The following is a 107,051-nucleotide window of genomic DNA, read 5'->3' on the forward strand; positions in this document are numbered from 1 at the left end:
GAACTGTTATCCCATAACTCAAAAACTGTGCTTTTGCAACATAATATAGAGGTGGTTCTTTGAAAAGTGGTTTATAAAAATAAATTCTGGAAAGAAAATTTGATGTTAATCTGGATCCAAGGATATGATTTTTATCTCAAATTACATAACATCCAACTTTGGACACACTTTAGAGTGTGGTGGTTGAGCATATGATGAAAATGAGATTATACGGTGGCAAGAAAAAGTGAACCCATTGGAATTACTTGGTTTTCTACATAATGTGATCTTTGAAGGTTTTTACACAGTTATCTTATTACTAAACTGTACTCATGAATATCAGGTTCTTTACTGGGTTTTAATTTGGCTTTGCTTAGATGTAGATTTACTTGTTCCCTTGTTTCACCCAGGTTCAATTTTATCAGGTTGGAGAACTATCCTGGCAACATAGGATACTTTCATTAATTACAAATTGATGATGATTGGCTTATAATAGGCATACAGACACAGAAGTAGCCTCACATTATTGACAGTAAGTGTCAGTAATGTCAGTATTTTACCTTTCGGATGAATTTTGAATGTTTATATGTAGCTTGCGGTACATGCCAATTTTACAAAAAATTTGCACCTTAGATGGATCTTTGCTGGATTAGGCACCACTTGCACAGGCTAGAGACAGGTCAGCAACAATCTGGTAACCACTCAATCGAAATCACTGGGGAAAAATGTGTACTCTCCAACCATCTGGCAAGTGGAAGTTGTTGGCTATCATTGTGAAATCAATTCCTAAAGCCCAAGTCACGCAGGCCTAGACTGGTCATTGACCTCCCTGGCAACCACAGAATACTGGGAAAAAATGTTGCCCCTTGCACCAATTGCTCTCTAGGCCTGTATGACTGAGACACACGTGTTTGCTAATTTTATAAGCATAAGGGTTCAAAATACATAACATCCAACTTTGGACACACTTTAGAGTGTGGTGGTTGAGCATATGATGAAAATGAGATTATACGGTGGCAAGAAAAAGTGAACCCATTGGAATTACTTGGTTTTCTACACAATGTGATCTTTGAAGGTTTTTACACAGTTATCTTATTACTAAACTGTACTCATGAATATCAGGTTCTTTACTGGGTTTTAATTTGGCTTTGCTTAGATGTAGATTTACTTGTTATCTTGTTTCACCCAGGTTCAATTTTATCAGGTTGGAGAACTATCCTGGCAACATAGGATACTTTCATTAATTACAAATTGATGATGATTGGCTTATAATAGGCATACAGACACAGAAGTAGCCTCACATTATTGACAGTAAATGTCAGTAATGTCAGTATTTTACCTTTAGGATGAATTTTGAATGTTTATATGTAGCTTGCTGTACATGCCAATTTTACAAAAACGTTGCACCTTAGATGGATCTTTGCTGGATTAGGCACCACTTGTACAGGCTAGAGACAGGTCAGCAACAATCTGGTAACCACTCAATCGAAATCACTGGGGAAAAATGTGTACTCTCCAACCATCTGGCAAGTGGAAGTTGTTGGCTATCATTGTGAAATCAATTCCTAAAGCCCAAGTCACGCAGGCCTAGACTGGTCATTGACCTCCCTGGCAACCACAGAATAATGAGAAAAAATGTTGCCCCTTGCACCAATTGCTCTCTAGGCCTGTATGACTGAGACCCACGTGTTTGCTAATTTTATAAGCATAAGGGTTCACATTTTACATCACATTGTATAGCAGTAATAATAATAATAATAATAGTGGAAAGATAACCTGAAGATCTACCCATATTATAATTTCACGTAAAACGTAAATTCACTTCTTTTTCTTGTCACAACGTGTATACTTTTTGTGTGCTTGACAATCAGCTTTGCATAATAATGATAATACAGTGGAGCCCCGACTTACGAAATTAATTCGTTCCCGAGGGTCTTTCGTAAGTCGAAAATTTTTGGAAGTCGAAGCACCCATGGCGCCTTTTGAGTGAACGATAGGCTATAGGCTAATTGCTAACGGCAACAACAATACGTCGTTCAAGTGGAACAGCGAAGCGCAAGTACGAAAGCCAAGGGGTTGTCACATGATTCTGAAGGCATTCTGGGCTCAGCCAATCAGAGCCAGCGGGTTTCGTTACGCGGGCATTTTGCCGTAACACGGGCAGAAATATTGCCGTTAAGTGCCTTCGTAACTTGAATTTTTCGTTAAATGGGGTATTCGTAAGTCGGGGTTCCACTGTACTAATGGTTTGATGCCCATTTTTGTTGATATAGGTAATCACTTGTTCAGCTGGTAAACTGTCCTTAAATGATAGCAGCATACTCATGAAAACAATAAACCAGAGTTTATTTCATTAAGAAGACCATTACACTGTATTTATATGTATGAAAACATTTCGGTATACGATTTACTGTAATGAAGATGTAATACATCCTGAGATTTTAAATGTTTTCTTCTCATGTTTTATATGCACTGGTGTGTTTAGAGAAAGTTGTGCTTGTGTGAATGGAGATATATAGGTGTGCATGTTTTGTGAGAGACACACAAGGCGAGAGAGAGGAGTTAACTTTCTTGTATTCCCTCTGTGTTCCCCTTCAGGTAAGAAAATCCCCGATGTTATATAAGATTTCGTCATTACTTTCATTAAGCAGTCTCTGCTTTCACTGTAATGCTAGTGCCATACACACACAAACACTGGTAGTCTATAAGGTACCAACAGGATGCCAGTCTCTGGTTCACATGGAGAAGTCTGCTATCTTATATTGCTAGATAGCTTCACCTGATACTGGGTTGTTGTTGTTTTTTTTACCATGTAGGTATTTTTGGATTCTCCAGATCTAGCAAACAATAATACAAAATATTGTGTATGTATAATGAAATTAATTTAAAATAAATTTCACTTATCAGCACAATTTCATGAATCCTCATGATAGTGCTCATCAAGTGAATGAGGCTAAAGTGAACAGAAACCAATTCACTGCCAGTAAAAAGGAGAAGACACTTAACAGGGTGAAAAGGTGAACAGCAAAAACAGTGATACAAACACACACTGACACCACAATCATGTGAGTAATTAAAAATTTCTGCTTTTGCAGATTTTATGATGTTAATGATTGTGTACCGAGTATTCCAGAATTGCTGAAACATAACATAATAGCAATGTGCACTGATTGTGACCTCTTGAAGTTTAAATAGCAGCACAGGACCACCAACAGTTAACTGAGACGACAGTCTGGACGTGCTGACCAAAATCAAAGATTGTGAAAATATTGCCTGGTCTGATGAGTCTCACTTTCTACTTTAGCATTTGGATGGTAGAGTCAAATTTTGTTAAACACCATGGAAGCACCCTGTTTGGCATGAACAGTTCAGGCTGCTGGTGGTGGTGATATATTGGTGTGGGGGATTTTTTTCATTTGGCTTTTAAGCGGCTTAGAACAAACTGAGAATTGTTGAAATGCCAGCTTGTACCTGAATATTGTTGCTGGCAATGTCCATCTCTTTATGCCCAGAGTGTGCCCATGAAGCTGCTTAAAGCAGGATAATACTCCATGTCACAAAGCTCACATCGTCTCAAACTGGTTTCTTGAACACGATGAGCTCTCTGTACTGGCCTGCACAGTCATCAGATCTCAATCCACTAGATCACCTTTGCGATGGGATGTAATGGGAGATTCACATCATGGGTGTTCATTCACCACATCTGTAGCACCTGTATGATGCCATCATCTGAATATGGACCAAAAACACTGAGGAACATTCCCAGGACCTCCCTGAATCCATGCCACAAAGAATTAAGGCATTCTGAAGGGTGTAAAAGCGTACAAAGTGGCCAGTGAGTGTATATCTAATACAGACATTCAAGAAAATGTTTATATATTACTAATGTATCTTAAATGCAAATTTACAAGATATCACACACCTCATGAGAAATGAGAAATGTATAAAACACATTAAAATAGAACTTAAAGTTGGATTTTTTTTCCCCCATATATACACTTCAGAAAGCAGTTGCATTACATAATTATGCCTTGACTATGAGTAGTTGAGTGAAGATTGTATTCACACACACGCATGTACACTGACACAGACCTACACTCACCCCCCCACCCCCTCCAAATGCCTTCGAAGCTTATGTCTTCTATGTTGTGAGATGTGATGATTCATGTGCTATGTGCTGAGGTGTTTTTTTCTGTTCTCAAACTGATCTCCCTGTTGGAGCTCAGTCTGGGGGGAGTTCTTTTTTTCTCCTCGTCTTTCCTTGTGTTGTGCATTTTCCATTGTTATACCTCTCTGACCTGTCTGCCCCATGTGATGTTGTGTAATGTATGTATGGTCGGAAGTAGATGGCGCTGGCAAAAGGTTGGCAGGTTGACCCAATTTCCTTCAAGGTCAACCTTCGGGATCAATAAAGTTCTATTGAATTGAAGATATCCTATTAGAGCAAGTTGGTATGATGATTGTCGGTGCAACAATTGTAGCTCTGAGTGACATATACACACATAACCAGAGAATATAGTAAACACAACCACATTCCTGAGCTGACAGACTGTTGTCATTGTTGTAGTGTGCCTTTACACATTCATCTTGAAAATAAAAGTTAAGATGAAGATTACAGGATGTTCGATGATTAACAACACTGTCTTTCTAACCTTGAATTTGCAAGAAATTCCTATTAGCAATAGCTGAATTTCTTCCTGTGTCACATCACAAATGTTGTGTTATTTTGCAAGGTTAGAATAAAATAGCCCTTCATTGTCATTGTACATGTCCACATCAACTGTGCCTAAATAAAATATAAATAGTCATAGTGGGAACAATAACACAAGCAGTGCTTCCGACATTTCAAATTAAATGCTGCTGAAGAGAAGCAGAGAGTTCTTGCTCCTCAGATGACTTTGTGGTTGCTTTACTAAAACATGTTGTGTTTTCTCCAGGAAATTTCTATAACAGGAACCTCAAAAAATGAATATATAACCCAGATTATGACCATAATGAGAGGCATCCAAGGGCAATGAGTGAAAAGAGAGCTGCAACTGAAAAGAGAGAAAGGAGGACTGAATGACACCTGGGAGGAGATGATGATGACATGATGCTTTCCCTAGCTGCTTTTTCACATTTTGAGTGTGAAAAATGCCTTCAACCCTGTGGGGGGGCCTGGATTTTGGTCCTCACCAGTATAGTAAATTTCAGATTTTTGTCCCCACCAAAATAGTAAGAACCCATACAGACACACACACACACACAATGGAAATCAAACAATAATTAGAATTTCAAGAAGAACAACATTAAGCTAATAAAAGTCAGAATTGTGATGAACTTTAGCACATTGTAGTTATCAAGTCCTTTTTTATGAACAAAGGTTACTACATTCATCATGTAGTATGCAACAGGAGTAACTTTTGTCCATTAAACTCCTGTTTATTTTTTTCTTTCTTGAAAGATGCTATAAAAATCTAATTATTATTATCACAAAGGCGGTGGATGACATGTCACATTAACGACATGCAAATCTGTCTGTTAAAGAAACTTCACTAAAAAAAAAATCCTTAAAAAAATAATACAGAAAATTCCCTAATTTAAAAATGGCACATTGTATTGTATTTTTACAGGTTGTTTTTTGTTGTTGTTGTTGCTTTCTTTTGCTTGTTTTGAATGTGTGCATCAAATACCTGCTAAGTGATATAAAAAATAAAATATTAGAATTTCATTCAACACATTGGAGTGCAACATGGAGCTTGGATGGTCTGTTAGTATAGACAATTGGACAGTAAACCACATCATTTTTTAGATCATTGCAATGCCATGTGTTATATCTATTATTAGTTAGTACCTACCTGTTCTTTTTCCACTAAAAGAAGTTAAAATTTCACATGAAACAGTTGCACTTTTATGTTATATTTAAATGTAAACTATGATGACTTTTATAGGCACAGCAATGCCTGTTAGATTCAGAGGATCAAAAAATAGCACAAGTCTTTAATCGCACAAGAGAAACTATAAAGAGAAGCATCAAAAATAAAGTTTGTGTTTTCATACTTGCATTTAAGTGAAATGATTTTAATCTGACTGTCAGGTTTACATACTTTGCAGTTCTTTATGCCAATTAAGAGTTGTTTTTATTGTTGTCAGTTAAACAGATATACAGTGGAACTGGTTTGGTGCCTGTTACTTTCCTCATTCATATCACCAATTTCCTATCCTTGTTTAACAGATTAAGAGGAGGCCTTCATACAAATACATCAATGTTGTCTTTGATGACGGTTCAGGTCTCTAAGCTGCAACAGCTGTATTTTCACTAGTAACACAGTTGAGCCTTATCGCTAACATGGATTGCGAGAGAAATTTGAAGAGGACTTACCCATCTAAAATGCTAAATCAAAATATCAGCCATCAAATCAGCTAGAAGTAATAACAGCTTTTGATATTAATCCTACTGCTTATTTATCCAGAATGTGTTTGTGTTGGCATGTGTTTGTGTGTGTCCCATTTTCTCTTGGAGTGGGGTTTTAACAACATCCAGTCAATCCGACTACATCCCTGGCAAGGTTGGTTAGGTTTCTAAAATTGTGTTCCATTACAGACACTAGATACCTCATCAAAATTGTAATTGGTAATATAATCCAAGGGGTTACCCAAACAGAGTAAAAGATACTTCCAGATTACCTTCAGGATTTGTTGTAGAAACATATATATTGAATAATATATAAATTTACAAATGTCAAACCATGGCATCTGAAACTTTTTTACGTTTCATAAAGACACGACGGTCTCCTCTTTTTTTTTTCTTTGAATTCTTGGTTCTCACTCTCCCCTCAAAACTATCCTAAAAGAATGTCCTTTCAATAATGTGTGGTTTTTATAATGTATAACTAGTCTATTTTATTTTGTTTGTTTGTGGCCATCATAAAATCAGTTATACTTATGTGAAAACCTCAAAAAAGCATAAATATTTCACTGTCCTATGCATGTACAGAGGACACCACACACATGTATGCAAGATAGGAATACAGTAGAATTTGAAAACATAATGATGGCAGCAGCCATCAACAGTCAGGTCAATTCAGATACAGCGAAAATAACATTTTGAGTGACTGGCTCAGGGAGCGCTTTGTTTTTTTGCCTCAACACTTGTCATCGTGGAGGTGGAGGTGACAGCAGGAGTTTGTCTACATTTACACACACGATGTAAATCTCTGACAGGATTTCATTCACGTGGCTCTAAACAGTTGTAAATACCCACAAACATATGTACTGAATCACATAACTTTTAAACATTTAAGCATCAAATGAGGATTGGGCCTGGTTTTGTTTTTCATGTTCTATTGTTATTGTAGAGTGAAAACGAAGTAGCTACATTGTTGACTTTTATCAAAAAAAAATAAAACATTAAATAAAGGAAAAAGTGGTTTCAGTGTGTGTGATTTTGTGTGAGCATTTGGCTGAAGCTGCACAGTGGAAGATCCCTGTCAAATGCTTAAAGATGCATGAGGGTGCTCCATCATTAACGAGCTGCTTTGATGGAAAATTCCACAACTGAGTGAGAGATAAACGGAGCGAGATAGATGACAGAAGACAGAGGAGGGCACAATGAGCGTAGGTTGGAGACAGAGTTTGTGTGACACATGGGAGAGAGAATTTCTGTTCAGACTGGTGTGTCCCTCTTCTGAACTTCAGTGTGTGTGTGTTCATGTGTGTGTGTGCGTGCTTTCATCCATAATGATCCTGCTGTCATGGTGTGTATACACCTCAAACTGTATTATTTATTTTCCTCTCCATTTTCACAGTTTTGATTAGAACTGGTGTTTCCACTGTGCAAAGGTGAAAGTAGCGGGAATGGGTATTTAATTCTACACACAAAGTGATGTTTGTCTGCATTGCCAGGACAGTAAGGTATCTTTTGTTAATATGATATTTATTTTCACATCTTTGCAAATCACAAAGAAGAAGAAGCAACTAAAAAGAAAAAAAGATACACTGATTCTGTTAAAAGTGGCAACAAAGCCTTACAGCTATAACGAAATGTCTTGTTTTGTTTTGTTTTCTATTAAAAATTGTCAGATGGTATAAATGGAGTTTAATGAGATAAATGTCAAACATTAAACCATTAACAAGGCAAGCCTGTGTAGAAATGGGTTTATGTAGAAAGTAATCAAAAACGACTTGTGAATAAAAAGTTCAATTTCAGGCACCAGCAGAATGCAACGCTGCATGCAAAATCAAAACCCTGTTTTCATTTTGGTTAGCTGGATCACCTAAGGCCAACACAACAGGCGGAATTTATTCAACTGTGCAGAGGGAAGCATCATGTTCTGGATGGGGTTGGGGAGGACAGGGGGGAATAACAGCATGAAAACATCAGCATGGATACAATCATCTCATCTGTGAAGAGTTTCCACTGTGCTTATCTGCCAGTCATGAGGCGGTAACACGAGAACGGTGGTTAAACCACCTTCTTGTGCAACAATTTCAGAACACAACAGTGGTTCACTACATCCAGTCATGAAATACACAGCAGTTGGCTCTTGTTATTTATGTCTCACACATGAGGCCATATTAAACAGTAGATAATACTTTGATATTCATTTCACTGGTTTTTCTGATACAATAAACAGGGTTGCTACAGATTTAGAATGGTGACACCACATAATCTGTTTTATTTTAAAATAACTACTAACTATTATCAACTATCATCAGATTTTCTAACCACAAAAATCAAAGCTGACCAAGTCCCCTCAGCGCAGTTGGACCCCTTGAGTGTGGGGGCCCCTCAGATCTTGGACCTCTGGGCCCAGGGCTCGGTCTGCTCTGGCGTAGCCCTGTGACTTCTGCACCATGGCTGCTGGGGGATGCCCGTCCAAGGCACTCCTCTGCTCTTTTCTAGTTGGGATGCACGATTGCCTCTGCGGTGGTCCTCCTTGGGCTCTCGTGCTCTGGGGGGCATCAAGATGTCTGGGGCCTGGATCTCGTCCATGCCTGCTTCATGTCCTGGGGGCCAGGGCTACACCTACTATTAGACACTTATATGGAGAACTTTATGAATAGGAACGAGCTCGCGCACACAGGTGTACAAACAGATACCCACAAACACATACTGTCTGGGTTGGCTGCTGCATCTAAACATATCATGCATTATTAGTACTGTATGCTGCTCAGTAACATTCAATATTTATTATTTATTTATATTCAATTTATTTACATTTATTTAAATAATAATATTTATTAATTATTTATTATTACTGTTATGTTCATTGTTGCTGTGGTTTCCCTACTGTGTTGTCTTCTTTTTGCTTGTGTCTTTTTTTCAGCAGGTGATCAAGCTGATTTTTAGTGTCTGTCCTCTCTCTATCCCTCTTCTCCTCTATTTTTTCTCCTCTCCTTCTGTTAACTCTCTTACCAACTTCTCTTTCCTTCTTCTTTCTCTTTCCTCTGGTCCTGTCCCTTCTGATTGTATTGACTTAAAATAAAAATACAATAATAATAAAGATCAAATAAACTATGACAATCAAGTGGACCAGTATAGCAAAAGCCATGATGGTCCAATTGGGAAAATAAATCTGTTGGGCATTTTTCTTGGCCTTAGGACAATATTTCTGATTGCTACAGTGCCAGATATGACAGGCAAATAATAATAATAATAATAAAATAAATAAATCAAAGCATTTGATTGTTGAAATTACACAGATCCTCATTTAGACATTGAGGACAAAAATCCCTAAACTGGAGGCACTACACACATGCAATAGTCACCAGGAAAAACCTACATTAAAAAGGATGATTAGATGAAGTTTAAGATCTAAGGGTCAGACAGGGCAAACAGGAAACTACTATTCTGCTTTACCAGGAAATGGCATTCCTTAGTGTTGTTCATAAGCAAAAATAAGACACTTTTCTTCAGTCTAGTCATCCAGGCTCTAAATTCAGAAGATGTAGAGGTCAGTTACAGCCACATTTTTTTTATTTACTACACATAAATTATATATAATTTTTAATGATGAAAGTGTAATTCAAACAATTTCCAAGAGTTACGTAGATGCTGATAATGCTCGTACCCTAAGCAGCTCAAGCAGACTTGGGTTTTGCAGCAGGACGATGATCTGAAACACAGCAGAAAATCTATCTCCGAATGACTCAAAGCAACAGTTTAGATGCTTTAGCCTGACTTTAAATAGGTCGTTCATACTTGAAAACCCTCCTGTGTGGATGAATTAAAACAATCCTTCAAAGAAGAGTAGACTCAAAGTGATATGAAAGACTTATTGCTAGTTACTGCAAACACTTGATTGCAGTTCTTGCTGGCAAGGGTGGCACAACCAGTTATTAGCGTTAGGGGGCAACTACTTTTTCACATGGGGCCAGGTAGATATATGGAGAGCTTTTTCCTTAATAAATGAAATCATAATTTTAAAAATGCTTTTTTTGTATTTACTTGAGGAGAGATTTTGGCTCACTTTTGTTTATAGAATTGTTTTATTCAGCGACACTGGGCAAAGATAAACAAGCATAAACTCTCACACAAACACTCGATACATATTTTTACTGAGAGAGACATATCTGATGTGTTTTTCTTGGTTTGACGTTGTGTTTATCTGTGCATGTGTGCTTTAATAGCATAGAGAACCAGATGGAGATCACCTATACCTTTAAGGCAGTATTTGTCAAAACCCATTTTCATCATCTCAAGAAACAAGAAAGCATTAAGACTATCATTAAAAAATAAGTCAACCTCCAGATGTGTCTCTGCAGCATTTTATCAGTGACAGAAATTTCAGAAAGAAGCAAAAACCTAGAATCAATTATTCCTCTCCTCACGTAGCAAACACTATAATCACTGTGTTGCAGATTACTGAAGAAGTAATGTACTTTTAGAGATATCGTCGTTAAAGAGGCAGTGAGTAATGTGAACTCAGTTTTACTGATGTCAGTCCTAATTTTTTTATTGCTTTTGAGCAGAGGGTTTGACGAGTAAGCACCCAGTTAAAACAAAAAAAAAAACAACAATATATAACTCAGGGCCCGATAGAAAATGCATCCATCAATTTTATTTTATTTTTTTGAGAATGCTGTTACATTTTTTACATATTGTATCCTGACAGAGGATGAATCTCATTCTGCATTACGTTATGACCTAGTTTGGCATAAGTTTTTTTAATTTAACATTAAAAGTACACAAAAAAAAGAACTTATGTATTTCCAACCTTTATCCCATGTTGTCTTTATATGACAAGTCTGCCACATACTCTCAAAAACTGAAAAACCAGCAAGGGCATCTTTCTTTCTTTGCAAAGCCAGCTTACTGCCAGTTGACTGGCTGGATCAGTGGCTGATGCGGAACAGCACCAGATGTGTGTGTTATCTGTATCATCCATCCACATTTATTATATAAGAGGATCTCTCTGCAGGTAGCAGGCCATCTGTATGAAAAAGGACATGGAACTGAGAGATCAAAATCATCTGTTCCTCTCTGTGTCAACACATGTTACCATTCAGACAGGAGTGTGAAAGGTGGATTAGATGGTCACCCGAGAATGCGGTGTACTTTCGTTAATAAAGCCACACCCCTGATTTAAGCCTGTCTAGACACCACTGATGTGTTTTTCTGTCATCTCTGTGGCCTCTGTAAAAACAATAAAAATAAAGTAAAAGTATAGAATGTATCTGGGCTATTTAAAAATAAACTGTTCTCTTTCCCCAACAGCATGAAAAAGCAGATGCAGCAGGCACATGCATGTGATGTGATTCACATTTCAGCAACTGAGATAAAATCCTGCTGGATTTTGTAGTTTGGAATAAAAGCTATTTTTCAAACACAATATCATTTAAAAAAAACTACTTTATTTTATACTGTAAATGTCATTAAGCAGAAAAGCATCAAACATGAAGAAGGTACTGAGGCTACAACTGAATATAGCCTAATTTATAGCAACAGGCTGCTCAAATGAAACCAAAAGCATCAAGAATAGACTAGAAGACAGGAGCTATTAACAGCTAAATTTTAGAAAAGCAACACAAAGACTTGATAAAAGGCAAATAAGCCTTAGAAAGTAGGTTTCTGCTCCTTCGACAGCAAGCTTGCCATGTCACACATTAGTATTTGTGCCCTTTCCCAGAATTCCTTGATCTTTAAGCAGCTGGGTCTGGAAATGAAATGAAGACACACCATAGGCAACTGAGACTCACCACCGAATCGATGTAAAATGATAGTGAGGTAACGATTACCCTGAAAAGGCTGAGAAATGAAAGAGCCCTATTTTGTAACAGCTCATCACAGGACTAACCGTCACCCTGCAGCTAAATTCTTAACCATGAGTGTTTTTGTCAGTGATGTTCTGATTTTTAAACTCTGAAAGAGCACTTACTGTAGAAAAACAGGAGCATTTTTTTGATTTTCAGACATGCCATAAACACTTGCATATGCATTTCTGTCACATTTTGTGCTTAGGTATTAAAAATTACTTTAAACTATAAAACATTTCATTAATTTCTTTGAAGAGTAAGCCGTGTTGACTTTTTTCTAGAAGAGCTTAACCATAGTGTATTTTAAAGATTGTAGTTATAATGTTCTCCAAGGAAATTAAAGTGATTCTGAAGGGTTAATTACCACCTTTCAATTACCTTTTACATTATACCATCTTCAGGTCAAACACCTTCAGGTATAGATTTGTTTGACTGGTTGGTTTCATAAATTCTTCATAAATTCTTTAAAGAATTCTACATCCAGCACAATGTTGAGTATTAAAGAACCAATAATGACAAAACTACCACCTCGGTGAAGGTCTGCACTCCACTGCCTCAGCAATACAATTTCAAAAGTATGAAAACATAGATACAGATATTTTACTCAGCTTTTGTAAATTACAAGCCTCTAAACTCAACCTTCAACACTTTAAAACATGTTAAATGGAAATCTGCACTCACACAGGCTTCACTTCACAAAATATGTTTCATTAAGTGTACAAAGATGCACTTCACTTGTTTACATCAGTATTTGACAAAGACTGTTATTTTGGTTTCTTGTAAACCTGAGACGATTTTTGACTGGCATTCTCTGAATGTGAAGAAAATTCATTGCAAGATGATGGCTGCCTCCGGCCTTGTGATGCCTCAGACTGTGCCTGATCTTTCTGCCACAGCGCCCGGATGACCGGCATGATGCTAAAACACAGATATTCAAGCTCAGTTGAGTTTGACTAAAATACTTGAGATTGAAAACTAATTCTATATAAATCCTATACGCAATAAACAGTGTAATAATTTAAGATAAGAGATGCCATCTTACTTTTCATTTATATTCTTCTTGAAGGTAGAGACCATTCCTTCGAAAAAGAAAAAGGTGAAAACTCTCATGGTGTGCCAAGTCAAAAGAAGAAACTCAGGCATCTGCTTGAACAACAACTCCAGCCTGGTGGAAATAGAGAGGTCACAGTGATTGCATCTGCATAACAGATGTTAATGAAGCCATAAAATCTAAATAACAAACTACAAGTACAGTGATGTGAAAAAGAAAATACACTGTCTTTAATTGTGAGGCTTTACATATTAGGAAATATCATCTGGTCCTCACCAGAATTTAAAATGAGATAAATACAGCCTCAGATGAATAATAAGACATGACACATTACAATGTGTAATTATTGATTTAGCAAAAAACTAAGAAAACTAAGCACACCTTTAACAGCAAGAGCTTTTTGTGTATGACTAATCAGTCTTTCACATCATTGTGTAGGAATTTAGGCCCATTTTCTTTACAAGATTTCTTCAATTCAATTAAAGTGTATCTATATAGTGCCAAAAAACAACAATAACTGTCTCAAGGCGCTCTACACTGGAGACAGTGGGAAGCGAAACTCTGGCAGAACCAGTTTGTATGGGGTGTTTGTGCTGATATGCTCTGTTTGGTTTTCTCTAAATATGGTGCAGGGCATTTAATCCAACATCCCCATGTTGATCTTGTCTCTCCACAGTGTTCCAGATGTCTTGTTTTTTTACAGATGCAACTTTGTAAACTTAAGGCATGCTGCAATCTTCTTTTTGGAGAGAATAAGCCTTCTCAACTATTAGAAAAAAACTCCTTGTTCAATCTTCTCTAACTGTACTGTCATGAACTTTAATTTTTAACATGCTAACTTCAGTCTGTACAGTCTGAGATGTAGGTGCTGGTTGTCGTGCTGTATTGGGATGATTAGGATGTGTTGCAGAGATGCTGCCTCTGTTTAAGGCAATAGTCTGACAATCTGGGACTTATTTATTTCCTTCCAGAACGTTAGGTGAGCTGAGATCAGTCATTCTAAAAACAAAAAGAAGCTAAGTAAATAGCTGCAGGTTGCAGCTAATGTAGTGCTGCATAATGATAAACAATGGAAAGCACTGCTATCAGTAATTCTAAAAGGTATAAGAGAATAACAGTATAAGAACATTACCACATTACGTCTCTGCACAAAAATAGGAATTACAGAATTGTGTCACCATCTACATCTTTGCCAAGAGTTAGCAGCCGTTTCCTGGAATTATCCAGCAACCTCATGATGATTACATCATCACAGAAATTTTATGGTCATTAGTGAAAAGACTGAGCTTTTTTCTTTCTTTTTTGTTTATCAAACAAAAACACAGAGAGTTTCAGAGCTTCAGAGCACACAAAATTTCTGCTGCCTGCCTGTGTTGTGTTCAGTGTATTCATTACCTGTCCCTGTTCTGCAGTACAGCATAATAAGACAGCATGAGGGGCAGGAGCAGGTAGGACAGGATTCTTGCAGGGAGTCCAAACATGTTCAGATAAGTCATCACATTGCCCAGCAACACTGAAAGGCAGACGGGAACAAAGATAGTTTTGCAAAGGCAAAGTGGAACAATATGAATGTTTTGTTTCAATTTCGTTCTACTAAATCATTCATCGTTCTGTTGACATCACATTGATAAACTGACCAATGTCAGATTTCATTTACATTGCTATAAAATTGCTATTTCTCTGTTAGTAATATTTGTGCCTGTGAGTGTGTTCAAAACATACCATTTTTCACCGTATCAAAATGGAGAGGAGGATATTGTGCAGCTTCCTGTGTAGTAGAGTTGCTCATCTGAATGCTTCCGTTGTCTATAAAAGATGTCAGTTTGGTGGTCCCGTTTTCCAGCTTCTTCTTCTCCTCTTCATCTTCCATGGTTTCCAGATGAAGCCATGTGATAGTTTGATTAACGCTAAGTGGCCCTTGGGATACTTTTGAACATGAGAGAAAGGAATTAAAGAGAAAGTTAGGTAGATTAAGTTTAGCCAAGAAAAACTTTTAGTTTGTTTGTTTGTTTGTTTGTTTGTTTGTTTGTTTTTAACTCTGACTAGCACCTGACTCACCATTACTCTGAAGGAAATGAACAGCATCTTTGTAGCCACTGTGGAAGGCTTCCTCCATATTCTGGAGGGGGAAAAATGACATAAACATAATTAAATGTGACACAATGAAATAAAAGATCAAAAACTATGTAATGTTTTGTAATTTAATGTTTAATTTCCAGTGGTACATTTCTAAAAATGTTAAACACAAACTGCTACTATTACACAATAATAGACTGAGAATAGAGATGAGGATACAGACAGTATAGGATATGGCGAGATATAGTTTGGGTCTGACCTCCAAAGTCATTGGGTAAAGGGCATTGATGAATCTGAAGCTGTTGTCCAAATTGCCCTTGAAAGTGGCACCATGCGTTACAATGTCCAGCCCACATGGTGCGTCGCCAGGGCAGATGTCACTCTCTCCAGAAAATGGGCATACGGTCAATGTGCGACTGGAGGATCCAGGTGCTATAGGCTGAATGCCGCTTAAGCCACCATCCAAATAGAACTGCAGCAGAGATTAACATTTGGGATTTTTATTTAGAAAACAGGCTCACAAGGTGCGTGGAGGGAATTTGTGAGGCCACCAAATACTCACTACTCCTTTGAATGATGGAGGTACCAAACCACAGTAACCAGGCAAAAAACAGCTACAAAGCAGCGCCTGAACACAGCACACAACAGTTTTTAGTCAACATGGTTATAAAGTTTGTTTCTTACCTGATTTCTTATTTCTGAGCTCCAAAACAGTAGAGCAAACTTACCTGTACTACATCTTCTTTGGAGTCAAAGTCAGACATGAGAATTTGCTCACCATCTGTCAGACGGGTCATGGTGACAGCAAGGCGACCGTTGGCCAGTTGGTGCGCATTAGACGGAAGATGCTTGTTTAAAATACATTCCAGCCAGTGAAAAAAATTGATTGAGGGGTTAAGTGGTCCAAGGGTAAAAGACTTCACTTTCTTGGCAAAATGAATCATCTCATCCCGAATGGTAACTGTAAATTAGAGGATTGGGGGAATAAATGTGTAACAAATACATCCAACAGACGTCATTGCAGAACATAAAGACGAAAGAGTCACTTACTTAGATTCATTTCACAAACCACAGCAGCTGCTACCAGAGATCCAGCCGATGAGCCAAGGACACTAGGTGCGGAGTGTAGTATCCAAGGTGCATAATGTAGGAAGCACTGGGCGACTCCTAACTGGTAGGTGGCCAGGAAGCCTGATCCAGAAAAGGAGATGGATTGAGGACCTTCAGTGTACTGACAACTGGAAACTCCAGGGGTCATTTTCTAAGGTTTTTCAATGATCTGTTTAAATATTGTAAATGGCGAAAAACTTTTTTTTTTTTTTAAAAAAGGAGAACAAGCTAAGGCGAACTTAGATGAACTATCCACTCAGATCTTGGGAGAGGGTTTCACAGTCAGTGTTTTTAAATCCATCGCAATTAGACATAGCGTGTTGGTCATGCTCATGTGAACAGGGGGTAAAATAAGGATTTCTAATGTTGGGAGGTTGTGTAGCTCCATGGTTGCAATGCATAAACCAAAATACTTTCACATATCATATACTATTTGAATAAAAAACACTTTAAACAAGATGAGAGAAGGTGGAAAGTTTTACTGAGTGCACATAAACTGATAAACTACCAGCTATTGCAAATAAAACGCTTCTGCGATGCATTCTTCTCTTTATCAGTATCATATATAGGAGTGATACTCAATATTTAACTTATAATTACTTGACTGATATTTCAGAGTGTAGAAGGTTCTCCACTGGAGACTAATGGGACTGTTAATCTCTAAGACTAAAACACTCATTTTGTCGAGTTGTGATCTTTACTTCAGTCGTGTTAACACTTGGTTGTGAATGTGGTGTGGTTTCTAAAGTTGGAAACAGTGATTTAGCATGACCCAGGCTCCTGTAGCAATTACTGGCTTCCGCCTGATCTTTACGTCATGCAGTGCTGCCTGTTGGAGACAGGAGTCACATGAGATCTCTGACTCCTGACAGATAATGTTACTATTGTCTGCAAGTAGGCTACTGACTTTCTAAAAATTAAATTAATTTGGTGTGCGTGTGTTGTGTACCTCATTAAGCATTATACACCAATAATAAACTAGCTTTTCTAACTTTCTTAACTTTACTTGGTTCCTCTGAGTTTACATGCATTTTTTTTTAAGCAAAGCTGACTTATTTTTGCTGTGTTGGATATTAGAGGAGACACTGAAGGAAAACCATGATGTAACGTAAGCTGCTCTGATATTTTGCTCAAACCATGCCATCTACCTGGACAGTTTCAAATGAACTTAAGCTAAATGAAACAGATTCGGCTTTTATACTATTCGGATAAAATCGACATGTTGAATAAGTAAATTATCGAACTGATTTGCATTCAGGTGGGAACAAAAAAAAGCTGAAATGTCAGTTTACAGTCTATTCCTATTTCTGTGCTGCCATCTGTCTAATCTGTTTAATTAACATCAAACTGACAGAGTTTAGATGGATATGTAAGATGCCTTTTTAGAAAAGCCTGTGAAACACTCTACACAAGCTTACAAGCTCCAACTGAACAGAGTTATTATACCTAATAGGTCAAAATGTTTTTAGGCCCATAACTGTAAAAATTGCATTGTCAAAGATGGGTGTAGTAAAAGATGAGCATCCGCAGATGACGAGTAAATCAGCCATGGCTCAGCCAGTCTTGTTTAAGGCCTGCCTATCTTATAACATGTGGTGACTTTTTGTCTTTTTCTTAAGACTAAAAATATTCAAAAGCTAGCTAAACCACTGTAGAAAATAGGAGTGTTTGAATGATTGAATTGTAAATCCTATTAGATTGACAACAGCACCCCCTGCTGGTAAAATTCAGACCATTCAACTGTCAAGAGTGAATGTTTCAATTGTTTAACAACTATCTATTTTTGTCCTGACGTTTGTCTTGTCATAAGAAGTTAACTTATAATTTTCATCTCAGCAAAACATTTATATGAAAGGATATGTTCTGATACAGTATTTAAATATTGCAATATTCAACATAATTGAATAATCAGCTTTTGAAGCATGCCAAGTTCATGACTCATTTTTTGTGGCTTGTCTGTTTGTTTGTTTAAAAAAACCACACAATTAGTATTATATTTATACGCGTTATAAAATATTTATTTTTCCAAAGCAAGTTCAATGCAAACTTTTCACACACACAGACAATGAAACACCAAATACTTAACCTACGGGTAGAAAAAGCTGCTTTCTACCACTGAAAAATAATAACAATTTGTAAAAATCCCATTCTGAACTACGCTGAAGATTTTAAGATATTACTTCTGAGTAAGCTGAAATTTTCAGATACCGTACCAAAAAATGGGAGATAATAACCTGACATTTTGACTTATTGATGGCAATTGTTTTCCAGTGGTGGAAATAAGCTTGCATATTAACCAGCATTCAAAACAAAAACAGTTATTTATCCTCTCTTATGTATCCTTTCTGTTATTAAACTCTTATTAACCTGTTATTGGACTGTCATTTCCAACCCATAGCTGCAAGACCTGTAAAGTTTATAAAAATAAGTCTCATCTGTTACGTGATTATATTGAACAAAGCAGATAATTTTAAGTCTTGAAGATTATTTTGCTGGCTGGATAATTCTGTGATTCATTTCACAGTTTTCCTCACTCTTAATATTAGTGTTTACCCAGATCACAGTTATACACACATTGATTCAGACAAAAAAAAAATTAAAAAAATCTCACAGTAAACAACACAACTGTGTTTTTTCAGACTGTACATGCATTTTTTTCCTCCCCTGAAAGCTCAAACCACAAGATAAATATATTACAACCTGCTATTTTATTCGGTAAGAGCCATGTTGCTATACATGATCCACGGTTTTATTCTATCTCACTGGTGTACCAGTCGGAGGAGGCTGTGGAGACGTCCGATCAGGGGAAACCTCAAAATGGTCTTCAGAGAACTCTTGTGTAGGACTGGAGTCCGGGAAGTCGCCATCGTGAGGTGGAGTGTGCTCCAGGGGGCTGGGAGCCTCGACCTGCTGTTTCCTGATATCTTGAGGGAGTTTCAGAAACCTGAATGGAGGCAACGAACAGGCAGGAAGGATGAGTTTGAATGTTATTTAAGAGAAAAATAGAAAGGGGATGACAAAGAAAGGAGTAGAGACCTGAAAAGGAGTTTTTGTCCTCTTTCTTTTTTGATAATGTTCAGTTTGTAGTAATGCCGTAAAGCCCGGGACATTTTCTCATAGGTCATATTTTCTCGGTTCTGTAAACAGAGATCATGCATCATTAGTCATGCAAGTCATGCACTACATGATTCACTATTCCCCAATGTTCCCTGCTTTTTTCTGTTTTGTTTTGTTTTTTCTCTCCACCTGTGTAGTCATTTTTCCTGATGGATAAAGCACAGAGAACTGGGAACTCACCTTGTGGTTTCCCCAGAGACGTGCCAATCCATTGGGGTCCACCACCCTGAAAACCAAGCTGTCCGGATCTTCCCATCGAATGTATTCTTGGTAACGGTCATCACAAAGCAACTGATACACATAATCCCACAGCAGCCTGCACTCTGGCCATGATTAAAAGAGTAATAACACACATGTTGGCAAAACTTACACTACTGTCATTAAATATACGTTCAATTTAGTACTATTTAGTATTTTGAAATATTTCTCAATCTCAGTGCCATGTTCCAATAAACATGTATATACATGGTGTGGTCAAAAGTGTACATGCATTAATCATGTGGATGAATGCCATGGTAATTTAAATCTTTTAATGATTTATTTGACGTGTTCTTTTTCCAGGAGGAATGACTGTACAGCAGATATCTTTAATGACTTTAGAAAACAAGAACTGGGTGCTCAAATTACCATGACATTCATGCCCATGATGAGTGAAAGGCAATTTCTCACCACAACTGTACCTGTAAGCCTGACATTAATATATCATTTTGAGCATTCATGTAGATATAACAAAAGAATAAAATAGCCAACTATTGAATGTTTAAAGCGCAGGTCCACTTTTGGGTTATTGCTTCAGGATGTTGTGTCTGTTTTGCCCTTTACCTCACAAACAAATCCAAATTGTTGGACTTAAAATTGTTTCTAGGAAACTGACTGTGTTCATGTTATTGGTGACTGTGCATTTGCTGATAGTATATAAAATGCTGTTTATGGTGTATGAGATTTTTTTTTCTTCACTTTTTAGAGAGACACAGTTTTAACAATTCCATGTGTTTTTTGCAACACGTTCTCACTCCCTAAGCGTAATATTTTACGCTATGTGACAAATCGTCAACATTTTACGCTTTCGGGTACCCAACACGTTCCTACATGACGAGATCGGAAAAATGAGAAAACATGAGAACCGTTGGGACTCAATCTACACATGTTCGTTCATTTTCTTCAAATCGCTTTAGAAAACACTATTTCATGCCATTTCTGTGCTGGTTAAGGTTATGGTTAGGGTTAGGGATAAGGTTAGGTTTAGGGCTGGAATACATGGCTGGAACGTATATTACCACGGAACCGTCATACCACTGGAATTCAGCCATAACCCGGGGCGTACCATCAGAATGCAGAAGGTCACCTTTCGCGTTCCTCATGAACACCGCGGGACGTGACAAAACGTCGGCATGCTACGCCCCGGGAGTGAGAACGCTCGGTTTTTTCTGTGATTAAATACATGAGTAAAGAGCACAATAGTCAACAAATTATTGTAACAATACCTGGGATGCGACCATTTGCCTTGTGCAGCGGACTCCTTGGCTTATCTCGACTGGAGAGGTTCAGAGGCTCTGGGATGATGTTCTTCGTTTGGGGATTACGCTCATCCTGATTGTGGTGCAGTGTGGAGGTACCCGCTGATCCGTCTAAGAGACACAGACACAGAATGCAACAAAGAGAGAGGCACAGAAATGAAGCCTCTGAAACAGTAGGAATTGCAGGACAATTTATTTCTGGTATGGCCATTTGTAATACTCACTATTTTGTGTGAGTGGTGCAGACAAAGTGTAACAGATGGGGCGATCTGTAAGGGGTGACACTGATTTTGGCTGGCTGTTTACAGTGGCTCCGACAGCAGCCAACACTGCGGTGGTGAAAGCGGGTAAAATTGTGAGTCAGAAATATGAGGAAATGTGAAATGCTAAAGTGAAAGTAAAAGTGACTTTACAGCGACGTGAACATTTTATAATATCAGGCTTAGCACAAGCTAATGTTTAACACAAAGACTGTTTTACTACTAGCAGACAGGGCACAGAACAAAGTCGTTGTTCTGAACTTGAGAGTTAAAGGATCACTTTTTTCCAGGAAACTGCAGAACAATGACCAATACATCTTTTTTCTGGGAAAGATTATACAGTTTTTTGCTTGACAAACATTTGTGGGTGTCTTTGGGTGTGTGTCTTTGTGTAGTGTAGTCATACACCCTTTATGATTCTGGTACTTCAGCATTTCCATTTCTTTATCATCATAAATTATGTGATAACTGCTTAACACATCTGACATATGGAGATGTAAAATCAGTTTTTGCAGAGAAGTCAATCTTTTAAAGTACCCAATCACAAAAGAATATTATGTAATGAGGGTTTATTACATATTTGCCAGCAAATCACTATTACTTACATGTGAAGAAAAAGCATAGAGCAAAGGAAAGCATATCAGTTAGGGGTAAGCAAACACTGATTAGCGTCAGTCTTTAAATTCTGGGGATAAGAAGTCAATGGATGTCCTCACATGTAGAGTAAAACAAAAGTGGGAAAGAGAAAGGATTCCCACGTGATGTGTTTGCAGATGTGGTAGATCAGGAAGTACTCACACCCACGATCCAACCAGAATAAACAAGTTTTTATGTGGATATAATTGTTCCTGAAGACTAAAGATCCTGTCAGTCTCCTAAAACTTTACAAAGAGGCAGGGCCTCTAATGAGAACCAAACCAAAGGTGCTTTTATCTATTATTCTGTATGCAGACCAACAGGTAATGTTCAGTGTGCCCAATCACTGGCCACATTCAAATCTAAACAAAAACATTTCTCTCTCCCTGTGTGTTTTTGTTGAATTTGCTCTTATTACTGTACACAGCACACTGCTAAATTTCTTTTAATTTCTTTAAGTTCTACTCAGTTTTTTTCTTCCTTTTTAGTTCTATTGATGATCTAATGCATTATTTTTTGCCCCATGTAAAGCACTCTGAGTTACCCATTTGTCTACAACTTGTGTACAAATAAATCTGTCTGCCTTTACACTGAACTGTAGTATAGCAGTATATATATATATTCATAAATGCACTCCTTAATTTTACTCACCCGGGGTTCCAATGACTTTGGGAGACTGTGGCTCTTGGACTGTGTGAGCGATTACCTGGCAGCCGACCGGACCCTGAAGGTGTCCAGCTGCCACGGGAGGAGTTGTGTTAGGCGGGTCGCATACCACACTCCTCCTCTGCTGCTTCACACACTGAAGGATCTCATACAGAACATCACCTGCAGAAAAATGAAGGATTTCATATGAAAATGCAGCCACGGAAACGGGTGACTTCTATCTATTTAACTCTTGTCCACCTGAGCTGGGGCAGCGGCGCCTGAAGTCCTCCTTAGTGAGGAGGCACAAGGCTCTGCCGTTCATCTCAAATCGCCCCTTCTCCGGCCGGCGCAGCGAGTACTCCTTCTGAGCCCAGTGGAGCCACAGGGATACGTCATCCTTATCCCACAGGGATGGGTTAATTCCTGGAAACAATAAATGCATAATTTCAAATCAAATGTGCTTGCAGAAGGTGCTGCATATGTGTATTTGCAGTTATATCTGCAATTAACATTAACAGATAAGTAGACTAGTGTCAGGATAAGTCAAACAGAGAGGATAATTAACTCACTCAGCCTTCCAGGCAGATGCCACAAGTCTTCTTGAGTGGGAGGACTAACCAAAGGATCTTGGGTAGGTGGGGAGTGATGCACAGTGGGATGAATGTTGACTTGCTTTTCACGTATAATCGATGGAGGACTGTTTTCTTGCTACAAAACATCAATACAAATGGCTATAGTCACAGTACCCAGCAGCTTTTGGAACAGCAATGCTGAGCAACAGAGAGCACTCATAAACAACAGCTGCTGGTCACGGTCCAACGACTAAGTCACGAAAACTCAAACAAAAACTGAATCGGATTCTAGGTCTATGGTTTTAGACCACGCAGCATGAAAAGATTTGCCCCCGAAAGACTAACTTACCTTGATCAAAGGTGACGGGGAAATGCTCTCCATGGAAATGTCCTTTAATCTGCTCGACTGCACAGAAAATAGAGTGATTTCCTCATAAGCAGACGAGCAGGTTTTTTAAAAAACGAATGAAAAAAAACTTCGGATCACGTCTCAAACAAAACTCACTTTTAAACGAATACTCTCGAAGATTTTTTTTAAACGCTACTATTTTCACAATGGACCCTTCCGGGAAATGAAAACGAAAGAAATATAATCCCTGCAGGGGGGTGTGTGCAAAATAGGATGATTGGAGGAAGCAACGACAGAAGACATTTCCAAAACCTTTGACTGTACTTGTTTAGACATGCAGTAGTACATTTACAGAAGCACAGCAACAGACGCTCTCGTTCATAAATTAAATGTGGGTGGTGGGAGGGTGACACCTATTTTTGTTTTATTTATTTATTTTTTTGATAGTTTTTTATTTCTCTTTCTTTCTTTCTTTTTCGCTATTGCGCAATACATACATGAGCGGTAACCCCTGTGGCTGGAAAATACAAGAAAACTACAGGAAGTGGTCGATGATAAGAAGTACCAGAGAGAGAGTGTTATAACTTAAAAGGTGAAGGACACCCCAGAACGGAGCAGCGCGTGCGCCGATGAAGCACAAGCTCCTCCCACTACCAGGAAGACTAAACAGTGGCGTGGCTGAGAGCCGACGAGCGTTGACTGTAAACGAAAGTAGGTAAGCGCTTTATCCGGGCAACTGGCACCGAGAGTCAGAAGGGCGGCCATGTTGTCGTGTACGCTTATAAACTGCGGTGTTGCATGAGCATTAGGGCACCGTGCCAGCTGTTTGAATACTCCTGAACGGAGAAAAAGTATGGCGCGATACTTTGCTTGAGTCTGTTGTAAATCTGCCAGTTTCAATCAAGTGCTCAACTTTAATTGGTTATTCAGTAATAAAAATGTTAATAAAAAGCCAAGTAGAAGTTTAAACTTCTACTTGGCTTTTTTAAAAAAAACAAAAAAAACAAAACAGCGGATTAAACATTAACTGCGCAATAAATAATGATAAGCAAAGTTCAGCCACACTAGCCATTGTAAGGAATTAGAGCAAACCATTTATAACATTTTAAACAGTGTGTCCTCACATTGAACACCGGTGAACCTGAAAGCAGAAAGTTTTTAGTCAAATATTTAATGTTTTCTTCCCAGTCATGTGGGCTGAACAACTGGGGAAACAGCTGGGCCGTCCCACACGATCACTTGCAGGATGGTTGGTGAGCAAGTTTCTCACAGCTTACAATCAGGTCCTGGAGTTGAATGCTGTGCAGCTGTGTGCCATCCAACCTGGGGACACCGTGCTGGAGCTGGGCCATGGCCCCGGTCTGGGTCTACAGTCTGCAGCCAAACTGCTCACAGGCCCTACAGGCCACCTTATAGGGGTGGATTACTCAGAGTATATGCATCAGGTAAGGGTATAAAGACAAAGAGTGTCTTTGAAAAATAGTTTTGTAAACGCACAGAGCTTTGTTGTGGCCTCTTTAGCCTGGCTAAAGCAGATGCATTGCAAGCCTTTTTTAAAGTGCATTATTTCAGAGAAAATACACACACTGGCCACCTGTTTCATTACTTCATTACCAGCTTCAGAGCTCCCTGAATTATCTGTGACATAGATGGTGCTGAAAAAAATTCTCTGATTTGTGTCCATATTGTCATGGAAAAATAAATCACATTGTTGCTGCAGATTTGGCAGGTCTACACCCTTGAAGTGACTTTCCCATTCCACCATAACTCAGAGGTATCCTCTTAAATTGAGATTCAGTGGCTTTGGAGGCCATTTAAAGTGGCCATAAAACACTTGACGTATAAAGGCTATTTTAGATCACCGAGCTCTGCTCTCCAAAACTGGCATAGATGTAACACTGTCTGTGCAGCTCGGTTTAAGAAATAAGTGCTTTAAGTTTGTAAAACATGTTTAGTGCCATCTTGTGTCAGTAGAGAATCTAATGTCACTTGGTTGGTTTGTTGCTGCTTACATTAGACTTACATTAGTTTAAGCTAGATAACTAATAACAGAACCAATAACTCAGTGGAATATAATATGACAAAAATGAGACTAAAATCAGTTCAAGGGGGTCACTATTGTGCTGACGCATTTCACTCTGTACTTCTTAAGCAGTTGTTCCACACAAGATTCTGGCCCTACCATCTAAATGTCACAGCAGAAATCATGAACCATCAGTCTGTGCAAAGTTTTTCTAATCTTCTATCAAGCCCGTGCAAATTAGTGTCTACTAGTGAACAATGTCCTGTTCTTAACCGATTGCACCTGGTGTGATCTAGCCCACCTTCTTTAACGTTTGATGTGTTGTTCGTTTTTCTGCATACCTTGGTTGTAACGAGTGAATATTTATTTAAAAAATAAATAAAAATCAAGCACTGCTGAGCAGGCAGCCAAAACCTAAGAGAAGCATAGCTGCTAATCAAGGGCAATATTGTAATTTTTCTGTCTCTGACAGATGGCAAAGAAACAAATGATGGAACTTATAGCAAATGAAAAAGTGACCCTCCACCACTGTGACGTAGCAGCGATGCCTCTCGGAGACAGCACTGTGGATAAAGTCTTTCACTGTAACTGCTACTACTTCTGGCCTGATCTTAGAAAAGGAGCTGTCGAAATACACCGGGTGATGAAGCCAGGTAATGCCATGACAGTCAGCCAAACTTTATTTACAGATTTATTTCCAAAAGTTGTCTTTAAATAATGATTCTCAAATTAAACGTCCCCATCTTTTTAATCCAACCAGGAGCCCTGATGGTCACAACTCTGAAGCTTTCTCGTGTGGCTACATTCGCAGCGAAGGGGGTGATGCCAGGGGAAAACTGGCGCCCAGAGGCCTACATGGCAGCTCTGAGAGACTCCGGCTTCACTGATGTTAGAATGGAGGACAAGCAGGACAGAAACATTACTTTTCAGGCTATCTTTGCCACTGCCTTCAAATAAGATTGTGTCTTATCTACACTACTTATGTGATTGTGAAGTTTAGTGTGATTATGTCGGTCATTAATGGTCTTCCTTTTGAAGATGGATAAACTTGAAATTATCATAATGATAAACATTTACAGATCAGAAGTTTTTATATAATTTTCTGTCATTCCCTACATGCAATGTTCTTACATCAGTACCATTATACAGTATTGTGATTTTAAAACTTCAAAACAGCATTACTGTGAAAATGGGAAATAAAAAATAATGAAGAACTTTATGGAGGAACCCAATTGCATGAATATGTAATCATACAATAAATGGAAAACAGGAATAAAAGGTTGGTGCCTGCCGTGGTGGTAATCCCCGAACCAAATGGTGGACACCAGAGGTGAAGGGAGCCACCAGGCTAAAGAAGGAGTCCTATCGGGCTTGGTTAGCCTGTGGGACTCCGGAGGCAGCCGACAGGTATCGACAGGCCAAGCGGAATGCGGCCCGGGCAGTGGCTGAAGCAAAAACTCGGGTGTGGGAGGAGTTCGGAGAGGCCGTGGAAAAAGACTTTCGGACTGCCTCGAAGAGATTCTGGCAAACCGTCAGGCGTCTCAGGAGGGGAAAGCGGTGCTCTACCTGCACTGTGTATAGTGCTGGCGGAGCGCTGCTGACGTCGACTGAGAAAATTGTCAGGCGGTGGAAGGAATACTTCGAGGACCTCCTTAATCCCACTGACACGTCTTCTGAGGAGGAAGCAGAGTCTGGGGATGAGGGGAATGACCCGCCAATTTCCAGGGGCGAGGTCACTGAGGCAGTTAAACAACTCCTTGGTGGCAGAGCCCCTGGTGTTGATGAGGTCCGCCCCGAGTTCCTGAAGGCTCTGGACGTTGTAGGGCTGTCCTGGTTGACACACCTCTACAATGTTGCGTGGAGATCAGGGGCAGTACCCCTGGATTGGCAGACCGGGGTGGTGGTCCCCATCTTTAAGAAGGGAGACCAGAGGGTGTGTTCCAACTGCAGGGGGATCACACTCCTCAGCCTCCCTGGGAAAGTCTATGCCAGGGTGCTGGAAAGGAGAGTTCATCCGCTAGTCGAACCTCGGATACAGGAGGAACAATGCGGTTTTCGTCCTGGTCGCGGAACACTGGACCAGCTCTTTATCCTCTCAAGGATACTTGAGGGTGCATGGGAGTTTGCCCAACCAGTCTACATGTGTTTTGTGGACTTGGAGAAGGCATTCGACCGTGTCCCTCCGGGTGTCCTGTGGGAGGTGTTGCCGGAGTATGGGGTGTCTGGCCCATTGCTACGGGCCATTCGATCTCTATACAACCGTTGCAAGAGTTTGGTTCGCATTGGCGGCAATAAGTCGGACTCGTTCCCGGTGGGTGATGGGCTCCGCCAGGGCTGCCCTTTGTCACCGGTTCTGTTCATAATTTTTATGGACAGGATTTCTAGGCGCAGCCAAGTGGCGGAGGGATTTCGCTTCGGTGGCCTCAGAATCTCATCTCTGCTTTTTGCGGATGATGTGGTTCTGTTGGCTTCATCAGGTGAAGGCCTCCAGCTCGCACTGGAACGGTTCGCAGCCGAGTGTGAAGCAGCGGGAATGAGGATCAGCACCTCCAAATCTGAGGCCATGGTTCTCAGCCGGAAAAGGGTGGAGTGCCCACTCCAGGTCGGGGATGAGTTCCTGCCCCAAGTGGAGGAGTTCAAGTATCTCGGGGTCTTGTTCGCGAGTGATGGGAGAAGGGAGCCGGAGATCGACAGACTGATTGGTGCTGTGGCTGCAGTGATGCGGACGCTGCACCGGTCCGTCGTGGTGAAGAGGGAGCTGAGTGTAAAAGCGAAGCTCTCAATTTACCGGTCGATCTACGTCCCTACCCTCACCTATGGCCACGAGCTGTGGGTAGTGACCGAAAGAATGAGATCGCGGATACAAGCGGCAGAAATGAGCTTCCTCCAAAGGGTGGCTGGCCTCTCCCTTAGAGATAGGGTGAGAAGTTTGGCCATCCGGGAGGGGCTCAGAGTAGAGCCGCTGCTCCTCCACATCGAAAGGAGCCAGTTGAGGTGATTCGGGCATCTGACAAGGATGCCTCCTGGGCGCCTCCTGGGTGAGGTGTTCCGGGCATGTCCCACCGGGAGGAGGCCCCGGGGCAGACCCAGGACACGCTGGAGAGATTATATCTCTCGGCTGGCCTGGGAACGCTTTGGTGTTCCCCCGGATAAGCTGGAGGAGGTGGCTGAGGAGAGGGAGGTCTGGGCTTCTCTGCTTAGGCTGCTGCCCCCGCGACCCGGCCTCGGATAAAGCGGATGAAGATGGATGGATGGAGGAATAAAAGGATTAGAAAGAATACAACACACAAGATGATACCAAAGTCTTATAGTGCTTCTGCTGTCAAAACAAAACAAAAATCATGGTGTCACCTCCAAGTGGGGTCGTGTTAACAATCCATTAACATTTACTTTACATCCGTCAACTTAATGATTTATTGGCTTAAAATCCACAAAAAGCATTATAACTTTAAAGATTTTAAAATATCATAACTGACCTGTGACCTTTCCTTCAGGGTCAATAGATTGATCTGAAGGTCCAAGTGATAATGTTATATCAAACTACATCTATGTTTCTTACTGTCATATAGACATACAGGCATTTAATTATATATGGAGATTATAAATATCACGTTACTTTGGACCTCTGTCCTCTTCTTCGAGGTTAAATAAGGTCAAACTTCAATAAAATAAATTCTACTACATTTTTTTTTGTACTGACAACATTTAGGAAATGATACTGTTATATGGGGTAAGTATCACATTATAGTTTGCTTCCAAATATAATTTCACATTTGATCTCTGATCTCACTTTTACATTTCACGTGTGTCTTCTTTTCATTCAAGTTGACCAAAAATGGCTATATCTTTAAAGAAAGTGTTGTCAAGAAAAAAATGATGAACTGCTTTGTTAGTTAGATATATAGTAGTGTAAATTGTAGTGCAATATTAGATCATATGCTCAAGTCTTTCAAATCCATTTGTTTACAAATCAGTACCTATTATCCATTACCTACTCCTAGACAATATTTGTATAATCAAATTATATTTGTCATGCATTTTTTGAAACCTCTTAAAGTACATTTAAAAAGAACAAAGAAAACTAAATTAATTTATTGAAAATACACAATTATTACCTTAAAAATAAATACTGACTAGAGACCAGAGAGTCACCCGGAGATTCTTCTTGTTCCTTTTTGTAAGGCTGTAAATGAAAAGTGATTTTAGTATCCTCTAAGAATCATATTTCACACATACACATGAATGGTTAGTTGCCCAGTGTTTCGAGGGGCAAGCAGAGAGGCCACTGGATTGCAGGATGATCAATGTAACACTGTTAAATTAAAAATAAAAATGGTGCTGTGTTATTTGTACGCAGAAGTAGCCTCCTGGTAGCTCATACTCGGGACCAGACGGTGGCGGTAATTCATCTGAATAAATTCAACAGAAGAAGAAGAACGGCGCGCGGGCGGTGCTTACGTAAGGAGAGGGAAATCCAAAACAGAGCCGACGACACTTCTTCACCGAGAGCTGTGAAGCTGAAATTTCGATTAAGATAGACAGCGATTATCAAGTGGACAGCTGATAAAAAGTAAGGAAACGAGAGTTGCTGTTCACCTGACAAATTGTTATTAGACTTTTTGACGAAGAAGGTGTTTATTTTTCGGCCTTCACATTAGTAAGCAAAGGCGTTAGCTCAGCATCACAAGACTGTCACAAGAAGGCAGCTAACATCAAAAACAAACCACTGTCTCATTGAGCGGTTTGACAATAAATGTTCTACGTTTAAGATTAAATATTTACAAGCGTGTGTGGAGACTGACCCACGAATCCGAGGCATTTAAGTGTAACGCTAATTAGCCAGCTGCCTGTTTTTCAGAATGCAGAGGGCTTCTCGTTTGAAGCGTGAACTTCAAATGCTAAGCACCGAGCCACCCCCTGGGATAACATGCTGGCAGACCGAAGATCAGATAGACGACCTCCGGGCACGTATGTACTACTGTGTCACTGAAACGACTAAAGATATACTTACCAGACACTTTCTTATGTGCATTGTTAGTACCAAGTTGGACCTCTTTGTTGCCTTCAGAACTATCGTAATCTTTAACAGCGGCGGTACCCAGTTAGGTCTCTGCTCCTGTGGCCCGTCTGCTTCTAAATTTGATGCGTTATGCGTTCATCAAGGCTCTTTTGGATTGTTTCCTTCCTATCAGCTCAAACCAGCGTAGCCATTTTCCTCTGACCTCTGAAATCAGTGGGGCATTTTGACCCAGAGATCTCCTCCTGGTCACTGGATATTTTTCATTTTGGACATTTCTCTGTGAATTCTAGAGATGGTTATGTGCAAAATCTCAGTAGATCAGCAGATCCTGAAAGACTCTGACTACCAAAGTCACTTAAATCGGCTTTCCTTCCGATTCTGATGCTCAGTTTGAACTTCAGCAGGTTGCTATGAGCATGTCTATATGCCATAATGCACTGAGTTGATGCCTCGTGATTAGCTGATTATCAGACAGTTGAACAGGTGTACCTAACAAATTGTCAAGATACATTTTCCTATACTATATACTCAGAATATTTCACCTGATTAAAATCACTCTGACATAGCATCCATTTTTCAGTGGATCCTGTCAATAAAATATTTCAAGTACATGACCATATGTTTAACCCCTTTTATGTTCCAGAGATATTGGGTGGATCAGGAACTCCTTATGATGGTGGAGTGTTCTCCTTGGAGGTCAAGATTCCAGAGAGGTACTTCTTCTTTGAGCTTTAACATTGATGGGTTTCTATCTACCAGTTACATGTTCTCACTCCACTCTAGCAGGACTGACATGCTTTTTTTTTTCTCTCTTAGGTACCCATTTGAGCCTCCCAAAATACGATTCTTGACTCCAATCTACCATCCAAACATTGACAATTCAGGACGGATCTGCCATGATGCTCTTAAACTGCCACCAAAGGTTATAAGAGATTTCCAGTACATAAAAACTCTTTATTTCAACACCATTACATGGTGGACACAAGGATATATGTTGCATTTTATACATTTTAGATGTAGTGTTGTCTTTATATTTATTTGATTTTTTTTCAGGGTGCCTGGAAGCCATCTCTAAACATCTCCACAGTCCTCACTTCCATACAGCTACTCATGGCAGAGCCAAATCCAGACGACCCACTGATGGCTGATATAGTGAGTCACACATAGTCTGTTGTCCATCCTATATATCAAACTATCTGTCATACACAATCTGTCTGTGGTGGTTTTATTTTATTTTTTAAAAAACTGTGAGTTACCTATATCATCATGTAACAGTAGCTCTTTATTTAAAAATTCAAAAACAAAAACAGTTTTAAAGACATTGTCTTGACTAAAATACGTAGTTCAGTTTTTAATTGATTCAAATTCATCCCTGGAAATAAAAGGTATCCTAAGTAATTAAAGGCAAGTCCATGAGTGTGGTAAATGCCAAAATGACTTGTTTAGATGCAAGTCAAAAACCCCTTTAACCTAAAACCTGTTGGGTTAGAGAGCAGCTGTGTTCAGTTGTAGTACAGTGAATGATTGTATAACCCAACTTTATATGCACTTTTATTTATCTATTTTTCCCGTAATTTAGTCATCGGAATTCAAATACAACAAACACCTGTTTATGGAGAAGGCCAGGAAGTGGACACAAGAACATGCCATCCAGAAGAATTCTGTAAGTTACTAAGGACTTTCTGTGATTTATGTGCGGTTTAGATTTTCTTTTTAAGAATAGAATAGAATAGAATAGAATAGAATAATTAATCATTTAATATAATTACGCTCCGACTGCTGCTCTATTCTTAGTCACATGATTCCTGTCACTTGCTCCACAACACTGTTAATGTGTTAGTTGTGTGTACTGTTTTATTTGACCCACAAGGTTGTGCTGTGCTCCTGCAATAGAATATTATATGCCAAGTAAATATAACTTGTTTTTCTGCAGTCGCATTAAAGTGAAAATAACCTCCTTGTGTGATTGCACTGAATTTTTTTTGCATTCTGTGATTGAAGGTTGAGGGTGTTGCATGCTCAACCTCTGGACATACCTCCTCAATTGTAAGGTGACTGCACAGATCGCCTAGAGGGAAGCAACTTGTCCAAACAATTCAGATTGACTGTAATCACTCCCAGAAAGATTGGCAAGGTTTTGCAAATATTTGCTCTCTAATCTATAAACACAGAGAGATTGCTAGCATGTGACAGCTGATTTAAATTAGTTAGTCAGTCAGAGCAACTGAACTGGCAATTTTTACTATATAAAAGCAAAGTTGCCAAGCACCTATGGCATTTTGCGGTTAGATTGCTGTCCTGCAGCAATCATGTCTCTTTGTGGAGGAACTTCTGAATTTATGGCAACAGGTGGCAAGAGATTTGGAATTTTGCTACTAATCTTACTACTTAATTATGACAAACATTTTGCATGTAATTACCAGCTTGCCTTCATTCAGCTGCAAAATGGAAGGGGATCAATTTCGTCCCCTTTTTTTTCACGGCTTTGAGGATGGCAGCAAAAGGTTGCTTCAGAGACGGCTTCTTCGAAGCGTTCAAATTGGAGGCAATGAGACTGCAAGGTCATTGCACATGGTTGCAAAAATTTTGGTCGTGATACAGTGTCCAGCCACTGTTTTCCCTACTGTAACTATAGTACAATGGAGTGCATCATGTATATCTGCACTGCTCAGAAAAACTAAAGGAACACTGAAAACAAATCGGGTCTCAATGGGGGGGGGGAAATCTGTAACTAGCCGTGCAACCTCTGGTGGTGTCTAGATATTACTCATGCTACCAGTAGTGACACTGACCCCAGCCAAATGCAAAACTGGTGGAAAAAACTGAGACAACATCATGTCATGAGGGTGCACTACATTTGCCCTTGTAGTGCACCTGTATATAATTTAATTAACAACCCCCTCTGCTACTTACCTTACCAGATCAGTACCCCAGAAGTTTAACTGACTCGATGATTTTCTGGTTTAGGAGGAGTAGGGGTTTTGTTTTGTTTTTTTTAAATGCATTTTTTCCCCCCAGGGTGTTGTGGATGGCAACAAAGAAAATACTCCTGATCAGAAAGCATCAACCCGAAAGAGAGAAGCGCACAGTGTACAGCAGGAAGCAGAAGATCCAGCAAAGAGAACCTGTGTGTAGTTTCCACCTCACTCATGCCTGATAAAACTGACACCTTGTTAGAACTGTGGTATTAATTTTATACAAAGATGTAATACTTGTCTTCCTGTTTTTAAATGTATGTTAATGTATAAAAATGTGGATTGCTGTATGTATAATGTGCGTGCTTGTGTTGTGATATTAAACTTTTATTTTATTAATGTATTTCAGAGAGTGCCTGGACTTCTTGTGTAGTTTGGAGGCGTCTCAGATTTGTAACATAAGCGCATACTTGGAGTGTGTGTAGTATGAAGATGATAATTTTATTCAAAAATATGCTTAACCAGTTGTATACAAAGTATGTACATCCTAAATAGTACATTTGTTTTTACAAGCTAAGGATTTATTTCTTATAATATAAAATTATATAATTGCTGTTTATAAAAAGGGGAGACAAACATCATAAGGCTGTAGTGAGTCAATACCATGCTAGTTCAGAGGTAGTTATATTGTATGTACATAATGCTAGCCTACTCTAAAGTCTGTAAGAAAAATACCTACATCCCATTCAGTCTCTATGACTGCTTGCCTCCTGTTGGATAGAGTTGCTTTTCTTGAGATCAAACCATGTAAACCATATGAAAATATATGTGCGGCCCATTTCCTGTGGCACTTTGCTGCCATATAAAGAGTAGCATTTTTACAACAACCTTTGTATTATACAGTTGCATAGTACAATATGACAATGACATCTGTGGAAGAAAACTGTTAGCTTACACTGGCTGTGCGTGTGTGTGTGATGAGTTCCTTTTTTTTAAACAGACCTTAGCAATAGGATAGAATTTGTATTTAAAAAAAATGGCTCCACCTATAAAAGAACCAAACAACCTGCATCTTCTAAGTTGGATTTTTCATCAGTTTTCAGTATAAACATTTTCAGTATAAACAAAGCTCTATTGGTGCTACCTAAATTCCCCACAGGCGAAATCACTGATTTGTCCAATGCAAATTTTCCATGTGGATTTGAACTATTCCCCATGACTCAGTCCACTGAAATGTGTCTGAAATTGTCCTTTATATAAAAAGTAATGTCATTTCCTTGAATAGTCTTTTCTGTGAAAGGACCTTTTAGTCCCGCTCTCCACTTTCAGAGGCTCTTTGTTTTCTCGTCAGCTTCTCTGTACTCTGTAGTCTCTGTAGTAACAGTTTCAGTGTTGAATGTTCTGAGGAGCTTGAAGACTGTGAACCCAGAGGCGGTCTTTCTGCGGTGAGAAGATGGTCCTTGAATATTCATATGGTGTCCTAGCTTTTCAGACAGCTAGCTTGGAGGCTCATGGGTAAGACTTTGAGGGTGACAGACATGGCAGTGTGTTAGACATCTTGATCCAAACTTTCCAGAAATCACCAGTCACTCACCCTCTCTCTCTCTCTCACTCTGCCACCCTTTCTCTATCTCTGGCAGTGGGAGGGGGTATTTGGCAAGGGATGAGAGGCACAGAGGATGTGGAGGAGCAGTGGGAAAATCTGATTGGATCCTGCCGGGGTTGGAGAGAAGATCCTCCACTGTACGTGGCATCAGTGAGTGACACCTGTGTTGAGGAATCGGAGCAGGAGCTCTTTTCTGTGTCCACGGAAACCAACGAGTCCAAGGTGCGGTCCCGACGGAGCTGTGCACGTGCTTTGGGGCGTGGCCAGAAAAACAGCTGAGAGTGGTCTCTCGTGAAAAGAAGGAAGAGGAGAGGGTTGAGGCAGGCTGGCAAGGGCTGGAGAAGCAGGAGGACTGATTTTAGTACTTCCTCCCCCAGGGAAAGGAGACCAAGAAGGGAACAAAGGGAGAGGAAAGCTACTGGTACATAGAGAAGACCATTGGTGAATATTAGCCAGGCAACATGTTTGACCATAGCGCAGTCCCACAAGCCCTCACACTCTCCTCTGAGTAACTCCCAGTAAAGGCGGATGTGTGAACCTGTTACTATAAGCAAGCACAGGGTGTTCATCATAATGAGGGCCAAGGGAAAGCCCAGGGAGGACGGCAGTCGAGAAGATGGGGGTGGCAGGGGCGAGGGAAGGCAGAAAGGTGAGGACCCATACTCCCCGACTCCTGCCAGTGGGAGAGAAGCAAGCGTGATGGAGAGAACGAGGCAGAACAGTGCACAGGTGCGTACACTCACGAGGGATGGGGACTTCCCATAGGTGCGCGCACACGTCACGCTCACACCACACTGAACTGCTGCAAGAGTTAACAGCAACACACTGGCCTCAGATGCAAACACCCAGACCCATCCTGTCGCCTGACAACCAGGACCCCCCTCCCAGCGGGCTCCGTGGTGACCAAATTCTCCCAGCGTGAGAGCATCCACAAGGGCCAGGGTGCACATACACACACCAGTCAGTAGATTTGAAGCCCCCATGCAAGCCACGGTAAAGCGAAGTGGTGACAGGTAGCCCGATGAGCCAAAGAGAGACAGAAGCAGGATGGAGTTCCCCAGCAGAGACACCAGGGAGATGCACCACAGGCCAACGCGAACTAGCCAGCTGCCCAACAGAGAGTCACAGGGACGGAAAGGACCTGCAATAGCACAAAACAGCAACTCATTAGCTAAAAACGCTGGACTTATGGCTTACTTGCATCATACCCTACAATAAAACTGCTTTGCATTCATTTGCATTACCAGGTGTCGGTGTGCACTGGACGCTGGCCTGTAGTTTGGATTCCTCTATTTCCAGCTGGAACTCCTCCAAATCTGGGTCATCTGAAAGGAAACATTTTTTTTTTTTTAGGGCCAGAATTCAGAATTTCAGTACAACCTTTTTGGTCAAACCTCCACAAGGTCCATGTGTTAAGTATATTGAGAGCTTATTCTGAAAGTGTTTATACACCGTATATCCCATGCAGATTATGCGTGACACTAGCTGCAGGGGGTTGTAATGATATAACATTCTTTTCCACAGACGAAAAATAGATGCTTCTAGAAGATTACTGGTGCTTGGATGAATTTGATTTTCTTGGCATGTTTCTCTAGCAATTAAAGGTAAATAAATTTTAATCAGTGATAAGTCTTGGTTTAATCATCTCTTGTTTTTGTTATTTTTTTTGAATACACCCAGCAATTGTTGATTTTCTGCTTTAATCATGCAGATTTAATGGGTTTAATTTCACCTTCATTTTGGTTTATTTGTGTTTATATTTTATGCTGACCACAGGAATGAAGGAATGGAGGGGTTAGCATGTGTTGGTGTGTTTTTAGGTGCCAGGTCACTGTGGTTTCAGTGAGGATCTGACACGTCCTTAATGGCCCAGTATAGACACTTGGTTGTCAGATTCCCATCTGATATGTTACAAGTCTTTTGACATACTGTGTGTATGTTTTCACAGATACCGTAGGCGTGTGTTGTCTTACAGTGAGTGTCGGTGTGGATGGGGTACATGGCTACAGTCCTCTTGTGCAGGTCTTCATTGGTGCTGCTCTGTTCTGAGTCCCACTGACCGGCTGGCTTGTAGCTATCACAGGAGCCGTACACACAGCATTGGTAGGCATAAGGCATCTCTATCACCCTGTACCAATCAAATGAGAGTAGTGTTGAAAATAAACCAGAAGAAAAACAGGAGCATAATAAGGTGGCAACAAAACTGCAAGTCCTGGCTGATGTTTCTTTCAATGTGAGCTTTATCTACGTTTCTTTTAGATACAATTTAAAACTGTTTCAAAGCAGCTTCAAGTGCTTTTGTTCCTGCTGCTGTTAGGTTGCTTGTATTTACATCAAACCACATTTTGATTGGTGTGTAATCAGTTTGACTGTAGATGGTGGTATTAAAGACTGTAATTTTGTAGGATATATTCTCAAACTATATTGTAGAGGGACTGGGTGTTTTTGCATTATACTGGACACACGTAGCCTTTGTAAACAGAGGGGATGGTAACAACAGACAAAACAAAGCTTCAGTGTATGAAAGCATAACTGAATTTTTAATAATGATAGCAGTCCATCTTTGGGGAAAATGCAGGTGAAGCGTTTAATTATTCATTTATTTTGCTGATGTCCAGATCTGCTGACTTTGGTGTAGATGTCTGCAAAAAAAACCATTTATTTTACCTTTAGTGCTTTTAAAATGTTTCTCTGCCAGAAGTTCTGTTTTGTGCAATGTTCTACAGTGTTACTAACACAGAGCTTTGATCTGCTGCCATCTCCAATCTCTTTAAAAGTTCCTCTTCATTTTTTACTTCATCGCACCTTTCCAGGCCTTCAGGGATCTTTGTTACAAGATTTAACTTGCTGCTAACAAATACTCCATCATTGTTTAAGTTCGGCTCAGGAATGGCTTGCAGGGATACACTGTAATTAGTCAGTTGTCAGAGTTGACAGCTTTCGGTAAATTCACGATATTAATAGAAAATTGCGAGAGGAAGGATAATTTAAGGGTTGGGAAGGGATGCGTTTTCCTCACAGCCACAGGATACACACCTGGGATGCGATCTTTTTTTCTTTTCTTTTTTTTTGGACAAAGCAAAGTACAAGTTTCAGTTGAAGGAAGATCACACAATTAAAGAAAGCACTCAATGATTCTCAATTGAGTGTTTACCTCATATGGGGAAAGTTATCAGGACTGAAGGCCTCATATAATTCTGTGTTCCCCCTCAGCTTGAGATGGGTCAGAGCGCTCAAACCTACAACGGGTATTGAGCTGAGACGGTTTTCAGTCAGGTCCCTAGGGGAAAAATAGAAGGACAGTGAAATAAGAAATGTGCATGTCAAATCAAGCCAAGTTAATGTTTGTAAAATGTGTTTTTATTTCAGATACTGCTGCAGGATGTCCTTGATAAAATGTCCTTGTCTCATAGATTCATTAAACTGTGTAGACAGGACTCTCTATCAGATTGACTCCAGATAATACTTTCTGTCAGATGTATTATCTGCTTGTTTAGCCAGGCAAACTTCAACCAGTCTTCACACAATGAAGTAATTTTATATTGGCATGACTTGAGCTGAGGCTTCTTGCCATGCAGAGATTTTTTTTTTTCAAACAATAAATGGATTTTAATGTTCGCTGCAAACTCTGCCAAAAGTACACAGGTTTTCGGTGGAGCACGCAGCCAAGTATGGAGTGTTTGTGTAAGTGCAAGACTCTCATAAACTGCCCAGGTTTAATTGAGATGCATATATTCTTTATGCTTTTCTCAGAAAGAGGGGAGAACAAGATAAAAGGTAGAGGAGTCTTAGGGAGTTTACTCACAATTTAACCAAGGAGTGAAGCGAAGCAAAGGCATCAGGGTGGATACTCTCGATCATATTCCAGCTCAGATCACTGACAACAGCGAAAAAAGAATCAAAATTATGTCAAAGTGCCTGGAATGACTGCGCACACTTGGCAATGCTGTGTATCACCACTAGATGTCAGTAATAGGTCATAATTCTACAGTCTTGTTTAATCCAACAACCAATGATTTCCTTCCTTTTGGCATGAGAGTCTTTGTGTCATGTTGTGAAACCTCATTATAGCACAGATGATTTGGCTTCTACATATTGTTTCAGTTAAACATGATTAGAGAAACAAAGTTCAAACTATGTGTTATTTCACAAGAAAAAACCTCAATGGTACATGAATTTTAGTTTTGTTTTCATTGTTTTGTCATCTCCTGCTATCCGGTTATTAATAACATATACAGATGGGTGACAAATTAAAAGAACAACCTAAAACTCCAACACTCATAGCGAGGACATCTGGTGACTCTGTTGCAGTGTTCAGGGCATTTGCTGGGATGGTTTTGGAGTCCTAGAAGCAAGTCTTGCATCTCAGCAGCTATATAGAAATGCCAGAGGGAAATTTTTCTGGTACTATGTATATAATTTATATATATGTTTTGCAGACTTTGCCAGCTGGAAGTTATACATCTACAACAATCTTTGCTGTTGCAGAATTCTCCCAAAGATTTCAGTTCAGGATACAACCATGTCTCTATAATATGGTGTTTCTATTTGGGTCCACGTTTTGGGAATGGGCACAGGACATTAACACAGTTGTCCTGGGAGATATGTGATGAAATCATTCTATCTTGAAGGTTGTAATCTTTACTAATGCCCATGTCTCTGGGGTACAAAAGGTCACTGAGCAGTTAGAGTATTATGAAAATGATATGTATCATGTTCATGGTAACCATATCTCAAACAAAATAAGAGATTTTGGACTGACGTGGGCCCTTTAGATAGTGCTCCTGAGCACCATCATCACGAGCATAATGAGGGACTATGCTTTGTTGCATCATTTTTTGTTTTTCTCTCCTTTGATTTGTCACCAGTCTTCATATTTTTCAGTTTACTATCCTTACCCGAAGGTTGTGGCTATTTATAAAAACCACAAATTTCAAAATATATCACGTGCAACTTGTGACTAAAACAAAGTAAAGGTTGACTCACAGTGCTCTTAGAGAGGCGAGCTGCTGGAAGGTGCTTGACTCGATCCTTCTGATTTGATTATGCTGCAACCCTCTGTTAGGAAAATGATATAGGATTATATGTAACCAAAGCACTATGTGCAGAGGTAAACTGAGAAAACTGCTGCCTTTGATACAGTAAGTGTGTGACTGTCTCGGGGGTCGAAAAACTCACATCTCTTGCAGTGCAGAGCAGTGGTAAAAGCTGGGCAGATCCTCTATCTGGTTGTAAGAAAGCTCCCTGCAATAGTACACAAACACAGTACACAGTGACCAGCTGTGGATTTATGGTGTGGGAAATTATGGTCAGCTCTGTGAGGAAGGCAACACGGCAGGACAATAATTTTCTATATTGACTGGATTTCACAGAGATGTGATTGTGCGAGTTCATGCTTTTTTTTTGAAGGGGGGGGGGGTACAAGTATCCGCAATTGAGTTGTGTGTATCAGATTTTGTACCTCTAACTTTTCCCCTTGGTGTGTATCTACTCACAGCACTCTGAGGCGAGGCAGCTGCTCACACAGATCCAGAGGGAGAGCTGAGAGACCAGCCCGAGTCAGCGTTCTATAGGGGAAGAAAAAAAAAGAAGAGGATCTTCTGATCATTGTTGAAGTGCAAGCAAGCGAAAGGATCCTCCAGTCCAGCGAGTGTAACTTGGTGAGACAGGCAGCTGTGTAGGTTCGCCAAACCTGTCAATGGCTGACATAACTGCCTACTCTTCCCTGCTTCCCCTAAAGTCTAAACACACACATTTCCATCTATTTCCTTCAGTTTCTTTCCTGCCCGGTCTTATCTTTCTTGGCTCTTTGTCTCTCTTGTATGTGGATTCTGAATTGTAATTTTGAACATCAACGTGTTTTAACAATTTTTTTTACTGTACATTTTAAATGCTTGCTCAGTGAAATTATATATTGTGGGTTTGTGGTGGTAGTGGTGAGTGTTTGTGTGTGTCTGTGTGGGTGGGAGGGACGGGTAGGTGCAAAGGGTACAAAGACTCACAAAATTTCCAGGCTGGTGGTTCCTTTCAGATCGGGAAACTCTCGAATCTGGGTTGCCCCGTTAAGGGAGCTACAGTCAAACAAGGAAAAAAGTGTCAGACGACTGTCTTTTTCTTTGTTTCTCTCACTCCCCCTTTTTTTTTTCACTTACACACACACACACACACACTCGCGCGTGTACACAGACCTTGTCTAACAGCTCATTTCATCCATCAAACTTTTTCTCCAACATCAACACAGGCTGCTTTGGCTGTCTCACTAGACATCATAAGTCACACCATTCAACATGTTCTTACAACACACTCTCTCTTACCACATCAGCACACAGCACAGCAATACGCTAACACAACATCATTCAGTAGGCCATTACACATGTCCACTCAACCCTCACTGCAAAGGACAGAAGATGATTTACACAGTGTTTGGGCTAACTCACTGGAAAGGTTCCTACTGACCGCATACTTACAGTGTGTGCAGCTTAGGTAAGAACTGGAAAGCGGATTTCCCCACAAACTGGATGGGGTTTTCATAGAAATGACTGCAACAAAAAGAGAGGAAAAACACAATCACGTCAAGCCCCGGAGAATAATTTGTTTTTGTAAATGGCATGATGGTGATGAAATTTCAGTTGTGCTTTTATCTAATATGTGCAGATAGCAGCATTAAAGCTCACATGGTTTGGAGTTGAGGGTTTCCCACAAAAGCCCTCTCAGGGATGGCTTTGATATTGTTGTTATGGAAGCCGCTGCAAATATAAAAAAAAGACAATATTAGTCAAGTTCTATGTAAATATGTTTCTGATTATTTTAATAATCATTATTATTATTTATTTTGGTGTCTGTGTGTGTATGTTTGTGTTTGGAGGAGGGACAGAGTGTGTTTGCGATTGAGAAGTAAGTCATATGTTCTCATCTTGCACCTGCCATTGCACAGCTGAAAAGCATTTTTGGATACATGAGATGTAAACACGCACACATACGCTGTATCTGTGACACATAGGCGCGCTGCAGAACATCTGCTGAAGCGGAGGGAAAACATAGCTTGTGTGTGTGCATGTGCGCCTGTGTGTACGTGCAGGCAAGCGGCTGCGTGGGTGTGTAGCCAGCACCTGCTTGGGGTGAGAGAGATTGTATCCGAGTGCCACATTAAAATCACTTAACGGGATTACTCGGGATAACGCAACCATGATAGTCATGTCGGGCAGGTGTGTTTTTCGTGTTTGCGTGTGTGTCTGTGTGTGTGTACTCACAGTTCCTGAAGTTTGCTCAGTGTCCTGATGGCCACAGGGAACTCCTGCAGATCATTGTAGTTTAAATCCCTGTGAGACAACCAGTAAGATAAACAGTCATTATAAAACAGCATGTTAACACATGTAGTCCCAGTCATGATGGAAACCATCCATACTGTATGTGGTCTTATATGTTTAGGTGTGTGAGAAATTTTGTCTGAGTATATGTGTGTGTCGCTGTTAAAAGATTTTAGGGCCAGTGCACTGAACTATCCTTTAGTTATGTAGTAGCCTTAGACTGGTGGTGGGCAGGGCTTCACGTAACACACTGTTTCTTCTTCACTCCTCTCTAAACTCCGCTGCTTTCTTCTCTTTCCTCTCACCCCCAACTACTCTTGGAAGAAGTCTACCCCTTCCTTGGTATTTCCTGTTAAAAGGGAGTTTTTCCTTCCTGCTGTCACCAAGTGTTTGCTCATAGGGGTTGTCAGATTGTTGGGGTTTTCTTTTTTCTACAGTATAAAGCACCTTGAGGTGACTCTCATTGTGATTTGGCACTATGTAGATAAAACTGAACTGAATTGAGCGCCATTACCTCTTTCTTAGGGAGTAAAAAAATTCAACCAATTCTATCGTTAATTCTAAGATGTACTGTATGAAAAATGTGTTGGTGAGATGGAAAAAAGATGTGGCCACTATCTAACATTCCAGCAATTGATCTCACAAACAAGTTTGCAGACCTTATCTCAGTTCTCCACCATCTCCACGGCATGTGTCAGATTGAGAGTAGAGTAATGGCCTAACTATGTGATGAAGTAGATCCCTAAATTACCCAAAGCATTTTTATATTCTTTAAAACTGTGCTTTCACTTTGATGCATATCAGACTATTAGTGTATCAAATATTGGCAAAGTGTAGTTTTAGATTTGGGTGTGACCCTTGACCCTTTACCGCTCTGTCTTGATTATTCAGGGTTTTGCCTCATCAGTTTTTCACACTCAAAAAGATAAGCATAGTTGCGCTTGACACAGTTCCTAGACAAAAGCTTTTACTGTATTTCCATTCTTTACACAAGTATGCACGTTAGAGCCCTTCTGTGCATGGGAAAAATGTAGTGTACATGTGACTGCATGTATACGAGTATGTACTTTGGTGTATTAAAATGTATGCCAGGGCATGTGTGCACTTAAGAGCCTCCTTTGAAGATTTCCAGCCATCAAGATCAAAGGATATCCTAAAGTCCTATTCAACTGGATTTGTTTTTATTCTATTCAAGTAGCCAAATACCTTTGATGAGAACTTTGAGAGATATATGTATGTATTTCCAGCGAGTGTTGTGAAATGTTTGTCTGCCGGTGTCTGTTCTGTCTTGTTTGCATATGCTGTTGCATTTTCCAGCAGGCCTCTGGACGGCTCCTCGTAGTAATGATTTTATAATACACACTAGGGGTTGGGGAGGGTGGCGGCGATACAGATGGTCTCTCGTATTTCTCATAAGCAAAGCCGCTGTGAGAGATTAACCCATCATACCAGTGCAATCCCCACGTCAATGACACCTGTCATCTTATCCCGCTGAGTCATCTATCTCTCCCCCACCACTGACAGTCCAAACACTTTAACACGCACTATTCTGGTCCAGAGAGCTCCATCCCTCTTTTTCACAATCTCCAGTTTCCCTTCATCCCCTTAACCATTCCTCCTCCGCCTTACGCCGTGTTTCCTCACATTTCCCAGAACTGATAATGACTTTCAAGTTGAGCGTAAAGCTGTATTATTGCACAGGCAGACAGTACTCGCTTATGTGCGCACACACATGCATGTGCCCAGACACTCATAAAAAAAAGAAAGCCGTGCTTTTTTTTTTTTTTTAACACTTCAACAGGTTGTTAAGCAGCATGCCAGACAAAGTGTTTTCATCAGACCACCATGAATTTTGCAGGAGACACTATTTCTTTTCTCTCCCCACCTCTTTCATAAAGCTGTGTCAGTTTTCTGCGGTTTCCATATTGGTGTGTGGTTAGGAGGTAGTAATTGAGGCTACGGCACGTACTCGCGAAAACTCTCTCCTGCAGTCTTTACTTGACCTTAACTCTGGCTAGCAACTGCTCATTCAAAACACCGCTGATGATGCTTTAAAGTAATCAAAAAGGACTTTTTTATCTTCACATTCCTGTCACTCATTTGTTGGTTGTGGTTTTGAGAAACGTTCAGGCACTTCATGAAATTACCGGGACATTAATCATTATTATGACTTTACAATTTAGCACTACACTTCATTATTCTTTGGCGCACTTGTTTCATATGATTTGTAAAAACACCATTTTTTTTTTTTCAGGTGTTCCAAGTAACACCAACCAGCTTTACACACATACAAGCACACCTACACACTCACACACAACAATCAAGGCTTTAGTGAGGCACATAATGTGAGTCTTTTGGTTGTGTTACCTCCTTCAGGTTATATTTAGGGAGTTTTTCAAATATCTTGGGTTATACTAAGGCAATGTGATTGCTGTAAACACTACTATAGCAAATGAATGTTGATACTTGCTGATGCTTTGTAATCAAAAAGCCTGCAGTGGTGATTTTGGAAACAAGGAGGTGCTCATTTAGGCCAAAGAAATGCATTCCCTTCAGTGTGCGTGCATGCGTGCGTGCGTGTCAGACTGTTAAAACGTTCTTTGTTATTTTTAATACTGTCCAACAGTGTGTGTGCGAGCACGGCTGTGTGTTTCAGTGAGAATGCATGAATGTTGGATACTCACAGTGTCTCCAGACTGTTTAAACCTTCAAAACATCTCGAGCCCATGCTCCTGATGTGGTTGTTATGGAGATGCCTGGAAAAAGGACACAGACATTTTTCAAAAAATTTGAAATTAATTTCATGAAAAACAATTCCACAGTATGTCGAAACATTCCTTTCAGCTCACCGGAGCAGAAATAACGCACAATGAGATGCAACTTACAGTACGACAAGGGCGGAGAGGTTGGTAAATGCGTAATCTGGGATGTGTGTGATTCGGTTGAGCGCCAGCGTCATGGCCTGCAGGGAGGGCAGAGAGTCAAGGGCCATCACTGGGATCTCTGTTAGGGAGTTGTCATCCAGCCACAGGTGTCTAAGGGAGCGGACACCTCTAAAGGCCTCAGCCGGAACCACAGACAACAGGTTCGCGTCAAGACGCCTGCAGGGTGAGAGGAACTGAGCTTAACGAGATAATCACCAAGTCTGAGTACAGTATTTTTGCTCATGTGGATGCGTATCTGCGCTTCTGTGCGCATTAGTGGTTGTGTGTCATGGCACTGAAACGGTTTGGCTTACAGGAAGGTTATTATGAGAGTTACACGTCCTTTATTCTGCTTCTTTCATCTTTACTGCAGCTTCTTAGAAGTTTCCCATTATGATTTATTCCCATACTAAATGAGCCACGTGAAGCTTCACCAGCACAGACATGTGTGAAATGTAAGATGAGAAAATGACAGTCGCAAAAATGTGGAAATGATTGTGGTGAGTCTTTTATATTTGTGCTCTTTTTGTTGTGACACTCCCTGAGTGTCAGGAAAAGGTAGAAGACAGAAGGAAGCATTTTCAGCTTCTTTATTTTTTTCCCAGTTTAGTCTAGCTGTTGCAGCCTCTGAAATTTCCACCAATCAAACGCAAATGCGACTTCTTACAGCCAATGAATTTATGACAGCAAACACACAGACAGACACACACGCACACACACGCTGCCACATGTGCACTTTCATCTTTTCAACTCTAAAAAAAAAACCTAACAAACCTTTGTTCCCTTCTCCCCTCTGTGCTCTGAACCCACAGGCCATGAGTGTGGACACGCCGTCCGTGTACATTTACGCACACACACACACACGTGCACACACTGCCGATCATGATGAATGATCCCCTCAGGGCGGAGCTGACAAGGAGAGACCACTTCCTCCTGCTATTCTTCTTTCTTTGGCCCTTCACACTCACTCATTCATTCATTTCCCTTTCCCTCCCTCCGGCCTCTCTCGCGCTCACATTTTGTTTCTTATATCTTCATTGACGCACTCCCCAGCTGCTTTGAATCCCTTTTGCATCTCAGTCCTTAATTCTTGTTCATCTTTCAAACATCCCCTCCTTATCAATCTTCTGCCGAGGTTCTTTGATTCCTGCGCTCCAGTTCTCCTCGCCCCCTCGGAGGTTTTACCAAACAAAAAGCATCTTCAAAGTGAAATCTGAACTTGAACTCTGAACTCTGGGCTTGTCTGCCTGGGGGAATTTTCCATCAGGAGAGCAACTGTATACACTGGCAGATGCTCACACACACAGAGGCACCTACCACCATATATGTAAATACTTCTGAATGTGTTTTGAGCGCACATTTCTTTTTTTTCTTTTTGCAGCGCTAAACATTTGCCCTTGTGCACCCTGTATCCTGCAACTGTGGACATTGTTTGTCCCTGACCCAAATCACAGGATGAAAGCTACAGAAGGCCTTTCTGCTTTCTCTGGGTTGTTCTCCAGGGTAAAATAATAACTCGTCCTTTTGAGTGGACCTGCCAGGTCTGGTGAAGGTCCAGACAGAACCAGGAATGTTCCACAAAAGCTAATAAAGCAGACTATTTCCTGTCCATCACATCAAAGTCTGACGTATGATTACCAGAGTACGAAGCAGAGACAGAAAGAGAAAAATCCTTTAAATGATCCTGGAGCTCTGGGGTACTGCTTCTGCTTGTTCAATTCTCCAGATGGCCAAAATTTTATACAACCAGGATCTTTGGTGAAGGGGGGCTGTTTTACTGCCATGTAGTCCTAAACCTGGTTACACTGATTTAAATCTGCCTGTGAAACTCACGAGTGTTGATAAGGCTACACTACTTAACCCTTTGGTAAGGACCCAAAACACATCTGTCTGCTTATGATGGCACCGAATTAAGCAACAGCATTCACACTGTGTGCTGTAATTATCCTGTTCCAAGTGGCGAGGCAAATTTCTTGAATCAATCTCGCTGCTGAGAACAGAATTGCTGTTTAAGATTAAGTCATGATTTATTTTGGATGAAAGCCTCCTTTAATACATTCATACCAATTTGAAATCCATGTGCTGACTCTTTCTTTTTACCTGGTGTGTTTTATGTCAGTGAGAGGCGCCGACAAGCTTCACTCTCCAAAGCCTTTCCAGTAATCTTTCTGTGCTCAGCTTATCATTACTGTAATGACAAGGTGCGTCTCTATACACTGGATCTGTTTGTGTACTCTGTGTGTGTGCGAGTGTGTGTGCATGTGTGTTCTTCATTACTTGTGACAATTTCTATCTGCTAAAAGAAAAAAATCTGTGAAGACCACACGCTTGTTCTCGTACACATGCAGACAAATAGACAAAAAGACACACAGACATCATCATGACAGCAATTTGTTAATTCAGACAAGAGCAATCTGCACTGATGTGTCTGCCAGAACAAAATGTGTGAGTGTGTGTGGGTGTGTGTGGGTGTGCATGCTGGCTGGGTGACTGTACTGAAGGGGTGCAGGCCTGCTTAATACCAGACAGGGGAAACGTTGTAGGTGGTAGAGGAGTTACACATGCACGCCCCTCCTGTGTTACAACCCCAGCAATTTGGGTGTGTGTATTTGTGTATGTGTGTGTGTGTCTTTCCGATGAAGGAAAAGGCTTTATGGATATTTGCAAGGAATTAATAATTTGGAAAGTGGAGACGTGTAGTACATGTGCAGGGCAATGTTCGAAGAGTGGGGTACCGGTGTGGAATTGCAGATGAGGTGGTCCACACATGCACACACATGCATGCACACTGATACACACATACACTGACCCCGCAGATTAGACAATTAGGCCACCAAACACTCTCATTAGCCAGGGGGATAGCGGTGTGGGTGGTGGGAGAAGAACAGGGGAGTAGGAGTAGAGGAGGAAGAGAGGGGGAACTGATGGAAAATGGGGTTGTTTCACAGCTCATTGGAGATGCTCTCCCTGGCCTGCAGTGTCTGCTGTTTCCCTCATGGCTTCCAGATGCTACCATGGACTGCACTGACACAATCAGGCTGTGACTTCTTCCATTAGGCAGTACAGCAGCACTGAGCGCACAACTATTGCAGCCAGCATTTGGATATGGTCATTTGTCAGCAGTGCTCCTATACCTGCATTGCAGTTATTAGTGAGATGCGTATGTGGCCAGGGGATGTTTCATTCACTGCTGGATGAGTAGACGAGTACAATGTGTATATGTATAAGAGGGAGACTCACAAGGACAGGAGGTTGGGTAGGTCCCAAGGAGCATCATCAGGAAGTCTCTCCAGCTGGTTGTTCTGTAGCATCCTGCAAGGCACACATATATTACACAGCTATAGGTATCATGTCTATACTTGATGAAGTTTTTGTACTAAATGTGTGTGCACATAAGTGAGCGAGAGTGAGAGTGCAACGGGCAGGACAAAAAAATTTCATAGTGAGGGAAATCTGACACAAGAAGGAAAGGGCCAGTGAAAGCTTGAAGAGAAGCAGAGAATGAAGGGTAGAGCAAAAGAGAAAGAGAACCTCCCTGGGTGGGCTGCTGATGTCATTCTCAAAAGATTGGAGCAAAAATGGGGAGGAAGTGGGGAGCAAACAATAGACCTCTCTCTTTACTCACCCTCCCTTGCTTTTTCTATCTATCTCACACTATTTCTTCAGTTTTATTGTGACAAGTCTACTTAAACAGGCTCATAAAGCCTCCAGTGTGTCACATAGAATCACCTTCACCAGGAGGTCAAGGTGCCACGGTAGTCTGTCTCTGTGAATGCTTCGTGTCTTGTGTGATAGTAATCTTATATCGTATTTCTACCGTTGAGAAGTGCTTCTTTTTTTTCTCCCCCGCAAGTATGACATAAATTTGATGCCACTAGTGCCGAGTATAATGAAAACATTTCCTTGCACATGTGTGTTTATTTATTTAGCTGTAAATGAAGGATGAAACATAGCGCATGTAATAGCATAGTTTTTCACATTTATTTATATAACTTTTCTGGGTTTTTTTAATATATTTTCCTGTTTCAAAGAATTTCCCAGTGGGGAGAATTGCTGTTCAACCTCCGCGAGTGTGGTGTGCCTGTGAGAGTCAGCAGGGATCTTGTGGTTAACCTAGACAAGGTCAGCAGTATTTTCATGTCTAACACAGGGAGACCTTCACCATTATGTTAAGGAATTAAATGGATAGTTCAGTTACCGTGAGGTCAAAGAGATCCTCCAAAGTTTTCCTTTTGCGTTGTAGTGTCGAGTGTATATGACATAGTGTATTTCCCACTATCGTTCATTGCGGTTGGCTCGTTCTGTTTCAGTGAGTTTCACAGCACAAGGTGAAAGAAGATCAACTGGTGTGCCTGGTAATTCTCTAGATTCCCTCAAATTACAAACCACAAGTTTGCTAGCTAAGTTTATATTATGTGGAATTGCCTCTCTAACTTTTCTCAGCCAAGGTCCAAAAGGAGTTGAGGGGGTTGCCAATGCTCATGAAAATCTCCTTAAAATCCTTGTCCTGCGCTAACTAGAAATATGGCTGCAACTCATTAGATCCTGCGCTCACAAGTCAAAAGGTACTCTGGGTTTTGTGGCTGCTTTGCACTTTTTTATGATTTAATACTTCGCAGCAGCTCTAACAGTTGGTGGCCATGGATCATAAGGCAATGAACACAGTTTGAGAAATGTGGTGCTAAGAGAACAGCTTTGAATGGAGTTCTTGGTAAATTTTTTGTCACTTTCTGTAATCTCAGTGGGTGGTGTGACTGGGAGGTCCCTGCAATACACCTGTAAGGGTATGTGTGTGTCCTCGCAAGTGAAACAGCACAGAAATAAAGGTGCTGCAAGCAGTGCATGTCTCCCCCAATCTCATAAAATTTAACTGCAGTTAATGATGCATGGCCTGTGTGTTTCATTCAAGGTAGGGCAAGTTCCCTTTCAAAGGATAGAGCGGGATAAACCCACAGTGGCGGTTTCGGGGTGGGGATTAAACCACGGCTGTGGTATAGGTGAGAGGGTGGAGGAAGTTACTTACAGAACTTTGAGGTTGTGTAGACCTTGGAAGGCGAGGCCTGAGATATACCTCAGCTGATTCCCTGAGATACGCCTAAAAGAGAAACAAGGATTTTAAAAAGCAGTAAGCAAAATTATAAAAGCGAAAAATTGACATACAATCATAGACACAAAAAAAGTTACAAGTCTCAAGAGAAGGGTTTTTTTTAACGTTCATTTACGCACTTTATTCGATACTTTTTGGATTAGGCTGTGATGTGACTTCATCCCAGACTGCTTTGGGGTTATTGTTGGGGCAGTATGCAAATAAGAATTTTCTATTCCCTTCAGTGTGGTTGCTATTGGCCCGAGGCACACCCTGAAACCTTAACCAATCCTGGGAGCTCCGATGAGTGAGTAAAGACTGAATTGAATGAGACTGGGTCAACAAGTGCACCACATAAGTATATGTGTGGATGTGAGTGTGTTTATGTGCGTGCTTGTATAGTAAGGTGTATACTATATGTGTGCGCACAAACACATGTGTGCAGCGAGACATTGCGTGCGCTAATTTCCATGTCCTTGAGGGTAAATCGGGCCTATTCTAAAGGGGCCTTGAGGACAGCGGGGGAGAGAAACCACACGCATTCACACAAGCAATCCAATCAGTTTGTTTATCAAACACAGCACCTAATGGTCATTTGTGAGTGTGTGTATAAGATGTCCAAATAAATAACATTCAGTCCAGCAGAATAACTCTCAAGGTCACAAGCTGGAAGCGCAGTTTAAACACAGATTTGGTCTTCACAACTCAAGACCACCCACTTTTATTAAACACACACACAAGAAGTTATAAGTTACTCATTGGAGCCCTCCTCCACCTCACACAGGTGATGTTTGCCTAACATTTCAGCTTAATGCTAAGCAGCCTGCTTCTGGAAAAGTTGTACCAATAGTGCCAGGATACTAAATTATTGATAAAGTTTGCTGTCTGCCTTTCTAAGCCACTAGCATCCAGATGGTAAATGGTCGAGGGCTACCGTCAAACTCCCTCTGACATCTGACACTCATGTCAACATGTCTCTGTTGTATTACTGTGCAGTGGCAAACCACACAGCTCCACCCATGCCTGCCAAATCTCACACTCGGCTCAGTTTATAACTTTTACAGATCTCGTATTTATCAACAGAAACACACACATCGGCTCGCTAGAACACAAAGCGAACTGATCACTGTCCAAGCTGTTGTGGTGCCATTTAGTCAAACCACAGTCAAAACTTATTCACGCAGACATAAACAGTGCCACATGAAATCTCAATATAGATTTCCCAAAAATGACAGACGTATGACAGACAGTTATTTTTTTTGAGCATTCAACTCAATGACACTCCCAATATTTATCTGTAATTTCAAGAAAAACTGGTTCAGTTTCCCCTTGATTGAATTTTAATGTCTCTCCAGGGACAATAAATACCATTCTGAGTTTCCGCAGTTGCACAATCTGGTCAACAGGGATATTTTTAGGTCGATTTCCAGAGGTGCATCTAAGTTTCTGAAACAAAAAACGCCTTCAGTGCCTTGTTTTGGCTAGTCTTCAATATATAATATACTCATTTATATATGTATGCATTAAAAGGCTTTGCTGTAGCAGCAAGAAAAATAAGTGATTTTTCAATGTGGAAAATGACGGATACCAGTAATTCAACATTTTAGAAAACAAACACTGTAGTTAGGGCAGTGGTATTTTGTGCACCTCCCACTGCCTGTGCAGCCATTCTCTATTTGCAGCCCAACTGTAGCCAACAGAGCAATAAAGCAGAATCGTGTTTTTCTTGCCGACGTCATTTATCAAATGAATAATTACGTCGATGGCGAGGATGGATACTGAAAAGGGAAAGAAATGCTCAGACGTTCCTGATAGACATCAGCAGAACATCGGCAATTGCCACTGACCAACTGTTTCCATTAAATCAGAGTGTGTATTTATGTGTGTGTAAATGATCATACGTTTGAGTGAATGTTCCACACTTTGCCTCCTAGTCGTTCCACATCAATCTCCTTCTAATGAAAGGCGCCTTGCTCATGTCAAACCATGGCTCCAACTGTTTCTTCTTTTTTTTTTCTTTCTTTTAATTTGATTTGAGGATTGTTACAATTGTTCTTGGCCTCTGTGCTGCACAGATAAAAAATTCCACCTCGACTATAAAATGATTCATAGGTAACATAACAGAAGCCGGTGTAGCCGATACGGTGGAGAAGGGTGTTGCTGGTAACAGAGGTGAGACCACCCTCCTGTTTGGGCCGATCAGAGAGGGATTCGCTGAAGCACATCCACTGCTGATTATTCTATGTATCATCTCGTTCTATTGCCTCAAAATAATAAACAAGACGACAGATTAAAGACCTCGGGAACAAAGACGGCATCATATTTTGGCACACTATCTCAGGTAGTGATAGTCATAGTGGTAGCAGGACCTGGGTAGGTGATAGGAGTTGATGATGAAAGGGGAGACAGAGGAGATAAACAGGTCTTATCAGCGAGAGGGCGAATTGTGCGTGGGTGTTTTACATAAGTGCTTAGTACACGCATGTATGACGTTTTACAACCTTGGCCCGTCAAAAGAAATGTGAGCAGATGACCTTTGACTTGACATCGGGGTCAACCACTTAACCTGCCATTAACCTCTGAAACTGAGGGAGTAAAATGCAGACACGTGGAGCATCAGCCTTTGAATGTGGTTGCATGTTTGTGGGTAACACATGAACCATTCTGGCAACACTAAGAGGAAAAGCTTGAATTGGTCTATATTAGATAGTCTTGGCTGGGTGGTGCACCTGGAACATCAAGCCAGCCAACGCTTTGACCTCTTAACCCTCCCCCATGTCATATTCCTGGCCTATCAGCAGACAATCTTATCGCCAAGAGAAAGACAAGCAGGGCATCGTTGGCCTCCACTCACCACCTCTCTACTCTTGCATTCGGATTTCATATCTCATATGTGATAGTTGGAGTCAGAGGGCTCCAATATGACTGAATGCAATTAAGAGTGTCAGAAGATAAGACAAGCTAGCACCATATTCCATGCACATTAAGTTAAGATGTATGCCAAAAGAGGCAAAGTCAGCAATGATGGGAAGTCAGATTATTCCACCTGTCAGGCCACTTGAAGTGGTGTCAGTTCACCTCTATAATTACGAGGTGTTAGATAACTACTGATAATGATAAGGTGAGTAGGAGACGCGACGCAAGTGGCTGATTGTGAAGGAAGTTAAAGGCAAAAGCAGAGTGAAATATGAGATCAGGAGTTACAAACAGGGATGGACTTTGATAATGATGATAGGCTGGGAGCGCTGTCGCCTGCTAAATGTGGTTTTCAGAAAAAAACATCTTCGAGGGCAGTCGCACTCCGAGCCGTCCTCTGGTAGTTCCAAGTTACCGCTTCATGAGAAAATGGCTTTTTTTAGAGCAGAACTTTTAAAAAAGTTGGCATGTCTTTGATATGGCAGGTAGATGAGAAACCAGTTTTGGAGTCTATATCCAAGCATGGGCATTGCTGCCCTCTCATTAATCCACAGACACACAGTCGCCTCTCTTCAAGCTTCGTCTGACTGACAGTTGCGTGCATGTTTTTGTGTTTCAATTAAGAGGGAAATTCACTGATCAAAGTGCTGAATGAAGGCTTAATAAGAGGGATCTGAGATCAATTGAATGAGACATGGAAATAAGGACTTAGAGGCAGGGAAAGGGCTAGAGGGAGGGATGATTATGCTCACTTCTTATTATCAATATTAATGGTGCAGTGAATCAAAGGAAGGTAAGATTAGCTACCTTTGTGAGTTAATTTGATCACCTCATTTTAGGTTCAAAGGGATGAGCTGTTTTTCACTTTGAAGCTACAGAGGTGAGAACTGAGCAAAGAGATAAGAGGTGGGATGACACAATTTGTGTTCAAATGCTTCTTAGAGATAATCTGTACCCTCACCTTCCTGTAGTGTAGCACAGGATAAATGTTGAAACTCTTGCCATCAACAAATGTGTTTAGTTTGTAAAAATGTGACGCGAGAGCAGAAAAAATGTCAAAGGCAGAGACTACACAGCCTGCAATGGCCTGCAGTGAAGTGAAGTGAAGATGGGGGGACTGTGAAAATGAATTCAGTGGGAGGGAGACAGAGTAAGGGAGGGCAGGCGGCGAGGCAGAGCCCAACATCAAACAATTTATCACTCTACCAGTCACAACACGCCTGCCCCTTGCCTCTCCCTGCTACCAAACAGTTCTCTAAACCCACATCAAAAGCTGTCTCTCTCAGACCAATCATGTTTGTGTTGAGAGCGTTGATTTGTTTTTCTGAGCTTTCTAAGTGTAACACAACCTGTTATCGCTTTGTCTCTTTAAACCATTTCAGACAGAGATTAATATTTTTAAAAAGCACTTTTCCTGCCCTTGAAATGTCACAATCTCCTCAGCACATCTCCTGAAATGGTCAACAGGGCTGGAAAAAAAAATTGGCTTCAGGGAAAGAACATACTCCTTGGAAGAATTACAAAGCAACAAAAAGTCTCCATAAAGTGTCAGAACTTGATAGTTATGCAGACGAAGCAAGATCAATGGGCCTGTAAAACACTGGGAGGGTTGTTCCTGGACAAACACTACAGATGGAGCTGTGTCCAAGGCCCCACTTCAACCCCCACCCCTGCCATTCCCCCCCCACCCGATGCAGGCAAATGTCAGCTTCAGTGCTCAGCATCACCCTGAACTGCGTGGTTTTCGTTATTACGCCAACAGCAATATCTGACCTGTAACGTTTTTACAACAGCAAAAGTTCAGATCAGCAATTCAATAAGCTGCAATAAATCAAAGTCGTCGATTCAATATTCCGGCTTTTAAAGTGTCACATAATTTCACTTCGTTCTGCTCTTCGGACACAGTTGGACGGTAACTCAAAGGAAATGTAGCGGCCGCCCGGCTAACCTTTTTACTTTCATCATCGTTAGCTCATGCCTCACAGGCTGCAGCTGCGCAAATTAGCAAAGAAAACAGCAGACTGTTCAAACACCCGACGCAGACACACACATGCGCACACACAAAGTTTGCAGGATTCAGAGGTAAAATAATCACGTGAATCCTGACATACAAGCATAAGCCCCCTTGAACTCAAACACACTACACTCTTACGCACACATTCACGCCCTGAGGGCAAGTCTGTAGGCAGCTTTTGTCAAACTGAGACTTAGCGGAATTCTGCTGAGTGGTTTGAGTAGTCAGATCCGATATCGGCGAGGTTGACTGAGAATGTGTTCAAAAAAGTTTTGCAAACTCGCTGCGCCTTGTATTCTTTTAACAGCCCTGTGAGACTGAAACCAATACTACTTCTTTTTTACCTTGAAAGCGCTGGCCAAATTTCCTCTGCAGCACATGGTATGGTAGTCGAAAAAATTTAGAGTTCTTATAGTCTAACATATTGTTTATTTAGTTTCATTTTATCAAATAAAGCTATATTTATTACCAGCCAAGAGAATCCATACTTCATTCTATGGGGGGAAAAAAGGTGGAAATCTTTGTGCATTATTTGTTGTCCTGGGGCTATCCTAAAAGTCTCCCATAGTGTGTGTTTATCTTGGCAAGGACACGTGTCTACGAACGTACTGTTCCTGCTGATCTGTCCAGCTGAACCGAATTCAAGGAGGGCAAGAAAGCAGAGGCTTGGATGCCGAGCACAGAACCTGTGCTTTAAAGACCATATATTTGATCTCTGAGTGAATATCAGGTTCGCCTCGGCTCTCCCTTTTGTGCAGCCATCCCAGGATATACTAGCATATTGCTTCAGGCACTTTCTTGGTAGGGGAGATCAGAGGCGGGCCAGAATCATCAACCCCATCTCTGGCGTCTGTGGATATCATCGGTTCAAGGAATTACTGGTTCTTGTCATGCATGAGTTGTGACAATGCAGGTTCATTAAGTGAGCGTGAGTTGAATTATTGTGCACTCACAGTTCTGATAACAGGTGCAGTCGGTGGAAGGCCCTGGGCTGGATCTCGCTGATGTTGTTCATGCTCAGATCCCTAGAGAGAGAGAAACGGGGAAAATCAAAGAGTCAGTCAATGCGTGCCTTTTTAATGTTCTTTGAAAACGCTCAGAGATGTAAAATTATAAATGTTTCGAATGCCTCTTTCATATGGAAATCAATCCTCGCGAGCAGGGAGTAGTACACAGAGAGAGGTTACAGGGTTAGGTAGAGAGGTTGGAGAACTAAAGGGAGGAGAGGGAGATGCAGAGGAGAATTTTCCCCAATGAATCATTGTTGGGCAGCTGTAATTTCCTCCTCGTCCCAGTGAGTCCTTCTCTTTTCCAGATGTCTCACTCTACTTTCTCTCAGATCTGACCCCTCGGTCCCCCCTTCCTATCTATCTCGTTCTCCTTCCCCTTCCCAGTCTCTTGGCTTCTTTCTTCTTCCTCAGGTTTCTCCTGAGACCACCTCCTTCCCCCTTTGTTCATTGCTTTAACACAGGCACACTCCATTTCTTTGATTCTTTGACACACACTCTGACGTGAGAGGGTGTGTTGAGGGGTGAGTGTTGATACAGCTGCGTTGCGGTGAAAGAGGGAGAGGTGAAGGATGCTCAGACTCATGCGTGCACACACACACACACACACACATTAAACACACACACTTTTTCACATCTTTTTTTAACACTCGGAGACAGCTTATGTGTCAGCCTCTGGTAGAAAACATATATAACCTTTTAACTCGGTCATGTAAGGTCATCTCTTTGATTAGCACAGGGAAAGCAAGAAGGTTTTACATCACCTCTTCTTTGCTTTCACAGCCCTTGGGATCTTGCATGACTCTTCAGGAGTGAGGCTTGAATTTGCGTGTGTCTCTGTGCGTGTGTGTGTGTATGACACTAACCATTGCTCATAAAGCCAGACCACCAGGCTAGCAAGTGTAAACTGTGCTCTCAGAAGCCCTTTGCAGTTGGGAGTTTTGACACACTGCCTGTTTGTTTGTCAAGTCAGCCAAGCTGACAGGGGGGCTGGATGGATCTGTCCTCAGGCGTGATCTATATCCAACTTCGGGGAGATATGGAAAAAAACTGTGCTTGGTTAAAAAATGTGGGTATTTGAGTGGCCTGTCATAATTAGCAGATGAGTCAAATTCAGTATAACAAAATTTTGGTACACCATCAAGGATAACACACAACACAAGCTCCATGTGTCACGTGTAATGAGGGGGTGTATTCTTACCAAGCGATGAGCTTGCAACATTAGCAGGGTGCCATGAAACTTTGCAGGTCAGATCATTACAGAGCCATTTCTACGGCATCTGCTGACAATTAATATTTTCATAAGAAAGTATAATAATGGCACTGTCACAAATGTAACCTCTCGGGGGGTCTGACAGCAGACAGAGGTGTTCAAGGTGTTATTCAAGGACCTTCCAGTGTGAATATTTTCAGTCATAAGATTAATGGCATTCTGTAGGGATTTCAATATTTTGGTTTCACTGTTGCATTGATGTTACTGACCTAATCTTAGTAGTTACTTGTCTTTCACGCTTATAAAAGAATGAGCATGGCCCTGTGTTGTTGGAATGTTTTACTGCTTGTTTGGTATGCTTGGTAATGCATACTGACAGCTCAAAGTAATGTACCCTAAGGTAGCACTCAGCCTATAAAGGAGGATAAAAAGGAGACTTCAAGCTAAAGTAAATAATGCGGGTATGAAAACATTCAATAATGGTTTGTCAAATGTTTACAGAGGAATAGGATATTTATTCATGTTTGTGTAATCTAAACTGTGTTTGCTTATAATGAAAACCGGGCACCTGTAAATACAAGGCTAGTCCAAGGCTGCATACCTCCAGCAAGAGTGAGAATTTCCCCCATCACGGATCCAGAAGTAAATCAGGCTCTAGATTAATCATATACAAATATATATATGATACACTATGTCACTATGTTTCCCTTTTTTTTAAATCTATTTGTGAAGATGGATATAAAGATGAACTCTCTTATGTTTCTTAGTAGTATAAAAGCCTTCCAAAAATGTCCTGGATCCAGATTTAGACTTCCAGATCAACTCCAAAAGTTAATCATTACGAGCTGAGCCAAATGCAAATCCGTCCGTAACATTTTGAGTAATCCTGTTGATAAACAGACTGACAAACTAAACCAGTCACATAACCTCCATGGTAGGAGGGATGGGGGTAAATATGGTGCCATTTCATGTTTACTGGATCACTTATTCAATCTTCAGTTTTTATTAAAAAAGTCAGAATAACAAATAAAAGACTAAAGAAATGAGCAAACAAATTACTGCATACAGTAAACACAACGTGTGAGTGCCAATGAGGTTTTTAATATAACACAGGTTGTCTGTAATCCAGTCCTAGGCTCCTTGATCACAGTGTTACCAACAGTAGACCAAGACAGATCATACCAACTGTGATGATGAGCGAGATGATGGTCTTAGAAATCCTGTCGCTTAGAGTAGCTACCCTTCCTTAGGGATCAACCAACTTTCAATCATTGATTTAACTATAAGTCATATAAACAGTTCTTGAAAAGTGAACTGGAAGAAGGTTTGTGAAAAGGTTAGTAATCCTAAGCCTGCCAGCAAACCCACCCAAAAAAATACAAACCAAGAAAAGAAGGGTTAGAGAATGATTTAGTCAAAGCTTAGGTGTAAATGCCATTGAAATGTTGCAGTGAAGGAGGAGGGTTCTAAATATCCACTACGCAAAAAAACTTCAAAGATATTGAAAATGAAGGAACTTTGCACCAACAGGCCGACCGCTGTGCAAAAGACATGCAAGAATTTTGAGACATTTGCAAAACTTTTACTCCCTTACTCAAACTTTTCAGTCATGTTCACTTCCCTTCATGAACATATTCTTTTGTTAGTCTTGTGTTTTTGTTTGTGCGTGGCTGCTGAGCAAAGAAGTGGACTCAGAGTTGAGACGCGCCACTAAAAGAGTGACTGAGAATCTGTGAGTGATTAGGAGAAATGAGAGATCCATACCTCAGTGACATGGCATATAGGTGATGTTTAGCTTGACACAATGGTGTCTTAAAAGATGCTTTCCACTGATCTACACAGCTAAACTGTTGATAGCTTTGTCAAAAAACATTCTTAAAAGGTCATTTTCCTATTAGTGTTTTCCAAATATGCCAAATTTCAACGTCAGACGTCAGCTTTTCAGGATATTTCAGAAAAACCAACAGTTTCCATAAGATGACTGCCACGTGACTTTTCTTTGACACAGTATCTGCTCAGTAATTCTGAAATAAATACAACTATAATACATTACTGCTTGATTAGAGTCTGAAGTCAATATAAGTGACAGCAAAGTTGCCATGGAGATGGCACAGCAAGTAAGCAGTAACACAGTAATCAAGACTGGGTGACATCACGTATGACACAGGAAGCGCAGGGGAGGGGGCGCGTGAACAAGACACATGCACACTTTAATCCGATTCATCGTCTGTGCGCTAATATTCTGCAGAGGGAGAATATTTATTGGGACATTGTGGAGGGATTGATAAAGGGGAGCAGCACGCAGACATGCAGACATGCACACCCAGCTTCTGGGGATGCGCCCACAGATGGAGACAACTCTACGTTATCTGGTCCTGATTAAAGAAGCCATAAACAAACGTTGTGTCTAGTCCATAACAGCGGCCTTGTTCAGACAGAATAAACACACAGCAATGGAGAGAGAAAATGTTTAAAAATAAAGACACACACACTGGTGAGTCATGGGGAAAAGGTTGAATGCAGCTCAGCTCGCCTGCGCTCTCCAACAAGCTCGTTTGGGAAGCCGGAGAAAGAGCGAGAGAGAGACATTTCTGCAGTGCAGGCCAAGGCCTCCGCTGACAACTTGACGTATCGTTGGAAGGCACTGTGCTATGGCTTGTTTTTAAAATCAAATAACAGCTGTGGCTTTTTTAAACCATGATAATTATGATTGATGACTACCACATGTGCATTGTGTCGGCTGGCGCTGTGACGTGCAGATATTTTCAGCGCAAGTAAACGGCCGCAAAAGTAATGAGAAAGACAGCGTTCAGAAGATTTTGCAGGCTATGGGAGTTTCACAATTAGAACTGTCCCCGTTTTATTGGCATCTCTAATGTGTGTGTGCGCACGCATGTGTGTGTGTGTGCTCTGTGAAAAAGAGGGAAAAGTCTGTGTATCAGTATCTGCGTCTATGTGCGCAGGACAATATTATTTCCATTTATAGGTGGCTGCGGTGTGTGTGGTGAGATGTCTGTCGCTCATTTTCACACCCCTATTGTTTTCCATTGAGCCTGCACATGTGGTGGGTGCAGGCCCTGGTTGCACTTTCACCACATCATACATGGACTCTGCTGGGACCTAGAAAGGGATTGCTGTGAGAGCGTTTGAGTGTGTGCGTGTGTGTGTGTTGGGGGGGATAGAGTGGAGGTTTCTTTTCTTCATTTTTCATGTGAGTATTCAGCAGGGAAACGTTCTGCCCTATCTTGGCCATCACGGCGTCAGAAAACAGCCTGATATTGCTCGCAGGAAAACACATCTTTCAACTGACAGAGGCGCACAGGCCATTGCCTTTCCTTAGAACTCCTCCTGTTGCTGACTGATGAACTAAAGATTCCTCAGCGGCGCTGGGACGCATGCAGGAAGGAGGACGCGGAGACGCGCGCTCATCTGCAAACACACCCACAAAACGCACTTCTTTTTTTTTATAACAGTTCTTTTTATCTCCTTTTTCTCTGACAAAGCCCTTGTGATCTCTTCCTGTCTTCCCCCGGGGTGGGAAGCAGACGTGGTTCTTCATGTGCACAGATGTGTGCATTTTTGCGTGTTTAAGCACGGTAACGTGTGGAACTGAGAAGGGAAAAGAAACTGATAAAATTTTCCATTTCTATTTCTGCATCGTTCCGCAGTTTGCAGACACACAATGTTCTCGGACTGATGTGTGTACGTGTAGGCTCGTCTGTGTGTGACTATAAGGGAGGAGGAATTGGCATCGGAAGAAAGGTAAAGCACTATCTGACTGCTTTGTGCTGTGATTGATAGAGTAACCATGGCAAGTCGCATGTCTTAAGGGAGGAACGGAAGCATGAAGAAGCAGGGGTACATTTCCATTCATCGGCCCTGGCCCTTTCAGTCCCTCCCTCTCTCTCTCTTTCTCTCCTATGCCGCTCTATCCCTCACACTCGCTCTTTCTCTCCCCATCGCTGTTTCAAATTTCAGCTCGAGCATGAGGTTACACTGTCCTGTAGCTAGAATAATGTGATTTATCATATTTCCACTTCGCCGTCAACAGAACTACTGAAGTATGTTATCGGCTCTGTGATCAAAGGCGGCGTGTGTGGGGGGGTGTGAATGTGCCCCTAGCCCCACTGTAACCAATTTCAAACTGGAAGCATTTCTGACAAAAGGCTGGTGATTTAGCGCAGCAAAACAACTCGCCACATCATATGAAAAATGCCATTGTTTATTTTTAGGAACATAGACACCCACGCTACAGCCACAGGCACTCACACATACTCCAGGTGTGGGTTTTTTGTTGTTGTTGTTTTTGTGAGGAGGGTGATGGACCACCCTGGTGAGTGAATATACCCTTAGACCAGGGCAGATATGATCAGTAGTCAGGTGCCTGTTTCTGGAAACATTGCTAAAATGTTTCAGTGAGAGAAAGAGAGCGTAAGCAGGGGGGGTGATATGATATGATGCATTTCACGTTGAGGCCATAGATCCCCCTGCCCCAACCTCAAACCAAAAACAAAAGAAAGGGAAACCTGTATGAAAAGACTTGTGGCATGCTACTACTACTAAACCCTAAAATTGAACACAAAATATTGAGAGATCTTTCACCTCCCAAAAAATCAGTTTAACCAGAGCCACACCATCATTATTTGTGCTTTCATCTCTTCCCGTTTGAATCATTCTAACAGTCTTTTTACTTGTTACAACAAAACTGCTTTGGATCGCCTTCAGGCTGCAGCAACAGAAGATCGCATATCACTCCAGTTTTGCCTGCTCTTCAGTGGTTGCCAGGAAATTTTAGGTTTCACTTTAAAATGTATTTTTAACTTTTATGACCCTCCATGGTAAAGTTCCCCAGGATATCGCTGACCTGCTGAAACCTCATTCTTCTTCCCGAGCTCTTGGCTCTTCAGGTCAGAGGTCGCTACTGGTCCCATGTGCTCGGTTCAGAACTCGTGGGGAGTCCACCGACTCTTAAAAAGTGGCTGAAGTCAAGCTTTTAATTAGTTTGTTGTTTTATGTTGTATTTGATTGTTTTACATTGTTTTCATATAGTTTTGCCTCTTGTTTTATTGTGAATCACTTTGTGATTTTTATCTGTGAACAGTGCTATATAAATAAATTTTACCGACTTACACTCTGTGGTGTTTGCTTCGTTCTCACTTCCTTTTCTAGTCTGTCTCTCTTTCTTTTTTGCCTCCCTGCCCTCTCCCTCTCCCTCGCTCAGGTGGAAGTTTTTAGCAAACAAACAGCCAATAATGGCAGTAAGCACTGCACCTTTGAAGGTGGCTTATATGTGAGGAACATTAGAGTAACAGAACCTTAGTGGAAATCAACAACCTAGAGTTCTGCCCTGAGGGCAGGAGTTGTGCATTAGGGCTGCTTGAGCCACACCTTGGCTGTCTTTTACAGCGATTAGGACTGTAATGTCTTCAGTTAGATTCAGTCTGATCCTCTCCGCTTAGTTCTTTGAAACAGTTAAGGCACGATGAAAGAGGATCTTTTATTCCACACAATGCAACTGGTAGTCAGTGCTTGGGCGCCGCCTTAAAGAGGGTCTAAATAGTTGTGTGCATTAGTGTGTGAGTGTGTGTGTATGTGTGTATTGTATGCAAGGGTGAGGTCTAAGTGTGTTTGCTTTTTTTCTGTCTGAATAGACTGACTGCTTTGGCATTCAGTTTCTCTCCCGGTCACACATGAGGTTGCACACACACACACACACACACACACACACACAGACACACACACACACACACACAAGAGTCAGGAAGGAGGGTACAATGCTGTCCTCCCCTCCTCCTTTCTCTAAAGATGTGTTTTTTCTCCCTCTCTCCCAGACTTCCTGGGAGGGGTACACTACCCTTTGTGTCCGAAGGCACTCTCTTTTTATCTTTCCCTCTCTTATTCACTCATTCACGGGGGACAAAGAGCGAGAGGGCGAGGAGAAGTTTTTCACCTGGATGAGGAGGGCCATGGGGAGGACTCTGCAACAAAAGTGCAGAGAAACAGAGAAGGAGGGATGAAGAGAAAAGAGGAGATAATGAGACGGAAAAGGGAGATGCTTCTGTGTGTTGTGCTCTTTTCTGCTTGCTGCGGTTAAGAGGAGAATGACAGGCGGATGTCTGGGTGGAGAGAGTAGCTGTTTAGTCTGAGGCCATGTCATGGGAAACATACTCGTGCCCTCTGGGACTTCATTCAACCCCTGGTATACTGCACACGCACATAAACACGTGTGCATACACACTTCATGTGTGCTACTTGTCCTCCCACACACACACACACACACATACCCTGTCATGAGATGGAGGGGGGGGGTGAAAGGTCAAGCACTTCAGTAATGGAACAGGAAGTGTTGGAACAGTCGGCGCTACACAACATACAACTGCCTCCAACATGTGGACAGGAATGACAGGCAGCTGTTGTGGGTAGGCCATAGCTTTGGAAGGCAGGAAGGCATTCATAGCCCTCCCCGTACTCCACTAATGTGTTGTTTTGACATGTATATTTTGTCTAGTTTTCATGCGTGTTTGTCACATGATATTTGCTATGCATTTTTTTCAAAGCTTTTGCAGTATTAAAAGACAATAGCATGCCAATGAACTCTTAAAAAAATGGTAAAGATGTGTGGAAAAGGGTAACAAATTTTATCGCTTCCTGAATGGGTATCTCTTACAGAGGTGTCCTCCCCCCCCCCTTCTGCATTCTGATTCAAGGCAGATTCGCAGCAGTGGACACAACAGTAAATGAAACCCGATGAGTATTAGTGTCAGGCTCTATTATGACTTCATTTGGTTGAATGGCAGAAACAGGAGGACACTGGATCTAGTTAGAAGGCTGCTCAAATCCACTGCTGGCTCAAAAAGCTCCTTTGCTGTTGCGCTCACAGATCCATCAGGTCATCTGCTCCATATATTAAAGAGTACCCACGGATAACATCTAGAACTCAACTTAGATCAGCGCTTGATGAAATCTTACCCCACACCGATGAAGACATGTGGCTGCTGTTGGTTTAAAGAGATTTAGTTTGGCCTCTTGCCATTCATGTAAAAAGTCCAGATTTCCTTTTTTGCTTCTTCTCAGATATGTAATCGAGACTTGAGTAAGTCTGACAGAATTCCCCCCTCCCCTCTTCACAGCAGATGGAAAATTCACCTGTGAAGTCCAGGCTTAGGAAGAATAATGATGTAGTCTTACCAATAATTATGCAATCCTAGTGAGCTCACTGCTGTTTCTGCATTCAGATCAGTCAAACTAACCCTCAAATATTACACGTCCTGAGAAAAGATTTCATCGTTCTTTATCTCCCCCCATCATTAATCTCTCAAACTTCTGTTTTCTACATCCCTGCTTTAATTTCTTGTACATTCTTGTGCAATATCCCCCTTTGGCTATGCTACTGTATTTGTGTTTGTGAGCGTGTGTGTGTGTGTGTGTGTGTGCGCACATTTACATGTGTCTGTAAAAGCTGCTTTGTTCCCTTTAGCTAATACTCCAGGCTACCATTCAACCTTATCCCAGCTAGCACTGTAGTGACATCTCTGCTCTGTGAGATTCTTTGATGCATTAACCATCATTAAGTGAGTATGTGCGTGCGCGCCACTATTGCTGCCTGTGTGTTTCCTTATGTGCAATGCGCACATGGAGGGTCTTGTGAGTACGTGCAAATGTGTGTGTGTGTGTGTGTGTATGTTGTTTGAAAGGGCATTAAGTATCATTAGCTCTTACTAGTCATCACCTGCACACTGCCAGCCCCACATGAGCCACTTTGCTCTGCAGGTCTGGCCAGCGATCACAAAGATAGGCAGACAGAGACAGACGGACCCATGTTGAGGTATCAGGGGAACTTTGAGAGATATGTCATGCACACTCTGCTGTCAGCACTCATGTAAACATTCTCCCCCATGTCTCGTCACAGGATCTATTATTTTAGTTTCCTATTAAATAAAAAACAAAGTTACAAACTTTTTTATGGGGGTTAGAAAAATTGTTTAAAAAATGTAAAAAATAAAAATAAATCCAACTTTCTGCACAATCAATTTGAGCATTTTTTACTCTAGCACATAATCAGGTTATCTTAGATGTTTTAATCAGAAAAACACAGCTTTTGCTTCTTAAAATAGCCATTACATTTGTAGTTTGTGATAGGCTTATCTAAAAAGTGGGCATTTCCTGTGAGCTGTTGTAACTGCATCTTCATGCAGAAGTATAAAATCCTGTTTGAAATTCTTGTATTTTTAGGCAATAAACAGCTTCAAAATGTCTCATCAAATGCACATATGCCACATTCAGACACATAGATCCACATATGCATGGACATGCACTTGGACAGTTGGTGACATTCGGCGTGCCCTGTCCCAGGACAGGACAATGCCTTCTCTGTAGTGGAAAAGAGAGGGCTAGTGCACTTGCACAGTTTCATGCACATACAGTACAGACAGACGCTCACGCACACACACACATGCACATGCACACAAACAAATATTCCCATGGATTCCCTGAGCTGGAAAGAATAGGAATCTGGGCCATGCAGCCAATCTGAATTCTCTCAGTCAGAAGCAGGCCTTCACCCCACGACCGCACATCACAGGGAGAACATTCCTAGCGCCCCGTGTCATACTTGCGTCACACTGCCATCACACGAAAAACACAGATTTACATATTCAGTCAGTGGGCATTGGTTGAACACCAACAAGGGCCAAACAGTTTAATTCAGTCCCCATAAGCCCATCATGTGCAGGCTCTTATACACATAAACTACAAAAACCTCCTCCACTTTGCTTTTCTGCTCTCTGCCTCCACCCTAGTTCCCTTCAAGATCTTGTGTCGTGATTGCTTTCTACTTTTTTCTAAAGGACAGGATGTGGAGCGGTAGAGCACACTGTGGCCTCTGTGTCTTCTTTGCTTGCTGTTCCTGAGGGAATTGCCATTGTTTCCATTGTTTTTCTGTACCTGCCTACCTACCGTCTGTCCCTGAGCAGCGTTTAAAAGCCTCCCGGGTCGTTCTCAGGAAACCACAAACCAGTGCAGTTCCTTCACCCTTCTGGCATAAATATCACTTAGCAATCGGAAGTGGCTTTTTTCAGCCAGTGTTCGTTGCATGAGCTCCAGGGAATCTACTGTAGGAGAGCGCAGAGTTAACACTTTGACGGTTTGAGTTGAGGAGAGGACAAAGGAGTTAATGAAGGATGTAGAGCATGAAAAGAAGGAAACTATGGTGCAGTTGATTTCTTCCTCTGTACAACTCTCTGATCACCATTGACAGCTGTTTGGCTTGTAGTCTAAACAGCTCCTCCCCAACTGACATGCACATTAACACCTTGAAGAAAAAAAATGAAATGACACCATCTGAGTACACACCCTGTGCTGTTCTTATTCCGCTGCCCTAAGGTGTATCCATTGCTAGGTTTTTTTCTATCAATCACTGCACAGGGATCACACATTTGCACTGTGTGAGCAGACCGACACCTGTTCTGCAGATGAATAGGTTGGGGGGGGGGCAGGAGAATGGCCTAAATGAGGTAGGAGGGGAGTGTAGTTGAGGCAGGGTGCTACCGTAGATGTCTGGAGCCAGGACACTGATGCTGGAGCTGATATCTTCTCTATGAGGACCCTCCACTCTTTGTATACACACACTCAAGCACACACACACTGTTCTCTTTTTTCTTCTATGCTGCTCTTTTTTTTTTTTCAAATGCTCCTCTCTCTCCGTCAAATACATTTTCTGTTTTCTCTCTTTTTCTTGCAGACATGATGTTTACAGTGTGAGCCCCGGTCACTCACGATAGGAATCATTCCATCAACATAATGGCTAAATGACACGCACACGACTGCTACTGCCACGGTCACCACACAGGGGCAGGATGTTGTCCCCTGTATGCATATATATAGAATGTGTGTGTGTGTGTGTGCGCGTGTGTGTTTCTGTGTGATTTTTATTTATTTATTTTTTTGCCCCTGCTTAAGCAGAGTGTTCAAAGCTGTCCAGTGCACATTTATTTCTGTGGCACCAATCGGTTCCCTTTTAATCATATTTTTATCTCTCCATTATTCTTAGATTCTTGCTTCACCTCCACTGGCTAGAAAAAAATCCCCTTTGCAATCTGGGTGGTCTTTACACACATACTCACACACACACACACACACACACACAGAAACGCGTGTGCACATGCAGGCGTGCTCACACACTCCTCGGTTTTCCTCTGTCTGGTAATGCGCTAGCTGTGGTTTCCTGGCCCCAGCCAAAACACTGTTAGAAGTTCACCGCACTTACCGCTACCACTAGGCATCACCTAAATGCTTCTCAACTCCGGTCCAACCCCAGACCCAAATACACTCTTTTCCACTTACGCTCACACTGTTCAAGTAAGTGGGAGACGTGTAAACATGCGCACCTGACAACCGTAGAAACAGTAAGTATAGAAATATTAGAGAGTCTATCTACCGGATATCATATTAAACAGATAACGAGGGCATTAAGTATTTTCAGGATGACAAAAAAGCATTGCTTTAACTGTGTATAAGTCTAAGGGTGACAACTAACTAATTCACTTGCTCCTAGCTAAGATTTGTGATAGTCACACTACTTACCATCCTTTATGGCCATTTGACTTGTTTGCTGCTACACATTAAACCGCACAGGTCTCCAAACTACCGTACATGGTGTTCTCGCACTCAGCACACATCCACACACACTCACAGAGACAAGCACCCCGGGGCACTGCCTTTCCTTCCTAATGCGATATCAAAGAGAAGGTCTTTCAAATCATCTCACATGACAGCTCATTTCAAGCATTGCCCACGGAAACAATTACTGCCATAAATCTCTACCCACTCCGCTGCTAGCAGCTCCAAGCACCTTTGCCTCCCAGTGGCAAAATTCTCTTGCAGAGTCAACCTGTAGTCGCCTCGGTGTTATGATTTAAAAAAAAGAGAGAAAAATTTCCCTGATTACGACTTAATTATGTTTATGCCTATATGCAGTGGGGTCGTCCAAGTGTGCAAATAAACACTTGAAAATCGAGTGAATCATGCATCGCCTGGCTTCTCCTCTCAAGTCGCTATAGCATGTGCATTTCGGCTCACTTTGAAGAGCTCTCCGATGACATGGCCGAATGATGTCATATACTTTCACAGAGTTGTGTGGATGTGGTTTATAATGTGGACTGTTCCCAAGCAAATCCCTGTGACCTCGGCAGCCTACAGTATGTGCTTGGAGGCTAATCCAGGGTACACGTCGCAGCGGGGCGTGCTGGACCGTTCTGCAGATCCTGATGGGGATTGGACCGGCTCACCGCTGTTGTAACCTTTTATACTCGAGGATGAAATGAGAAACTCCAGCCTGCTGTGCTGGCTGCAGTCGTTTTCAGTGCAGTATCTGAGTTTGGGAGAAGCTTGTTGTTTTGTTTGTGTTTGAAGAAGGAAAAATTTCATGTGCATTCTCCTGATTCGTTGTGGCATCTCTCCTGCCGTCCCACATTCCATCTTCTCTCTCTCCTCTACAACTAATGTGTGTGACTGTGTGTGGGCGTGTGCGGTTGGTCACTGAGTTTATTTATCTTATTCTAAATCAGCCCTCAAACTCACTAATTGGTACAGTTCCACCGTTAGGGAACGAGGGGAAATGAACAATTAAGCTTGTGTTTGTAGGAAATGATGTGTGTTTGTGTGTAGATCTGTATGTTTGTGTGTGGCTTGGGCGCAGCACTTAAGATGAGCGCAGATCTCCACCGAGGGAGTCTCATGTCATCATTGTTTTTACTTTAGAGGAGGACTGAGAGGCTCAACGCGCTCCCTTTAAGATCAAGCCTGCCTTGGGTGTGTACGTGTGCTGACTTAGCTGTGTGACATGCAACCATTGTTAGGCCAAAAGCCTGATGTTCTCATAGGTAGAGCGATTCCTGGACGCAGTAAGAGACCATATTTCACCACCATAAACTCTAAATGTGTTTTAACTTTCAAAAGAGCACAGTGAGATTTGGCCATCACAGGCTCCCATGACAGCACAAGAGGCGAGCATCATTCAGCCGGAGTTCTTTTATGCACCTCTCTTAAAGTCGTTTGCTACATAAACTGTTGATCTTTCTCCCCTCCTCCTGAATTCTGCTCCTCTGCTCTCAAAATGCTTGCAGAGCCCCTAGTGAGAGCTGCTCTATCACGCCCTGTTTCCTGGATTTGACTTCTATCACTTTAGTATCAGTTATCACAAAGTGTCTGTAATCTGTCCTCTGAGGTCTTACGCAGTAAAGCAGTTTGAAAGATCTGGCTTTAAGCCACGACAGGGTGGTGTATGAAACTATCTTTTACATAATATTATGTCTAGAGCTTCTTATTACCCTTAAAGTGGCTGGCAATTACATTTTTCATTGTATTTACAGCATCTGCCATGCGCTCTAGCCAACGTATACAAAGTACATTTAAAAATGATACTGTTCTTCGGTGTTTGGAAATGAAGTCTCACAAAAGAGTTATTTCATCGAGATATTTTTTTGAAAAAACATAATTAAGTGACCCTTTCCTGCACATGTTTCTGCTCTTTTCATCTACTTTGCCATTGTGCTTTTATTGCAACACAGTGTGACACAGAGTAGCGGCAAAGCTGACCGCTAAGCCTTTTACACGTTTGGACATCTGTGTTCAAACCCTTCTTGATTCACGCGCACACAAAAACATGCTTGTGTCAAGTGCTTGCAGCTCCACACACATGCATGTGTACACACAAACACACACGTGTGCACACAAACACACAGTCTCTCTTGTGGCATGTCTCCAGTTGGAGCTCAGAAACCTGACACTGAAAGTGGTCCAGTTATTTTGCCATAGTGGCCAGCACACACGCTCTCTCTCGCTCCCTTGCGTACACATGTTCCCGCCTGTCCATTTTTATCTACATGTGGGCTATGCCAGTGCTTCACATCCAGCCAACTGTTGCCCACTGCTCTATTTTTACAAAATGATGGAATACCAGCCACATCTTGGCAGCATTAATTCATTTTTCAAACAACACTGAAACAAATGGGTACTTGACCAAGATGAGTGAGAGGAGGATTGAAGATCAAGGTTAGGACTCAAATCACAAGAAAGATGATTAGTGAGGTCAAGGAAACACAGGGTGAAAAGCTTAAAGGGATTAATAATAAAACAGCCGGAGAGTCCTTTGTTGTTGTAACAGTGATGTGTTACTCACAGGTATGTGGTCAGCGGGCTGAGGTTGGCTGGCACAGATGATAGTCCCATCTCTGAGCAGTCAACCATGATAAAGATCCCGTCTTCTTCACAGTGGCACGGAGATGGGCACATTGTTGCCGCTGTACCCTGTCTGTCCTGGATCCGTCCGTACCCCCACGCTCCGGGGGCGGACCCCCAGACTCCTCCGGCCACACAGAGAAACAGAACCACAAGAGGCATGTCTGACTGACCACCTGTCTGCATCTACACCTGTGGAGTTCCCCGACTTGTCTCACTCTCTTTCTAAGATGCAGCGCTGATAAATGAGGAGTTTCTTGTCTTCTAAATACTCCCGTTGCTCTTCTAATGCCCCTTCCTATCCTTTTCTTCACTGCAGGTTGTCCACACTGTAAATCTGTCCTGTCAAGACACTGACCTATTCATCTCTGTTTATTTACCTATCTCTCTGTCACTACTTCAGTCCCATTGGCTCAACTTTATCTAATTCCTTTTCCCTCTTGTCTGTCTTTCCTCTGAATCTGGCCTTGCCTTTTTACTGTCTTTCTTCCCCTCTGTCTTTCTCTCCTTGTATATATGTCTCTCCCTCTCTCTTTCTCTCCTTGTATGTATCTCTTGCTCTCTCTGTCTCTCTCTCCTTACCTATTGTAGAAGGAGCGCATGAGTTGTGAATGAGCTACGCTCATTGGCCCACAATTTAGGGATGGGCTGGAGCATCTCCGGAAAGTGGGAGGGACCCGCGATTCTCAAACTCTTCCCTCTCGTTCTCCCTCTCTTCCCTTTCCCATTCTTTACTTAGGCTAGAAGTCTGAAGAGAAAGGGTGAGTGTGCAGTTTGAAGAAGGGAAAAGGGAAGAACGAGGTAATTGCAATACAGTGCAGTACAGTGGTGTGTGACAAGATTGATTGTGAGGACTTATAAAGCCCTTGTGAGGGAAACTTGGAGAAAAATGAGGTATTGTTTTCAGTTGATATAAGATAATGGGAAAAGCAAACTCTGAAGAATCAGAATGAAAAGGAGTGTGTGTGGATGTATGAGAGTGATACAAAGGGTCAGAGTGTTGTGACAGCCCATGATATACATAGTAAAAAACTAAAGTGAATGTCTATGTTTTATATGTTTTACGTAGTATGTTTCATAAGGCTTACATGTGTCACAATAAGGTAACTCAGATGTGCCAGTTATCTTTTTTTCCACGTGTACATCAAGTGAACATATAAGAATTTTTCATGAATTCATGCCTATAATATGAAAGCATATGAAAGCAGACACTTACATGTGTAAACTACATTGTGACAAATATGTCTTACAATACAAACATTTTCTTGGATGCAATGAGAAATTCCTGTTTTTGTTTTGTTTTTTGTTTTTTTTCCAATGGCTTGCAAGTGATTGAAGGAAATTGGAATTCTGACACTTCAGCACCCCTCAGTACCCAGAAAGAGCAGAATCGAGTGTCTCGTAAGTCCCACCTTCTCAGATTTCTGCCTGCTGGAATGTTGCAATCACACACACTCAAAAATGCTCGCATGCAAGCATGCACACATGCACATGGATGCCCATAGATAAATTACAGATCATGAGTGACCGGTCCAAAGGATCTCACATGTCCATTTCACACATACACACACACACACACACACACACACACACACACACACACACACACTCCAGTCTATAGAGAGGAGAGTTTGGAATTGTTGAAGAAGTGCAAGTTAGTGGCAGCCTATCCGTGCTCACTCACAGTTTTTCCACAGAATCTTGACAATAGTCTCATCCAACCTCACTTTGTTTTATTATAACGCATAAATCTTCTTGTTACACAACTGAGCTTTACATGCTTTGTGCCTGTAAGTACTGAATGTTACATAAGAGCCTAATGATGCAATTTATAATTATAACAGCTCAAGAAAAACTGAGTCGGTATTAAAAGCAGCACAGATTTTCTTCTGTCATTTAGGGGCAGGGATAGCTCAGTAGGTAGCATGGTCGCCCCATGATCGGAAGGCCGGGGGTTTGAATCTACTGAACACCTACCTTGATGTACCCCTGAGCAAGGTGCCGTCTCTAGACACTGCTCCCCGGGTGCCTGATGAGTGGCTGCCCACTGCTTCACTGAGTGAATGGGTTAAATGCAGAGAGAGTAATTTCCCCATGGGGATCAATAAAGTATACATTATTATTATTATTCAAGCCTATCTCCCGGTATTAATCTAGTGCTAGTCTTGAGCTAATCTGTAAGAAGCTGAAAGAGGGAAAGAAATCAATTATTCCAATAGGCAAAAATAGTACAATAAAACACTATACTGATTATCCCTAATAGCTCTACTTTTAGCTATTTTCATGTTTTACTAGAGGGATCACATGGTCATCCAAGAGCTGATAAAATTAACCGCTCGCACTTATAAAATCTCCAGTAAAGAAAATTGGTGGATTAACTCAAAAATGGCAGTCAGTGTGGAAAGCATGGCTGCTTCCCAGTTCTTGGAAAAGTGAGGCTTGAGAAAGCGAGGCTTTCATTTGACAGATGCTGCATGTTATACGCACACAACTGCAAAGATGCAAAGCCAAGTACAAGGATGTAAATTTATGACATGCACAATCCCTGAAAGGGTTTGAAAACCCACTCATGGATACCGGACATAGAGTCCATGCACAGCGTGCTATTTCAAATGCAAAACTACACAGATCTTTTCTGGCCCTCCGGCCTGTCTGTCTCTCTGTATGTCTATCCATCTTTCCCCTTCTGTCTTTCTTTCTCCACTATCCTCCGTAGGCTGAATAGTTTCTCATTAATTAATTAACATTCCTATGCCACTGTGTTTTCTGAGGGGCCTTTGTTATAGCCCCACAAAAACTCTTTCAGAGCTGTTCTTCACAATGTCTCCCTCTCTGTGTGTTGCTCACGCTCTCTCTCTCTCTCTCTCTCTCTGATACTCTCTCTCTCTTCTCTCTTTTCTTGTTCTTTGTAGTGGAAAGCGGGTTACGGCTGTGTATTGTCAGTTTTACAATGTTGCGTGAGTTACTACGAAGTCTTTTTTATTCTTCAGTACCTCAAATGCACATAAAAAAGACTGTTCACAGGCACACCTTGTGTGATCATACAGTACACCCACATACAGCGTGTGCGCACACACACACATATGCACATTAAACATACACACGCTCTTCATACACCTGCAAACTCCACTCCCTGAGCTCTCCACCTCTCCCTTTTTTTGCGCGTCGAGCTTTGTCATCTTTTTAAATACTCTAATTGTCTGGCCTCAGGGGAGCCCTAAAACACACAAAGTGTAAAAACCTGCGTGTCTGGTCTCCTGCCTGTCTCCGTGCCTTTCTCTGTCTTTATCTGTTAATGGTCTCTTTGGTCTCATTTTTATACTTAGTCACAAATAGAATAGTTTTCTCTGTGGTGGGGTCGGGTGGGCTGTCCCGGGCTCTGTGGGGCCGGGCGGCGCTGCTGCACTGGGCCCCGGTCCGGATGGGCCTGGGCCCCCTTTCCCTGGCGGGTTGCAGAGTATGGGGTGCCTACTGGGGTCAGCGGGGGAGCTGGCCCCAGGAGGGGTCACTTGCCCCTCCCTTCCTTCCCTCCCCATCTCCAGCTGCCTCCCTCTTCCCGCTCCACCACAGTCACCCACACATGCAGGGCCTTGGGGTAAGGGTGTGTCACCAGGGTGCAGAGGAGGCATCCCCCCCCCTCTGTCCCCTTCTGGCTGCCTGTGCCTCAATTTTATCTCACAACTTAGACATTCACATTACTCACACTCTCATAACACATACATATAGGATCTTGGGGGTGGGCACGCAACACGGACTCCAAAAGACCATCAGGGTGTACACCTCACCCCTGGCATCGTTGCACACCTCTCAATTTTAAATACACGTAGACATGGAGGGCTAGCAGGAGGGGCTATGCGCTTACCTGCTGCTCTCTGGCAGGTAGCTCCATGCCCTCCTGGGTTTTAAATGCACCTTAGAACACACATGCATCAACACTACATATGAGCGGGTGGAGGGAGGTTTGGAGTCTTCACACACCCCCGTTCTCTGCGGCCTGCTGGAGCGGGGGGGCTAGGAGGAGGAGTTGGCCGTCCGACTGGGGTCTGGAATGTGGGGCCTCCCTGCTGCTGCGGAGAAAAGGGTAACACCACCTGGGTCTGGGTGCAGTTTCCCCCTCCAGGGGCAAGGGTACCTAGACCCGGTTCTTAGAGTACGCTTGGGGAGTGTGATTGTGTGTACAGTGTCTCTTTATGTCTGTCTCCACGTTGGTTGAGTGTTGAGTAATTGCATATGAGAGCATGAGGGTGGGAATGGATGTTTGTATCTGTGTGTGCCTGTATGTCTGTCTATATGTCAGGTTGGGTATCAGACGTCACCTCTCTGGGGACATCTCAGGCCCTCCAAGGTTTGGAGGCCTATCTCCCCCCACCACTTCTCCTGCCGGTGGCGGACGTCCTCAGACATCGGTGCGTTGGTGGTTCTTTAAGTGTCCGGGGATGGGCGTCCAGGTACACTCCGGCTCACTCCTTGGTGGCTGCTTATCGGGGTCTGGAGCCTGGGGCTCGCTCGGGCCACTTCAGGGGTGGGGTGCCCTCGGCCTCTCGGCCTGGGGCTCGGTCACTCTGGCACAGCTGGCTGCCGGCGGAGCTCACGGGCACGTCACTGCAACCCCCCCTGGCTTCTGCTCCGCGGCTGCTGAGTGACCCCTCATCTGGGACTCTCCTCAGCTCTTTCTGGGATAGTGGCGCGGCTGCCCCTCTGTTGGTCTTCCTTGGTCTCCTGTGTTCTGGGGGCCTCTGGATGTCTGGAGTTTTGATACCTGCTTCATGCCCTGGAGGACGGGGCAGTGGCCCCCCACACCCTCTAGCAGATCATTACATCATTACATGAAGGAACCTTTTAAAAACAAGCGCGTCCATGCTCACAGGTGTACACACGGGTGATCACACACACAAACTACACCCTTTTTGGCTCCTACCTCAAAGCACACTGTGCGCTGTCGATCTTACGTGCTGCACAATAATGTTTAATATTTAGTATTTACTGTCATATTCCCATATATCATCGTGATGTTGTTTATTCTATTACTCTCGTTTTCTTCTGCTTGTTTTCTTTTTTCTTTCTCAACAGGTGATCCAGGTGATCGATATATGTATTTTTTGTCTGCTTATTCTGTTGGTTTTTGTTTTTTGAAATAATCACATATAATATGTAAGCACACATGATATTCTATTCTTGACAGTACAGGAAGAAAATCTTTCATGTCGTTAGCATGCTCAACAAGTCCGCATATTTCCAGAAATATCCAGATTTCTAGTTTCCATTTTATTCATGTAGCCATGAACATCTTTCATTAAAATGTTTTGAAGCTAGGTGATTTAGAACAAAGTAACAGTCTGCTTATGTGAAGCTGCTGCTGTTGGGTTTGTCTCCCTAAGTTGTATTGTGTTATATAGTAACATGCTGTGTGGCCTCCTACATGATTCAGCATTTCTACTGGAGGAGCCCATCCCAAGTTCAAGGTGGTGTGAACATTCACAATTCCCTAATAAGCCCTTTCAGCCTTTATGTTTCAGGTTGCGGTGTAGTATCCACCGGACTCATTGCTACAACAGGTAAATGTAGCAAACTAACACCAAGACTGCCACAATGGAGGTAACCAAGATGATCGCTACTCGTTTGTATTTCTGTGCACCGACATGGGAATGTTATATTGTTAAATGTGTCGCTTTTTGAGGGAATAAAAGTCAAGGATCTGTTATCGTGCTTCTGATAGATCTGATGTTTGGTTACAAGTTTCATTTTGCTGCATTAGATTTTCCGATGCTAAAAAAGTTCCTGCTGTTTCCCAAGACTGAAATATTCACACAGGTGCTGAAACAAATCAGTAGTTTGTGTGATGGAAAGTGTGATATGGCTAAAAAAGAAGCTAAATAAAGTTCCATAAATTTTATATAATATTTTATATATTCAGTATATATTTTACCCAGCAAAAAGTCTCACATTGTTGACCGGTTTACTACACTCACTTGGACATTTTTAAAATTCTTCAGCTACAAAATGTTAAATAATAACAGAAGGCCTTGAATTTTTTTGTTTGTTTGTTTTGTTAAACATCAGGTGGCTATATGTTTATATTTCTCAAGGATTCATCCATAAGGAATAAGAATAAAAATATAAGAATTATTATTGTTTGAGAAAAAAGCGGACACCTTAATGAGTAAAATATAGTATAAAACACCAAATTCTTAATAAAACTTATATGTTTACTAATAGAGGCAAGTGTAAACCTTTTTTTTTTTTTTTAATCAAACTTGGGGCCACACACACCCATCATGTCTTAACAAATACATCGCCTATTCACCGAACCGCACTGGAGTGTCTCAGTTAATGCTTCTACAGAAATCACACATCTGTTATGGGACCAGTATATGCTGCACTTTGGGAATAATGAGAACTGTGAGTTATTAATGTGCAATTAACATGTTAAAAATGAAGGGTGTCAAATAAAATTCTGCTGAAGGCCCCAGAAAGGTTAGATCCGGCCCTGCGTTGAATGAACAGCTTAAAAATTCACGCTCATCTGTTCGCGTGTTTTCAAATATCTGCAAGTGGAAAAGCACGCATGCACTCATATACTTCATCTATATCTCTCACTTTTCTTTCTCACACTCACTCAGTCACTCATACGCATGCTATCAAACAGTCTGCATCAGATCAAAGCCAGTGCTCCCTGCGTACTCCTCCCCCCTCTGCGCCGAGCTCTGTGGGCTGTAAACACTATCCAAGCAATGGCAGCCTTGAAGACACGAAGACAAGTAACTACCTGACACCTGACACTAAATGGGGGGCACTCACCGTGGTCTACCTGGGAATAAAATACACACACACACACAGACAAAGCTACCTGAGCTCCTTGCAGCAAGAAGCCTCCATTCAGGGGGGAGATCAGAGAAAGCAGCCGTGCAAACAGAGCCCCCCCACTCCCACAAAACACACACACTCCATAACAGCACGCCTCCTCACCCACATCCCTTGCCCTCTTGCAAGATCTCTTCCCCACCATACTCCTGCATACCAGACACCTTCCAGTGCCTCTCCAATCTAAGCCACATACCAAAAGTTGATAGAAGTTTATTTGTGTGTGTGTGTGTGTGTGTGTGTATGTCTGCACACTTGTATGTGCATTTATAGAGATTCTTGTGTTCACAATGCCTTTGTCTGTATGTGTGCATGCCTGGGCCGTTCAGAGGCAATTGAAGGCTAACTCAGGTATACTCGACGGAAGCAAGTGAGACGCTATGGGTTACCGGTGGCGGCAACTTAGGTGTGTGCTGTCTTTTCATGTGAAACCACCTGAAAGCCAACCAAAGGTCCCTCTCATTCCCTTCACCCCCCCCACCCCTTTTCCCTTTCTTCCTCTCTCCATCTCACAGTACAAAGGGAAGAATGAATGAAAAAAAGAACAGCAGAGGAAGGGGGATGAGGTAAGGGGTCCAGGGTACACGGGTGGGGCAAGAGGCTGGAGAAAAGGGGCTGCTGTGAGTGGACAAAACAGGGTGGTGGACTTATTTGTGTGTTTGTATGACACAGTCTTATTAAGATAGCCCTGCACATCTGTTTTGCATGCCTCCCATCCACTCTATGCCTTCATAATTAAACTTGTTATGCTCTCGGTTTAAACGTGTCGTGCTTTTTGTGCTTTTTTTCCAGGTAAATAAGGTATTTGACTACAGATTATTCCATATTTACAATTTGCGTGTTGTACTAAGGTTGACGTGTTTATATCACATGTTACACCAGTGTTAAAACTGTGTAAAATAGCTGCATTTGTGGCATAGCCTGTTGACATACAGTGAGAAAAATCTCCTTACCAAAAAATAAAAACAGGAAAAGTAGCCAATAAAATAAAACATTTCAATTCAAAATGTTTTAGTGTGGCTTTAATATTTGTACTATTAGTAGTGCAATAGCTAACAATAAGCAGGGTTCTTTTTTCAGTCCAGTCCTTGTATCTGGCCATTGTTAAGCCACTTAACACTGACCCATGAATGAATTGAGCTTTAAAAAGTCACCTAACTCAAGGGATAAAACTACATCGTGACTACATATAACAACTTGGCAAAGAACCAATTTTAAATTATGTCATTAGGCACTTAGTAACAAGCGGCCTGTCACAAAAACACCTCAGAGATGCATCTGGCTGTTCAGTTGATCCCTCTGCTGTTCACCAAAGCCTCGTCAAAATGGTCTCGGTGGAAGGGTGGATGTCAAGAAGCCATTTTTAAGCAAGGGAAATGGGGAGAAAATGTTGAGGTATGCCAGATTACACAAGAACTGGACTGAAAATCAGTGGCCACAGGTCTTATGGAGCAATGAATCCAAATTTTAAAGTTCTGGTTCAAATCATGATCAAAGAGAGGTATAACAATGAGTGTCTACAGCTATCTGTGAGGCACAATGGATGCTATCATTGTTTTGGGACTGCATTTCTGACAGTGGAGTTAGGGATTTTGTCAAAATTGAAGGAATTATAAGAACTATTAGATTTTGATTCACCATGAAATATCATATGGCAGAGTTTTTATTTTCCAGCGTGACAGTGATCCCAAACACACTGCAGGAAAAGCATAAAGGATAGAAAACCAGAACACAATCTATCAATCACTGATTGGATTCCCCAAAGCCCAGACTTCAACAGTATTAAAGAAGATCATTTTGACAGAGACCAGAGCAAAAAGCAGTTAAGATCCAGAGATGAGCTGTGGATGTCCTCCAAGAATCCTTAAAGTTTATGTTTGCACATTTCAGTTAGTCGCTGCACCAATATGAAGAAATGAGGGGTGCACAGTACAGTTTGTTTGTAAAAATGATCCTGTTACCCAAAAACATGTGATCTTGTTCTTAAGGGGACAAGTACATTTAAAAGTGTTACACCCAAACACTTTATTATGTCTCCCTTTGACGGCATACTCGCTGTCGTACCAAGACAAAGCTTTTCAGGTGTTTGATCTCCACTTCGCTTATTTTCTCTTCAGTGACAGTGTGATATACGAGGGTTAATATGGTGAAATAGGCTGACTAAAGCATACAGGTCCACACATGCACGACGCTGCACTCTGTTTGATGCTATTCTGAGCAATGCCACTGGCGCTGCAATCAGACCCATGTGTTTTTGAGTGAGTTTGTAGGCGTGTGTGTGTCTGACTCCTGCACCTGTAAATTTTATCTATAAAATGTTGATTGGCCTCAGAAAAAAGGGACTGCTGATGGTTTTGGCACGTCTGTGTGTGTTTATATTTGCAGCACTGTGTTTAATTGTGTGTGTTCATACTCCTGAATGGACGTGTGAATCGTGAATGTTTGTGTTGAGTTTGTAGCCTTACCCAGTTTTGCGTGATAGTATCAGTCGTGTAACTGTAGAGGGAGGCTGATATGGAATGTTAACAGTGACTCAAAGTGTTGGACTGTTTCCATAGAGTCTCATTCATGCAGAACTTTGATAGGACACGCAGGAACGTCAACACATTTTAGGGAAAGATGAAGGGAGAGGGGCCCTATTATAATAGAATTCCAGTCATCTGCAGGGCGCAGATCATGTGAAAGATTATAGCTATTAAAACCAAAATTAGGCACCTGGGAGGTATGAATCTTATCATCGCTTAGAGCATGATTACCATCATCGTATTAAATCATGCAATTATGTTTTTGTTAGTGCCACTGCGCGGGAGCCAGAGTGGATTTGGGGAATTGGCTGATAAAATGGCGCCATCTCCTGCTAAAAGACAGAAGCGCATCACTGCAGAAGGTCAAGAGCTACACAACCAGCTGATGGCATCACAGAAATGTTGAAGCACCCATAAAACTTATGTAACCTCAGTTATTAATGTAAGAGAACATCACTTTGTGCTGCTCATTAGGGTGCACAATGTTATGACTTAACTGACTATTATATAATCAATTACTTTGTTATTATTTACAGCACTTAACTTCATTATCTATTTATTTATTTATTTTACTTTATGTATGTATTTATTCGTTATAGCATCATATGAATGTTAATTTTGGTTCCTAGCTGATAGCGTTTATGGTGGGACTGATGAGAGTGTAACATCCTGAGTGTTTTGGGAAGACAACTGAGCAAAACTTTAAGTTAACACTGTCCTGTTGTATTGGTGTTTGTTATAGAGCACAGGTGTCAAACATAAGGCCCGGGGCCAGAGTTTGCCCAGCAAAGACTCCAATCTGGCCCACTGGATGCCTTTGCAAAAATGTGAGGGCATTAACTTTGGACTAACCATGCTTTCACAGGTTTTACAGCTTTAGTTACTGATAAAGAACTCTCTCCTGGCCATCCACACTAAACCAAAGTAATTAAGTAATCGATAAAATGTAATATAGAAATTTCAGGTTTTTTACAACAGGTCAACAGAAACAGTTTAAGCCCAGGAAGTCGTGCTGACAGATTTCTTTGATTTTTTGTACAGCTGCATTTCTTTAATATGTAGAAGAACTGAGACATACTGTTGCCCATTAAGATATCTCAGGGATTAAATGTGTAGGAAACTTCTCTACACTGACAGAAAAGAGAGTTTCACTGGACTAAAGACTGAGACTAAAGTGGGCTGTATGTGACCCACCATTTAAAAGGAATCGGGATCTGAACTCACTGTTGTGCTAAAGATATTTGCTCTATAACCTTTCTAAAGGTTCCTCATGTTAGTCTAATTTTATTTTATTTTATTATTTACATCAGGAGACGTTTAATTTAGCAATTCCAAAGGTGACAGGTGGGAAGAATGGGAGTGGTAAAGAGGGGGAAAAGGAGAGACAGAAAGAGAAAAGAAAATAGGGAAAATATTAGAAAATGTCAAAAATAAAAGGACAGCACACAAGTGGAAAAACAATGGGTGTTGTGTTGTGTTGTGTTGTGTTGTGTTGTGTTGTGTTGTGTTGTGTGCGTTTGGGTATCTTTAGAAGATACTTTTAAGAGAAACTGTTTCCTGCCCTATACCCACAGCTAAGAGAGAACAGAGAACGATAACACAACAAGAAACAACGGTTACACTTAGTTTTAATGGTTTTGCTTCTGTTGGTACACACTGGACAGCAGGAGCTATGAGTATGAATGGTTACAAATTAATTAATTACAGGCTCACTGAACTCCAGTGGCAATATTGTCAAAGAATTGACTGCTAGGTTTGAGAGTCTGAGCAGCAGTTAGGATTTCGCTGACAGAACTAAGCCTCCAACATGCATATTTAATGACATGATGCACTGACTTGTCATGAATAACAATGTGGACAGTGGAGTGCAAGCTCAATTACTTTTAATGGTGTTGTCACACTGCCTCAAGAAAATGATGCCCTCTAAAGTTATTGATATGAAATTGTTGAATCTAGTCTGCTGATGACAGTACAGCAAAAAGTTTTCTAAAGTGCTTGCCGTCTCATATGGTTCATATGTACACAGCTGGTGGGATTTAAGCTGTTGTTGAAGAAATGTACACGCAGCAAATATGGCACATACTGTCAACATGACATCTCTTATCAGCTCTTTTTTCAAATACCATCCAAATGCCATCCTTCACGTATGGTGTGCTATTTACTTTACAGTTGCTATGAATCTCCAAGCTGCTTTGCAACCCACCTCCAACCCAGGTTCCTCTTTTTTTATGCTGCTCTTACTTTTTTATGCTTGACTCTGAATCAGTGTTGTATCTGTGCCACTAATGTCTGTTCTTTTCTGTCTCACCCTCCCTCTGGCTTTCCATTTATGCACACAGAAGGGCAGGGATGTGCTTTCAGAACAGACACTGCAAATTATAATTTTCTGTAGCTGGAAATATCAACCTTCGTTTAACTACAGTGGTCCGTGATAAGTATGATAAATAAATTATATCTGCTGCATACAGCAAGACATCCAATTCCCTACATTCTTCCTAAAAATGTACTTTCTCTTGTCAGAATCCTTTCTCCCAGAGCTTTGGGAAATGTTTTTTTTCCTCTTTTGCTGAGGTTGCAACTGAATATGTAGCGTGATTGACCTTTTCTCTGGAAAACATCAAACGGTAGTCATTATTATTTGAGGCAGAAGTTGACGTTGGCTGTCTTTGATGGGAGAGCCCCATTCAAGTTCCAGATTGCGGCGGGTGTTCTGAAATTGTTACAAATTCACATGTGGAAAGTGCATGCACTTTAAGTTCTTCCTCATCGACGATCAATTTGTAATACTAATAAGTAACCACACATCAAATAATTGTAAATAATCTTTACAGCCACAGAAATTCCACTCAGAGGGGTTTAATACTTCCAAAGGCTATACTGTAGTTATTCTTCTGTCTTTGACTGAATTATTCTGTTACTGCACTTTCAGCAAATTCTGAAACCACAGGAGCTCGCTGTCTCATGCACTTAACAGCCCAAACTGCATGTCATTACTTCTGCTGACCGCAGATGAGAAGTGATAAATATCCAGTAGTAACTCTGACGATGACACTGTCTTCTCTGGAAAGAGGAAGCCATAATTGCATGATTTCTGAGTACAGTACATGCATGCTGACTCAATTATCCTGATTCCACTGGGCAGTCCTAAAGGTGCAGAAATCACAGCAGAAAAACCCAGCTGGATGTAGTTTCCATGGATTTAATCTTAATCAAATAAAAGTGTCGAGACTGTTGTTTCAACACGTCCCTTTTGGAAATTTTGGATTCTTTTCCAAGATGTAACTTGTGTTTTATTCCTCTTTCTTTATCTCGAGATTTTTTTTCTTTGAGATTCTGCTGACTTGGTAGCGTTGCATAATTTGTGCAGATTTTTCAACATGCTGTAACGGTCACATACAAAGACAATGAATTCAGATCTGGTGACTAAAGTGTTCATTGGAGCTGTCACATTGTGAAACCAGTTTGAGAGGCTGGAAATAACCAGAAGATGGTAAATTATGGTCATAAAGAGAGTCATATGTTCACCTGTGACACTGAAACCATGATTGATTGGTAGATACTAAAAGAGTGCCAAGAAAAAAAAAATTCCCAACAGCATTAGCGCATGGACTTTGGACACACAATTCTTCTGGTCCATTGAAGAAGAAAGAAGGTAACAGGAGTGGTGGCAGTATGAGTAATTCTTCAAACGCCTAACGCAGGATAAGCAGACTAGAAATTTGCAGGAATATCACTTTCTAGCCTGTGCTCACTTCAGAATCATTGGTTTAAAGCCAAAAAGGCTTACCTGGAAAACAAACTACACCGAATATTTTTCAATGTCACTTTATCACGTCAAGATCTGCAGCCAAGGACCAAAACTAATGGTATTTAATATTAACATCAGGCGGCACCATATTTTGGAAGATGCATGCACAGTCTAAACACTGCAATAGGCAGATGCTATATGTGAGTCTTTTTGCAAATGAGGCGACAAGTTCAGGGAGGGAAAGAAAAGACAGCTATTGTTTTCGCCTACCCTGCCCTTATGACAGCTGTGGAGTGGAGGTGTGGGCCTCCTGCAGGAGAACACTGAGCACGTAGACAATATGAATGGCTTCGCCAAGTGTGACGTGTGTGGGCTTTGCTCTGTGCAACAGGGACTGCTTTCAAAATAGCTCATCAAAAACCATCAGGCTCTTTATTGTGTTCTTTGAAAAATCTTGTGTAGATGTTTTACTTTATCTTCAGAGCGCTGATAAAAAAATTTACGTTCCTGCTCTAGCTTTCTTTGCCCGTGCTTATCTGGCTGTGAAAGCAGATGATTTATACCATCTTCACACTTGAGTTTATGTGTTATTGCGATAAGGCCGGTGGGGTTGTGTGCGTGTCTGTGTAATGGTTTATGAGTGTTTATTGAGAGCGCAGATTGTCGGATGGCCTACTGGAGGACACAAACAATCTTCCGTGGGAATGCAAAGTTCCATGAGTTCCCAATCCCTCTCCTTATCTCCAGCGTTCCCACATGAGTAATGCATGTTGTCCTCTGCACCATCTGACCACCGCACTGCTGGTGACCATTCGCAAACTGCATGCGTTTAGTTGTGTGCTGCAAGGTTGTTAAAATGAACTACATCTGGAAAGGGTGAAACAATTGCAAGTGATTGTCAAAAACATCAGAAATACATAAATAAAAAGCTTTTATCTTTGTGTTAACCAAGAACGCGAGAGTGACAGACAAACAAAAGTGTGTGAAACTAATTGAAAGGTGGAGGAGGAGGAGGTGATGGTGTTGGGTGGCGTGTGTGTATGTGTGTGTGAGAGAGAGAGAGGAATCAACCTCAAGTTTTGCATACTTTCCAGTGTCTCTCATACACAGTTAGTATGTCAACACCATGGTGTCCACCTGCCTCCTCACCTGCCAGACTGTTCACCTGAATCACCTGGCTACACTCAGGGCCCTGCCCATGGGTGTGAACATGAGGCAGAATTTAAAAAAACAAAACGAAAAAAAACTGTTGCTCCCTACAAATTACACAATCATTATTAGCTATATTTTAATCCTACACAAATAAAACAAATTAAATATAACAATACAATTTTTGTGTTTATGCCTATAAAGCAGCTATGTTTAATTTGAGCAAATAAATTGTGAGTACTGGTGACTGCTGAACATCTCTCATACTCATTGCATCTTTATGTTTAGTGTTTGTTCATTGAAAGATTGCTACTGTGAAAAAAACTCCCACTGTCACTAATGTCTTGGCACACACAGATACACACTTTTGGGTAGACGTTGGGGAAATTCCCAGTAACCTGCATGAGTAAAGGTGATTTGCGTATGCTCACTAATCTAGGGGGTTTGGCTGTAACTGTAAACCTACTACACCTGGACACACACACACACACACACACACACACACACAGACATGCAGACAGCCCCTTACTCATCAGTAACTGATGGCCACGCTGATAAGCCTAGTTATTTGCTTCAAGACCTCGCACACTAATGGTCATTAAGTGGTTGAATGTGTGTTTGCGTGTGTGTGTGCGTGTGTGTGCGTGTGTGTATACATATGCATTCATAAGCCAGTTTTACAATTCACCTGCTATTCTTTGACCGTTAAACATCAAGTGACTCAGACGTAGTGCAGTTAGCTGATTAAATCGCTCGTGCTCACTGGTATGTGCACGCATGGACACCGTTACAAATGCACAGCAACGAAAGAAACACGGAAATATATGAAAACTCATGTCAACAGCAGCAAAATGACAGTCAATTTCTTCCAAGAAATTAGGACGGTGCAGTAGATTATGTACAGCAGATAAATCTAATGATCGTTAACCCGCCTTTTTGAGATAAGAAAAAAGAGTAATCTAATAACTTTGTTTGGCCTCGAACACTTCTTGAAACGATTCCCTGATTTACATTAAAGCACGACTCGCCTGGCTGTAAATTCTTGAGCACATTGATGGATTGCCAAATCGTATTTAGTTTTCCCGCTCCTGTTTCCTGTAATACATTTCTTCGGGCAGGTCCAAATACACAAATTGTAACACCTACATTTTCTAGTAAAGCAATAATTCTTAGATTTCGCCCACCTGTGCATGTGTGTGTGTGTGTGCATGTGTGTGTGTGTCCGTGTGTTACTGAGTGCAAGGGTCCAATGTCTCTCTGGCCTTATCGCCTTGCCTGAATTCTCCAGGTGCAGACTGCCCTTTAAGAACCCTAACCGTCAGCTATAACACTGAATGCTGAGGGTTTTTCCAAACACATTTATCAAATCCTTTTGTGAAGCTCTTGTGGGTATTTTGACAAAGAATCACTCCTACAACTGCACTTTCAGCTACAACTATTTCTAACTTTAAACATTTCATTGGACACTTTTGCACAACTGTTCTTGCAGATAGCAGTGATGTCTTTAATAATCATGCTAATTAGGAGTGGTACTACTGTGGATACTGACACGTCTTTAACACTCTGCCTCTGACTTTTACTGCAACCTCTGCAGTCGTCACTTTCATTTCATTTGTGCAATGTTATGGATGTAGACAGGGTAAAACAAATCTGACCTGGTGATTGCTCTTATCTGCTCTTTGTGCCAAGAGCTACAACAGAACACTTTCAAATCTGTACAGCTGACTTTTCCTTTTCTTTCCTTCATTCGTTTTTGGCATCAAAATTACTTGGTTTGTTTTCAGAAAGAGAGAATGTCTCTGAGTGAAATATAGACTTTCAGATGTTGACCACATGTTGCAAGGCAAGCTCCTCGAATCTGCAAGCTGTTTTTTTGTTTTTGGTTATTGCTGTAATTTAAAATTTTGAATGAAGACATGGGGGTTTTTTTGTATAAAAATTATGCAACATCTGTCAAAAATTAGGCAGCTTGTTTTCCTCTCAACTCAATTATTTGAGTGCCTGAAAACCTGCATTTCTGACTTTAATTGACTGAAACTCTAAGCATTTATCTCAGGGTGCAGTTGCCAAACACATGAAACATGGAAAAATAAAAGTATCACAGGTATACTCTCATCAATCATTTGGTTGATTGTTGAGAGCACAACTGAGTAAAACTGAATCAGTGTACGTCCCATGTTGCTCCTGAGATGAACTTTGACCTTATTAAAAATACAGTTGCCTGGTTATTTTATCCTTTTAGCAAATTATGTGAAAGTCTGTTTTAATTAGAACATGAATTCTTACATATAATGGAAAACATTTTTTTATAGATAGATAGATAGATAGATAGATAGATAGATAGATAGATAGATAGATAGATAGATAGATAGATAGATAGATAGATAGATATTAGTTCCCTACTACAATCCCTACTATGGTGTTTGTGTGACTGAGACCTCCTGAAACTGAAGGTTCATAAAAAAGAATTATGATATTACAATACAGGTCATGGACGTGGTGTGGGATAGGCCTTTTATCTGTAAGCAAATATCCCTCATATATCCTTCTTCATTATAAAGACTACAGCCTACTCTGTCATTTCTTTTTTACTCATGGTTGTACTTTAATTTGACTGGAATATACTGTCAGCAGTTTAAAAAAATTGGGATCACATGCGTTAGGTACGGGAAATACTGCTGATCTTTCAAAGAAGATATGGCTCCCCCTTGCCAGACAGGTTTTTCTGGACTGATTCTCTATTAATTTAAAACACACACGTGTCCCTGCTGCAACACACTAAACACAATCAAATTAATAGGTCATTAGCTAGACTATAGAACTTGACTGCATGCTGAGGTGGCGACCCCTAACAATACTCAAGTAAAGTTAAATAAATGTAAGTAAATGTAAGTGTTTGGAAAAATGTACTTCTAAAAGTACTTTTATTGAATATTTATGTTTATGTTCATTCACTCATGAGCTGCTGTAACATGAATCAAATGGCTGAAATGCCACCTCAGCAAGCAGTCAAGTTCTATAGAGTCTTGCTAATGAATATTTTATTCAGGTGTTTGCAGCAGGCACACATGTAAAAGTTTCAGGACACCGGCCCCCGAGGACTGTTTGACACCCCTGGTATTGGACCATCACTCTGGATTTAAGCAGCAGAACTAACTAACTGACTGCAGATATCTTTAGTTAATGACTTTACTGACTCTGAAATCCAATCAAGTGTTTGCTCATTCACTATGACATAATGACCCTCAATCACCCATGATCCCTGTGTACCCTAATCATTTACAGTGAATGTGCCTGTGGTAATATTTCAGTGTCCTGAACATGTACACAGATCTATGACAAGCTATAAAGTTATTGTCCAGATTCCCGGTGTTTTTATCATGCTGTGATACCCACTGCTTCTACGGCTTCATATGCACCATATATCATTCATCCAAGCAGGCAACAGGCTAGTGCTGAATTTGTTTTGACAGTGCTTATCATGCCAAAAGTACCTGAGTCAGTGGCCTTTGATAAAATAGTTTGCTATTTTGCTTCATGCTTTTTTTGGAGGTAGATGCTTATCATGTCCCAGCATGCCTTGCAGAACTACACTGTTAAAAAGTTCATCAGTTTAACATTTGGTGAACATAAAGAATCCCCGACACTCCTGTTTACTCCCCACTAGAAAAAGAGTTTCGTGTCCTACTGGACTGTTTGCGGGACCTCAAATGAACACAGGTTAAACACACACAAACACACAAAATAGCATTGGAATAAAGGCATTATCTGCTTTAACATTATCTACTCTTAACTTGGTTTGTTTGACCACTGAGACTGTTGTAGCAAACCAGACAATGCCTTAATGTTCATTAGATTGTGCTCTAATACCCCTGTGCACACAGCAGACTCTAAGTTAACAGGTTTGTTGTCACAGATCAAAAAAAAGAGGTTTGGGGAAATCCCTCTTCTATATACATCGTGCGAAAGAAAGCACATGTTGCGCTACAACACATGTTGTGTCCAGGAATCTACGCCTGAAATTTAAAAAAAACACACACACAACAAAAACAGCACAAAAAAAGGAACCAGCCACAATGCAGCACACATCAAAAGCGACCTATGAATGACGCTATGTTATTTTAACCTGCGGGGTGATGTAATGCCTGCTGCAATGGTTTATGAAGAACAATGTCATTTTATTATAGGAGCATTCATGATCACTGGGATAACAGAGAATTTCAGATTACAGTTACAACTTTGCGGTTAAGTGAAACCAGTGGATTATCTGTGAGACAGATGAGTTGTACGGCAGAAGTGAAACATTTTACTTTTACAGCACTATTTTACCTTAACTGCATTACTCTCCTAAGGATGTAAGGATGTTTTTTAAGTGTTTTAAGAATTTTTTTTGTCTTTTTAACGCCAACATCAAAGCATTGATAATTAAAATCTGGTATTTAGGCAGACAATGAAAGGCATTATATTCTGAAGGATTTTTTTTCCTAGTTAGGATTTTTTTTAGTTCTAGATGGACCTTGCACAGAGAACATGCCTTCTCTCTTCTCTCAGTTGATTTTATGCAAATGCACCGTGTTAACAGAACGAATGCTGTCAGAGTGTTTCTGCACTTTGCCCTCCTCATCTTACAGTCATTCACATCATTCAGCATCATGTTTGATCAGGTGCACAATAAATACAAAACATCTGCAAATAAGTTTTAATGTGAGTTATAGTTTCTGAAATTAGGGTACAGTACAAATGTCTAAATATTCTTAGATATACTTACATCTACATATTATTGTGCTCTACAGAATCTGTTTTTCTCCAACAAATATAATGTGTAACATACCCATCACTCACCATATTTATCATATATATATATATATATATATATATATATATATATATATCATATCATATTCTATCATATTTTTCAGCCTACCCATATGAGTTTCATGTTTGACATAACAGAAATGTAAAATCAAAATAATATAGCCACATTATTATCCTCCGTGGCACCTCCTCTGTGCCAAATGAAATGATAAGAAACCACAGACACACCACAGGCTTTGACTCCAGGGAGCCCTTAAAATGTGAAACACTGACAATCTACAAAAAAAGGATAAACTTTATTGCTGTCATTTAAATGTCTGTACATCTGAAAACGATTATAAAAACAGTGACCTTCAGTAGCACTTCGGATAATACTAACGTAAAAATTACATTGTATTAAGAGACAATAGATAGGCAAACTAAACCACTCCCTGACAGCCCTCACTGGCCAATGAGAGGGCGAAGGAGGGCATGTGTGCATAGAGTATAAGAGAGGTGACATCCAGGTGGAACATCACACAGGTGAGCATTCACATTCTGACATCTCCGCCTCTTAATGCCTGAGGATATTACTTTACTGTACCGCACGCAGGAGTACGCCTTTGACCTAGAAAGGTACATCTATCTTTGCTGTGCTTATTCACTCAAGTCAGGTTATTTTTTGTCTTTTCTTTTCATATGATGGTGTCTGATAAGTTAGAGAAGTGGTCTAGAGTTTGTGTGTGACAGCCTCTTTCACTTCTCAGTTCATGTTTGACAAAGTGTTGACCTTTGGTTCTAGCAACTGATGAGGTCGTCTTCTCTTTCCAGATCGTCCTTTTAGTATGCTGACAGAAATCGAGACGGTGAGTTTGATCATATTTTTTTTTTGACAATTTCTCTATTTTTTGTTGGGCATTGTGTGAACTGCAAAGAAAGGCAAATGTATGTATTTATAACTGGATCTCAGTGACAATTTGGTCTTAAATATTAACGTGTCATCTGTGCATAGACTGAGGGGAAAAGGCTATTTGAAAATAGGTTATTAAAAGCTAAGCCATATGGTACGGTTACCTGAATGTTATCTGTGGCCATGAAAACACAAACACTTGCATAAATTTGCCAGTCAAACCAAAATACACATGCTTGCAGTGTTGTTCCTTGGCTCTTATCCAAAACACAAATCCTTCAGCACAGAGCTAGGATCAAATTAATGTCATTAGTGTCCGATAGTTTTTTTTTTAAGTTTTCCAAATGTGTGCTATTTAAATTAATCATATTATAAGAATGATCTGTGCTCCTTTTTTAGGGGTCTAAACAGACCGAGGCTCATTCAAAATTGATGAATGCCTCCATCAGTGATCTTCAGATAGCAAAATCATTCACTGTGTGATGCATCACAGCACAACAGTGACACACAACAAAACATCAATGGGCTTCATGAGAAAAAAGAAAAAACAAAACAAACTGGGTGTTATGTCTCATAGTAACGCCTCAGGCTATCACTGACAATAGATACAACAAATGCAAATGTTCATTATGTCCTGCCGTGTGTCTGTCAGATGGCTTATGCAACCGAGATCAAGCTAAGTGGAGGCAGGGGGGCCTGGAGTGGAGTGGCTCCTTCCTCCTGCCCCGAGGTTGACCTGGAAGTCATCGAGGAGTACCTACAGGAGCATTCACTGGAGGTCCAGCCTGCACAGACGCCTGCATCACCTCTGCCCTCAATGGGGCAACACATACACTCCCACCAAGGCACCAGAATTATAGGTTAGTGTCATGATGGTAATGATGGTCGGGGTGAACAGATAAGAGAGAGATGCCAGAGTGTCTCTGAGTGTGGAGTATTTGTACATATCACTATATCTCTTGTGTGTTTCTCTATAGAGAATAGTTGGTCAGGTCAGCATGCTTATGAGTGGCACTGTGGCCCTCACAGTGAGGAATACAGACAGCAGCCTGCAGCCTGGCCTAGTCCCCATGACAACCAATGGGTAAGTTCAAGAACCTCAGCTTCCTTGTAAATTTAGCCTTAATTATCTTTTCATACTGTGAGTCATTAATGTGTGACAGGCTTGATCAACTCGCAGTATTAGACTAACATGAGCCATTTCATTGGTGTTATATATGATTTATGAAGATAGTTACACTTTTTTGTCTGTGTGTGTGTGTGTGTGTGTGTGTGTGTGTGTGTGTGTGTGTGTGTGTTCACCACAGGGACACATAGCATATTCCGATGAGGCATCTGGATACATTGACTCAGATTCCCAGTCTAGTAGCTCCCAGTACCAGGATTCGCCGTCACCATCCTCTGACACAGGGAGCAGGAAGGACAGAGATCCCCTGCCTCTTGCACCACTGTCAGGTAGAGTGGCACACACACACACATAAACACACACACACACACATAAACACACACAACAACAACAACAACAATCTTTATTTATAGAGCACATTTAAAAACCAACGGTATGCCAAAGTGCTTAACATAAAACAAGGAAATAACACAAGTATAAATAGAACCACATTTGAACATGTGTGTAAGTACTAAAACTCTCAACAGCCTACAAATATCAAACTTCTCCCACACAGCATTCTGTTTTCATGCACGCACAAATGAGACAGTGTTACCTCATATTTGTATTTACATCCCTTTTTTCCTCCTAAGGAAAGAGGAAGGAGCGGCTGTTCCAGTTCCTGTTTGAGATGCTTCAGACGCCATCGATGCGTAGCTGCATCTGGTGGGTCCAGTCCTCCTCTGGCACATTTCAGTTCTCTTCCCAAAACAAGGAGAGCCTGGCCCAGCTGTGGGGTCGGCGAAAGGGGAATCGCAAGCCCATGACGTACCAGAAGATGGCACGGGCTCTAAGGAACTACTCTCGCACAGGCGAGATTCACAAAGTTAAACGGAAGCTCACCTACCGCTTTGATGAGAAGACGCTAAAATGTCTACAGGGAGACTCAAATACAATGTAGAAACAATGACTGAGAATCTATATTAGCATAGAAATAGAATAAGGACAAAGGATGTCAAGGGAAGTCCCATGAATCTCTTGTCTGCTTATTATAGTTCTGTGGCATTTTTGAATAACAAATGAATACTGAGTATTTGAAAGCCAGAAACGGATACACCGTAGCTCAGAGTCAGTTATACATACAGACCCACATTGTATTCAGTGTGAGGGGATGAACTGGAAACGCAAACTTCAGGTACAGGCTAGGTGGGAGAGGTAATCTGGCTTTTATCATGTAAATCGAAAAGGTTATTGTATAACATCTACTTTATAAGTAGAACTTAAATCCTTTAAAGAAAAGTAGCAAATTTCTCTTCTTTGTGTGTGATTCTGTATCGCAGATATTTAGCAGATACAGTATACAATCATCTTCTTCATTTTGGTTAAGAAAACATGATCTGTTTGTGTCAAAAATGTCTCTTTTTTTTAATGATAAAATAAATCTACACATATTTTCAGAACATCTGACTATATGCTTGTCTGTGTCTGTCTAAAATGATAAAGATAACCTGCGCAGCGCATGTGGCTCAAATAAACACAGATGTGCTTTCAAACTGAAGCAAACACAGATATGGACAGACAGACCTGCACCCACAGCCAAAATTGTATGCAAAGTGAGCATGCAGTGAAAAACCGCCACTAAAAACAGACGTGTTAATCAGTAACATCTAAAAAGTCCCCCATGCACACACAGAAGACAGCACACACAGACACACACCCTAAGCTTGGATGAGAGGTAGAGTAGTACTTTTTTTTTCTATAAAGCTGCCAAACTGAATTTCAGTCCCAAGTTAAATAAACAATAGTACAATATGTATATCATTCTAAAAGCCCACCCCACATAGGTCATCAAACTTGATTTTATAGAACACACTCACAGGTTTTGTTCCAGTAGTTTCTTCCTGCCACATTAGCAATGTCAAGTAGTAAAAGTGACTAATTTAGTGTATTCATGTATTGTATTTATGTATGATTTTGAAGTATCTGTTTCGATTCTTCCATTCCAAAAGAAAGGCAGAAAAGAAATTCTACCTTTTCCTGAAATCCATGTTTCCTTTGCTGTGGTTACCAAGTACCTTGTGGCTTAAAATGTAACATTCAAAATTGAGCTCATAGATGATGAACTCTTGTAGATCATTCTCTCCACTAGTAAAGACTAGTGATTTTTAGCCTTAAGCTGTAAGGCATCAAAAAAGGCTCAGAGTAAAATGCAACTGTAATAACAATTCAGTTAGGTAATAAATATAACCATTATATGCCATTAAAAACCTTTGGCTTCATAACATTGTGGATGGGACTTTTATTTGCATGAAAGCTTTTGCTTTTGATTCATTCGATACACTACGTTTTGCTCATGATACATCTCTACTTGGACTGAGAAGTAACTGAGAACTTTTAAATGTCGTCTTGCTGCAATTCCAACTTTTTTTTCACCCCTTACAGCACGAAACACACCCCTTGGGTGGAAAAACCCACATTTACATTATTCGGAATGGGGAAAGGCTCTTCACTTACTGATGAAATACAGATGGTGTCTCCATGGAGTGCATGCCTGTTGTTTGTGCACGTATAAGCGCATGCATGTTCGCATATAAAAAGTGTCAGCTCAGTGCCTTTTTTGCTAAATTGAAGCCAAAAGGAACAACAGATTTTCTTAGCAACAAACCATCAACTGCGTTGGATGTTACTCAGCTGCCTTCAAGGAAATTTGTTCTGTCATTCATAACAGCTTCTGGTTGCCTTGCTCTAATGGCTGAATGGAGCTGGGTGGCCTACACAGTACTAGAAGTGCTTATTGCTGCAGCATGTTGCTTTGGTAATGTGTTGGTGATGTGTGCTGTGTATTTCGGTATCCGGGATTCCCTTCGGGAACCAACATTCTGCTTCCTCGTGTCATTGGCAGTGGCTGACTTCCTTGTGGGTGTGGCCGCTGTGCCCCTTGCAGTATTATTGGATGGCTGGGTGAGTCTAATCCCTGAGTTGTGCCTGCTTCTCAGCTGTGTTGTGCTGGTGTTGACGCAGGCATCTGTGCTGTCACTGCTAGCAATTGCTGTGGACCGATACCTGCGGTTGCACACACCACTCAGGTGAGGTCGGAACTCTGGGTCACTTGTTTTGTAAGTGAACACTGTGTGATATTTTCAGTTTTTCCTTTTTATTGTGTTTTATCCCTTTCTTTCAGATACAAAGCCTTGGCCACACAAAGGCACACATGGATCGGCGTGTCTGTTTGCTGGATACTTTCATGTCTCCTTGGCTTCACGCCTCTATTTGGCTGGCACAATTACTCCTCCCCAGCATCTGATTCTACCAACACATCTTCCACTTCTTTCATCCATCCGCCATGCACTTTCCTCTCTGTTATCTCCCTCCCTTTCATGGTCTACTTCAACTTCCTCGGATGTGTAATGGCACCCCTGCTGGTCATGACCCTCCTCTACACTCGAATCTTTTGGAGCCTACAGGGACGTCTAAAGGACAGCTGCCCTCAGACCCAGGCCTCTCTGCTCAGGGAGAAGAGGCTGGCCTGCTCCCTGGCTCTCGTTCTCATCTTGTTTGCTGGCTGCTGGATTCCTCTCCACCTGATGAACTGTCTGCTGTTGTTTCAAGGCCCTCAGGCTGTCACACAGGGAACGCTCTATACAGGCAGGTGACAGTACTTTTTCTAGCCCTTATGCAGTTTGCAGCTGGTTGTTAAATATTTGAGAGCATGTGACTCATTAACACCACACTTGCTGTGAAATGTAACACTAGCCAATCCAAATTTTGCAGGTATTCTCCTGTCTCATGCCAACTCAGCAGTCAACCCTGTGATCTATGCCTATCGCATTCCAAAGATCCAGCAGGCCTACAGTCAATTATGGAGGCGCTTCCTTGCATGGTTAAACTGTTGCCATCGGAAAAAAGCAGGTGCGCAGATCATTAACATGCAGCTAAACCATTAACATACACATCTGGATAAAGATGGAACACCAGTCTCCAATAAGGGGCCTTTTGGTCACTGAGTTCAAAGGACTTTGTAAGAAAGTTTCTGTCTACTCATAGAAACTGTGTTCAACCATCATTTAAAGCTTTATCAAAGCTAATCACATAGACTGGGGAAAGTAAATTCTAGTTACGGATATTTGTGTGGAAACTTTATTCTACAAGTAGCAATTTCCTGTGTCTCCACTAGAGGGCAGCATACACTAACAAACGGTACAGCTCCTGTTCGATGACAATCACAACTGCAGTGTGTGACAAATAATTTCAAGTTGCCATTCACTGATTTTTGGACCACTTATTTAACACAAACGTGACTTTATTAAAATGTACATATTTTAAAAGCACATAAGTTAACATTTTCAGTCAATTCAACACTACTCGTGTAAGTCCTGCGTGTCTTCCTCCTCCTTTTTTATTATATCTGGCAATAAAATTCATACTTGAGCCATGAGCATATGTTCCTCAGTGTGCAGTGAGCTCCTCAGGGAAGGCAATAGACTGTATAGTTATCACCTGAGCAGGGTGCAGTCCCACCCACCAAACTATACAACCTACTACCTCACCCTGTCAGAGCCCAAGTCAAACACACCCCAGGTTCGCCTTTCGAAAAATGTTGGACCTATTTACCTGCTCGACGTGAAAACAAGAATAAGACTGCTGAAAGCTCATATTTTTGCTTGGAGATGGCAGTCGGCGAGTGGCTGACTCGGCTGTCTCTTGGGAAAGACAGTAGATTGTATAGTTATTTAAAAAAGAGGTTACAAAACCCCACAACTATTCAATCTACTACCTCAGCTCCAAGGACAGCATCCACGTTGCTTCAACATCGAAGATCCACAAAGGTATCCTTCCTGCAATGGCACAAAGAAAAAAAGCGCTCAATAATATTAACTAACTTGTAACTGAAATGCATCTGGTTATTAAAGTATTATTCTCGTGTACTTTTAAAAGTTAAATTTTTCACAATATCTTCTTGAGTGACATCTTGAAATTCAACCTCTGCAAAAAGGAGCCTAGTTGCATTTTCGCTTTTATTCTCCGTGTCTGTTTTATTTTGGTTTAAAATAGGTATGGCTCAAAGTCACGAGTGAAAGTGCTCATGCCTCATGCCAACAAGTCTTCAACTGCCAAGATTTGGAGAAACATTTATCACTTCTAAACAAAAGAAGACCCTCGCAGATTTCCCGAATTTGCACATCCTCGCCGATCGACCCTGTTTTTTCTAACGTCTTTAAGAAACACGTTCCATTGAAATAAATCAGAGACAAATAATTTTAACGGTAAGTGGATGACGGAAAGTGAGAGCACTAATGTGTGAAAGCCCAACAAACAACTCACTGGCTTCCTGAGACTCTGGCATGTGATCGAAAGAGAAAAAAAAGAGCTGCTCGATTCTGTGCCAGGAATCCTTTTCCGTTTTCGCCAAAAACTGAGCTCATTCCAGCGGGCTATCCCTGTGTAGGCTGGCTGCTGCTTCTCAGACGGAGGTACACACACAGATGCCTGCAAATATGGCTTCCACCAGCTGCCTCTCATTGAATACAAAGCTGGGATTCTGCCCCCCAAAACACAACAACAAAACACAAAATGGCGTCTTGCACATCGGCCATTTTAGGTCTGCTTTAAAACACTGTAAGGGTCTACCTTTTAGGTTTTTCGTGAGCTTGCTGCATCGTGATGAAGAAAGCACAGCTGTTCTATCGGGAGTGATGGAGAGTCAGTCCTGTGCCAAGCACTAAGGCGAAGCCAAAAGAGCCAGACGACACACTCTATCACGGGTACTGAGCGAGAGGGAAACTCTAACTTTACTTATCAGACAGCTGGACGTTTCACAGAGAAAAAGGCATGATCGCATACAGCATGTCCCTGTCCGTGTAATGTTTCAGTAGCACCCTCACCAAGCGGGCAGACAGGCATTTTTTTTTTTTTGCTCCGTTAAAGTTTTATTCATTTGGGAAGTCGTTGCTTCTCCTTCAGCCATTAACAGTTAAACTATTGCTAAACATGAGATAAAGATTAGCTTCGTGCACATCAGGTTGACATGGCAGTAACTGCGGGGTTAATGAGTGGCAGACAAATGCCAGACCTGGGCCTCAGACTAACAGAGATGAGGTTAGAAGGTACACCGCCTGCATAAATTAGCATACAGCCACAACCCCTGAGACTTGGTCCAGACCAGCCTATAGTTAGCATGCAGTAGACCCTGCTAGACTGACTACAGAAGACCAGACAGACAGAATGGGGTGGGGGTGCGCTGGCATGACGCCCAACTCTGTCACCATGCCAGTGACAGATCTATGAGCTCTGTTTAGTCGCCAAGAAACGTCCCCTGACTGCAGCCGTGTTCGGAGGACAAGGCGAACAGACTAATACTGATACGACACAGTGTGTACTCGGAGAAATGGGTCAAGTTAATGAAGATTTAACAAGACGTCTGAGTATAAAAAAAAATGTACACAATAAATGCTTGTGGGGAGTTCTGTGCTTTCTGGGTTAATTGCGCAAAACTGGAGTCCCGTTCCCTCGACTGTTTTGGAAACACTGAGGCCGAACTCGGTCAGTCATGTGCAGGCCATTGGGCACTGTCGTCTGTGAGAGCGGATATTTTCTGTGGCGCTTAAAACAGGTACGTATGGCCTGGCTGGGCCCGATAACTTTTTCTTGTCAACAGCTAAAATAAACGCAGCTTTCGTCTGTGGGGCAGCTGGGAGGAACTTGAAGAAATCTGGCCTTCTGAGTTAATCCCATCTGCCTATCAGACAGACTGTGCATCTGTCACAGCAGAATTATGGCTAAATGTTTGTAAATTCACAGTAGCGGTATTCAGTGTAAGCCAAGAAATGTGGGCCTTGTCCACTCGTACCCTCTGATAACACGACTCTGTTATGACCAACCAGGATATGTTTTTCTGGAGGCAATTTCCTGCTGCAGCCTAGTCATCCTTCTCTGGGTGACAGTTACACGTGTATTTTGAGGTTTCCAAAACCCTCTGACAGTTTGAGCTCTTTGACATCACTTTACTCTTTTCTCTATAAAGCCCATAGAATAAAATTTCAACATCAAGTCTTTTTTATACCAGTTTTTTACTAAAACTGGGAGGCCTTTTTAAGACGGTAAAAAAATTATGAAACACTTTGCCGTCATTATGCTTTTAGAAAGAAGGCAAAGTGGACTTTTGTGGACCACAGACTAAAATCAGAATGGATGCCAAAGAGGTTTAATGTTTTAATGGACATATTATTGACCACGGCATGCCATGCCCATTAATTTTGTCCTTTCTTCTTTCTTTCTAAACATGCCAGTGTCGAACAAAGACCAAATGCCATTAAAATGGCTAGCAAAGTGAACTATCAGTTTTATACAGGTTTTACAAACTTCCAACGTCTCCATATTAAAACGAACAAAAACCCATGTGAAAAAAAGGATTAAAAATATAATGGAAACCAGCCTTAGCTCCTTCTCCTCCACTGACGGGAGGCTTCAGAATTTGTCCCCCACCGGGCGATTTATTCCTTGTCCGATGCAAACAACGTAAACACGCGGATTAATTATCAAATCTCACAACACTCGCAGCGTGCCCAGTTGCCAACAAAAGTCCTCAAAATTGGAGCAGATTATCGCAGGAAGCAGAGGCAGGAAAATACCTATTGGATTGCCTGGTCCCTTGGTCCACGAGACAGAATGAATGTTTGGCACAGACACAACGGACGGGGCACCAGACGATTGGTACAGGTTCTTGTGTGTTTCTCTCTCTTTTGCTCTCTGAGCTTTGTGCCAAGAATGGACAGTGTCTGTGTGCCAGGCAGAATTTCAATAAGGGGAGTAAGGAGGTGGAGGTGGTGGTGGTGGTTAAAGAGGGGGAGGAGCGGTGGCGTTGATAGAGGAAGTAAGCCACAATAGATGGCACAGTGAAGAATTCCCCGACTGATTCCTTGTCTTACTCACGTCCATTCTCACTGATCCTCTTAAAAGCACCATGGTGACTTTATCACACAAGCTTTTTCATCCTCCCACTCTCTAAGGAATGCTATATTCCTGCATTAAAGGACGAAGGATCGGAGCACTGAGCCTCTACCATCCCACTTGGCATGGTGCCCGCTCTGATGTTCTGTATATCCTCATTAGCTAGGCACAACACACAGAGCTCATGCTCGCATGTATGCAGAGATATGCTGCCATATGCGTGTACTAACACAACCATACACTGGTACAGACAACACAGCACAGTTGCTCAAACTGTGGGCATTAAAGAGCTCAGTTGATCTTGATTAGCTGAATGGTAATTAAATAAAAAGGCTTCTAGTCTTTTGCGATCAGTGTTTTGGTTTTGTGCGGTAGATGGCTGCACAGACAAATGCTGAACTGACATGAGTCAGTCTGAGAGCTAGATAAACATGCTGGACAGTTTGTTTGAGGAAAAGATATATGACCCAGATATGCCAAGAGCATATGGGAGTCACTGTGCTGACTATCGGGTTCCAACAACAATCTGACCCATAGATACACATATAGAAAAGGAGCTATGGCTGACAGGCCAAACAGCCAATCTCCAGACTAGGGACGTCTGGATAGCCCTCCAAGTAGTCGAATGGCTCTCTAAAATCTCTGAATGAAGAAAACCTGAAAGACGAGAAGGTTGCTTTCCTCCTCTCCATCTACTTTCTCTGTCCTCTCCTCTCATCTCCACTTGTCTATGCTTTTGCTAATGTGCTAATGAGATGTGTGGTTACCATGGTTTCAAATGTTTCTGATAGCTCAGAATCCTGGCCTTGCATGTCGCTACACGCCCACATGTTAGAGCATTTACAAATGCCACACGGTGCAGACTATACACAAGCATGCACGTATACAGCATATAATCACAAACACTTGGAAAGGTATGCCCTTTCAAAGCCAGTGCATGTGTGCGTGTGTGCATGTGCATATTTGTGCACATGCACACAAAGAGAATGTGTGCAAAAGTGCAAAGCAGTGTATGTCAGGACGAAACAGCTGCAGCTTCCTGCATGAGAAGAGAAACTTCCTGTTGCTTCGCTCCAAACCGCGGTCGGTCAGCCAAGATATCAACCAATCAGCTATGTCGAGGCTGAATGAAGGAAGTAAGCCTGACTGCCTCTAGGAGAAAAACTCAGAAGCATTATGAGGCAACACGATAAGTTCATCTGAGGATACGAGAGGGGCGGGGAAAGAGCACTCCCACTCCTACCTCTCTTTCTATCTCTGTAACTTTTGATCTCTATATTTTTTCAAGCCCTTTTTCCTCTTAACATTTGTCTTTCTTTAGTACCACATTTTGATATGCAAAAAAAAACAAAAAACAAACAGGATTAAGAACTAAAAAACTTGTTTACATTTGTTTTGTAGCCATTTGCCACTTTATGCAAAAGATAAACATACAGAAAAAAATAGAGACTTGACAGAGTAGCATACCCGCTAATTGTGAGGAGTATGTTGAAAAGGTCTGATCGTGTTCACTGTTTACACGTGGCATGAAGGCGCCATTTTAACACCAACTCATATTTAGATGCAATATGTAGCACTGGCATAAAGTTGTTCAGTTAGGTTCCTAATTACACGTACAGTAAGCAGATATTTCAATGTAACATCTCACCACCTAAATTTGGTTAAACTATCACATCGGCTCTTGGTCAATAAGCATATTCGCTTGTCTAATTCGAGTGTAGTGTTCTGGTCTCTGGCAAACAGCTGTAATCAAAATTACCATTATATACGACGATTTTACATATTGCCTAAATACACACCAGTCACATAAATGCTGCCGCCCATCTTTACATTTCTTCTTCTCCTGCAGCACATCACACTGTTGGTAAAAAACAAAAAAACAACAAAACAAAACCAAATAAAACAAAACATTCGTCTTACTACTGAAAAAAACCCTTTTTCTTTACAGCATCGTCAGTTTCATTTCTGTCCTAATGCTTCCTCTGAAATGTAAAGTGGCATATATATAGATGTCAATGACGCAGTGTTGTAGCAACTACCTTTTGGAAAACAGACACAACTCTAGACTGCACAAGCATAAAACTGGACACACAATTGCACCAGCATAAATGTTTCCGTAAAACTTTTGCCATATATCTGACTTTTCACGGTGGCTAGAAACAATGAAAGTAAATATTGTCCTTATATTACCTATCGCCATGGCCCCTGATGATAAGAGATTTGATCTGTGCCTCACTTGTCCCATAACAGCTCTTCAACACTGGTTAGCGCCTATACTTACACTAACCTGAACGCTACAACCACTCTCAAGCCACACAACCTTCTGAGGTCAGTAAGTAACCAAGAAGGCCTGTCGTCCCTCCTGCCAGTCTCCAAAGAGACACCTGTTCAATACAGAAAACCACAGAAAATACTGCTGACCGCCCTGTCAGAGCCTGATGTCCTGCGGCAACGAGGGGGAGAGGAAGAGGGGTTCAGGTCAAGACAGAAAGAGATACAGACACCAGGGGAAAGAAGATGGCCAGCAGGGAGTCGCAGTGTCCCTGTGAGCTCCAGAAAAGTTTCTCCTGTTATGTACATTGAGCCAAAATGGCGCCGAGGAGAGTGCGGCGTGGCAACCGATAACAACAGACAACGTTTAGGAGAAAGACCACGATGAAGGACAGAGAACAGGGCGAGAGGAACTCGTGGAAGACAGACTGCAGGGAAAAGGTGTCACAGGATTAAAAAAAGGAAAATACCTGAAGCCTGTATGTGAGCGGCGGGCTGGGCCGGAGGACTGAAGGAGAAGAGGGCCGTGATGGCGGGAAGAAGGGAAAAGAGAGGAGTAGAGCACACCCTCTGAGAGCTACACCCCCTTCCCACAATCCCCTCCTACTGGCGTGAGTGCGTCTGTCCGTACACGAGGTGACAGAGGGACGTCTGCTCACACACAGCCACTGTAACACACACGCGAAAAGAAAATACATACACACACAAACGACAATATCAAACACACTCTGCTCAACCAACAGCAAAGAGCTCCAAAACAGACCAGCAATAGACTCGCATTACTGTCAGTGGCGTATAACCAAAACAGAGTCAAACACAAGAAGACGCCAACAACAGAGGAGTTAAAAACACAGACATACACATAATCAATTCACCAGCCTTTGGATCACCCTCTGCTCTGCCCTGTGCTGTGTTTGCTTCGGTCTGCCAGCCCACTTTGGCACCGCTGCCAAGAGGGAAGGAGAGAAAAAGGAGGGGAGGACGGGAGGAGGTGGGGGGTGCAGAGACACAGAAAGAGGAAGGGAGTGACATGCTGTAGCGAGAGAAGGAACAGAAAGAGGAGGAGTCCGAGAAAAGAGTTAAGACTGAGAGTGTGCCACAGAAAGACAAGAAAAAAAAAGTATGAGAAGAAACGTCAACTGTCGTGAGCCGACACGGCGACACAAAACAGTCAGGTATCAGCTAGCAGCGGCACCGAAATGTACATGTTTATTATCCAATATCCAAAGCGCACCTCTATTCACATACCCCACTCATACTATCCTGCAGCAACAGACAGATGGCGAGAGAGACAAGCAGATCCCGACACTTCTGCCATATTGTTCCATCTCACCATGTTCATACAATCAATAGAATAAAAAGAAGCTCAAACTGGCTTGAGATTTCTTATATATGCTGTTGGACTTTTGTTTTTCAAGTTCTCTCACCAGAAAAAGGATTCCTGGCAGACTTCCTGTATTTTTTGACATCTCTGTTCTGCCCGTTTTTCTTTTCGTCTCCCCTCAATTCGTCCTCTCTCCCTCCATCGGGGATAATATCAACCCTCGTGAGAGGGAGGGCTTTGAGAGAGTTCAGCTAAATGAATCAATGAGCAAGGAGGGTGGATACTTTTTTTTCCCCTGCCTTTGGCATCCTTCCCAGGTTTCCCTTTGCTTTCTCACCCGAGCATGATAGTTGAACACCAATGCAGATCTTGGATCAGCGAGCTGTCGCCTCTAGATGACCTCAATCATTAGGAGAGAAAACATAAATCCATCTGTTCATTAATGGCCGACCTTCTCTGTAGCCTGCTTGCGGGCCAATCATTGGCGCTGAAGCGGGTATCCCAAGCCGAGCCAACCAATCAGCACTTACCTCCGAGCTGATGTCATTTTGAAAATACTGAGTGTAACTCTAAAAAAAACCCAGGAACACTCTTTTACCATTCGATTCAAGCTTACCATCAACCAATTACAGACAAAAAGCAAAGCTTGTTTCGAGTGAAACGCCGTCGTTGTCGCAGCTGCTGTAATAATAGCGGCACAGTCCTCTGACTGGCCAAACAGATACCAACACACACATTACCAGAGGCTTCTCTCAGTCTTCAAACACCAACTGCGGACACAAAGCAGACCACAATAGCCCAGCTTCTCTGCTTGAACACCACAAGTCTTTTCTCAAAGACAGGACAATGGACGCACACACACATACACACACGTTCATACTGTACACATGCACGCACACACACACGTGGTGTGAAGAATCCGGTTCTTCCATGGAGGCTCAGATTCAGGCAGCAGGTTGGACAGCCCCTCAACCCTGACGTCACGTCTCCTTTGTTGTTTATGAATTTATTTCTCTCCTCAGCTGAACTCTCTGAACTCAAAGTCCCCACACCCCTCCATTACTTCCCTCCCACCCTGTCCTCAAGCCCTACATTTACCCCCTGCCAACAAAGGCGGGCAAATACAGTATGGCTTTAACAAGGAAGGAGAAAAGAAAAAGAGAGACAGGCAGACACAGAGAAGAGAGACAGAAAGATCGAGAGAAAGGAGCTCAGATGTCTTTCTCACTTTTTCTTTTCCTCCTTTTCTTCTTCGATCGCTCTCCGTTTCTCTTCCTGCTTGGCTTGTAAAAGTTTCAGCTGCAAGGCGGGCCAGCCTCTTTTGGCAGCCCTCCAACTCTCGACTCTCGACTCTCCTGTCCCCCTGCAAGAGAGAAAAGGAAGGGAGGACAAATATAGTCACAGCTAGACTGTACTGTAAAGTTGTAGATACAGATGTACTCTAAATGCACAGCAGGTTTTTCTTACACACATTTCACGCTAATCCATAAAGGAAGAAAGCAGTGTGTGGCATTTCACCAACATTTGCCACCAGTTTTCAGTAAAGTATAATCCAGCGGATAATAAGTAAACTACGCGCTAATCACTGTGTGAGCCACCGTGTGTATTTTCAAAAGGCTGCGGCACACTTGTGATGTTTGCCTGCCTTTAACTGGCTCTGGCAGCTGAATCTGATAACTGTGTGTTTTGGTGTACACACCCAGTTCACACAAGGACACACCGCCAGTTTTATTCTCCTGGTATCAATAACCTGAGCAACTCGGGTGCTTGCATGCACAGTTATATTTACTCTAGCACACAAAAACCTCTATCGTGCCAAATATTTGCATTAATTCAAAACACATAACCTGTGTAAATGAGCCCTATTTCAAAGTCTAGGCAGACACACACACACACACACACACAAGACTGACAAGTTACACTGTTACTGATTTACTCACCTTGGTTTTCCTGCAAGATCACACACACACCAATACTTCTAATGCTGATGTATTTACTCATAAACTGTATCCTAATCAATTAAAAAAAATGAACTTATATTGTGTTTTACTACTTACTATATACTTTCTAACACATCAGGCTTATTCACAGGTTAGGTACCTTCTCTTAAAATAGGTTAAAAAAAATGTAAAATAAATAATTATTAATTATTTCTGATCTACATAAGAAAATACAAAATCACATTTATATTTAGACATTTAACAAATAGGTTTAACTTAACTTAAGTAAAACATGTTATGTATAGCTGCTCAAAAAACATAAATCAGAACATGAAGAATAGATGTAAAAGGCCTTAGCATCAGAATTATTACATTCCCTTTTCTATTATGTGTAAGGATAAAATTAGCTTACTGACTATAAAATGTGAAATACTATAAATGTAATGTTTATTGAACGGCCAGTCTATATGACCTTGGCGCAAAAATTCGAATCCCCTTGAGCTAACTTACCGCTAAAAACTAAATGTAGCTTCTCCAGTAGCTCCTTATTAAACTAGATGTTGAAGAGCATTTTAAACACAGAAAATCTCAAATACAAATTTAAAAAAAATTACAAAAAACGCCAAAATAAAAATTCACGTTTCCTAAAATGACAGATAAAGTTTGCGCTCACCTGTGGGAGACTCTAGAGGAGAGAAACAGAGGCGACCTTTGCTGCAGCGGAAGTATCCCACTAGCTTGTAGCCTGACTGTAACTTGTATAGGGATGAAGGGGGTCGCCAAAGGGGCTAGACATGTGGGCCTATATAAGCAGGTGTGACCCAGCAGTTAAAATTAGAAATAGTGAATAAAAAACCTAAAGCATGAGGTTAATTTGTATAAAAGAGCATCTCAACAGACATGAGCAGCTCACTGGCTGTGGTCAAAGTACCGTTTTTTGTACTTTTTTCAATGGAGATTGATGTGGCGCTCCATCTAGTGGTAAAAGGGAGTAAATGCATACAATCTTCAGCTGAAGATGTATGTTTCATTTTACACCACTTAATTTTCTGATTTTTATTTTATTTTTCTTACAGGAGGATATTGCATGTTTTAGCTTAGATAAACAGAACTGTATATTTCCATTATAGTGTTAATAGTAACAGTGTGTGGGGGAGGAATTTCTAAAGAACCATTCCTACGCAGCACACAAAGGCTTGAGAAGGCAAATAAAAGTTAGTATGAGGAATAATACATGTAAAACTTACCAAGACTTGCTTGGTTAGATTAGCCTGATAGGTTTTACATGGTTTCCACAGTAGATGCATTCAAAGTTGCATTGTGCGTTTCATGCCATTCAAGAAAGTTTCCATTATCAAGGGTTTCCTACAATCCCAAATAATCTGGCCTCCAGCACCCTTAGTGTGGATGAGTACTGAAGGATAAGAGTTAGAGGCTTAGTCAGGATAATTTAATGAAAAACATGCAACACAAAAACAATGACAAAAAAATGAAATAATAAAATGAAACAAAATGAAACAAAAACAAAGACAAAAAATGAAATAAAATAGTAAATAAATAATTTAGTAATTGCATTAGTTCAGTAATGTTAACGCCCAAGGGAAGAAACCACTGGTGGCATGCTATTTGTGTGCTGCTTGTCAAATGGCAGCAAGGCA

General features: G+C 41.5%; 7 protein-coding genes and 1 long non-coding RNA gene across 10 annotated transcripts; 4 read left to right on the top strand and 4 right to left on the bottom strand.

Annotated features, from left to right (window-relative positions):
* Positions 1-11,050: 11,050 nt before the first annotated feature.
* Positions 11,051-16,792, bottom strand: pnpla1 (patatin-like phospholipase domain containing 1). Its single transcript, XM_005478009.4, has 9 exons — positions 16,394-16,792; positions 16,072-16,304; positions 15,906-15,971; positions 15,603-15,815; positions 15,326-15,386; positions 14,990-15,193; positions 14,663-14,780; positions 13,259-13,381; positions 11,051-13,134 (listed from the first exon to the last, which is right to left on the bottom strand). The coding sequence occupies exons 1-9, from the start codon at positions 16,599-16,601 to the stop codon at positions 12,981-12,983; spliced, it is 1,380 nt and encodes a 459-aa protein (XP_005478066.1). The 5' UTR covers positions 16,602-16,792; the 3' UTR covers positions 11,051-12,980.
* A 1,652-nt stretch (positions 16,793-18,444) lies between these two features.
* On the bottom strand, positions 18,445-24,021 carry etv7 (ETS variant transcription factor 7). Its single transcript, XM_013273179.3, has 10 exons — positions 23,709-24,021; positions 23,553-23,609; positions 23,201-23,339; positions 22,890-23,054; positions 22,635-22,811; positions 21,312-21,416; positions 21,055-21,198; positions 19,751-19,893; positions 19,490-19,590; positions 18,445-19,397 (listed from the first exon to the last, which is right to left on the bottom strand). Exons 2-10 carry the CDS (start codon positions 23,583-23,585, stop codon positions 19,208-19,210), a joined length of 1,197 nt encoding a protein of 398 aa, XP_013128633.1. The 5' UTR covers positions 23,586-23,609; positions 23,709-24,021; the 3' UTR covers positions 18,445-19,207.
* A 62-nt stretch (positions 24,022-24,083) lies between these two features.
* Positions 24,084-26,794, top strand: zgc:194242 (uncharacterized methyltransferase YdaC). Of its 2 annotated transcripts, none has more exons than XM_013273180.3 (4): positions 24,084-24,263; positions 24,741-24,997; positions 26,048-26,228; positions 26,336-26,794. In XM_013273180.3, exons 1-4 carry the CDS (start codon positions 24,182-24,184, stop codon positions 26,530-26,532), a joined length of 717 nt encoding a protein of 238 aa, XP_013128634.1. In that variant the 5' UTR covers positions 24,084-24,181; the 3' UTR covers positions 26,533-26,794. The 2 variants fall into 2 exon arrangements, with proteins under 2 accessions (XP_013128634.1, XP_005478067.1); XM_005478010.2 differs by having other exon boundaries at positions 24,128-24,267.
* A 3,191-nt stretch (positions 26,795-29,985) lies between these two features.
* Positions 29,986-33,913, top strand: ube2t (ubiquitin-conjugating enzyme E2T (putative)). The gene is made up of 7 exons (XM_003448202.5): positions 29,986-30,145; positions 30,434-30,543; positions 31,239-31,308; positions 31,412-31,517; positions 31,649-31,747; positions 32,175-32,258; positions 33,614-33,913. The coding sequence occupies exons 2-7, from the start codon at positions 30,435-30,437 to the stop codon at positions 33,728-33,730; spliced, it is 585 nt and encodes a 194-aa protein (XP_003448250.1). The 5' UTR covers positions 29,986-30,145; position 30,434; the 3' UTR covers positions 33,731-33,913.
* lgr6 (leucine-rich repeat containing G protein-coupled receptor 6) lies at positions 33,614-74,153 on the bottom strand. The gene is made up of 18 exons (XM_003448273.5): positions 70,761-74,153; positions 56,317-56,388; positions 50,371-50,442; positions 48,588-48,659; positions 45,309-45,524; positions 45,108-45,179; positions 42,367-42,435; positions 41,791-41,862; positions 41,584-41,655; positions 41,119-41,187; positions 40,612-40,683; positions 40,295-40,360; positions 40,103-40,174; positions 38,922-38,993; positions 38,271-38,396; positions 37,090-37,244; positions 36,361-36,441; positions 33,614-36,257 (listed from the first exon to the last, which is right to left on the bottom strand). Exons 1-18 carry the CDS (start codon positions 71,003-71,005, stop codon positions 35,119-35,121), a joined length of 2,814 nt encoding a protein of 937 aa, XP_003448321.2. The 5' UTR covers positions 71,006-74,153; the 3' UTR covers positions 33,614-35,118.
* Positions 74,154-90,443: 16,290 nt separating this feature from the next.
* Positions 90,444-94,190, top strand: LOC106098461 (transcription factor Spi-B-like). Of its 2 annotated transcripts, XM_019350170.2 has the most exons (6): positions 90,444-90,532; positions 90,728-90,762; positions 91,459-91,666; positions 91,784-91,890; positions 92,114-92,261; positions 92,565-94,190. In XM_019350170.2, exons 2-6 carry the CDS (start codon positions 90,742-90,744, stop codon positions 92,870-92,872), a joined length of 792 nt encoding a protein of 263 aa, XP_019205715.1. In that variant the 5' UTR covers positions 90,444-90,532; positions 90,728-90,741; the 3' UTR covers positions 92,873-94,190. The 2 variants fall into 2 exon arrangements, with proteins under 2 accessions (XP_019205715.1, XP_019205716.1); XM_019350171.2 differs by lacking the exon at positions 90,444-90,532 and having other exon boundaries at positions 90,681-90,762.
* Positions 92,917-96,861, top strand: LOC100691101 (adenosine receptor A3). Its single transcript, XM_005478012.4, has 3 exons — positions 92,917-94,997; positions 95,093-95,556; positions 95,683-96,861. Exons 1-3 carry the CDS (start codon positions 94,450-94,452, stop codon positions 95,853-95,855), a joined length of 1,185 nt encoding a protein of 394 aa, XP_005478069.1. The 5' UTR covers positions 92,917-94,449; the 3' UTR covers positions 95,856-96,861.
* Positions 96,146-103,534, bottom strand: LOC102080498 (uncharacterized). Its single transcript, XR_270247.4, has 3 exons — positions 102,990-103,534; positions 102,600-102,797; positions 96,146-96,746 (listed from the first exon to the last, which is right to left on the bottom strand). It is a non-coding gene; the product is annotated as an uncharacterized LOC102080498 (long non-coding RNA).
* Between the last annotated feature and the right edge of the window lie 3,517 nt (positions 103,535-107,051).

Source organism: Oreochromis niloticus, linkage group LG20, assembly GCF_001858045.2.
Source record: "Oreochromis niloticus isolate F11D_XX linkage group LG20, O_niloticus_UMD_NMBU, whole genome shotgun sequence".
Classification (NCBI taxonomy): Eukaryota; Metazoa; Chordata; class Actinopteri; order Cichliformes; family Cichlidae; genus Oreochromis; species Oreochromis niloticus.

Excerpts from the sequence above, each read along its gene's own strand:
- lgr6 (XM_003448273.5), bottom strand. The coding sequence starts at position 71,005 with ATGCAGACAGGTGGTCAGTCAGACATGCCTCTTGTGGTTCTGTTTCTC. Across the intron at positions 48,660-50,370 it reads CTACACAACCTCAAAGTTCT|GATGCTACAGAACAACCAGC; the intron begins GTAAGTAACTTC and ends TGTGCCTTGCAG. Across the intron at positions 41,188-41,583 it reads TTACCTAAGCTGCACACACT|CTCCCTTAACGGGGCAACCC; the intron begins GTAAGTATGCGG and ends GTTTGACTGTAG.
- ube2t (XM_003448202.5), top strand. The coding sequence starts at position 30,435 with ATGCAGAGGGCTTCTCGTTTGAAGCGTGAACTTCAAATGCTAAGCACC. Across the intron at positions 30,544-31,238 it reads GATAGACGACCTCCGGGCAC|AGATATTGGGTGGATCAGGA; the intron begins GTATGTACTACT and ends TTTATGTTCCAG. Across the intron at positions 32,259-33,613 it reads ATGCCATCCAGAAGAATTCT|GGTGTTGTGGATGGCAACAA; the intron begins GTAAGTTACTAA and ends TTTTCCCCCCAG.
- LOC106098461 (XM_019350170.2), top strand. The coding sequence starts at position 90,742 with ATGCTGACAGAAATCGAGACG. Across the intron at positions 91,891-92,113 it reads GTCCCCATGACAACCAATGG|GGACACATAGCATATTCCGA; the intron begins GTAAGTTCAAGA and ends TGTTCACCACAG. Across the intron at positions 92,262-92,564 it reads GCCTCTTGCACCACTGTCAG|GAAAGAGGAAGGAGCGGCTG; the intron begins GTAGAGTGGCAC and ends TTTCCTCCTAAG.
- zgc:194242 (XM_013273180.3), top strand. The coding sequence starts at position 24,182 with ATGAAGCACAAGCTCCTCCCACTACCAGGAAGACTAAACAGTGGCGTG. Across the intron at positions 24,264-24,740 it reads AGCGTTGACTGTAAACGAAA|TCATGTGGGCTGAACAACTG; the intron begins GTAGGTAAGCGC and ends TTTTCTTCCCAG. Across the intron at positions 26,229-26,335 it reads ACACCGGGTGATGAAGCCAG|GAGCCCTGATGGTCACAACT; the intron begins GTAATGCCATGA and ends TAATCCAACCAG.
- LOC100691101 (XM_005478012.4), top strand. The coding sequence starts at position 94,450 with ATGGAGTGCATGCCTGTTGTTTGTGCACGTATAAGCGCATGCATGTTC. Across the intron at positions 94,998-95,092 it reads CGGTTGCACACACCACTCAG|ATACAAAGCCTTGGCCACAC; the intron begins GTGAGGTCGGAA and ends CCTTTCTTTCAG. Across the intron at positions 95,557-95,682 it reads ACAGGGAACGCTCTATACAG|GTATTCTCCTGTCTCATGCC; the intron begins GCAGGTGACAGT and ends CAAATTTTGCAG.
- pnpla1 (XM_005478009.4), bottom strand. The coding sequence starts at position 16,601 with ATGACCCCTGGAGTTTCCAGTTGTCAGTACACTGAAGGTCCTCAATCC. Across the intron at positions 16,305-16,393 it reads GGTTTGTGAAATGAATCTAA|TTACCATTCGGGATGAGATG; the intron begins GTAAGTGACTCT and ends TCTAATTTACAG. Across the intron at positions 13,135-13,258 it reads AAGAAGAATATAAATGAAAA|CATCATGCCGGTCATCCGGG; the intron begins GTAAGATGGCAT and ends TCTGTGTTTTAG.
- etv7 (XM_013273179.3), bottom strand. The coding sequence starts at position 23,585 with ATGGAGAGCATTTCCCCGTCACCTTTGATCAAG. Across the intron at positions 23,340-23,552 it reads CCCCGTCACCTTTGATCAAG|CAAGAAAACAGTCCTCCATC; the intron begins GTAAGTTAGTCT and ends GATGTTTTGTAG. Across the intron at positions 19,591-19,750 it reads GTCTCTGGGGAAACCACAAG|AACCGAGAAAATATGACCTA; the intron begins GTGAGTTCCCAG and ends CTCTGTTTACAG.